The sequence below is a fragment of the Neoarius graeffei genome, chromosome 19 (assembly GCF_027579695.1).
Source record: "Neoarius graeffei isolate fNeoGra1 chromosome 19, fNeoGra1.pri, whole genome shotgun sequence".
NCBI classification, from domain to species: domain Eukaryota; kingdom Metazoa; phylum Chordata; class Actinopteri; order Siluriformes; family Ariidae; genus Neoarius; species Neoarius graeffei.
In genome coordinates, this window is record NC_083587.1 from 15313939 (window position 1) to 15458117 (window position 144179).

Consider the following 144179-nt stretch of genomic DNA (forward strand, 5'->3'; position numbering starts at 1 on the left):
ATTCCCTTCTTTCTTTGCTCTCCATTACCAAGAAAAAACTGAAACAAACAAAAGAGCTGTAACATGATTATAGCAGTAACTATACACTTTTTTTTTTTAAAATATGAACCAAAAAGATGTGCTAAAAGATGTGCTAAAAAAGATGTGTTCTGATTCTGCAGAGAACGTCGTCATCTGTCCAGGACAGGACGCCACTATTCACTGTACTGTCGATGAGGAAAACAATGGAAAGAGCATCATCACCCTGACATTCGGTGAGTTTTCTATCAATCTGAATTACACCACAGAGCAGTGGAGAGGAAAAACGTTACAGCTTGCAAATGACGGGACCATCACAATCCACAACCTGGAGAACGAGGATGCCGGAATCTACACGTGTGTGAGAGTAACTGCACAGTCCAAACAGGTGGTGCTCACCTCAGTGCAAATTAGTTCAGGTGATGCTCTTCTCCATCTCCTTTTACTAAGAATGATAAAGTATGAGAACATAAATATCTGTAAATGAGTGATAATTTCAATTTTAATTAATTTATGACATTAAATATGGGTTATCCTCCAACAGCTAACTGCCATATTCCTGTGTTTATGGTTGTGGTTATTATCACTGTCATCATCGCAGCTGCTATACTCTGGCAAAAATGTAGAAACCGTGACCCCCAGGAAGTGCAGGAGGGATGCAACCAACCTTTGAAAAAAGGAGTAGATGGAAGAAGACAATGACAAAGACTTTGCCACATATACTGTACATTACACTGAAACTCTCGACACACATCTCAGCTTGCTAGGAATTTGGGATCAGAATGCAGGGTCGGCTACGCTACAGCACCCCCTGGAGCACAGAGGGTTAAAGGCCTTGTTCAGGTTTTCAACAGTGGCAGCTTTGTGGTGCATTGAACCTGCAACCTTCTGAACAGTAACCCACTGAGACACCACTACTCACTGAATGAACTGGACAAGATCTAATACAATTCCTGGAAATTTATCGGGTTAGATTTTGTGTAACAGAATCTGATACATTACCAGGAAAAGTACACTGACACCTCCTGAGACCAGATTTAATTAACTAACTAGCTATATTTATTTGCAGGCGGCACAGTGGTTAGCACTGTCGCCTCACAGGAAGAAGATTCTGGGTTCGAACCTTGTGGTTGACAGGGGTCTTTCCGTGTGGAGTTCACATGTTCTTCTCGTGCCTGTGAGAGTTTCCTCCAGGTGCTCCAGTTTCCTCCCACAGTCCAAAGATATGCAGATTTGGTAAACTGGCTCCTCTAAAAATCCCCCAGAGGTGTGAATGTGAGTGTGATGGTTGTTCATTTCGATAGACTGGTGACCTGCCCAGCGTGAACCCTGCCTCTCACTTGAAGTCAGCTGAGATTGGCTTCAGCTTACCCCTCGACCCTGACGGATAAATGCGATGGATGGATGGATGAAGCTTAGACTATAGAACCTCAAAATACATTTAAATGTAATTAATTAAAGTGTAAAAGTTTCCATCTGAATTTACACACACTGACCAAGTATGAGTTGGATCATATAAACACCAAAGATAAACTATTCAAACTGAATCTGTCTAAATTCTGAGATATTGTTTTATGTATAGCGATCAGCTTTAGCTTGAGGTAATTTTAAATACATTTTTAAGCTCAGAAGTAATGTGCTATAATGAAACTCCTGTGAAGCGGTAGAATGGAGTGGTCCTGTTTCTCTAATCTGAAAATATCAACCTGATTATTTTATTAAATTTTCACAAAGTCAAAATACATATATTACTTTGTCTATTTTGTATTGCGACTGGAAGACTGAGAGACAATCATCTGTTTATTACAAATCTATTTTACATATATTCTTAATATTTTCACTTTTTTTGAGATTCTGAATTAACAATAAATTCATGTTTATAAACTTTTTTTCCGATAACCTGCTTTCTAACACTAATGCACCAACGGTAAAAATAAACTAGAGGCACTGTGCCAAGGGCACAATGGTATCCCATTTCCACACCTGAGGCCTTGGGACAAAGGTCAAGGTCACAGAACTGGGAGAAATGAGGCCACATGTCTGGAATCTGATGACAAGAGGAAAAGGATATAATACTTCCATTAACCAAGTTCATATCTTTCACCAGTTTCTTGGTGCAGGCCAGTGAAAATTATGCAGATCATTGATCTGACCTGTCAAGGTCACTCCAGGGCAAAACTAATGTTCCCAAATGAAAGCCCATATATGACTTCCTATTCATGGTCAATAGTAACTATGGCCTTATCTCGCTCCGTTGTTGAGATATAGGCCATTGAAAATATGTGACCCAATATTGACCTAGGTCAAAACTATAAATATTCATTAAAACATGTTTTTCTATGGCAAAGGAGCAAGGCTCACTCAAAGACTATGAAAATATACAAAACTCTGACTTTTTGCTATAGAGTCACCTAAATGACAAGTTCAAGGTCACATAACTCAGTGAAAACAGGTCAAATCGCTTAACCGATGCGAATTATTTTGAAGCCCCCCAAATAGGTTCTCCATATCCCATTTGGTGAAAATTCATGAAAAAAAATGAGGAAGGAGTAGTGATTTAACGCATAAGTGACCTCTGACCTAACTCTGGGGAAGGGTCAAGGTCAGCAGTCAAGTGAATGCATAAAAGTATTAAGGTATAAGGGCCATGGAAGATGGCATGAAAGAATTTTGTCTAGCTTGTTCTGGTACTGTACCAGGTGGCCCCATTCATAGCCATTCCTGAAAATGTTATGACGTCATAAAATTACATCATGTGACATCATGCACGGCATGGCGATCACAGATCGTCACTACCTACAGTTAGGTCCATATATATTTGGACACTGACACAAATTGTGTTTTTTTTTACCTGTTTACTGAAACGTATTCAAGTTATAGTTATATAATGGACATGGACATAAAGTCCAGACTTTCAGCTTTCATTTGAGGGTATCCACATTAAAATTGGATGAAGGGTTTAGGAGTTTCAGCTCCTTAACATGTGCCACCTTGTTTTTAAAGGGACCAAAAGTAATTGGACAATTGACTCCAAGGCTATTTCATGGGCAGGTGTGGGCAATTCCTTCGTTATGTCATTCTCAATTAAGCAGATAAAAGGCCTGGAGTTGATTTGAGGTGTGGTGCTTGCATTTGGAAGAGTTTGCTGTGAAGAAAATGTGCGGTCAAAGGAGCTCTCCATGCAGGTGAAACAAGCCATCCTTAAGCTGTGAAAACAGAAAAAAAAAACATCCGAGAAATTGCTACAATATTAGGAGTGGCAAAATCTACAGTTTGGTACATCCTGAGAAAGAAAGAAAGCACTGGGGAACTCATTAATGCAAAAAGACCTGGACGCCCACAGAAGACAACAGTGGTGGATGATCGCAGAATAATTTCCATGGTGAAGAGAAACCCCTTCACAACAGCCAACCAAGTGAACAACACCCTCCAGGAGGTAGGCCTATCAATATCCAAATCTACCATAAAGAGAAGACTGCATGAAAGTAAATACAGAGGGTTCACTGCACGGTGCAAGCCACTCATAAGCCTCAAGAATAAAAAGGCTAGATTGGACTTTGCTAAAAAACATCTAAAAAAGCCAGCACAGTTCTGGAAGAACATTCTTTGGACAGATGAAACCAAGATCAACCTCTACCAGAATGATGGAAAGAAAAAAGTATGGCGAAGGCATGGTACAGCTCATGATCCAAAGCATACCACATCATCTGTAAAACACAGCGGAGACAGTGTGATGGCTTGGGCATGCATGGCTGCCAGTGGCACTGGGTCACTAGTGTTTATTGATGGTGTGACACAGGACAGAAGCAGCTGGATGAATTCTGAGGTATTCAGAGACATACTGTGTGCTCAAATCCATCCAAACTGATTGGTCGGCGTTTCATAATACAGATGGACAATGACCCAAAACATAAAGCCAAAGCAACCCAGAAGTTTATTAAAGCAAAGAAGTGGAATATTCTTGAATGGCTAAGTCAGTCACCTGATCTCAACCCAATTGAGCATGCATTTCACTTGTTAAAGACTAAACTTCAGACAGAAAGGCCCACAAACAAACAGCAACTGAAAACCTCTGCAGTAAAGGCCTGGCAGAGCATTAAAAAGGAGGAAACACAGCATCTGGTGATGTCCATGAGTTTAAGACTTCAGGCAGTCATTGCCAACAAAGGGTTTTCAACCAAGTATTAGAAATGAACATTTTATTTACAATTATTTGTCCAATTACTTTTGAGCCCCTGAAATGAAGGGATTGTTTTTAAAAAATGCTTTAGTTCCTCACATTTTTATGCAATCATTTTGTTCAACCCACTGAATTAAAGCTGAAAGTCTGAACTTCAACTGCATCTGAATTGTTTTGCTCAAAATTCATTGTGGTGATGTACAGAACCAAAATTACAACCCTGATTCCAAAAAAGTTAGGACAAAGTACAAATTGTAAATAAAAACGGAATGCAATAATTTACAGATCTCAAAAACTGATATTGTATTCACAATAGAACATAGACAACATATCAAATGTCGAAAGTGAGACATTTTGAAATTTCATGCCAAATATTGGCTCATTTGAAATTTCATGACAGCAACACATCTCAAAAAAGTTGGGACAGGGGCAATAAGAGGCTGGAAAAGTTAAAGGTACAAAAAAGGAACAGCTGGAGGACCAAATTGCAACTCATTAGGTCAATTGGCAATAGGTCATTAACATGACTGGGTATAAAAAGAGCATCTTGGAGTGGCAGCGGCTCTCAGACGTAAAGATGGGAAGAGGATCACCAAGCCCCCTAATTCTGTGCCAACAAATAGTGGAGCAATATCAGAAAGGAGTTCGACAGTGTAAAATTGCAAAGAGTTTGAACATATCATCATCAAAAGATTCAGAGAATCTGGAAGAATCTCTGTGCGTAAGGGTCAAGGCCGGAAAACCATACTGGGCGCCCGTGATCTTCGGGCCCTTAGACGGCACTGCATCACATACAGGCATGCTTCTGTATTGGAAATCACAAAATGGGCTCAGGAATATTTCCAGAGAACATTATCTGTGAACACAATTCACTGTGCCATCCGCCGTTGCCAGCTAAAACTCTATAGTTCAAAGAAGAAGCCGTATCTAAACATGATCCAGAAGCGCAGACGTCTTCTCTGGGCCAAAGCTCATTTAAAATGGACTGGCAAAGTGGAAAACTGTTCTGTGGTCAGACGAATCAAAATTTGAAGTTCTTTATGGAAATCAGGGATGCCGTGTCATTCGGACTAAAGAGGAGAAGGACGACCCAAGTTGTTATCAGCGCTCAGTTCAGAAGCCTGCATCTCTGATGGTATGGGGTTGCATTAGTGCGTGTGGCATGGGCAGCTTACACATCTGGAAAGACACCATCAATGCTGAAAGGTATATCCAGGTTCTAGAGCAACATATGCTCCCATCCAGACGACGTCTCTTTCAGGGAAGACCTTGCATTTTCCAACATGACAATGCCAAACCACATACTGCATCAATTGCAGCATCATGGCTGTGTAGAAGAAGGGTCCAGGTACTGAACTGGCCAGCCTGCAGTCCAGATCTTTCACTCATAGAAAACATTTGGCGCATCATAAAACGGAAGATACGACAAAAAAGACTTAATACAGTTGAGCAATTAGAATCCTACATTAGACAAGAATGGGTTAACATTCCTATCCCTAAACTTGAGCAACTTGTCTCCTCAGTCCCCAGATATTTACAGACTGTTGTAAAGAGAAAAGGGGATGTCTCACAGTGGTAAACATGGCCTTGTCCCAACTTTTTTGAGATGTGTTGTTGTCATGAAATTTAAAATCACCTAATTTTTCTCTTTAAATGATGCATTTTCTCAGTTTAAACATTTGATATGTCATCTATGTTCTATTCTGAATAAAATATGGAATTTTGAAACTTCCACATCATTGCATTCCGTTTTTATTTACAATTTGTACTTTGTCCCAACTTTTTGGAATCGGGGTTGTAGAAAAATGTTGCCTCTGTCCAAATATTTATGGACCTAACTGTATATGCACACCAAGTTTCATCCAGATATCTTGAAAACTGAGTGAGAAATGACCCTTGTCTAACTACTACTACGATGTGTCCACTAAACCTAAACAATTTCAAGATCCCATTTCCACTTCAGTCAAAATGAGATAATAATAATAATAATAATAATAATGAATGAAAATCAGGTGGACTGTTCAGGCTGAGCTGAGCAGCAGTCTTAAGACTGACACAAAGTTCTATGGTGACAATAAGGAAGGACAGTGCTGAAGAAATAAATGAATAGAACCTCTATGGAATTTATCACACGAGTCAGCAGCTCATTAAATAAAACAGAAACCACACCATCGCGGATTACTCAGTCAGTAAAACACAAACACAGCAACCTTTACCCTTCATACAGTGTGAACACAAACTCTGGACATGATGAGTGAACAATAGCACAGCAGGAAAGATTTATTTAAAAAAAATAAATAAATCCAGCACATTGAATATCTTATTGCGGTTCACTGACTTTTTTTCTTTTAGGTGTGCAAACTTTTGAACTCAACTGTATCCAGGACTTTTGAGTGATTTACTTGCTCAGGCTGTGCTGGATCAAACTAAAAACCTAAAAAAGGAGTTTATTATTCATGATGAGTAACAGCGCCATCTCCTGGCTGAAAATTCAAATTGCTTTTTTCCCCCTCATGCAAATCAAATCAGTTAATGTAAACTTAATTGATTAAATCCAAATTGGAAACGAATTGTTTTGCAATGCAGCATCAGATAAAATCATTATTAAAAATAATGAAATATTCATTTATTTGTTTAAAATGTTACGAGAGGAACATGTAGAATGAGAGAGAAAACACCACATTTTTAAAAAAAAATAATAAAGAAATAATTTATCTGAATCTAGAGTTTAAAAAAAAAATCAACTGTATTTCATATTATATTTATCATCGGAGTTCATCATGGCTGGTGTGTGTGTGTGTGTGTGTGTGTGTGTGTGTGTGTGTGTGTGTGTGTGTTAGTGCATGTAAAGCAAACGTGGAGTGTGTGTAAAGTGTGTGTGTCACAGAGAAAAGTTGGCTGTGGCATCATTCTTCAGTTTGCTGCTGCTCAGGCTGTGGATCATGGCGATCATCTGCGTGTGTGTGTTCAGCTCCTCCTCCTTCTGCTTCAGTCTGGACTCCAGTTGAGATCTTTGCAGCTCCAGAGACGAGGCCTGCAGAGGAGAAACACTTGAGATAATCCATAGATCTCTCAACCTTCCCTGACACACCTGATGAGCTCCTTTAAGCCCGGGATACACTACGACTGTTTAAAACATAAAATCAGTTGTTTATTTTCACAGCAGAATCAACACTGTTTTCAAATTGAGGGAAAAAATTGACTGTGATTTTAATGTCATATTTGGGGGCAAAGCCTCATTAGACTCATTCCAACTTTTTCTCACCTCAGTTCCCAGTTTAGTGAGATTTTAGTCAGAAAAGCACGGTTCCCTAATTCTTTCCCTAATTTTGGTCAAAATATTATTATGGCGTCCTTCATAAATATAACTGATGTGAACTCTATATATATTTAATGACCGATAAGTTGGAGATATACTGATAGTTTTTATTTCACTTTAACAAACTAAAAATTACAGGACTTTACTTTTTACAGTGACAGAAAGCCAGTGAGCACACCTTTCAAGCTACGGTCACTTTTTTTTTCCCCTCCAATTTCCCACCTCACACCTGTAATCCCTAGTAGGCCACGCCCCTCTGATTGAAGATCTGTGCTCTAGATAAACCTGATTTGATTTTAGAGCCAACATGCTGGAGAAGGAAGTCATTGTCTTTGCTCTTACCTTGATGCTGGCTTCCTTCCTGGCCTGCTCCGTCTTGGCGAGTTCCTTCCTCAGCGTACTGATGTTCTCCTCCATCTCTCCAGCCTGCTCCTCCTGCCTCCTCAGCTCAGCCTGCAGGTCTGAAACGGATACAAAATACAGATATGAACAGAAGGAGGCTGGAGGATTTTACTTTCTTTCAGGCGTGACTGAGCTTCAGATAAACAAACAATGACCATGTTCATGAACATGAAGGGCTGCGTGATGTTCATCCTTAGTAACAGCCCAGTCAGGGTTACATCTCAGTGGTTTAAACTGTCCTACACTGCTGACACTTCTACATCTCAGCGTCATTCTACCAGAAAGAAAAGGAAAACTGTTCTGACCTTCAGCCCACGAGTTTTTTTTTTTTTGAGAGACTCTCTCCACATTGAATTTCTAAACTAAAAAAGCATGGATTTGATAAACTGGTCTCCTAACGAAATTGACAGTTTCTGGGTTCGGGGGAACCCACCTGTCCTGCCGGAACGTCTGTGGAGGACATTGAAGATATCTACCTATTCAGAACCATGATTACAGGACTTTTGCTGATTGGATTAGGCATTGCCCTGGTATATCGAGGAAATCAGACAACGGTGACAGCTGTTCAAAGCCCCACAAAGCTGCCCGATATGATTGGAGTGGTGGGCAAAGCTGTTGGCACCCGGACTGTGGACATTCAGAACTTTAACCACAAAATGGTTGTCATCTCGGAGCAGCTTTCAGCTTTGCAAGGAATACGTATTTTGGAGACCAAATGGAATTGAATTGAACAGAATGGACAGATATGGACGAGTGGTGTGGATGTGTAAAGACTGCGTCTGTTCGAAAGACCAAACAATCTCTATCTTATCGACATTCAGCTCCCTGAACAGCACTGGCCTTGATCAAGGCCGTTGCTCGGGCAACATTTCCCCCAGAAGGTCACTGCTGGGAGACACTCTCGCTCTTCGCATTCCTACCCCAATTTTCCGCAGTCGCAGTTTTTCACCCCCAGTGTGACAAGCGGGTGCATGACCAGCGCCGTTTGCATGGCTGCAGGAGCGGACGGCTGCTTGCTTGCGCTGGGTTACCTCTACCTCCTCCCCTCCCACCCCCTTACCCCCACCCCTGATTGCCCCCTCCTTCCTCCCCTCAAGTCCCATGTTTTAAAGTGTACTTGTGTTATTGTGTGCTTATGTGCAGAGGTTTTCAAATGCTCCCACACTGTACTCCTGATAGGAGCATGGGGGGGGGGGGGGGGGGGGGGGGAGAAGTTATTTTTTCCTCATGTTACTACTGTGTTTCTTTTTCTTTTCTTTTATCCCTGTCTTCCTGTCCTGTTCCCCCTCTGTAAGGACAGGTTGATGGTCAATTTCACTGGTAACAGTGACAATAAAGGGTTCATTCATTCATAAATCCGAACACTCACACACACTCGGCAAGACACAACGTCTCCTCACCCTCTATAGTGTTGTGTTTCTCCTGCATGCCTGCTTCCATTTCTGAGATTTTCTCCTCCTTCTGCTGCAGCTCTGATGACAACCTGATAAAATAAAGAGTTCGGGTTGGGCAATATGGCCAATAACGAAAATATACGGTACTGGAAGACAGTTCACAAATTCCTTAAATAACTAAAAAGCACATTTTACAACTGTAGTGTGTGAAACAATGTATAATTTTTAAGGTTTAGTACAAAATATTAAGTAAAAAGTTACACATCACGATCGGTCAGAAAAGTGCATCATCACATCAGTGTTTCTCAATCACTGCACTGCGAAGTGCCATCTAGTGGGCCGCAAATTGTTTTTCCAAGTTGAAGCAAATTTTTACTTGGAGTCGGGTACAATTGCTGGGTTGCATCCGACTCATTAAGCTACGGTCACACTACATCTCGTGATGCTTTGTGATGGGTTATTGATGAAAATGAGGCATTTTGATGGTGATATACACGTGAGCTAAAAGTTGTGGTCACACAAAAGGTAAACACTTGACTGTCATGCCTTTGTGCGCTTTAGTCTGGCGCAGCTCGAGCGGCCGCAGCTCACGGACCGTGTTGTGCGCGTGCTTGGAACCCAGTCATTATGGGAAACACCTGATACTGATTTGAGCGCAATCAGCATGCACAGATACGGAAGATGTTTTCACAGAGGCTTTACGAAGTATCATCACTGTCACATTTGTTTCTAGCCATGTTTATAATACTCTACTTTCTGTTTTGCTTTTGTAAAAATAAATAAATAAAACACTTGGAAGACGCTCTGGACACCTACAGTAATGCTTTCATGTCTTAGGACTGCAGTTGACTTGCTAACTTTAGGACTGCAGTTCTCATGAACAGTTTTGCACTCAAGTTTCCATCAATGGATAGTTTATAACTTTAACAAAACACACTTCATGTTAAAACTATAATGAATTTCCTGGTTTCACAGTTATACTTTGACACTCCTGTAGGACACAGTTATAGAAGCGAGTTATTTATAATCACGCTATCTGTCATCACCCAGATGAGGATGGGTTTCCTTTTGAGTCTGGTTCCTCTCGAGGTTTCTTCCTTATATCGTCTGAGGGAGTTTTTCTTTGCCACCGTTGCCTCAGGCTTGATCATTGGGGATAGATTAGGGATAAAATTAATGTTTTAAGCCTTTAATTTTCTGTAAAGCTGCTTTGCGACAATGTCTGCTGTTAAAGGCGCTATACAAATAAACTTGACTTAAATATCACACCTGCTAATAAACTCTTCCTGCACTTAGATCCATCTAACGCCATCTATCTTGTAGTGTCCTAATCTCCAGATCTTTAACCCAGCCATACAGTGGTGCTTGAAAGTTTGTGAACCCTTTAGAATTTTCTATATTTCTGCATAAATATGACCTAAAACAACATCAGATTTTCACACAAGTCCTAAAAGTAGATAAAGAGAACCCAGTTAAACAAATGAGACAAAAATATTATACTTGGTCATTTATTTATTGAGGAAAATGATCCAATATTACATATCTGTGAGTGGCAAAAGTATGTGAACCTTTGCTTTCAGTATCTGGTGTGACCCCCTTGTGCAGCAATAACTGCAACTAAACGTTTGCGGTAACTGCTGGTCAGTCCTGCACACCGGCTTGGAGGAATTTTAGCCCGTTCCTCCGTACAGAACAGCTTCAACTCTGGGATGTTGGTGGGTTTCCTCACATGAACTGCTCGCTTCAGGTCCTTCCACAACATTTCCATTGGATTAAGGTCAGGACTTTGACTTGGCCATTCCAAAACATTAACTTTATTCTTCTTTAACCATTCTTTGGTAGAACAACTTGTGTGCTTAGGGTCGTTGTCTTGCTGCATGACCCACCTTCTCTTGAGATTCAGTTCATGGACAGATGTCCTGACGTTTTCCTTTAGAATTCGCTGGTATAATTCAGAATTCATTGTTCCATCAATGATGGCAAGCCGTCCTGGCCCAGATGCAGCAAAACAGGCCCAAACCATGATACTACCACCACCATGTTTCACAGATGGGATAAGGTTCTTATGCTGGAATGCAGGGTTTTCTTTTCTCCAAACATAACACTTCTCATTTAAACCAAAAAGTTCTATTTTGGTCTCATCCGTCCACAAAACATTTTTCCAATAGCCTTCTGGCTTGTCCACATGATCTTTAGCAAACTGCAGACGAGCAGCAATGTTCTTTTTGGAGAGCAGTGGCTTTCTCCTTGCAACCCTGCCATGCACACCATTGTTGTTCAGTGTTCTCCTGATGGTGGACTCATGAACATTAACATTAGCCAATGTGAGAGAGGCCTTCAGCTGCTTAGAAGTTACCCTGGGGTCCTTTGTGACCTTGCCGACTATTACACGCCTTGCTCTTGGAGTGATCTTTGTTGGTCGACCACTCCTGGGGAGGGTAACAATGGTCTTGAATTTCCTCCATTTGTACACAATCTGTCTGACTGTGGATTGGTGGAGTCCAAACTCTTTAGAGATGGTTTTGTAACCTTTTCCAGCCTGATGAACATCAACAATGCTTTTTCTGAGGTCCTCAGAAATCTCCTTTGTTCATGCCATGATACACTTCCACAAACGTGTTGTGAAGATCAGACTTTGATAGATCCCTGTTCTTTAAATAAAACAGGGTGCCCACTCACACCTGATTGTCATCCCATTGATTGAAAACACCTGACTCTAATTTCACCTTCAAATTAACTGTTAATCCTAGAGGTTCACATACTTTTGCCACTCACAGATATGTAATACTGGATCATTTTCCTCAATCAATAAATGACCAAGTATAATATTTTTGTCTCATTTGTGTAACTGGGTTCTCTTTATCTACTTTTAGGACTTGTGTGAAAATCTGATGATGTTTTAGGTCATATTTATGCAGAAATATAGAAAATTCTAAAGGGTTCACAAACTTTCAAGCACCACTGTATATAACAAGTTATACTCCTCCATGCTCTTCCAGGTTTTCATCCGTGTGTCCGTGTAGAACTACGTCTGCAGCACCAGGTAGTTTGAGATGTCGGGGAACTCAACAGATGGATAATTTTCCAACTCATAGGAAAAATCCTTTTTTGTTAGCGTGTAAGGACAATGAACAGTTTATAACTTCAACAAAACAGAGTGAGTGGTTTCTATATCCACTTCTTTTGCGTGTACTTCTTGGTTTTAATAACTTGTTGGTTTTCTGAACACAAACATGGCAATAAGTTCTTGTGTTAATGGACCAGACTCCACTTTTGGATCATTAATCCCTTTTGACTGAGAATGACCTGCATACATGGTTTTATGTTGGCTTCTGGTACAGCTATACACTTTTAAAGACAACACCTACAATTAAAAACAGTTTGTTTTTATTGAATTTATTTAATTCCTGTGCTCCCATCTGTAACAGGGAGTGATGTCGCATCCCATTAATACACTTTACAGTAGATCATTGGATTCTAATAGAATAGATGAGCCAAAATAATTGGGGATCTGTTTTTAATGGGCTCCAACTTATTACAAGTATGAACAGGTGGGCCTCAAAACAGAAAAGGTTGAGAACCCCTGATCTAGATATTATATAATCTCTCATTATATTGTTCTCCAAAACAAGTAAGGTGAAGGTGCTAACGGTGTTGCTGCCACCCTCTGCCAGGACTGTATAACTGCACCCTGTAGTTTATGGCTAAAGCAGATCACATTCACCAAATCTTCAGATTTCCTCAAGAACCTCATCACTCACTATTCTACAGCGGTGAGATGGAGATTTATCGTGACCCCAGACTGACCTCTCCTGCTGCACTCTGAGCCCCTCATTGCTCCTCCTCAGGGATTCGGCCTGCTGTGTGAGGGAGATGTGGGCGGCCTGGAGCTCCTTCAGCATCGCTTCGCTCTTATTGTACCTATAGATGAGCCGAGGTTACGGAGATGCACTAAATTCCGTTAACAATTAGATTTTAAGACATTTTTTTCCTATCAGAATAAACAGGAGGCTTGTCAATCCGTGTAGATCCTCAAGTTAAACACTTGCGTCCAAATGCATGCTAGGGCTTCAGTGAGCAGTGACCTGAGTACTGGAAGTTCCTGTGACAGTTGAAAGGAACAGAAAGGTTTGTCCTGACCTGCTCAGCAGCTGGTTGTAGGTGCTCTTCAGGTTCTGGTGTTCGTCAGACACGGCCTGCAGGCGGCTGTTGTGCTGCAGAAGCTGCTGACTGTCGCACTTCAGCTTCTCCACCTCCATCATCTGATCGCTCAGTTCAGCCTGCAGCTCCTCCTTCCTCCTCTCTGTGTCCTTCAGCAGAGACGCCAGCTTCCGGGCCTTCACATGAACATCAGAGAGAGAGTGTGAGTGTGTGTGCGTGTGCTCGCGTGTGCGCGTGTATGTGTGAAGTTTACAAGGTTGAGATAAACCAGCATGTGGCTTTGCAAAAAGATGTGCGTGTGTATGCTGTGCACTAGATGAGTGTGATAAACATGTGAATGTGTACGTGCATGAGAGAGACACACCTCAGCCTCGGCTTGTGCTCTCTGACAGCGGTACTGAGCGATGAGGCGGTCAGCCTGAGACAGAGCGAGAGCTTTGACCTCCAAGATATCCTGCAGACGGCCTTCCTTAGACTGAAAACACACACACAGAGAGACACACACACACACACAAAGATATTTTACACACACACACACATGCAGATATACATACATACACACATACATACCATTAGGGTGCATCAGTTGCCCCCTAAAAATGAAAAGTTCCTCCGATCATGATGCCTTTTTGTTTTTATGTTCCTTTTGGTAAGAAAACACACTGGGTGAAATATTTTGACAAAATTCAAAAGTTTAATGGTGGCACCAGGAGCTCAAAGTTATGGAAAAAGCTGCTATTTTATGACAAAATTTCAATCACTTTTCATGAAACATTATGGCACCTTATAGAGTATACCAAATATCTTAGATCCACATTTTTAGTACATATTCTAAATATATTATCAAGCACAGTTTGAGTTTTAGCTGTTCATTGAATCATTGTTCAACTACTTTTAAACAATATAAATGTATTATGAATCACATTAATGCTTCTCAATCCCTTGCAAAGGTTCTTAACATGATCTCTGGCTCACAAGAAATCAATAAATGGAGTCCAACATTGTGATTCAAACCTTACGCGAAAACATAAAATAAGCGTTTTTTGGCAAAAAATGAACCTCAAGGTGCCACCATTAGACTTTTGAATATGGTCAAAAAATTTTACAGGATGTCTTTATTGGTGAAAAGGAACACCCAAACAAAAATGCATCAGATTTTATGAAAGTGAGGGCAACTGATGCACCCAAGTGTATATATATAAAATATATACTACCGTTCAAAAGTTTGGGGTCACTTTGAAATGTCCTTATTTTTGAAAGAAAAGCACTGTTCTTTTCAATGAAGATCACTTTAAACTAATCAGAAATCCACTCTATACATTGCTAATGTGGTAAATGACTATTCTAGCTGCAAATGTCTGGTTTTTGGTGCAATATCTCCATAGGTGTATAGAGGCCCATTTCTAGCAACTCTCACTCCAGTGTTCTAATGGTACAATGTGTTTTCTCATTGCCTCAGAAGGCTAATGGATGATTAGAAAACCCTTGTACAATCATGTTAGCACAACTGAAAACAGTTTAGCTCTTTAGAGAAGCTATAAAACTGACCTTCCTTTGAGCAGATTGAGGCTACGTTTACATTACGTCGAATCAGCGGATCATCAGATTAACGTTCTTAAAACGATTCGCGTTTACACTAAAACCGTTAGCCGTGCACACAGCAACACCAATACGCGGATACGCTCGGCTCCGCAGGCATCCTGCGCTCCAAATCACTCCGCCCTGAACAGCGAGTGCCCTCTGGAGGGTGCGCACTCCGGCCCTGCGCAGCTCACAGAGCGCGCGAGTGAAGTGAACAAGCCACGATTCGGGACTGAGCCGCTGTGTGTGAGATCCCAGCACATATCACTTATTACTTGCAAGTGGAAGGATGGCAAGCCTAAAGACAATCATAACTACACAATGGGCAGTATTTGCATCAGTATTTGCAGTATTTTCATACTTTTATACTCTTTAATGAAAGGTGATACAAGGCGGAAGTCTGCGCCGTTTTTCAGCAGTCGCGTCACATGACCAACGCCAGCGAATCAGGAAGGTGGATGTCACAGTGACGTTGTCCAATGAGACGCCAGCTAGAGCTCAGCACAGCGTATTCGCGTATTCTCAATGTTTACACAGCACCGGAGCTGATACGATCTAGATTGAATACGTGGACGCTGGCGGATTCCCGTTTCCCCGCATTTTCAGGGGGGTTAATGTAAACGGACAGTGCATCCGCGAAGAAAACGAGACAGATACGGTCTAGTGTAAACGTAGCCTGAGTTTCTGGAGCATCACATTTGTGGGGTCGATTAAATGCTCAAAATGGCCAGAAAAATGGCTTGACTATATTTTCTATTCATTTTACAACTTATGGTGGTAAATAAAAGTGTGACTTTTCATGGAAAACACAAAATTGTCTGGGTGACCCCAAACTTTTGAACGGTAGTGTGTGTGTGTATATATATATATATATATATATATATATATATATATATATATAGAGAGAGAGAGAGAGAGAGAGAGAGAGAGAGAGAGAGAGAGAAAAGACAGACACTCAGAGAAAAATAGATATTTTATATATATATATATGAGAGAGAGAGAGAGAGAGAGAGAGAGCACAAATTACATGCACCTGGCCTTTAAACATGTATAATAATGCATTTAACTGACAAACTTAATAAGACCTTATACTGGTCAGGCAATATAACATATTTCTAACATAAATAAATAAGTATAGCATTTCAAAGTAGCCCATTTTAAACCGTAGCACATTAATTAAAAAGAAAAATGGATAAAAACCAAACAAACATTTTTGTAAACTTGCATGTACGTAACATACACCTACAAATTAAAAAACCATGAACTCAAATATACATGATGTTTGAGGTTACGTACGGCCAGGGCGGAAATTTTCTGCTCATACACATCGATGATCTCTGACACGTGAACGTCTTTCATCTGCTCCTGTAACTTCAACAAAAAAAACGACACCAAACCCAAATGAGCCACGAGAAAGTGAAGATTCTTTTAACCAGACACAGGAACTGATCAGAATTTCCCCTCACAGTCACATGTATGAAACTATTACTGTGCCACTGATGGATTTTAACACAGAGCATGATGGGGGAGGGGGGACCCACAGCATTTAATAAAAAAAAATATACAATTATAAATACGTGAGCGATTAAAGGTGATAAAATCCTTCAAGCCTCCACACTTCAGACTGTGTGTTTATACGCAAATAATCCACGCAAACTAGTGTCATCAGAACAGCATTATTTTTGTAGAGTCCACACAGTCTGGAGTGTGTTATTCTGTTTATCCCACAGCAATCTGTCAATAATTAGTGTTTAATTTATTAATGCATGACACACAGTTCATTTTAACAGTTTAGAGGTAGATTGTGTGTTGTGAAACGTCTAGCAGCGATAAGCAGTCATTCCTTCTCCCTCACCTGAGACTCCGTTCAGAAACACTGAATAAACATCTCCTTAAAGAAAACTTCACCCAATGTGTTCAATAAAAACACATTTTTAAAAATCTGCTTGCTAGTTTTTTTCCAGTCAACATACGCATCTGTGTGTGTGAGCTGTTACTATAGAAATGATAGCATCATATCGTTTGCATTTTTTTTTTTTATTTCCCCGACGCAATGGATAGAATACAAATCTGTTATGGTGAGCAGTAAAACTTCACTCAATAAAAGAAACAGATGATATTTTTTCTTTTTTAATTTCAAAATAAAAAAAACATGTACAGTATGCATTATTAATATACACTGTACGCATCTGAATGAATACATTAAAACAGATTAAAATGTAAATGATGCATGTACCTGAATGCCGCTCTGCAGTTTCTCGATGAGGCTGTCGATGCTCTGGCAAGGCGGACAGTTCAGAGCAGCAGTGGACACAGCAAAGCCGACTCCATCCTCCTGAACGCCGCTGCCTCTGATGCTCAGCTCGCCCTCGCGTTGCCGGTACGCGTTATTCGCTGCGATGCTTTCACCTAAACTGAGAGAGAAAAAAAAAAAAACATGATGAGCGTGTAGCACTACTAATTATTATTAGGTAACATACTATGAATCATGTATTCATAATGCTTTATAAGTGCGCTGACTAGTATAACTGCTCATAAGCGGATACTGTTACATACATAACACTATTATGTAGGTCATCATCATCCCTTACATCAGTTTACATAATGCATTATAACATCCATTTATAAAATCGGTATCCTATGGGTCCATGTGGCTTCTGCTTATAAGTAAAAGTGCTTTCTGATCCCATGTCCATACAGTAAATATCGCATATACAGGTAGTCGTCGACTTACGACTGAGTTTGGTTATGACTGACCGGTTGTAAACCGACCTGGTCGTAAGTCAGCCTATGTTAAATGAACGCAAGTATATTGTGATGTGTAATGATATTGTAATCATCTTAAAGTCTTATTTTATCAACATTTTCTTATTTCATTACCTTGGTACATTATTTGGTTTAAGTCAAACACTGCATACTACACTGCGTACAGTACAATTCGTGTAATATGTGCAAAACAAAAAATACGAAATACAGGTGTGAAAAATAGAAAACGTTTTAGTTTGCAACATACCAAAATACAAAATGTAAAACATAGCAAAATACAAAGCTGGCATCACTGGTGCTTGGCTGTGGGTCGTCTACGTCGTCATCAGCTGTTGCAGCGCTCGGATTTGCTCGTTTCATAAACCAGGAGCTGGGGTGGAAACTGTATGACGGCGTGCACGAGGGAGCGCAAGAGAGACTGCGCGTGTGCCTGGAGCTGGGGCGGAAACTGTCGTACGCTCAGCTAACTCAGCTGGGAAACACTTGCCAGTCATAACCAGACGGTCGTAAAGTCGATTGGTCGTAAGTCGCATAGGTCGTAAGTCGACAACTACCTGTATACATGTTATCAATGATGCTCGCCTCATCTCTTGCAAGCATCACCAAGCTGTGAGCAGCATCAGGGCTTGGAGTATTTTGGTTACTGTGTTTTGTTCAAAATACAGTGCTGTGAACTTGATCCATTTTCAAAATAGTAAGAAAGCACTTGTTCATGAATAGTCTTAGAAGCATTATTTAGTACTAATGAGCACATTTTGTTTCACAAGTGTTGTGTAAAGACTCAAATAAAATAAAATAAAAAATTAAAGCAAATAACAAGTTTTGACCAATTATACTTTTACAATTATACTTTTAACTTTTACTCTTAGTTTTACTCTTATTTTTTTTAAAAAATGCTATTCATTGAAAAAAAAACATTACACTCTACAAGTGGAGTTAAAAAAAAAAAAATTATGGAATAACAAATTTCAACAACCAATAATGACATTATCTACGTATGATGAGAATACTTTTCCAAAAGCAAAGAATGTTCTGTACTCAACTCGTTCTTGTGTACCTTTGATAAAGCGAGATCACAATTCGCAGTTCTGGTGACAGTAATGCTTATGCGCATGCATATTGCGCTATCGTTCACTCGTTCTTACATTACGATGACATAGTGGCTACTGCCTCACTTCGCCTCGATGAGGCAGTAGCCACAAAAACACATTTCATTTCAAGCCTCTTGATTCCCAGCATTCAGAATTCTCTATTGTGTTAATGAACTGTTATAAACCCTGAAGTTGAGTACAACCTATGAGGCATTATATCTTGTAGTGCAGATGCTACACTTATGTCTGGGTTATACTGCATTATAACAGTCTATAGTATCTTTATGAACAGAGTTTACAATGCCTTTTGAGGTGAGCATTTATATACAGACTTACACCTGGCGCTGCGAGGGATTTATTATTAAAGATAAAAAAATAATTACAAGGCTTTATAGTTGATTCCTAGAAAGTGTTACTGGTTTATGTAGGATTTTTCATTTTAGATCCAAAATTTATACAGATAAAGATAATAAAGATTGTAAATCGATGTGAATTACTACAAAATCATGACAAAATAATCTAATTTACTAATTTATATTGTTTTTTCCCTTTTAATTAATTTAATTTTTTTAATCTAATAACTGAATAGATCAGCCTAATTTATATTTATTATAATTTTTTATTTGGATTTTTTTTTTAATCTGGATCTTTTTCACTAAATTCCACTTTCAGTCTTATTTTTTGCAAATTATATTCATATACTCATGATTTCTCCTCGATCTGCTCGTGACTCACATGATGGCGGGGAAGTCAGGCAGCGGAGCGGCTTCAAACAGGACACGCAGTGCCGTGTGTACTCGCTCTCGGTGTGGAGATGTCAGGGCCTGAGACACAGGCGTCACCATGCGCTGGTCCTGAACAGCAATCACAGCATTCGGTATTCAATACACCCCTCCTAAAAACACACACAATCTAACACTTTACCTGCAGCAGGCGGTAAAAGCAGGTCTCCATGTCGGCTACGTGCTGCTTCAGCTGGCTCATCAGCTCCAGAGTCTTCAGGACTGTCTCACAGCATGCATGGCTACAGGACACGAGACAAAGAGGGCAAAGGTCACGCAATACGCACACAGACATTTTACTTTAGTGTGTGTGCATACACAGTCCCTGACAAAAGTCTTGTCGCTTATCCATTTTGTAGAAACAACAGCTTATAACCTGACTTTTAATTAATCCACTGGTTTTAGAAATGGCTCATATGATGAAAGCTAAAACCCTCCCAAATTATGTTTAATATACTAAAATAAATTTGCTTCACTGAAGAAAGATTGATCATTTAATGAACACAGAAAGGTCAGATTTTGGCAAGACAAACGTTTTGTCGCCTACAGAGAGTAATGTGAAAATTGAACAAATAATTTGCTTCAAATACAAAAACATGTTGCATAACATCAGTGAATTAAGTAGTGGTGCTGTGAGATCCATATTTAATATCTTTTATGACTTCCATGAGCTTGAAGGACTGCATCCATGGGGTTCGACAATGAGTCATACAATTTATTGATGAAGTCATCAGGAATAGCAAAGAAAGCAGTCGTACATGCCTCCCAGAGTTCATCAAGATTCTTTGGTTTCGTCTTCCTCTTTCATTCTACCCCAGACATGCTCAATGATGTTCATGTCTGGTGACTGGGCTGGCCAGTCCTGGAGCACCTTGATCTTTTCAGCAGTTTCGTTTGGCACCAAAACATTATTTCAAAAGCTGTTGGGATTGAAATTAGCCATTTCTTGTAAAAAAAAAAAAAAAAAATTGATTAGACATGTATTTGATGGGCACTTAAGATCAACTTGTACCCAAGCGACAAGACTTTTGTCAGGGACTGTACATCACAGCCGCCGCAAATATTGCAGGAGACCTACTGGAGCCCGCATGGATCCGAGATTCACCCAGAAAACAGTTAAGATTGGTGGCGGAAAAATCATGGTCTCATCATGGTCAGTATGGGGGTGTGCGAGAGATTTGCAGGGTGGAAGGCAATATCAATAGCCTAAAATATCAAGAAGTATTAACTACCTCTTACATTCCCAACCATAAAAGGGGTCAAATTTTGCAGCAGGATGGTGCTCCATCGCATACTTCCATCTCTACATCAAAGTTCCTCAAGGTGAAGAAGATCAAGGTGCTCCAGGACTGGCCAGCCCAGTCACCAGACATGAACATCATTGAGCATGTCTGGGGTAGAATGAAAGAGGAAGCATGGAAAACGAAACCAAAGAATCTTGATGAACTCTGGGAGGCATGTAAGACTGCTTTCTTTGCTATTCCTGATGACTTCATCAATAAGTTGTATGAATCATTGTCGAACCGCATGGATGCAGTCCTTCAAGCTCATGGAAGTCATACAAGATATTAAATCTGGATCTCACAGCACCACTAATTAATTCACTGATGTTATGCAACATATTTGTGGCAGATCACAGAATCCAGGGACACATGTCGGCCCGGGGGCATTTTGAGTTATTGACAGATTCAGAAAGTACAGTTTCTAAGCTTTCCAGTGATGCCTTCCATGTGGAGATCTGACAATATTTGAAGAATGTGTGGCCTTTTGAAAGTGTATACTACTTAAAACAGAAAAGGGAGAAAATCGCCCTCAAAGTTTTCCATCTCAGCTACTCTGGGTGTAGGGCGGGCACATAATGGTGCTCATCTGCATGATATTAAGGAAAGCCCTACCCCCTACGAGCTAGCACGATACTACTTTCATGTAAACAAAGATCACCACGTCAATTTTCCTTCCATGCAAAGTATGCCCAACACAATTATGAAGTACAAAAATAAGTCTTAAAGTATACTTTAACGTTTTGTGGTTGAAAAATTACTCACACCGTAAGAAAGAAAGATAGCACGATGATGACACAACTAACACAACACTAGTTTCATGTAAAGCCTCGGTCACAACCATCCGTACAGTACGCGCTCCTACGGCCGGTCTACACGCAAAAAACACAAGAAACACACGGAGAGCGCGCATGAAACGCACGAGAGCGCGCGTGTGAAAAGCATGAGAGCGCGCGTGTGATGTGCTGATTTTCGAGCCGCAGACCGGCCGCAGAGGTTCTTTGTCATGTCAAACAAACTCTACGGGCACTTACGTTTTTTTCAGGTTGCAAGACAAACTTACAGCCAACGCACGTCTTTCTCCGTGAACAAACAAAAAACGCAGCGATTTGGGAAACGCCAAAAATCACACGGCCAAAAAATCGTACGTCCGGTTGTGACCTAGGCTTAACCAAACCACAACACTCTCTGTTACATGCAAAAATAACCACACAGCCTTAGATTAATAAACTCACCCCATCAGAAAGAGAAACGGCGCCTTGCACACACCAATGCCTCCGATGGAATGTAATCCTAGAACGGTCCGTGTATCATCCGATCATTCAAGTATTCCATTCAATCTGGAAAACGAGGTTGCGGTTTTTTTGCTAGAAATGGTCATCTCCGATGTAAATACCGTGCGTCTGTTTGCTTCGCGGTGTGTCAGCTCCTCTGCGCTCTGTTTAGTAACTCATTCCATAGTGAAATCACACGCCTGTATGCAGTTAAGTAGCCATGTGCTCAGCTCGGATCATACAGCTGATTCATCTCATCTCATCTCATTATCTCTAGCCGCTTTATCCTTCTACAGGGTCGCAGGCAAGCTGGAGCCTATCCCAGCTGACTACGGGCGAAAGGCGGGGTACACCCTGGACAAGTCGCCAGGTCATCGCAGGGCTGACACATAGACACAGACAACCATTCACACTCACATTCACACCTACGGTCAATTTAGAGTCACCAGTTAACCTAACCTGCATGTCTTTGGACTGTGGGGGAAACCGGAGCACCCGGAGGAAACCCACGCGGACACGGGGAGAACATGCAAACTCCACACAGAAAGGCCCTCGCCGGCCCCGGGGCTCGGCCCCGGGGCTCGAACCCAGGACCTTCTTGCTGTGAGGCGACAGCGCTAACCACTACACCACCGTGCCGCCCTACAGCTGATTCGCGGGGAAAAAAAAACAAAAAAGACTTAAATCATCATGTGAATGGCCCATATGGTAATTTACCCACACCCCCCAGCAGGCTACAGTCCTGACAAAAACGAGACAATTTGCAACAAAAAATGTATGCTTTTCCAAAAAAACAATCTATTATCTGAAATACTGATTGCATTCTTCAAGATCTCAACTTGCACATGATGGAAAAAAACAAAAATCACAAATTTCGAAAAAAAATGCTTCTTTTGAGATTATCTCGGATTTGTTTCGGCCGACATGTGTCCCTGGATTCGGTGAGGGGTCACATTTTTGTATTTGAAGCAAATTATTTGTTCAATTTTCACATTACTCTCTGTAGGCGACAAAACTTTTGTCTTGCCAAAATCTGACCTTTCTGTGTTCATTAAATGATCAATCTTTCTTCAGTGAAGCAAATTTATTTTAGTATATTAAACATAATTTGGGAGGGTTTTAGCTTTCATATGAGCCATTTCTAAAACCAATGGATTAATTAAAAGTCAGGTTATAAGCTGTTGTTTCTACAAAATGGATAAGCGACAAGACTTTTGTCAAGGACTGTAGTGTGTTTTGATTCCACAATCATGATATAAATTTTCAAAATGGAAAAGCATATACACTTCCCCCCCCTCTACTTACTGTTTGGTGCTCTTGATTCTTACTGGCTGTTGAGTTCAGATTTGACTCGGTACTAAATACTATTACAGTTCATCTCTCACCTGAGCTGAGAGCTCGAGTCCGAGCAGATGGAAGTGACGCAGTCCTGAGTGTTACACAGCAGCAGCTCCACCAGCGATACGCACAGCTCTGAGCTCACGTTCTGCGCCACCAGAGTCTTCAGGAAGTCATCTCCGCACAAGAGTGAATGTGTCAAGGTGCCAAGGTTAGGTGGTGATGAATAATTTTCTATAAACAGCAGCAATTTCCTGACAGTAATGCAGCTACTGTACAAGTCACAGGTTTATATTAATGCGCTTGCTCTAATATGACACACCTATGACAAGCTTAAGATTTTTTTGCCTTTGAGAAAGAGGAAAAAAAATGTAAAAAGAGAGACTGATGAGGGAACTGTTTATAACTGCTACAATGTGAATTAGAACAGGAACACAACATGAAATGCAACTACAAACGGCTAAATATAAATAAAACGCTGCAGTCATTGGTACACTGCTGTGGTACAGGTATCAGTGTAGGATATCCAGCAGGAGCTCCAGCACCCATCCAGCTCTGGCACAGTGCCTCCGGAGCAGTTCGTCTCCTGCACTCAAGTCTGGAGTCTGCAGTAAACTCTGCAGCGCTGGGAGAAGGAGCTCCAAAAACGAGCGTGCAGAACCGCACTGCGAGGAACCAATCACTTCCTGAGGATAAACACACACCGTGTGTTTACAGATTACTATAAGACTCAGTAGGAATGCAATAATGGGACAATAAGTATGCATGCTATAGTGCCCCCTATTCACATACATAAAAAATAGGTATCCTATGGGTCCATGTGGCTACCAGGGTGTCTACAGGTTTGTCCAAGTTAAATTTAAAGTGCCATTCCACCACTGGATGTATTTTTTTGGCATAAAATACAATATATTTTATGACAACATGACTAGACAGAGAAATATTTTAGCTTCAAAATGATATATCAAACATAATTTTTTGACAACGACAAGTATATTAATTTTGCGACCAAAGTCACCTACCCTTTTAATTTCCGCGCGGTAGTGAAACGTGATGTCATCGGCAGGTTCCCCTTCTTGTGTACCACGTCACGTGTGACGTGGCACAGATTATCAGCAATGGCGGATAGAACGCGATTGTCAGCTTCGGAAAAGAAGCGAAGGAAAATAGCAAGTGATGCCCAAAGGAGACGGTCGATGGTGAATGACGTGACGTGGTACACAAGAAGGGGAACCTGCCGATGACATCACGTTTCACTACTACGCGGAAATTAAAAGGGTAGGTGACTTTGGTCGCAAAATTAATATACTTGTCGTTGTCAAAAAATTATGTTTGATATATCATTTTGAAGCTAAAAGATTTCTCTGTCTAGTCATGTTGTCATAAAATATATTGTATTTTATGCCAAAGAATACATCCAATGGTGGAATGGCACTTTAAGACCATGTTCCAAAAAAAAAAAAATTAAGACCAAATCTAAAGTCACGCAAAAACGTACTCTTTAAAAAAAAAAAAAAAACTATATAATTTAATGTAACTTATTGTTCTTGTAAACATTCACCAGAAAACACTAATCTAGTAGAAGTACTTCATTTCTTTTCCTTGACAGGCATTCACACACTCAGAACACAATATAAGGACAGGATATACTTCTAACTATGTGACAATCAGAATGCAGTCACAACGTTTGAATCCAATGCAACAATGTGAAAACGTGAATGAAGTCACACACAGAATTCAATGCAACAGTTTTTTTTTAATTATTATTTTCTCTGCTTGGGGAGTCGCATTGTAAGCAGAATTGTTCAATTCCATCTTTGGTCAAACAACAACGCAGAAAACAACAGTTAAACAATGTGAATGCACAGACACCTGAAACTTCGGCTCACTCGCTTGAAAGGTATGCTCACTTGCACTTCTTAAAACACTTGGAACGATACCCACACACAAACAACACTATTCTCTCACATGCACGCAATAGAATATATTCTCTCTCTCACACTCGCACACAATATTCTCTTAAATAAACAAGACAACACTCTTACTCATTGTACAGTGCAATACTCACTGACCAGGCTGATATTTGAGGCTGATGCTCACGGCCTTTAGCAAAAGCAACGTGCTTGGCGCTCTTCGTATGAGAGTCCACCGCTCTTATCCCCACTGTGCCCAACTTAAAAGTCTTACAGCATGCTACACAGTATGCCTCGTTGGCATCTTTGGGTAGAGCTTTCAGCCACCACGAGTATTTTGCATCTTGCAGCCAGTTATCATTAAATTTACATTTACCCATTGTGGCTCGGACTACCCTCCATCAACAGATCAGGCACTGAGTGGTTGTCAAGCACACGTGTGTCTAGCAACCGGTGGATTCGGAGCCTGCGCGGTATAATTGTGAGCATCAAAAACGAATAAACTTTTTCCCCATCCAAAGTGTACCACATTTTAACGATATGACTGAGTAAAATCTCCATAAATTTAAGATTGAAAATTTAAGACCACGGGGTTTGAAATTTAAGACAATTTAAGACTTTTTAATGGCCTTATTTTAGAAACATTAAATTTAAGACTTTTTAAGGACCCGTGGCTACTGCTTATAAATAAAATTGTTTTCTGATCCCATGTCCATACAGTAAATATAGCATATGTATTTACTCTATGAGGCAGTAGCCACAAAAATGAAGCGTAATCCAAAAATTAACAGTTTAAAAAATAATAATAATTAAAAAAAAAAAATCACAGAAGTAAAATATGCCAAATGTCTGTACTTTATATTATTCTACTCTTACAGTTTTTGAAACTGAAACCTCCAAACTGAGGCCGACATACACACGCTGTCGCCATGACCCAAATTCTTATTTCCCAGAAATGGCCCGGCGCAAGAGCTCAGTTGTCTCAATACTCTTTTCGACAACTTCCTGTAACAACTCAGAAGTGCATCGCATCTACATCACACATGGCTAAAGAAGGCGAGGAAAGGGGGACAACCTGGAGTATATTTTAAAATAGAAATGCACTTTCCCTCGGGAATAAGCATAAACATGTCTGAAAGCGATTTCTTTCATCTAGTCCATTTATTTTGAATGGTGAACCGAATTGTATACACTCACCAGTCATTTTAATAGGAACATCTGTATGCACACACACACACAGTGTGCTATTGTTACACTCATTCTTACAACACAATGACTTAGTGGCTACAGCGTCTATATGAGGCAGCAGCCACAAAACCAATGGACTAACACAAACAGAAATTGAACACTGAAAGCATCCTGGTAATGAGCTTCGTTTATGTTCCTTACGAGGCATGTAACAATATATGGCGCGATGATAAATCACGATACAAATTTATGATTCGAATTGATAAACACTGATTATTCTGTGCAATTTTTTCATTTTTCCTCACTGTAAGTGCATTGTTTAGAAGTTTTGGGGGACAGGCAGTGATATTTATATCTCTTTGTAACACTCGGCCTATTAATTTTTTGGCTGTTTTACGTTAAATGCACAAGCGGTTCTTTGGAATGAAAGCAATACTTCGCAAACACAAACAGATAATTGTTGTAAACAGTTTGTTGGTACATATAAGAAGTTGTACACATGAAAGACTATGAACACATCTATCAAACAAAGGAGTCTTTTAGATTGAGTAGAAGCTGTAGTGTTCAAGACTCGCACCACACATCCCAGCCTCACGCACTTGCTTGTGTATGGACCGCCCATTAACCTTTGGCGCACCTACCTAAAAAAGGTAGGGTGCGCGGTGATAGGTGTAATAATAGCTGCGTCGTTTGTACAGTAAGCCCCCACATCCATACCATAATTTGTACAGTGGAATAAACATTAATAGGAACATAGGGCCATTATTAAAAAATGTTCTGTTTCCGGTCCACCAGCCGGGTGAGTGCCGTTTGTGCGGTTGAAATTTTTTTTTTTAACGCCGTTTTTTTGACATTTTTTTCGGGTTCGTAAATCTAAAATCGAACTTGACATTTACGCATTCCCAGGGTATCTTCACAGATATCCCAGGGCTTTCCACTAAGGCTCATACTAGCCAGCCATGACAAATAAGTAGCCAGCTGGGGGAGGGGGTAAACACAAAATAAACTCCTGTGCACGCAGTTCCCAGGATTAAATGTATTTTCCACAGACCATTTATTTATTCACTTTACTCAAATACAAAGTAAAATGGCAGTAAATCTTCTTTCTTTTCTTGCGTATTGCATCATGAGGCGTTCCTGGCTTGTAAATCTCTTATTTTCGGTGCATGACACATTCACGCAGCTGAGCATGCTATGAATTAACAACGACAATGGTCTGCAGTGGGGCTACACAATTACACACTCAGCCAACATTTCTCCATTTGTGTATGAAAATACACTCCAACCACTCAGTTTGGTTTCATTTACAACCAACGGTGTCTTTTGATGCCAGCACGTAATTGAACGAGAGAAGACTGGTTTACTGGAGACAAAATAAGCGTCATCTCTGCTTCTGTTCCCTCCGACGACCCCGACACACTACTGCCTCCGCCGAGTGCGCGCGCACGCACCGCATGTCGGGGCCGCGGATGAGTTACTCTCCCTTGATCAACGAAGTTGGCGGGGAATTTGTGGTTATTATCGGTACAAACAGCGCAAATCACAACTTAAATGAGTGCGGTTCAGTTTGACATTATTGTCAGTCCGTTAGACAAACATTTAATTTTATTAAAATCGAAAATTAATATTTAGAGGCTGTGGGCTACAAAAATAGTCATTAAAGTAGCCGGCTGGACTTAATTGTATGGCCAGCAGCCAGCGCTTGTGGAAAGCCCTGCATTCCGCGCAGAATATAGAATTGAATCAGCTCTGCGCATGCGCCGTGCGGCACAAAAAAATGGCAGCCACCATGAAGGAAGGAGATCCGGAGTTTTCAAACATTTGCTTAAGTGTGAAATCGCAAAATGGTATTCTAGCGAACAACAAAATAGTAAAGATTCAGAAAAACAAATCATTCAGTGATCATTTTAATAGTGTAATTTCATCCGAACTCGGCCTAACGCTCGATTTAGAACTACAAAAAGTCCGTGTGTCGGACATTTTAAGTACCTTTGTAAAAGTTTTGCAAATGTTGCAGTCAGCATTTAAAATGCTAACTTAAAGTTTTTGTACAAGTTTCAGTTGATTTAACTGTCATATTATTAAATGTGTCTGCTTTTGTAATAAAAAAGTACTGAAAGAAAAAGCAAACGCAGCATTGCGATTTTCTTATCCATTCATATATTTAAAAAAAATCCCTCCCTCCCGACTGAAAATTTTTTTGCTCACCCAGTGGACAGGAAACAGATTTTTTTTTAAGGATGGCCTAAGCACATATAAATATTTTTACCAACATACACAGTATTATATGTAACTTATATAAACTTCATATTCATTCACTGAGCTCATGAGAAAACCAGTGACAACTAACTTAATGTGACGGTGTCACATCTTTATGTCTACTTTGATACTGTACTTTATTTCTTTTTAGAATAAATTAGGCTTGCAAGTCTTAACTTTTTTTCGTTATATTTACATTCATTATGTTGTCGTCTCATCTCATTATCTGTAGCCGCTTTATCCTGTTCTACAGGGTCGCAGGCAAGCTGGAGCCTATCCCAGCTGACTATGGGCGAAAGGCGGGGTACACCCTGGACAAGTCACCAGGTCATCACAGGGCCGACACATAGACACAGACAACCATTCACACTCACATTCACACCTACGGTCAATTTAGAGTCACCAGTTAACCTAACCTGCATGTCTTTGGACTGTGGGGGAAACCGGAGCACCCGGAGGAAACCCACGCGGACACGGGGAGAACATGCAAACTCCGCACAGAAAGGCCCTCGCCAGCCACGGGGCTCGAACCCGGACCTTCTTGCTGTGAGGCAACAGCGCTAACCACTACACCACCGTGCCACCCACTATGTTGTACCAGGACTCCATTTAAAGTAGCAACACTAAACTGGATGCTCATGAATAAATATATAAATATTAACATTATGGCAGAATACACTTTCCTTTGTTGTGAATCTTTAATTTTCCACCCTTTTAAATATTAAATAATTAATTTTAGAAGAAGAAGCCTTTATTTATCACACGCACATTCAAGCAGTGAAATTCTTCCTCTGGATTTAACCCATCTGAAGCAGTGAACACACATGTACACACACAAGTGAGCAATGAGCATACGCACATACCCAGAGCAGTGGGCAGATATGCTACAGCGACTGGGGAGCAGTTGGGGGTTTGGTGCCTTGATCAAGGGCACTTTAGCCCAAGGCTGCCCCAATGTTAACCTAACCGCATGTCTTTGGACTGTGGGGGAAACCAGAGCACCCAGCGGAAACCCACACAGACACAGGAAGAACATGCAAACTCCACACAGAAAGGTCGCCGCCAGCCACTGGGCTCGAACCCAAATCAAACGGGTTCGAACCGGCCCCTAATTTTATGGACATACAGTGGTGCTTGAAAGTTTGTGAACCCTTTAGAATTTTCTATATTTCTGCATAAATATGACCTGAAACAACATCAGATTTTCACACAAGTCCTAAAAGTACATAAAGAGAACCCAGTTAAACAAATGAGACGAAAAATATTATATTTGATCATTTATTTATTGAGGAAAATGATCCAATATTACATATCTGTGAGTGGCAAAAGTATGTGAACCTCTAGGATTAGCAGTTAATTTGAAGGTGAAATTAGAGTCAGGTGTTTTCAGTCAATGGGATGACAATCAGGTGTGAGTGGGCACCCTGTTTTATTTAAAGAACAGGGATCTATCAAAGTCTGATCTTCACAACACGTTTGTGGAAGTGTATCATGGCACGAACAAAGGAGATTTCTGAGGATCTCAGAAAAAGCGTTGTTGATGGAAAAGATTACAAAACCACCTCTAAAGAGTTTGGACTCCACCCATCCACAGTCAGGCAGATTGCGTACAAATGGAGGAAATTCAAGATCATTGTTACCCTCCCCAGGAGTGGTTGACCAACAAAGATTACTCCAAGAGCAAGGCGTGTAATAGTCAGCGAGGTTACAAAGGACCCACGGGATAACTTCTAAGCAACTGAAGGCCTCTCTCACATTGGCTAATGTTAATGTTCATGAGTCCACCGTCAGGAGAACACTGAACAACAATGGTGTGCATGGCAGGGTTGCAAGGAGAAAGCCACTGCTCTCCAAAAAGAACATTGCTGCTCGTCTGCAGTTTGCTAAAGATCACGTGGACAAGCCAGAAGGCTACTGGAAAAATGTTTTGTGGACGGATGAGACCAAAATAGAACTTTTGGGTTTAAATGAGAAGCGTTATGTTTAGAGAAAAGAAAACCCTGCATTCCAGCACAAGAACCTTATCCCATCTGTGAAACATGGTGGTGGAAGTATCATGGTTTGGGCCTGTTTTGCTGCATCTGGGCCAGGACGGCTTGCCATCATTGATGGAACAATGAATTCTCAATTATACCAGCAAATTCTAAAGGAAAATGTCAAGACATCTGTCCATGAACTGAATCTCAAGAGAAGGTGGGTCATGCAGCAAGACAACGACCCTAAGCACATAAGTCGTTCTACCAAAGAATGGTTAAAGAAGAATAAAGTTAATGTTTTGGAATGGCCAAGTCAAAGTCCTGACCTTAATCCAATGGAAATGTTGTGGAAGGACCTGAAGCGAGCAGTTCATGTGAGGAAACCCAGCAACATCCCAGAGTTGAAGCTGTTCTGTACAGAGGAATGGGCTAAAATTCCTCCAAGCCGGTGTGCAGGACTGATCAACAGTTACCGCAAACGTTTAGTTGCAGTTATTGCTGCACAAGGGGGTCACACCAGATACTGAAAGCAAAGGGTCACATACTTTTGCCACTCACAGATATGTAATATTGGATCATTTTCCTCAATAAATAAATGACCAAGTATAATATTTTCGTCTCATTTGTTTAACTGGGTTCTCTTTATCTACTTTTAGGACTTGTGTGAAAATCTGATGTTGTTTTAGGTCATATTTATGCAGAAATATAGAAAATTCTAAAGGGTTCACAAACTTTCAAGCACCACTGTATATAATGTTATTATAATCATAATAGATTCTATTTGGAGAGTTTATGATTTTATTAATATCATAAAAACGAATTGTTTCACTTTTTTTTTTTAATGCAACACTAACATTTTGCTGGTTATATGTTACAAAACTATGCATCATGATTAAGACATTTCACCGATACAAAACATCACGATATGATACTGTGGCAGCGGGGGCGTGGTCAAGCGCCGGTCTGTGACAGGAGGGCGGAGTCAGGTGTAGTGATTCTGCCACTTACCTTCCCTGACTCCACCCTCCTGTCACAGACCGGCGCTTGACCACGCCCCCGCTGCCACAGATACGTAATCACACCAGTGTACATTTTCCATATATTCAAATATTCCAAATAACCAATATATAGCAGATATTAAATAGTTATGGTAACTGTCGGAATTCATCACTCAATCTCCTATAGTTTATCCAACATTTCCATTGATGTATTTATTCTTTAAAATAATTATGCAACCACACTGGTTCTCAGGAAGGCACTGGTTTGTATGTGTACGCTTTTAGTCCATTAAAATGCCACCTTTTATTTTTCTAAATTTGCAGATATACATTTAAAGACAGTTAGTCTGATTAAAAATAAATATACTAATAAATACTTTTTTTTTAATTTCAGAATGGATAGCTTTTCTCAGCACTGCTTCAGAATGATAACTGTGATAACTCAAACTCCAATGCTCAAAATACCACGTCTGATCGTCTGAGACAACTAAAGTATGTGCAAGGACGAGTAAAACATTAATGGTAATCGTCCGATCAGATGACAAAAGTTAGTGCTGGCAACAGACAGGGCTCGGCATTAACCACTGCCCGACTGCCCGGGGCGAGTGAAACATGCATTCGGGCAATTGGGATATGTCCCCGACATGCCTGACCGGGCAAGCTGGAATGAGCATATATTACAAACTAGCACCACAAAAATGAGCCTTTTTGATCTTTTATTTCAGTTCCTAAAAGCGTCCCTCACTACGTATCCGCCATTATGTCTTGGCTGTTTTCTTAGTCTCTGTTTCATTTACTGCTTTGCAAGTTATTTTCTATACCCCAGCGGTTGTAGTACGGTACACGTACTGTTTATAGACCCCTTGTCACTGATGTCACGCATCAAGTGATAACTGCAGCCAGGGTCAGACAGACAGTCTTTCATGCAAGCAAGGCTTCATCTGTCTTCAATATGGTTCATTTTTTGCACTGTTTTTGCTTGTTCAAACAGATAAATAGATAAAAGGCAGTACCATCTCCCCGCTATCAAGAAAAATTTTAACAAATAGAAGCAAATCCTTCAAGAACAATGAGGAAATGAGTGGTTAAAGAATACGAGGAGAGGAGCTCAGTCTGAAAACTCCAGAGAAATTCACAATTGTATTTAAGGCCACACCAATTTAATTAGCTGGTTCTCGGATTTTTTCAGGAAAAATATGAAGCGAGCGGGCGAAATAAAAATAAAATAAAATAAAAAAATGCTCTGATGGTAAAATTAGCGGTGGAAATAGACCAAACAATACAGGCAAACCAATAAACAGAATTTCAACATACCTGTCAAAGATTTTACGCTTCTGTTCGCTGAATATCCTAACAATCACAAACACAGGCTTTGCAGGATTCCCCTCCACAGGCATGTTTCTTCCTCAAGTCTTTATCTAAAGTGAAAGGGGGCGATTTGATTGGTTTTCGGCGTCACGTGACCTTTTCTGTTGACGGGAGTTTGATTTCGATTTTTTTTTTTCATTTTGCATTTTTTTCAAGCGGCGATTCCGAGAACCAACTAATTAAATTGGTGTGGCCTAAAATGTATTTTACAAAAACAGAAAGTCGGAAGTGAGGATGGAAGAGTTTGCTTAAGGATCTCGTTTTATTTATTTATTTTTTATCTGCTCGCATTCGAGTTAGCGCCTTCATGAAAGTGTTTGATTTTCTTACAGGTGAAGCCGCTTCCTTATTCGACACAGAAAACCCAGAGTGGTTTCAAACAACTCAGGCATAAAAAACTCAGCAAGGAGCGACATGCACGATAAATCCTGAAAGAACAGAACAGATTAAGAGCAGAGAGAGCTGGAGCTTTGTTTCTGTTATCAGAGGAACACAGTCCCGTGAAAAATATTTATATATCTTTTTTTTTTATATCATCCACCTATAGGTTTATTTATAAAAAAAAAAAAGCCATGCTGTGTCATGAGACCGCTGCACTGATTCAGTTACAGGTTGCCAGGTCTGTACTGTATAAGAGATCCACAACCTATACGCTAAACAATAATTTTAAACTCAAACGTTATCCTGTCCGTCATGACACAGTGCAGGTTTTTTTTTTAAACCTAGAGGTGGATGATATAACCAAACCAAAACAAAAAAACGATATATAAATATTCTCAAACACAGTACTTGTCTTGGCACTCTATTGTTTTTTTCATACAAACTTTGTTATAGATTTCTATTTTATGATTTCTACATCATCAAGTAATGAACCTAGAGTCTGAGAGAGTTCGACACAAACACAACTTTACAACAGCTGCGTGCACGTAAAATGAAAATAAATCGACTAAGCCAGGAAAAACTATTTTGGATAAAATTGTTATTGTCCATTACAAGTAAAAAGTAACCAAAAACCAAACTTAATAATAAACTTAATCAATAACCAAACTTCAACTCAATGTGTGATTTTCATTTTATGTTGCAATTCACAACTATTCTATGGTTTTCCTAAAAAAAAAAAAAAATTAAAAAAAGGAGGACTCAAAATAGGGGGCAAGTGGAAATTTACCTCCACCTGCCCCCCAGGGCAAGTGGGTTTAAAAGTTAACGCCGAGCCCTGACAGAGGCAACCGCTCCGTGATGCAGACCTGAACTATCAATCCGGCAGAAGCATTTCTCAATTATTATTATTATTATTATTCTGCAAAGTGAATCACACATCGTGACATCTGACTCCTCCTCAAAACAAAGTTCACCTGTGTCTATTGAAAATCATGTTTTCCTGGACTGGTTCCCGTATAAAATTAATCCTACCAAGCATCAGCGACATTGACTGTATGCTCACTCCATGCGAAGAGAGCAGGGAACCAGTCTAAAGTAGCTCGTCTCGTTTCAGGGGAAATGTATTAAAAAGTTTTATCAATACGACAATATATAAAAAAGTACAAAAAATATTTTGAGGAAATCATTCAAATTTCCTTGTTTTTGGTTATAATTCATTAAAGTATGCATGTGTTCGAGCGTACTGGAAAAGCTCAGCTCAGAGAGGTCCACGTAATGACGTAATTATACCAATTGGCTCAGGGTGATGAGGGTCAAGGACATCACGTGCCAGCAGCGCGGTTGAAGCGGGCAGGTGTCAAACTTAGAACTTTTATATCACAACTGGAGTTAATAATAAACGATATCACTGAATAATGTTCCTTACCTCTCACCAGTGTGTGTGTATATATATTATATATGAGTGATTCCACGCTTATGGGTACTGAAATGGAGACATGAACTTATTCACCTAAAACCATTTCTTTTTTTACCATCAAGTCACAAAACATGTAATCTTTAATGAATGATATGTTAAAAGATAACTTTAATTTTCTGAGATGTAATAAAAACATATTTATATGCCAAAGTCAAGCCTATGAGTTCCAAAATGATGTCTGTTCCATTACTTCTGTTACGATTGTCCATCTCGCATCTGTTACAAATTAATTACAATCTAGCTATATACCATGTTAATCTTATTGAAAGAATGTGTATGTTTATTCTACTACACATGTTTATTAATTATATTTGCTAAAACATCACCTTCCTATGTTTCAAAAAGTAATTCTACATTGTTAAAATTGAGAATATATATGTCCACAACACTTCTGTTACGTTCTGACTTTGGCATATAAATATGTTTTTATTACATCTCAGAAAATTAAAGTTATCTTTTAACATATCATTCATTAAAGATTACATGTTTTGTGACCTGATGGTAAAAAAAGAAATGGTTTTAGGTGAATTTTTAAAAATAAGTTCATGTCCCCATTTCAGTACCCATAAGCGTGGAATCACTCATATAGTGATTTTTTATTGCTTTTAATGGTTTCATATATTTCGCAACGATATAATTTTTATTTTCTAAATATTTATCAACATACCGCCATTGTGGCACGGGAGCCTGTGATTGGTGGACAGCCGACAAAGCTGTAAACACATACAGGACCCGCTGATTGGTTGTTCATATACTGAAGCCAAGTGGAGATGTCCGGCATCTGTTGTCCGAAGAAAACTACAGCTACAAAAGCTCTACGACCGGATTACTTGGACAATCTTAAAAAGAAGCGCAGGATAGATATACACGGAAATTAGAGTTTATTAGCGGTTCTGATCTGTACAAAATTCCTCGAAACGAATGGAGTGACGGTGCAGATTTGTGGCCTAGCGTTAGCATTAGCTACAAGGTGGAATATACATTCTTTTTCCCAAAAAGTCCTGACACAGAAGAACAGTTTAAAAAACTACAGAAGCAAAAAAAAAACTTTTGTGTAAAGACTTTTTCCCAACATCAGCTTTTGGGAACAGAATGTTGCGAAAGCCAAAGCATTTACTTTCAAAGGGCTCTGACCTAAACTGTGGGCTAGATGGTATCCCCACCCCTCCATGTCTCATCAACCCTACGGACATCTAGTTACACAGCTATCTGCACTCTGTCATTTATACAGTGATGCTTATTATTGTTAAAACAATATCTGAAGTGTTATTTGTAAAATAAAATATCTTGCTCTAGACTTTCAAACAATATTGTAAGATTTTATTTTAATTTTATCTAATAGTGGATGGAACAATAATTACAAACACTAACAGAATCAGCACATTCCAGTTGTAGCTGTAGTAACTATAATCGCCCTTCTAAGAATAATTTCAATAAACGGTTAATGTTCAGTTCCCTTTTCATTTATTCTCGATTCAAAGGCACAGCTGAGTCACACAGGTTGATCAGTGTGTAATGGACAATAACAATTTTATCCAAAATAGTTTAGTTGATTTATTTCCATTTCACATGTGTGCAGCTGGTGTAAAGTTCAGTGTGTTTGTGTAGAACTCTCTCGAACTGTAGGTTCATTTCTACACTCTGGTTCCACAGTGACATTTTGCACAGGACCGTGTTCCTTTGATAACAGAAACAAAGCTCCAGCATTATTATTATACTCATTCAAAACTCTCCACAGCTTAATAGACCCTAAATTATTCACTCCTCTGCTACTAGAACTGCTTTCTTTCTGAATGTGTCTGCGGTGTTATGGTTTTGTGGATTTATGATTATGCTGCGTCACCTATAAAAATCAACTGCATTTTGTCCTCTTCAAAATAAAATAAAGCTCTGGGCAAGTGGAATTGTTTTTCGGGCAAGTATGTTTTGGGTGCTGTTTGCCCATTGGGCAAGTAAGGCTGTGAGATTTTTTTTTCAAGGACTGAACTCAAGCTATTTTTTCTTATACTGTGCACAGAACACAGACAGAAACCACAAATTTGAGGAAATGAACAACTGTTCAGACAAAAAATTTCTGAGCTGCAGTTTGCGGAACAAACAATGTGCAGCTCTCACGGTTTCATATGACAGCTTCACAACGTACACAGTGGTGCTTGAAAGTTTGTGAACCCTTTAGAATTTTCGATATTTCTGCATAAATATGACCTAAAAAAAATACAAGTTTTGTATTTTCACACAAGTCCTAAAAGTAGATAAAAACCCAGTTAAACAAATAATAATTATACTTGGTCAAAATATTGGACAAAAATATTATACTTGGTCATTTATTTATTGAGGAAAATAATCCAATATTACATATCTGTGAGTGGCAAAAGTATGTTACCCTTTGCTTTCAGTATCTGGTGTGACCCCCTTGTGCAGCAATAACTGCAACTAAACATTTCCGGTAACTGTTGATCAGTCCTGCACACCGGCTTGGAGGAATTTTAGCCCATTCCTCCATACAGAACAGCTTCAACTCTGGGATGTTGCTGGGTTTCCTCACATGAACTGCTCGCTTCAGGTCCTTCCACAGCATTTCGATTGGATTAAGATCAGGACTTTGACTTGGCCATTCCAAAACATTAACTTTATTCTTCTTTAACCATTCTTTGGTAGAACGACTTGTGTGCTTAGGGTCGTTGTCTTGCTGCATGACCCACCTTCTCTTGAGATTTAGTTCCTGGACAGATGTCCTGACATTTTCCTTTAGAATTCGCTGGTATAAATCAGAATTCATTGTTCCATTAATGATGGCAAGCCGTCCTGGCCCAGATGCAGCAAAACAGGCCCAAACCATGATACTACCACCACCATGTTTCACAGATGGGATAAGGTTCTTATGCTGGAATGCAGTGTTTTCCTTTCTCCAAACATAACGCTTCTCATTTAAACCAAAAAGTTCTATTTTGGTCTCATCCGTCCACAAAACTTTTTTCCAATAGCCTTCTGGCTTGTCCACGTGATCTTTTGCTGCTCGTCTGCAGTTTGCTATGTTCTATTTGGAGAGCAGTGGCTTTCTCCTTGCAACACTGCCATGCACACTATTGCTGTTCAGTGTTCTCCTGATGGTGGACTCATGAACATTAACATTAGCCAATGTGAGAGAGGCCTTCAGTTGCTGAGAAGTTACCCTGGGATCCTTTGTGAGCTCGCTGACTATTACACGCCTTGCTCTTGGAGTGATCTTTACTGGTCGACCACTCCTGGGGAGGGTAACAATGGTCTTGAATTTCCTCCATTTGTACACAATCTGTCTGACTGTGGATTGGTGGAGTCCAAACTCTTTAGAGATGGTTTTGTAACCTTTTCCAGCCTGATGAGCATCAACAACGCTTTTTCTGAGGTCCTCAGAAATCTCCTTTGTTCGTGCCATGATACACTTCCACAAACATGTGTTGTGAAGATCAGACTTTGATAGATCCCTGTTCTTTAAATAAAACAGGGTGCCCACTCACACCTGTCATCCCACTGATTGAAAACACCTGACACTAATTTAACCTTCAAATTAACTGCTAATCCACATACTTTTACCACTCATTTCACATACTTTTGCCACTCACAGATATGTAATATTGGATCATTTTCCTCAATAAATAAATGACCAAGTATAATATTTTTGTCTCATTTGTTTAACTCGGTTCTCTTTATCTACTTTTAGGACTTGTGTGAAAATCTGGTGTTGTTTTAGGTCATATTTATGCAGAAATATTGAAAATTCTAAAGGGTTCACAAACTTTCAAGCACCACTGTACACAATTATTTTCTATGTAACTCACATACAATATAGCCAAATGTATGTGCACATCCCATCTAATGATCGCGTTCAGGTGTTTCTGCTACAACCAGGTGTGGCTGAAACATCTGGCCATGAACAGAATGTTCATAAACACACACTGAAGTCAAACCGGAGAGTTCAGCGAGTTTAAACGTGACACTGTCACGGGATGCCACATTTGCCACAAATTGGTCAAACACAGCTTATCTTCTGTTACATCAGTTACTACAGAGCTCCAAACTCCTTCTGAAAGTAACATCAGCATAAGAACTGTGTCCAGAGCTTCATGAAACGAGTTTCCGTGCCCAAGCAGCTGCATTTAAGCCAAAGACGACTATGTGTAATGCCAAGTGTCAGCTGGCGAGGTGTAAAGTTTTTATATTGTTTTTAAAACAACTAATTTATTTAGAATATTTATTACCTTGCCCGGGACAGAGTCCACCAGGAGGCAAGGTATTGGTTTCGGTGGGGTTTCTTTGCTAGCAACATTATGTGAAAACAGCTGGACCAATCTTCATGAAACTTTCAGGATAGATGGGCATTGGTCGCAAACAGAACCTCCAACATTGATGGTCATCTGGTCAAAGTCACCAAAAAGATCAAAATCATTTTTTTCACAATATCTTCCTTCATATCATATTTACTTCAAACCAATTCCAGAACGTTCATCTTTCAATTCTGCTTCCACTGATATGCTACATGATGGGGTCTCTCTCTCTCTCTCTCTCTCTCTCATAGTTTTCTTTCAAATTTTCACTTGTTTGTTTGTGTGTGTGTCTGTCTGTTAACAATCTAGCATCTAGATGGTTGCACCAACTGACTTCAAATTTTCAGGATAGGTAGGCAATGGTCCGTAAATTACCTGATTAAATTTTGGGGGTAATCGGGTCAAGGTGAAGGTCAAGGTCACTGGAAAGGTCAACCTTTCGGTCAAAATAACATTTTCCATGATAACTCAAAAACGGTTGCCAATACACAGATGTTTACTATTATAAGTATATAGGAACTCCCATATAGCCTTTCATTTGGCACCATGATCTTTGACCTTGAGTGACCCTGAAAGGTCAAGCTCAAGGTAACGGATTTTCAGACGGCTGTAACTTGAAAACAGTTGATGGTAGACAGATAACGGTATTTACCATTATCAACGTGTAGGAAGTGCCATATTGCCTTTCATTTAGCACCATGATCTTTGACCTTGAATGACTGAAATGTCAAACTCAAGGTCATGGATTTTCATAGGACTATAACCTGACCGCTGATGACTGAGAAATATTACCATTATCAACATATAGGTATAAAATAAGTGCTGCCAGGCGAGGTTTGTTTTGCCTGGCAACACTTGTTTAGAAGATTTATTTAGAATTATTTATTCTTCAGATTTCTGATTTATTTTGTCTATTTTTTGCTTATTCCCCAATGCTGTTTTTATTTGCTTTGTTCTCTATGAAATGTGCTCTATAACTGTATAAAAGTGTATTACTATTATTATTATTATTATGTATTAAAAATTAAAAGATGCTCAAGATGAATATTGCATGTCCTGTTTTTGTGCATCATGGCATGGATCATTTCTGCACTTTCTGTATTTATTTGTTGTGTAATAAATGCTTTAATAATAAAGCTTATTTTTAGACTGTGAGGTTCTGAGGTTTGAGCAGAGAACCAATGTTCTCCTTACACACCTCAAACAGCTCAGTGAAGAGTTCCAGCGCAAGCAGGCAGCACCGCTCCGATCCCTGCAGGGGGTGTGTGGCCCACTGAAGCAGCGCCAGACCCGGCTCCACCCCCCTGACCTGGGTGAGGTTCTTGGCGTCAGGCTGAAGGCGAGGGGCAGCAGGTTTTAAAACCGTCTGACAGATGAGTCTGCGCAGGGGCGGAACCGAGCACAGGGACACGAGCAGCTCCAGAACCTGCACAGACACCAGACGTTAATCTTCATCACTTATTAAACCAGATCTGATGTTATTTATCATTCTGCTCAGGATACGTCACCTTCATTGCTGTATCCGGGTCTTTCCCGTGGAGAAGGCCGACCACTTCACTCACACACACGGGGAGGTGTTTATAACTAAAACACACACACACACAGGAGAGGGTGTTTAATAACTAAAACGATGCTGCTTTCAGTCAGCACACATTTCACACAAACTGAAGAATCACATACCTGGGTTATACTATATTTGCTATTTTTTTTAAATATTATAATTATATTATTAATATAAACATTAAATATGCTTAGATTTATATAGTTTTATATGTTTATATTTGTGTATTTTTAATATTAATATTTTTAAATCAAACATTTCTCAGTTTTCTTCCCTCTTTCATAATTTTATATTTCATGACGTACAAGTTTATATATATATGTTTAAACCTTCAGATCTTTTGATAGTTGTTTTTCTATTCTATTTTGCTTTATATTCTATATATGAAGGAATGAAATGTTGTATTTCATAGATGAAATGTATATTTTTATATCTAGAAAATTACAAACCTTTTGCTGTATTTTTTTCTCACACACACACACACACACACACACACACACACACACACACACTGCCCTCCACAATTACTGGCCCCCTTTGTAAAGATTCAGTCAAAAGAGCTAGGAAAAAAAAAAAAAAATCCACCTTTTGGTGAAGTTGCTTCATCTCACACTGAAAAATGGGGGAAAAAAATCCAACCTTTAATTGAAATAAATTTATTCAATATAAAAACAAACCACTCAACAAGAAAATTATTTTCAGCAAAAGCATGTGCCACTATTATTGGTGCTCCTTCATTTAATACTTTGTCCAACTTCCTTTACCAGTAAAACAGCACTGAGTCTCTCCTTTAATCTTTTATAAAAGTTGGAGATACTGAGACCATGTGGCAATAATTGTGACATGTTTGTTTGAAAGAAATTATTTATTGTTTTTCTATGAATAAATTTATTTCTAATAAAGGCTGGATTTTTCTCATTTTTTCAGTGTGAGATGAAGCAACTTCACCAAAAGGTGATTCCCCCCCCCCCCCCCCCCCCTTCATCTTCACAAGGGATGCCAATAATTGTAGAAGGCACTGTGTGTATACACACACACAATATATAAGAGAGACAGACACAGACATCCACAATTATTGGCACCCCTGGTTAAGATATGTTAAAAGCCTTAAAATAAATTACATTTTTATTGCAGAAGCATAATCTCACACTGAAAATTGTAGAAAAATGTAACCTTTAACTCAAGTGAAATAAAAAAAAATCCTTAAGAAATAATTTTCATAAAATCACCTGTTCCACAATTATTGGCACCCATAACAATTCCTAGAAAATAAATGTAACTGAAGCATTTCTACTGTAGTTTATAAAGTTGATCAGAGTATCTAGGAATCTTTAATTAGTAATTCATCACATCCTGTTTCCCTGGAGTATAAATATGATGTGACACAGAGGCCTATTTCTCTTATCCACTCTTCAACATGGGAAAGACAAGAGAACACACCATTCAAGTAACGCAGATGTGTGTCGACCTTCATAAGTCAGGCAATGGCTACAAGAAAACTCGCCACTCGGCTAAACCTGCCCAGATCTACAGTCGGAGGAATCATCAAGAAGTTTAAAACAACTGGAACAGTGGCAAACAAGCCTGGATGACGATGCAAGTTTATCTTGTCACCACGCAGTGAGGAGGATGGTAAGAGACGTAAAAAGTTCTCCAAAGCTCACTGTTAGAGAATTGCATCAAAGAGTAGCATCTTGGGGTCACAAAGTCTCCATAACAACCATCAGGCGCTATCTACATGCCAACAAGCTGTTTGGGAGGCGTGCACGGAAAAAGCCTTTTCTCACTTACAAGCATAAATGTAAACGTCTGGAGTTCGCTAAGCGGTACTGGGACTTCAACTGGGACCGTGTGCTTTGGTCAGATGAGACCAAGATAAAGCTTTTTGGCAACAAACACTCTAATACATCACAAAAGATGAGTATGCGGAAAAGCACCTCATGCCCACTGTGAAGTATGGGGGAGGATCGGTGATGCTGTGGGCCTGTTTCTCTTCCAAAGGCCCCAGGAACCTTATTAGGGTGCATGGCATCATGAACTCTTTGAAATACCAAGACATTTTAAATCAAAATCTGGTGGCCTCTGCCCGAAAGCTGAAGATGGGTCGTCACTGGGTATTTCAGCAAGATAATGACCCTAAACATGTGGCCAAATCTACACAAAAATGGTTCACCAGACACAAAATCAAGCTCCTCCCATGGCCATCTCAGTCCCCAGACCTCAACCCAGTTGAAAATGTGTGGGGTGAGCCGAAGAGGAGAGTGCATAGGAGAGGACCCAGGACTCTGGACGATTTAGAGAGATTGTGCAAAGAGGAATGGTCGAATATCCGTCTCTCTGTATTCTCCCATCTTGTGAAATGCTATAGAAGATTAAGTGCTGTCTTGCTGGCAAAAGGGGTTTGTACAAAGTATTAACATCAGGGGTAGCACACATGATTTCATGTCAAAGAATTATTTCTTAATGTGGGATTTTTTTCCCCACTGAATAAATGCACTTGAATTAAAGGTTGGATTTTTCTCTTTTTTTGCATTGTTGTCCTATATTATTTTAAAAAAATTTATTAGAAGCCTAAGAACACATCTTAACAAGGGGTGCCAATCATTGCGGAGGACGCTGTATGTATATATTAATTTTATACACACACACGGGCAAAAAAGTATTTAGTCAGCCACCAATTGTGCAAGTTCTCCCACTTAAAAAGATGAGAGGCGCCTGTAATTTTCATCATAGGTACACTTCAACTATGAGAGACAGAATGAGGGGAAAGAATCCAGGAAATCACATTGTAGGATTTTTAATGAATTAATTGGTAAATTCCTCAGTAAAATAAGTATTTGGTCACCTACAAACAAGCAAGATTTCTGGCTCTCACAGACCTGTAACAACTTCTTTAAGAGGCTCCTCTGTCCTCCACTCGTTACCTGTATTAATGGCATCTGTTTGAACTCATCAGTATAAAATTATTACCCAAGATGGCGGCACGCGTGGTTGCAGCGGCTCACGGCTCTCCTTTTCAGTGCTCTTTTTGTTGTTTGTTTTTATATTTCTTTCTTGCTTGTTTGTGCACCATCGGTTCTGCGAACATCCGGTACACCCGCCAGTCACTTTTGGTCATCGGTGACCAACACCAGATATCTGTCTTGAGCGAATTTCACTACAAGCATAACATCCCAGATGGCATAGCGAGACCGCCGGGCTCTCCGTGGATTGTTGTCGGGTCGAGTAGGCGGCGCAGACGGAGGAGGGAGAGGAAGCAGAAGCGGGGCCGCAGGTCCGGTGCTATGCTAAGGCTAAGAAAACAACCACACAAGCCACCTCTACCGAGCCTGTATCTCTCCAATGCCAGATCCCTGGTGCATAAAACGGATGATCTGGAATTATAACTCGCTGGAAATCGCTATGTTCAGGACTGCTGTGTTTTAATTATCACCAAAACCTGGCTTCATCTGGAAACACCCGATGCTAGCTTGCAGGCCGCACTCTGCTCCGCTGGGATAGGACTGAGGACTCTGGTGGGGGGGGGGCTCCGTATTTACGTGCATGATAATTGGTGTAACAACGGAACAATTATAGATAAACACTGTTCCCCAGACCTCGAGTACGTCTGTAAGATGCCGGCCTTTTTTTCTACCAAGAGAGCTAACTGTAATGATTGTCACAGCTGTGTATATTCCACCCGATGCCTGTGTAAACACAGTGCTCTCTCTCTCCTGCTGAACACCGTAAACAAACAGCAGCGTGCCCACCCTGACGGTGTTCACATAATCACAGGAGACTTTAATAAGGCCAACCTGAAGACTGTACTGCCGAAGTTTTACCAACATGTTAAGTGTTCTACTAGAGGGGAGAACACTCTGGATCATGTTTACTCCATCATCAAGCATGCGTACAGAGCCATACCCCTCCCCCACATCGGCCTGTCAGACCATCTTTCCCTCCTGCTCTCCCCAGCCTACACCCCCCTCAGACGCAGAGCCAGGCCCACCACAAGGACTATCACAACCTGGCCTGACAACGCACTCTCCAAACTACAGGACTGCTTTAAATGGACAGATTGGGACTTATATGAACACCAGGAGCTGGAGACATTCACAGGAATGGTAATGGACTTTATCAAGTTCTGTATCAGAAATGTGACGGTGGATAAAAACATCTGGGTTTTCCCAAACCAGAAACCCTGGATGACCAGCCAGGTCCGCTCACTCCTCAGGGCTCGCGACACTGCCTTCAGGTCAGGTGACAGAGCTCTGTACAGTGCCGCTCGAGCTGATCTAAAAAGAGAAATTAAAAAAGCCAAGGCGGCCCATAGGCTGCGTATAGAGTCCCACCTGTCCAGCAACAACATACGGGAGGTGTGGCGGGACATACAAGACATCACGAACTTCAGAGACTGTGATGAGTCTACAGGAGACTGGAGTGCGCCGCTGGCAGAGGAGCTAAATTGCTTCTTTGCTCGCTTTGAAACATCTCAGCAGCACTCATCTGCTCCAGCCCTGCCCCCACCACCACACAGTTCGTACATCACCCCATTCACTGTACAGGAGCACAATGTCAGACGGGTGCTCCTGGCAGTGAACCCCAAGAAAGCTGCCGGCCCAGATGGAGTACCTGGTAAGGTGCTCAGAGCATGTGCCCACCAGCTGCCCCTACCTTCACCAGGATCTTTAACCTCTCCCTGGCTCAGGCAGTCATCCCGCCCTGCCTAAAATCAGCTACAATAATCCCGGTGCCAATGAAGTCTCCCGTCATCAGCCTGAATGATTACCGTCCTGTGGCCCTCACTCCGGTAATCATGAAGTGCTTCGAGAGACTAGTTCTTCAGCACATCAAGGACCACCTCCCCCCAGACTTTGACCCCTACCAGTTCACATATCGCGCGAACAGATCCACAGAGGATGCCATCGCCGTAGCTCTACACTCTGTACTGAACCACCTGGAGCAGCAGCAGAGCTACGTCCACATACTCTTTGTGGATTACAGTTCTGCTTTCAACACAATAATTCCGGACATCCTTATCAGTAAACTGGACACTCTCGGCCTCCCCCCTCTCACATGTGCCTGGTGATAGGACTTTCTTACCAACTGGCCCCAGACTGTGAGACTTGGCCCCCAATTCTCCTCCACCTGCACGTTGAGCACCGGCTCTCCACAGGGCTGTGTACTGAGCCCCCTCCTGTACTGCCTCTACACCCACGACCGTAGCCCGACCCACAACAACCACCACCTTATCGTCAAGTTTGCTGACGACACCACAGTGGTCGGACTCATCTCAAAGGGAGACGAGGCAGCCTACAGAGAGGAGGTCCTGAAGTTGGCAGCCTGGTGTTCAGAAAATAACCTTGCTCTGAACACCAAGAAAACCAAAGAGCTCATTGTTGACTTCAGGAAGCACAGCACCAACCTAGCCCCCCTCTACATCAACAACGAGTATGTGGAGAGGGTCCTCACCTTCCCGTTTCTTGGCGTCCTCATCTCCGCCGACATCTCCTGGTCAGTAAACATTACAGCAGTCATTAAGAAGGCTCAGCAGCGGCTACACTTCCTGAGAGTCCTCAGGAAGTACAACCTAAACTCCAACCTGCTGCTGACCTTCTACCGCTCATCCATCGAGAGCCTGCTGACGTACTGTATTACAGTATGGTACGGCAGCTGCACTGCTGTAGACAGGGAGAGGCTCCAGAGGGTAGTTAAGGCAGCACAGAAGATCATTGGCTGCCCTCTCCCCTCCCTGATGGACATTTACACCTCCCGCTGCCTTAGCAGAGCTAAGAACATTTTCAAGGACAGCTCCCACCCTGGCTTTGATCTGTTCGACCTGTTGCCCTCAGGGAGGCACTAGAGGTGCATCAGGACAAAGACAAATCATTTCAAAAACAGCTTCTTTCCAAAAGCCATAACTGCCCTGAACTCGGATATGCTCTGACTTTATAGTCTACTTATTTTACTATGTGACTCTCTTCGTGCAATAATTTATAATGTGCAGTACTTTATAAGGTGACTCTCTCTGTGCAATACTTTTATAATGTGCAATACCTCACTGCATAATGTGAAACGCAACACATTCACCTCAGGACTGTGCACCTTACACACAACACATACACCTCAAGTCTGTGCACCTTACCTTGCAATACTTCATAATGTGTAATATTTTATTTTATAATGTGACTCTCTCATGCAATAATTTATAATGTGCAATACTTTCTAATGTGACTCTCTGTGCAATACTTTATAATGTGCAATGAGCAATACCTCACTCCATAATGCGTAACACAACACACACCTCAGGACTGTGCACCTTACCCCCCTAACACCCTCCCCCCCGCTCTCTCTCCATGCTGTTTGCACTGTTATTGGAGATGCTTTATTCTCATTGTACATGTGTATAATGACAATAAAGGCATTCTATTCTATAAGACACCTGTCCACAACCTCAAACAGTCACACTCCAAACTCCACTATGGCCAAAACTAAAGAGCTGTCAAAGGACACCAGAAACAAAACTGTAGACCTGCACCAGGCTGGGAAGACTGAATCTGCAACAGGTAAGCAGCTTGGTGTGAAGAAATCAACTGTGGGAGCAATTACTAGAAAATGGAAGACATACAAGACCACTGATAATCTCCCTCGATCTGGGGCTCCACGCAAGATCTCACCCCGTGGGGTCAAAATGATCTCAAGAACGGTGAGCAAAAATCCCAGAACCACATGGGGGGACCTAGTGAATGATCTGCAGAGACCTGGGACCAAAGTAACAAAGGCTACCATCAGTAACACACTACGCCGCCAGGGACTCAAATCCTGCTGTGCCAGACGTGTCCCCCTGCTTAAGCCAGTACATGTCCAGGCCCGTCTGAAGTTTGCTAGAGAGCATTTGGATGATCAAGAAGAGGATTGGGAGAATGTCATATGGTCAGATGAAACCAAAATAGAACTTTTTGGTAAAAACTCAACTTGTCGTGTTTGGAGGAGAAAGAATGCCGAGTTGCATCCAAAGAACACCATACCTACTGTGAAGCATGGGGGTGGAAACATCATGCTTTGGGGCTGTTTTTCTGCAAAGGGACCAGGACGACTGATCCGTGTCAAGGAAAGAATGAATGGGGCCATGTATCGTGAGATTTTGAGTGAAAACCTCCTTCTATCAACAAGGGCATTGAAGATGAAACGTGGCTGGGTCTTTCAGCATGACAATGATCCCAAACACACCACCCAGGCAACGAAGGAGTGGCTTCGTAAGAAGCATTTCAAGGTCCTGGAGTGGCCTAGTCAGTCTCCAGATCTCAACCCCATAGAAAATCTTTGGAGGGAGTTGAAAGTCCGTGTTGCCCAGCGACAGCCCCAAAATATCACTGCTCTAGAGGAAATCTGCATGGAGGAATGGGCCAAAATACCAGCAACAGTGTGTGAAAACCTTGCGAAGACTTACAGAAAATGTTTGACCTCTGTCACTGCCAAGAAAGGGTATAGAGTGCTTCAAGATCAGCACGAACCCAGCGGCGGCCATATCGGAAGTCAAACGTCGCTGTGTCAGTGCATTGTTGTTGCTCAGCGAAGCAAAATGCCGAATACGTGTCATTGGTGTGTGTGTGTGTGTGTGTGTATATATATATATATATATATATATATATATATATATATATATATATATATATATATTAGTGCTGTCAAAATATTTAATCGCGATTAATGTCGCGACAGTCATAGTTAACTCACGATTAATCGCAATTTAATCGCACATTTTTGTCACATAAAAAAACATTGTAATTCTCTTATCGGCATAAAAAAAGTGAATGGGCTTGCTTTGTACCAATGTTTTTTTTTTTTTTATTGCAAAGCATAACACGTCCTGACAGCCACTGCAAAGTGAAAACTAAGCCGAGCACCGGCGCGGGGCTAGCAAGAGAACCATGAGTGAAATGATCTACTGTTTGAGTTAGTCTACAACTCTAATCAGAGAGATAGGTTACACAGTGACAGTAGGCTTGACATGCTTGATTATAATATAAAGTACACTATTATATTAAGTTTAAGTTGTTTGTTGATAAATATTGCATTGAATCTGATCTTTACTGTTTCAGCTCACTTAACACATTTTGTACTTTTACACTTTCTGCCTGTTGATGCGTCGCGCTGTCCAATCAGAGGCGGCCAAATTTGCATATTACAGGAAGGATTTCTGGGATAGCATTGAGTTTACAGTTCAGAGGGATCTGGCTTCTTTAGATGCTGTCTTCTTAAAACTGAATAAATATTTAAAAAGAGCCAAATTAGCCAGTCTTTTGAATGGCTCTTTTCAAAGAACGGATCACAAAGATGCGGATCCCATCAAAGAGCCATAAATCCCACCTCTACTAGCGCGCCCTGCCCGCGCTGGTTCTTTGGGGTGGGGGGGGCGGAGGACTCTGGCTGTGCGGGACGTGGCATTACAGTCTAGCTGCTATCGGTTTTCTAAGCAAAGTCTCTGTTCCAAGTTCCTGGCAGTTTCAAAAGCTTATGAAAAACCTACATCATGTCACAGAGCGTTAATCTCGCGATAAAAAAATTATCGCCATTAAAATTGAGTCAAATTAACGGGTTAATAACGCGACATTTTTGACAGCAGCACTAATTTTATATATATATATATATATATATATATATATATATATATATATATATAAAAATATAGTGTGTGTATGTATACACACGTACACACACATATATACACACACACACACACACACACTAGTGCATCTCAAAAAATTAAATATTGTGAAAAAGTTCAATATTTTCCATCAGTTATTTAAGAAAGTGAAAATGTTATATATTATAGACTCATTACACAAACTAAAATGTTTCAAGCATTTTTCCATTTTAATTTTAATCAGTATGGCATACAGTACAAAAACAAAAAAACCCATCTCAAAATATTAGAATATTTCATTTCGAGTTTAAGTAAAACAGTATGAACACAGTGTATCTCTGTCTAGTTCAGTACACACAACCACAATCATGGGGAAGACTGCTGACTTGACTGTTGTCCAGAAGATGATCACTGATGCCCTCCACAAGGAGGGTAAGCCACAAAAGGTCATTGCTGAAAAGGGTGGCTGGAAAAGGTGCACAAGCAACAGAGATGGCAGCAGTCTTGAGAGGATTGTCAAGAAAAGTTGATTCAAGAACTTGGGAGAGCTTCACAAGGAGTGGACTGAGGCTGGTGTCAGTGTATCAAGACCCATCATGAACAGACATCTTCAAGAAAGGGGATACAACTTTCGCATTCCTAATATCAAGCTACTCCTGAGCCAGAGACAATGTCAGAAGTGTCTTATCTGGGCTAAGGAGAGAAAAGGACTGTTGCTCAGTGGTACAAATTCCTCTTTTCAGATGAAAGTACAACCCCGATTCCAAAAAAGTTGGGACAAAGTACAAATTGTAAATAAAAACGGAATGCAGTAATTTACAAATCTCAAAAACTGATATTGTATTCACGATAGAACATAGACAACATATCAAATGTCGAAAGTGAGGCATTTTGAAATTTCATGCCAAATATTGGCTCATTTGAAATTTCATGACAGCAACACATCTCAAAAAAGTTGGGACAGGGGCAATAAGAGGCTGGAAAAGTTAAAGGTACAAAAAAGGAACAGCTGGAGGACCAAATTGCAACTCATTAGGTCAATTGGCAATAGGTCATTAACATGACTGGGTATAAAAAGAGCATCTTGGAGTGGCAGCGGCTCTCAGAAGTAAAGATGGGAAGAGGATCGCCAATCCCCCTAATTCTGCGCCGACAAATAGTGGAGCAATATCAGAAAGGAGTTCGACAGTGTAAAATTGCAAAGAGTTTGAACATAATCATCTACAGTGCATAATATCATCAAAAGATTCAGAGAATCTGGAAGAATCTCTGTGCGTAAGGGTCAAGGCCGGAAAACCATACTGGGTGCCCGTGATCTTCGGGCCCTTAGACGGCACTGCATCACATACAGGCATGCTTCTGTATTGGAAATCACAAAATGGGCTCAGGAATATTTCCAGAGAACATTATCTGTGAACACAGTCCACCGTGCCATCCGCCGTTGCCAGCTAAAACTCTATAGTTCAAAGAAGAAGCCGTATCTAAACATGATCCAGAAGCGCAGACATCTTCTCTGGGCCAAGGCTCATTTAAAATGGACTGTGGCAAAGTGGAAAACTGTTCTGTGGTCAGACGAATCAAAATTTGAAGTTCTTTATGGAAATCAGGGACACCGTGTCATTCGGACTAAAGAGGAGAAGGACGACCCAAGTTGTTATCAGCGCTCAGTTCAGAAGCCTGCATCTCTGATGGTATGGGGTTGCATTAGTGCGTGTGGCATGGGCAGCTTACACATCTGGAAAGACACCATCAATGCTGAAAGGTATATCCAGGTTCTAGAGCAACATATGCTCCCATCCAGACGACGTCTCTTTCAGGGAAGACCTTGCATTTTCCAACATGACAATGCCAAACCACATACTGCATCAATTACAGCATCATGGCTGCGTAGAAGAAGGGTCCGGGTACTGAACTGGCCAGCCTGCAGTCCGGATCTTTCACCCATAGAAAACATTTGGCACATCATAAAACGGAAGATACAACAAAAAAGACCTAAGACAGTTGAGCAACTAGAATCCTACATTAGACAAGAATGGGTTAACATTCCTATCCCTAAACTTGAGCAACTTGTCTCTTCAGTCCCCAGACGTTTACAGACTGTTGTAAAGAGAAAAGGGGATGTCTCACAGTGGTAAACATGGCCTTGTCCCAACTTTTTTGAGACGTGTCATCATGAAATTTAAAATCACCTGATTTTTCTCTTTAAATGATAAATTTTCTCAGTTTAAACATTTGATATGTCATCTATGTTTTATTCTGAATAAAATATGGAATTTTGAAACTTCCACATCATTGCATTCAGTTTTTATTTACAATTTGTACTTTGTCCCAACTTTTTTGGAATCGGGGTTGTACATTTTGCATTTAATTTGGAAATCACGGTTCTAGAGTCTGGAGGAAGAGTGGAGAGGCACAGAATCCAAGGTGTTTGAAGCCCAGTGTGAAGTTTCCACAGTCTGTGATGATTTGGGGTGCCATGTCATCTGCTGGTGTTGGTCCACTGTATTTTATCAAGTCCAAAGTCAACACAGCCATCTACCAGGAGATTTTAGAGCAATTCATGCTTCCATCTGCTGATGAGCTTTTTGGAGATGCTGATTTCCTTTTCCAGCAGGACTTAGCACCTACCCACAGTGCCAAAACTACTACCAAATGGTTTGCTGACCATTATATTACTGTGTTTGACTGGCCAGCCAACTTGCCTGACCTGAACCCCATAGAGAATCTGTGGTGTATTGTCAAGAGGAAGATGAGAAACACCCAACCCAAAAATACAGATACGCTGAAGGCTACTATGAAAGCAACCTGGGCTTCAATAATACCTCAACAGTGCCACAGACTGATCACCTCCATGCTACACCACATTGATACAGTAATTCATGGTAAAGGAGCCCCAACCAAGTATTGAGTGTATAAATGAATATACTTTTCAGAAGTTGGACATTTCTGTATTGTAAATCCTTTTTTTGATTGATCTTAGGGAATATTCTAATAATTTGAGATACTGGAGTTCTGATTTTCATGAGCTATAAGCCATAATCATCAAAATTAAAACAAAAAAGGCTTTAAATATTTCACTTTGCATGTAATGAATATAGAATATATGAAAGTTTACCTTTTTGAATTAAGTTATGAAAAAAAGGAACTTTTTCATGGTATTCTAATTTTTTGAGATGCACTAGTATGTGTGTATTTTATATATATATATATATATATATATATATATATATATATATATATATATATATATACACACACACACACACGAAGAGAGAGAGACATATGAAGCAGGTTGGGGTGCAAGTCAGAAAAATCAAAAACAATGCAACCAGAGTAGTTAAAAACAAGTTAATGAGTGAATATTAGGAGATTTACAACACGCTGAACTGTCTGTGTCTATTTTTAATCTCCTCATCACCAGAGGTAAATCAAGCTTTCCTTCAATTTTATTTCTGATGATAATAAACCTAATCTAGTCTAGGCAGTCAGCCGATATTAATAAAAGAATAATAACGCTGTTATAGCTGCAGTGAAAGCATCATCAGTCATTAATAGTGTTTTTTGGTTTGTTTGTTTTTATAGCTCAGCAATGAGCCTACTTAGTGAGGTAATCAGCAATCTTGGCGTTTTTCAGCAGATCCACCAATAAGTCGACGGCATAGTTCCTTGTCAGGGTTCCATCTCCATTCACTGTGATGTTAAAGATGAGCTGGAAAGTCTGGTGAATGTTTTTTGCATTGAACAACTGAAACCACAAGTGCACAGAAACAGAAAGTTATGGTTTAAAACCACAGTGCAACAAATGACAAGATCACAGAAGCGTCGTCAGTGAATACCTTTTGGCCCACTTCCTCACTGAGGGTAAGGCTGGACAAGATTGAGAGCGCGAAGACAACCACAGTGAGACAGTTGTGACCAAGAAGGTTCAGTAAAGCTCTGTAGAAAGCTTTAACATTACTCTGGAGAGTTTAAAAAAGAAAAAAGGGACAAACAAAATTCAATAGTAGTTTCACTGAAGCATGGAAATAAGGGGGCGGGGCATAAATGGAGGGAGAGTTCCCTACCTGACTCTTGATCTGCACCTGTACAGACTGGTTGTGTCGACACAGATTAGCCATCAGGCCTAAGCACGGCTTGGTGATGTCATCATTCTGAGACTGGCTGCAAGCACAAAGAGAGAGAACCTGAGTCAACTTCATGCATCGATCTTTCAGACAACTTCAAATAGTACTGGGCCCCTCACAGGGAGGAAAAAAAACAAAACAAAACATGCAATTATTGCTCTTTTGCACTACATGTATAGGTTTAAGGGCTGGTTTCAAAATTATTGGCACCCCACGGAAAGAATAACAGCACTGCGCATCCTATTGTAATTACCAAGATTGGAGTGTCATGATCCGCCCCGGACTTCCACTCTGGAGATTTACTATCTCCCAGTTCAGCACAATCCGGATCCGGGACGGCACTTCCACCTTACCGACATTCACTTCCTGGTCTGCTCTGCTGTGTATAAATAGGCCGTTCTCAAAAGGGGACAGTGTTGCCAGATTGGGCGGTTTTGAATTCTACTTTGCGGGCAAAAAATGGCTTGGGCAGGTTGACAAAATTTGGGCGGGTTTTTATCAGATGTTTATAAATATTTTGCACCAACGTTCTGTGTGAGAATGCAGCCAGAGACACTTATATAGCCTTAGAAGGACTTTGATGCAGCACTTTCTATGTACTGTCTACATCCACTAGTCTACATCCAATCCAATCCATATTAAACACTTCTGTGACCCAATCAGAGATCGTGGGCATCACACGACACAGAGTGCAGTTAGTGAACGACGGCTAGTCAAGATGCCAAAGTTGGCAAAATACAAAAAAAAAAAAAAACAGTATCAGGATAACAGATGAAGAAAATACATGGATGTAGACAAAAATAAATTCAGCAGAATAACTAGGCCTATAAAATTAATAAAACAAACAGGATAAATAAAAAGATAGGCTTGGCCGCTATGGAGTAGGCTGTGTTTGACGCGAGCTCCCGTTAAGCCTCTATTTTAAGCGAAAAAAGTAAAGGGTAATCCATCTCATGCTACAGTAAACTGTTTCTACACTCAATCGGACAGTGTAACAAATCCACGGCGACATCCAGATGGAAACGAGGTTGAATACATTCAAGTTCACCGGACCCTCCAACACAAGGCCCAACACCTCCGGGGACCAGAGTACTGCCAAGATCCCAGCTAAAGTAACTCCGCCTTCACCTGCCTCGGGAAAGATGAACGTTGAAGGCTTGAAGTCAGAAATCCTTCTCTCTCTGAAAGAGGACATTTCAACTGTGTTGAAGTCAGAACTGAAAAATGCCCTCGCTGACGATTTTGAAATCCTCAAGAACGAGCTGAAGGCGGTGAAAACGGAGATAATAAACAACACCGCGGCGCTGAAGTACGAGATCGACCAGGCCAAAGTTAGCATCAAAGAGGTGGAGGGGGGGCTATCAGCATGGTCGAATGAAGTGGTTACTTTACAAGAAACTGAGTGAGATGAAGACAGAAATTGCAAAACTGAAAGCGAAATGTGAGGATATGGAAGGGCGGTCGAGGAGATGCAACATAAGAACCATTGGTGTACCCGAGACACCAGACTCCAGCACTACAACCTCTGTATCAAAGCTGCTAACTGAGGTGCTACAGTTGGATAAAGCGCCGCTGATCGATCGATCCCACCAGGGCCTAGGGCCGAAGAAGCCGGGCGGAAAACCTTGAGTCATCATTGCTAAGTAGGGGTGGGCAAAAATATCGATACGGTGATATATCGCGATACTTTGTCTTCCGATTCAATATCGATATTTTTTCAAATAATAAATCATGTTTCAGACGGGTTGTAAATCCAGTACGACTTCCGCACCTCCGCTCCACAAGGTATCGCTGTGCCGCTACCTCACTGCAAGGCACTCTTTGTCTTCTCTTTTTTTCCCGGTGGTTGCAGTGAGGAAAAAAAACAAGCAAGCATGGCTGTTAACGTAAACCTAGAGACGCCACCGAACTTTAAGGCAGATGTTTGGAGGCACTTTGGATTCCAAAGGAAAGGAGAAAAAAAAAAAAAAAAAAACAGTGAGCTGGACAAAGAGTACGCACTTTGCAAAACCTGTTTCGCTCCAATTAGATATTCAGGTAACACAACAAACTTGCGAACTTACTTAGCACGACACCACCCCGACATATTAGCTCAGCCGGAGCCACCGAAACCCGACCCGAAGCAAACTACACTGGACAGCGCCAAAGTCCTCCCGTCTACTTCAGTGACGTGTGACTTACTGTAACTGTGAACTTGATTTTGTCATTTAAGGCCAAAGGCAAGAAGCTGCACTTTATTTTGCATTTTCAATTTTAGTGTGTGTGAGAAACTGCATTTTATTTTGAGTATTTACTCTAAGTTCAGAAGAAACATGATTCACTGAGGTTTCAATTCGGTTTCAGTGTGTGGACACTGACCCACACTGCACTTTGTTTCATAATTGTGCTCAGGGAGACTAAGATGCACACTGCACTTTTCAATGTGTTCCAGACAGTGTGTTGTTCCTGCAAATATGTTGTAACTTGCGCTTGTGTAGTTACAATAAAATGGCATGGATAATTTGAATTACATTGTTTTGACTCAGTTTGTCCCATGAATTATCACTATCCTCTGATGTACATACAACTCGGATTTTAAGATGCATAATGCAGTTTACATTTTTCAGTGAACTATGTAGAATATCGCAATATATCGCAAAATTTTGATATCACAATATCGTATCGTGACTCAAGTATCATGATGCGTATCGTATCGTGACTCAAGTATCGTGATGCGTATCGTATCGTGAGGTCCTTGGCAATACTCACCCCTATTGCTAAGCTGCATTACTACCAGGATTGTGTCCAGATACTGCGACATGCTCGCACCCGGGGGTCCACTCCGTTTCAACGGGGAACCAATTACCATCTTCCCGGACTACACGGCAGCTGTACCTAAAGCTCGGGCGGCATTTACAGAGGTGAGGAAGCTACTTCGCGACCAAGAGGGAGTCTGGTATAGGATTCTGTTTCCAGCACGATTCTGAGTCACGTTCAGAGGGGAGGACAGGGAGTTTACTGACCCGGACAAAGCTATGACTTATGTCAAGAAAAACATCATCCCACTCACGGAGGCTGGAGAATGTCCGTGAGTCTGAATTTCTCGACTGAATACGTATGCCTCTGTTGACCTACGGGTATGTTAACCATGTGTACCACAGTGCCAGATGTCATTAGGTATAAATTTACAATCACAGTGTTTGCATTTTCTACATACTGTTCCGCTTTCTTATTGGTAACGCTGACCAGCTTGAACTGTGTGCTCATAGGCCGACATATTATTTCATGCTCGGCTTAAGGCCAATTTATGCTAACAACCCAGTCCTCGCAGATAGCGTCTGCGTAGCCCCCCCACCTTCGCAGACGCTCTGCGCGCACCTCCCAAAAATTGTGACCACCGCAGAAGCCTCGCAGACAGCGTCGCAGACAAGAGGGCTCTGATTGGTCCACTCTACATCCGCTGTACACGCACTTCCGCTTCCCTACTTTCCCGGTTTGGTTTGTTTTCACGACCGCCATTTTTAAAAACACGAGCGAAGATGGAGCAGCACAAAGAGCGGTTGATCGAGGAAGTGAGGAAGTACGGACATCTATACGACTCCAGTTCTAGTCATTATAAGTAACCGGAGGATAAACACTCCACTAACCACACCCACCAACTACTCCTAGCGATTTCGCGACTTCGCGCCCCCTTGCATTGTGGCGGTGAATAACATCGCGCACGCCTATTACTCCCTGCTCAACGATAAATTACAACTGTCTGCGAAAAGCTATCTGCGAAAGCCTTGTCGCAAGAGCATGCAGAGGCCCTTAGTGTTACTACTAGGTTCTGATTTGATGTTCTTACTTATAGGATCTCATCTCATCTCATTATCTCTAGCCGCTTTATCCTGTTCTACAGGGTCGCAGGCAAGCTGGAGCCTATCCCAGCTGACTACGGGCGAAAGGCGGGGTACACCCTGGACAAGTCGCCAGGTCATCACAGGGCTGACACATAGACACAGACAACCATTCACACTCACATTCACACCTACGGTCAATTTAGAGTCACCAGTTAACCTAACCTGCATGTCTTTGGACTGTGGGGGAAACTGGAGCACCTGGAGGAAACCCACGCGGACACAAGGAGAACATGCAAACTCCACACAGAAGGGCCCTCGCCGGCCCCGGGGCTCGAACCCAGGACCTTCTTGCTGTGAGGCGACAGCGCTAACCACTACACCACCGTGCCGCCCTACTTATAGGATATCATAGTTAAAATTAAAGACATGCTATTTCAGTTCCTGATTACTATTATGAGTCGGAGATGGGATCAAGTCACACATGTGCAAGTCTCAAGTAAGTCTCAAGTCTTAACCTTCAAGTCCCAAGAAAGTCCCAAGTCTTTTTTGTCTTGGGCAAGTCAAGTCAAGTCCTATAATAAGTCAAGTCAAGTCACCTTAGGCGTATTGGCGTAATTTTAGCAGCAGAATATGAATTTAATACATTGAAAAGGCAATACATAAGTAAATGTCAGTAAACATCCCTGGCACATGTGCCCAACCTGTTAAATATTTGCATTTTAAATACTCATGTTCTGTAAAATACATCATGGAATAAAACAAAACAGTAATAATGTCACAAAGTTATTTATTGATGGCAAAATTGATTGCAAGATTGAAAGCCAACTAAGTTTCTCACATTGTCATCAGCCAACAAGAAAAATAAACAGACAAAGTGTTATAAAAACATATTACGATAGGAGTCATTTTGAAGGAGTAATGTATTTTGAACTTCTTGGCTTGCTATGATAAAGTCAGAGGTATCGATGCCAGGTCCATAGTGTAAACACTCTACCATGTATTCATATTCACAACTTAAACCTAGTTGATTGACCTTCCTGCGTTTTTTTTCTTTTTTTTACTGCTTTAACTTGTTATAAGTATCATGTTTCATAGTTCACTCTCGCCTGCACAACAGATTCCATGATGCCTTGCATCACAAATTGCAGATCTACACACTACTGCCTCATTCATTAATTTTTATATTTTATTTATTTCTGATCAGTGATGGGAATAACAGCAGCCGCTACTAACACCTTTACTTGATCCAGTAACGGGCCATCTAATTAAATATTAGGGATGCACCGAAATGAAATTTTGGGGCCGAAGTCGAACACCGTGTCTAATGCCGTACACACTATGTTTAATGTAATTGTACACCCTGAAGTTTAAGAACAGCAAAGGAAGATGAAAAATTCAGGGAGCTGTCTGTCTCATCTCATCTCATCTCATTATCTCTAGCCGCTTTATCCTTCTACAGGGTCGCAGGCAAGCTGGAGCCTATCCCAGCTGACTACGGGCGAAAGGCGGGGTACACCCTGGACAAGTGGCCAGGTCATCACAGGGCTGACACATAGACACAGACAACCATTCACACTCACATTCACACCTACGGTCAATTTAGAGTCACCAGTTAACCTAACCTGCATGTCTTTGGACTGTGGGGGAAACCGGAGCACCCGGAGGAAACCCACGCGGACACGGGGAGAACATGCAAACTCCGCACAGAAAGGCCCTCGCCGGCCCCGGGGCTCGAACCCAGGACCTTCTTGCTGTGAGGCGACAGCGCTAACCACTACACCACCGTGCCGCCCGCTGTCTGTCTCATTTTTCACAAAAAAATAAAACTAAACAATATATAAATAAATACATATAAATAGTAAATGCAAAAGTTAATGAAAAAAAACACCCCATTATGGTAGCCTACTCATGCAGAGAATTGGCATTCTGTTATGTGCGTAGTTAAAAGAGGGTAGGACGACACCTTGGGTTAACGGGGCATAAGCATCTCTAATCACGTCAGATGAGATGATTATTATTAATAAGATACACGTGGAGAAACCTGAAGAAGTGACTTCGATGTATGTTTGCGCCAGTAAAAAAAAAAAAACAAAAACCAAAGGATAGAGAAATGTGTCAGACATAATTTAGGTCTCAAAAAGAAGACCTGTTCGCCCGTGCAAAAGTGACATCATCTTACCCCATATGACAAGCTACAGAGGTGTGTGCAAAAGCGCTCTCTCCCTCTTCGAGGCTGCCTCAGCCTGTGCGGAGCGGGGACATACGACTTTGGCGCGGGAGTCTTGGTTCCCACTATAATAGATTGTTACGAAAATAAATGTTAAATGAAATATGCATCCCGCGCATTCCTTTCCACAGGAACTTTGCTCACAACGTTTCGGTCGTGGCTAACGCACTGTCCTCCTTACCACAAGTGCAACGTTTCAGGAACAATACGGAAAGGACCAAAGCCGGATTAACTATATGGGCCTGCGGCACAGTGCCCAGGGGCACTAACCACTCACAGCCAGTGGGGGGGCACCACATGACAGAAACTTTAAAAATATTTTTCGAGAATGTTTGTACACTTAAAATGGTTATACACTTGACATTGTTAAATAGTCATATATAATTCATTATGAACACTAATTTCATAAGAACAACAACAACAATCATAATTCTGAGCAAGAGTGGCCTATGTGACCATTAACCCCCCCTTTCCTCAACCTGTCAGTTGAGCCAGTCCACCTACGGTGAAATGTATCAATTTTTTAAAAACCGCGGTAGAAATGAAAAATGGACAGACATCAATTGAGTGGTTGTGCGAAGAGAAAATTAAAAAAAGAGAAAGACTCCAGGCGTGTAGCTGCAATTAAAAATGTTCCAGTGTTAGATCGTTTTTTTTATAAAAACATCGACAACTGCTGTCACTACCAGCGCTGAAGCCGGGAGGAGGGGATGTGCGAAGCCACTTTAAGCCAGGTAGAGATCAGCTCACACCATGGTGACGAGAAGGAAGACGAGGGTATTATGGATGTCAACCCAGCGCAGCTGACGCCAGTAGAACACTTCTCTATTTCAACTGATCCTGCGCTACGGGGAGAACATGTCAAGGTTCATACAGAACAGATACTCTTTGAATTGATACACATATGTACATTGTACATCTGAATATGCCGTACTGGATGTTATTTGAATTTATATTTCGAATTGAGACATTTGAATATGTTGCCTAGATCGATGCTATTTTAATTGATACACATTTTGAATTGGCACATTTGAATATGCTGTATTGTATATAGATGGATGCTGTTGAAATTGCTGATGCTGCTTGAATTGATACACATTTTGAATTGAGACATTTTAATATGGATAGAATAGAGTATGGATGCTTTGAAGGTTTTTATTGAGACATACAAATATATGCTGCTCATTTTTGAATAAGACATTTCAATATGCCTACATGCATATCGTTGGTTGTTTTCAGTGAATTTGATGGGCTGATGTAGCCTACTTAATAAATTTTCAATGAGGAAGAATGACCTTGTTTATGTGTACTATTGTTTATGTATATGCTACTATTTTTGACAGCAAAGGGCAAGGTTTGTGAGTGTGTGCAGGAGGTTACTGAACGCGTGTGCGCAGGGTGGTGGTGGTGGTGGTGGTGGTGTGTGTGTGTGTGTGGGTGGGGGGGCACTTGAGGTATAGTGCCCAGGGGCACCGCATTGGCTTAATACAGCACTGGAAAGGACAGTGCACGGGATTCATCTTTCCTTGGACAATTACCCAGAGACTTTTTAAATGACCTCACTGGGAAATATCCAATGCACCTGTTCAGTTACAGAGTTGTGCTCTCTAAATTGTAGTCATTCAAACCATTGTTTTGGCGGCTGGTAGCCTGTTATACTAAATGTAAATTCATGGTTTGGATGACTGCACAATTTATTTTCGTAACACTGCGTTACAGCGGGAACCGAGACTCCCGCGCACAGTCAGCCTATTTTGCAGAGTTTAGTATTGCTGCTAGCCTGTATTCAAACAGCGAGTGGCATGCCGGGGAATCCAAATCGTGGCGCTTTTTTCAATAGTGCATGATAGGCAGTGGGACGGAGTTTTCTTTTCTTTTTTGATCGGGTAGTGTGACGAAAAAAAATGTGCAGGTTGCTGCACTGCTATTTCAAACGGCTATGATAAACTCCCCTGCCTCTATGCCCTATGGACAGTCTGGCTAATGTACACGAACACACTTACACGAATTTGTACTGCTCATGAACGTGTCACAAGCTGACCATTAGCTTAACCCTGAAACAGAACAACAGGGTAGGAAGCTGCTTATGTTATTCAGCATCACGACTGCAAAGTGCACAATCAACTTACTACTACTGATATACAATATCATTAAACCTGACGTAACTACATTGCTTACCAGCATTCACATAAGAATTTCACAATAATAAACTGAATCCCTAGCTACATCTGCAATGGCTAAAATCCTCCTACCGCTCACTCTCGTGGCTAACATTGGCTAACGAGGAGTTTAGCTGCTATCACCAAATAACAACACATTAATAAACTTACTGGGCAGAATGGATCTTCAAATGCTGGACGAAATTGGAGGTCGTGGTCTGGCTGTCAGAAATCGTCACGTTGCAAATCTTGCACTGCGCCGTTCGTCGTTTACCTCTAGGCAGTAGCCCTTGAAGCCGAAAGTGATTACTCTTGGGATGGCTGACATGATGATATGATGTGAAATCTGTGAACACATCGTGGCATGGGGCGTATCGGTATATACCCCACGCACAGAGCGTGCCTGATGGACAGGGCGGTGACAACGCAACGGCAGTGCAATCAAAATTACTGAAGTATGTGCATATTACATTTTATTTTCACAATAAAAACACGATGGAAATAACACTCAAGTCACTCAAGTCATCGTGTGTCAAGTCAAGTCCCGAGTCTTAAACTTCCAAGTCCGAGTCAAGTCTCAAGTATTTTCATGTTTTGTCAAGTCAAGTCACAAGTAATGAAAACAGTGACTCGAGTCGACTCGAGTCCAAGTCCCCACCTCTGTTATGAGTCATTCTGGTCAGCCATAATTGGTTATCTGTTGACATTACACTTGATGGCATGCAATGTTAATTAAGGAAGTAAGGCTGTATAACCATGCTACACCACATGATTAGCCTAATACATCCTCTCCCAAGAATCATAATCTAAGTTTACTATGCATAGCTAAAAAATGTACTACTTTGCACTTTGCTTTTTCTTATTTTCTTTATGTTTGAGGCTCGACGGGAGCCTGAGCACTTAGCTTCATAGTTCTCCCAACCATAAGCACTTATGGGGCTTTTCCACTACCAACGCGGCCGAGTTGGGCTGAGCCGTGCGGTGCTGAGTTGGGCTGAGTCGAGCTGAGTGGGGCTGTTGGGGTTGCATTTCGACTACAACCGCGCTGAACCATGCTGGCTGGAAGTGGGTGGACACATTGGGTGGAGATAGCGAAAGTGGGTGGACGGCACGTGATGTCGTTAGGCGGCGCAAACAGTGACATCAGTGACCTTTTAAGCAGTAGTCTCACGACCCGGATAATAAACAATAAACATGGAGGACATGGAGTCGTTAGTGTTGCTGGTCTTGGTGCTGTGGCTTGTTGTCACCGACAACGCCAACAGATACTGGTAAGAGCGTATAGATGAGGCGAGGCGCATAAGGCTTCAGAAAGAGAAGGAACTTCTTCCTGGTTTACGGTGTTTACAGATGGTGGTTATTTAAAGATCCCAGCGTGCTCGCGGGGCGTGTGTGGGCATGTGAGGACACTCCTCCTCACCAATCAGTGCACAGGGGATTGTCTCCTCACGCCCCTAGCCCCACTGGGCTCGGTTGGGCTCACTTCAGCCTTACTCCAAAACCGTGCGAGTTTTGGGTGCTGAGTAAGGCTGAAGTGAGCTTAGTCGTGCTGCTCTGAGGTAGTCGAAACGCGAGCCGTGTTGGGCTGAAGTGAGCTGAAAAAGGGTAGTGGAAAAGGCCCATTAATGTGTGGATTTATTTCTGAGGGTTGTTGTAATCACCTTGTTCGTGTGGGTGATAGGGGGTGGGTAACTACTGGACCTATGTACGAACTGAATCTACTCTACCAGACTTTTATTTTTGTTTGTTTTTGTGCCCTTGGGTTTCATATATGGTGCTCATTTCTCTGTGTACACTAGATGGCCAATATAAATAACAGCAGAGGTTATGATGGTTGCCCTGCTAATTTCATAAGTTGGAATGTTAAATCACTTAATCATCCAGTGAAATTTAAAAAGTTATTCTCACACCTAAAACAGCTCAGAGTAGATATTACATTCTTACAAGAGACCCATATACGTTCTTGTGATAGTTCTCGTCTTGTTAGGGATGGGCTGGTCAGGTGTATCAGTCTAATTTCTGCTCAAAGGCTCAGGGTGTTGCAATTATGATAAGTAGAGGTGTACAGTTCACGGCATCTCATGTGCGGGCTGACTCTGCAGGGCGATATGTGATCGTGGTAGGAAAATTATATTCGCTCCCAGTTATTTTAGCGTGTATTTATGCTCCGAACTGGGATGATCCTACATTCTTCACGAATTTTTTTTCTCACTTACCAGATATGACTTCACATCATCTTATACTTGGTGGTGACATTAACTGTGCACTTTCTCCTCTCTTAAATAAGAGTGTTTCTAGGACGGCATCCCTGTCGAAGTCGGCAAAATCTATTCAACTCTTTCTGAAGATCTACGGTGTAGTGGATGTGTGGCGGTTTCGCAACCCCACCTCCAGAGCATACTCTTACTACTCCCCGGTTCACAAGACGTATTCACGTATCGATTACTTTTTCCTGGATAAAAGAATTCTGCATCTTACAAAAGAATGTGACTACGGGGCTATGGTCATCTCGGATCATGGTCCCCTAATCATGAAAATGTACATTCCCGACACACAGTCATCATACCGTCCATGGCGGTTTAACCCCTTGCTTCTGTCAGAAGATGAGTTTACCAAGTTCATATCACCAGAAATTAAAATGTTTCTTGACATCAATCAAACCCCAGGGATGTCGTCATCTACTGTATGGGAGTCGCTAAAGGCATATGTGGCAGCGGGGGCATGGTCAAGCGTCGGTCTGTAACCGGAGGGCGGAGTCAGGGAAGGTAAGTGGCAGAATCACTGCACCTGATGTTAATTAATGTGTTTGTGTGTCTTCCCCAGTGACCACGCCCTATTTAAGGAGAGAGAGCAAGAGCAGAGGGAGCTCTCTCCCCAACCAGACAACTTGAGTGTGTGCGTGCGTGCGTGTGTGGCTGAGAGGGTAAGCTTTGCACTGAAAAGTGAAAATAAAAGAGTTTTGTGAACTCAGTTCTGCCCTGCCGTCCTTCTGTGCTCCACCCACCCATACGAACTGCTACAGTGGTGCCGAAACCCGGGAACTTGGAGCGCAGAAGCAGAACAGCCCCATGGAGTCCTCCCCATTCGCTGACCTGGTTCACGCCCTCGCCACGGCCCAGCAAAGCCAGCACCAGGCGCTAGTCGCCCTCCGGAAGGAGCAGGAACAGCGGTTCGAGGCCCTGGTGTTGGCTCAGCAGGAAGATCAACAGGCGTTTCGGCACCACTGTAGCAGTTCGTATGGGTGGGTAGAGCACAGAAGGACGGCAGGCCAGAACTGAGTTCACAAAACTCTTTTATTTTCACTTTTCAGTGCAAATCTTACTCTCTCAGCCACACAAGCACGCACACACTCAAGTCGTCTGGTTGGGGAGAGAGCTCCCTCTGCTCTTGCTCTCTCTCCTTAAATAGGGCGTGGTCACTGGGGAAGAGACACAAACATCAGGTGCAGTGATTCTGCCACTTACCTTCCCTGACTCCGCCCTCCGGTTACAGACCGACGCTTGACCACGCCCCCGCTGCCACAGCATATTTAAGGGGCCAAATTATTTCGTACTGTGCAAATAAAAAAAGGACTAGCACTGAGCGTACTAAAAAATTAACAGATGAGATATTAGAATTAGACAGGCTGCATAGCCATTCCCCATCGGCAGACATACTCAAAAACCGCTTGTCATTACAGACAGAGTTTGATCTTCTGTCCACCAGACAGGCTGAATATCTGATTTCCAAATCAAGACATGGTCATTATGAACATGGGGAAAAGTCCGGCCGAGCACTTGCTCACCAGCTGTGCCAAAGAACTGCTAATCAAACCATCCCTGTAGTTAATGATGAATGTGGCATAAAATGCACTGACAATGAGAAAATCAATTCCTGTTTCAAGAAATTCTACCAATTATTGTATACTTTAGATGCGCCCATCAATCCCTCTGTCCTAGAGGACTTTTTTTAAATCCCTGAAAATGCCTTCTGTAAGTGTAGAAACTTCTGTAAGTGTAGAACTCTCGGCTGAACTGGAAAGGGATTTCTCACTTAAGGAGATAGTGTCAGCAATCGGTGCCATGCAAAGTGGCAAATCTCCTGGACCAGACGGTTTCCCAACTGAATTTTTCAAAAAGTTTTCCGACCAGTTATCTCCTCTGTTATTGTCAGTGTTTGAAGAATCCTTCGTCACCAATTCCTTGCCCCAAACTATGTGTCAAGCAGTCATCTCTTTATTACTTAAAAAGGATAAAAATCCCTTCAATTGTAGCTCATACCGCCCTGTCTCGCTGCTGAATACAGACGCAAAGATTCTTGCTAAAATTTTGGCGCGTCGTCTTGAAAACATTGTCCCCTCTATTATTTCATCCGACCAGACAGGATTTATAAAAATAAATAAATTTAAAAAATCGCTATTCATTTTTTAACATCAGGCATTTATTTAATATCCTTTATTGTCCCACTCCGCCCGATCCTGGGAAAATTGAGGTGATGCTCTCACTCGATGCTGAAAAAGCGTTTGATCGGGTGGAGTGGGACTCTCTCTTCAAGACTTTGGAAGAGTTTAATTTTGGCCCTAAATTCATCTCCTGGATTAGAATCCTATACACGCTCCCGATGGCTGCAGTTCGCACCAATAATAATTTATCCACCTATTTTGAGCTGAAGCGGGGTACAAGACAGGGGTGTCCTCTGTCACCACTTTTGTTTGCTGTTGCACTTGAGCCACTTGCATTAGCCCTGAGGCAGTGCTCCACCATCAAGGGGATACACCGGGCAGGTTTGGAGCATAAAGTCTCACTCTATGCCGATGACATGTTATTACTTACAGTTAGGTCCATATATATTTGGACACTGACACAAAATTTTGTTTTTTTACCTGTTTACTGAAACATATTCAGGTTATAGTTATATAATGGACATGGACATAAAGTCCAGACTTTCAGCTTTCATTTGAGGGTATCCACATTAAAATTGGATGAAGGGTTTAGGAGTTTCAGCTCCTTAACATGTGCCACCCTGTTTTGAAAGGGACCAAAAGTAATTGGACAATTGACTCAAAGGCTATTTCATGGGCAGGTGTGGGCAATTCCTTCATTATGTCATTCTCAATTAAGCAGATAAAAGGCCTGGAGTTGATTTGAGGTGTGGTGCTTGCATTTGGAAGATTTTGCTGTGGAGAAAACACGCGGTCAAAGGAGCTCTCCATGCAGGTGAAACAAGCCATCCTTAAGCTGCGAAAACAGAAAAAACCCATCCGAGAAATTGCTACAATATTAGGAGTGGCAAAATCTACAGTTTGGTACATCCTGAGAAAGAAAGAAAGCACTGGTGAACTCATCAATGCAAAAAGATCTGGATGCCCACAGAAGACAACAGTGGTGGATGATCGCAGAATAATTTCCATGGTGAAGAGAAACCCCTTCACAACAGCCAACCAAGTAAACAACACTCTCCAGGAGGTAGGCATATCAATATCCAAATCTACCATAAAGAGAAGACTGCATGAAAGTAAATACAGAGGGTTCACTGCACGGTGCAAGCCACTTATAAGCCTCAAGAATAAAAAGGCTAGATTGGACTTTGCTAAAAAAACATCTAAAAAAGCCAGCACAGTTCTGGAAGAACATTCTTTGGACAGATGAAACCAAGATCAACCTCTACCAGAATGATGGAAAGAAAAAAGTATGGTGAAGGTGTGGTACAGCTCATGATCCAAAGCATACCACATCATCTGTAAAACACGGCAGAGGCAGTGTGCTGGCTTGGGCATGCATGGCTGCCAGTGGCACTGGGTCACTAGTGTTTATTGATGATGTGACACAGAACAGAAGCAGCCGGATGAATTCTGAGGTATTCAGAGACATACTGTGTGCTCAAATCCAGCCAAATGCAGCCAAACTGATTGGTCGGCGTTTCATAATACAGATAGACAATGACCCAAAACATAAAGCCAAAGCAACCCAGGAGTTTATTAAAGCAAAGAAGTGGAATATTCTTGAATGGCCAAGTCAGTCACCTGATCTCAACCCAATTGAGCATGCATTTCACTTGTTAAAGACTAAACTTCAGACAGAAAGGCCCACAAACAAACAGCAACTGAAAACCGCTGCAGTAAAGGCCTGGCAGAGCATTAAAAAGGAGGAAACACAGCGTCTGGTGATGTCCATGAGTTCAAGACTTCAGGCAGTCATTGCCAACAAAGGGTTTTCAACCAAGTATTAGAAATGAACATTTTATTTACAATTATTTAATTTGTCCAATTACTTTTGAGCCCCATGAAATGAAGGGATTGTGTTTAAAAAATGCTTTAGTTCCTCACATTTTTATGCAAATCATTTTGTTCAACCCACTGAATTAAAGCTGAAAGTCTGAACTTCAACTGCATCTGAATTGTTTTGTTCAAAATTCATTGTGGTTATTTACAGAACCAAAATTAGAAAAATGTTGTCTCTGTCCAAATATTTATGGACCTAACTGTATATCGGACCCCCCCTCAAGCCTTCGTGAATTACCGACTTCACTCACAAAGTTCGGAAGATTATCTGGCTATAAAGTCAACTTTGAGAAAAGCGAACTTATGCCTATCTCTTCTGTAGACAGATCATACTTTGGGATGACCCCTTTTAAATTTAGTCCTAACAAAATAAAATATTTAGGTATTTGGGTCACACGTAATCACAAAGATCTCTATAAGGCTAATTATCATCCCCTCTTAAGTAATCTTAAGCAAGCCCTGGAGCGTTGGGACCCTCTCCCTCTCTCCTTAGGGGGGAGGATTAATACGATTAAGATGAATGTTCTCCCTAAGTTTTTATATTTATTTCAATGTCTCCCGATTTTTCTAACAAAATCTTTTTTCGCCAATTTAAACAGTCAGATTTCATCATTTATTTGGCATAAAAAGCAGCCCAGGATTAATAAGAATATATTACAGAGGCCTCGCACGATGGGTGGTATGGCACTTCCAAATTTTATGTATTACCACTGGGCTGCCAATATAAGAGCTTTGCTGTATTGGTTGAGAGATGATGGCTCAGATGTTAATAGTACTGAATGGACAGGGTTGGAGAGAGCATCCATCGGTTCTTCCTCCCCAGCAGCTCTATTATGTTCCAAATTACCTTTGGAACAGCCTCTCTCAGCCTTCACTACTAATCCAGTTGTTATCCATTCAATTAAAACCTGGAACCAGTTTAGAAGGATAGTCCACCGTCTTCATTGGACCAAAGAGAGATTGTCTAGGATTAAGACGGATATCGACCCTACATGTGATCGATGCAGACAGGCTCCTGCCACATTACTGCACATGTTTTGGTCGTGCCCTATGCTATACAGTTTTTGGCATTCTATCTTTGAGGCATTCTCCGGAATATGTGGGAAAACTGTGCACCCATCTCCTCTGATTTCACTATTTGGTGTGGCCCCAGTGGGTGCCCCTTTTTCTGGGAACCACCTAGGCATGATGGCCTTCTGCTCTTTGTTGGCCAGGAGACTTATCCTGTTTAAATGGAAAGATGCTTTCCCCCCCAACATATGGCCAGTGGATTAGGGAGGTCATGAGTCATGTTCATTTAGAAAAAATTAGATATACTGTAAGAGGGACCACCAGGAAATTCTGTGTCATTTGGCAGCCATTTATTTCCTTTGTTGAAGGCACGGCAGCTATTAACATATCTATATAACCCAAATGTATATTTGTACCTGTTTTTTTTTTTTAACTCTCTCCGTTATGGTCTTCTTTTTTATTTACCTAGTTTGTGTATGTGTCAATGTCTGGATGTATTGAAATTTGCTTGGGGTTCAGTACATGTGGGTGGGGGGCATTGGGAGGTTTGTTTGTATGGACAGGAACTAGATTTGATTGTCTCATGTGTGAATTGTATTTTGTTTGTTATATTTGAAAAATAAAAAAGACCTTGATCAATAAATAAATAAATAAATAAATAAATAACCTCAGCAATGCAGATGTTAGATATGCATCGTAGCCTAACATAGCCTACATAATATTATGCGTGTGCGTCACCTACTGGTGCATGTAGGATTCAGAACACAGCAGATGATTGCAAAGTTATCATCTGATTCAACCATACGGAGCCTAGTACCAGGGCTTTCCACTAAGGCTCATACTTGCCAGCCATGACAAATAAGTAGCCAGCCGGCGGGGGGAGTAAACACAAAATAAACTCCTGTGCACGCAGTTCCCAGGATTAAATGTATTTACCACAGACCATTTATTTATTCACTTTACTCAAATACAAAGTAAAATGGCAGCAAATCATCTTTCTTTTCCTGCGTTCAACTGACAAACTGAGGTTGCAGGTCATTATAACCTGTTGAATAACAGTCAGAGCGACAAAAATATAACCTAAAGTGTACAAATAAAAATACTCTGAAATAAAAGTTAAATATCATTCAACAAAAGTCCAGAATGCTACCAGCACTTCAGAATACATTTAAATAGTTTTATCCCCATTTCCGTCTTAATCATCTTCACTATCACTATCTTCCCATTCAGGATCAGAGCCCATGGCCAGCTCAAAAAGGGCCCTACTGAGATTCTCCCTGGTGCTTGCCACACCTTCTCCCTCAACCTGGACATTTTTGTCTGTTAAGCCTTCCTCTTCATCTTCTTTCTCCTGAGTGAGGTTGACTTGGATTCCGGTGCTGATGAGTGTTGGCATACTGACCTCAGCATAATATTTACCCCCAACTCTGGGAAGAGTTTTGAGAGATGGGAGAGGTTCCTGGTGTGTTTCTGTCTCCACACTCAAAGTAGGAGAGCATTATTCAAAAACTGTTCATATTATTATTATTAGCCTAAGTATGCCTGCATAATAGACAAGCTATATTAATTTCTCAGACATTTGTTCTATTATTATTACTACAACATATTGCATATTTTTTATTCATTAGTGTATGCCAGACGCGAATGCACCAATGAATACTGATTATTTTCGGTGCGCAAATCAGTTATAGGCTATACAAGCTCACATATTGCATCATGAGGCGTTCCTGGCTTGTAAATCTCTTATTTTCGGTGCATGACACATTCACGCAACTGAGCATGCTATGAATTAACAACGACAACGGTCTGCAGTGGTGGCTACACAAACACTCAGCGAACATTTCTCCATTTGTGTATGCAAATACACTCCAACGACTCAGTTTGGTTTCATTTACAACCAACGGTGTCTTTTGATGCCAGCATGTAATTGAACGAGAGAAGACAGGTTTACCGGAGACAAAATAAGCGTCATCTCTGCTTCTGTTCCCTCCCCGACACACTACTGCCTCCGCTGAGCGCGCGCACACACCGCATGTCGGGGCCGCGGATGAGTTACTCTCCCTTGATTAACGAAGTCGGCGGGGAATTTGTGCTTATTAGCGGTACAAACAGCACGAATCACAACTTAAATGAGTGCGGTTCAGTTTGACATTGTCAGTCCGTTAGATAAACATTTAATTTTATTAAAATCAAAAATTAATATTTAGAGCCTGTGGGCTACAAAAATAGTCATTAAAGTAGCCGGCTGGACTTAATTGTGTAGTCGGCTCTATGGCCGGCAGCCAGCGCTTGTGGAAAGCCCTGCTAGTACCAGACAGCAGATTTTTCACCTCCAGCACTGACGGTCTCATGTTGCCATTTAGAAGTTGTTTGCATTGTTGTTCAATTTACAAATAGTATACTGGTCTTTAGCTGCATATTTTTACTTTACAAGATAGGCATCAAATACATTTTGGGTGGTTTTAAGTGCATTTTGGCAGGTTTTGAACATATTTTGGGCTGGAAAACGTCAGCAGTATCTGGCAACACTGGAAGGGGACCTTGCCAGAATGTCTGGTCTGTCTCTCATGTCATCTGTGCCATTTTTTGCTTCCTGGATTTTTGCTCTTTGTTTTGCCTAGTCTTAGCCACAGTTTTTTGCACTCACGTTTTGTCAGTTTTTTCATGCTTTTTGCACGATATTTTTTGTCTCCAGTTTTTGTCAGAACTATTTTTCCATGTTTTTTCATATTAGCACTTTGTCTACCTTGTTGTTGTCTGGATTATTTTTGCTATTTTTGTTCGTTGACTCTTTTTGGACTTTAAGTAAATCATTTTTTATTCATTGGATTTTCTGGTTTGTGTTCTGCTATTGGATCCTAACTCCCCACATCTCGCCACCCTTAACAGTACGTTCTGGCCAACATGGATCCAGTGGAACTTAACCATCTGAGAACGGCTATGCAGCAGCAAGGAGCCCTCCTTGGGACCCACCAACAGGAACTCAGGCAGATCACTCAGAACCTGGCCACCCTGTCCGACTTACTCAACCTTCTAGCCACACAACTCCAGCACTCCCAAGCCATGCCTACCCCTGCCCAGCCATCCCTTTCTTCACCTCCCGCCACCGCCACTCTCCACAAACCGAGACTCCCTTTACCTCAGCCCTACAGTGGAGAACCAGGTACCTGCAGATCTTTTTTTGTCACAGTGTTCGCTGATCTTGGAGCTTCAACCTCTGGCTTTCCCCACAGAACACTCCCGAGGAGCCTATACCATCACGCTCCTCGACGGCAAGGCCAGGGAATGGGGGACAGCAGTCTGGGACACCGACGTGCCCTGTTGTTCCAGCTTCAAGGAATTTTCTGAAGAAACGAGGCGAACATTCGACCGCTCTCTGTCCGGCCAGGAGGCGGCAAAAGAGCTCATGGAGCTGCGGCAGGGGTCCCGATCTACCTCGGATTATGCCATGGAGTTCCAGATGTTGGCAGCGCCATGCTGTTGGAATGAGGGCGCTCTGGTCAACGCGTTCCTACATGGCTTATCCGACACCCTCAAGGATGAACTCGTCTTGTGGGAACTGCAGTCGGACCTCACCAATCGTATTGATGCGCGGGTCCAACAACGGCGAGAGAGGAGCCGCCGCAACTTCAACCCCTCTCCACCACCCGCCTCGTCCATCGAACCCATGCAGGTAGATCGGGTACGGGTGTCAGCAGAGGAACAACTGCGCCGACGGAGCACAAGGGCTTGTTTCTACTGCGGTCAGTAAGGACACATCTGCCGAGCCTGCCCGCTAAAAGGACAAGCCCACCAGTGAATCAAGGGGCTCTGGTGGGCAATGCTTGGAACCAGTCCCCTGCCGACCGACCGTTGCTCCCCGTCATCATCATTCTCAACAATCGGCAGCACCGTCTTCAGGTGCTCGTTGACTCGGGGGCGGACAGGAACCTGATCTGCCCCGCCACCGCCAAGGATCTCGGAATCCCATTACTCGCCCTCGAGGTCCCTCTCACCGTCCTGACGCTCAATGGCACTGGCTTGACCACCACCACTCACCCTAAGGATTTCAGGCAATCACTCCAAAACTATACAACTTCAAGTCGTGAACAACCCTCACGTTCCCGTTATTCTTGGATTACCCTAGTTGATGCAGCACAACCCCCAATTAAACTGGACTGACCACACCATCTTAGGCTGGAGTCTTTCCTGCCTGGCTTCCTGCCTGAACTCCGCTCTGCCTCCTGCCAAACCACCTCAGCCAGCGAGTTTCCCGACCTTTCTCACGTGCCTCCGGAATATCTGGACCTCATGCCTGTCTTCAGTAAGACCCGAGCAGTGTCCCTTCCCCCTCATAGGCCCTATGACTGCGGTATCGACCTCCTGCCAGGGACGGCGCCACCCAAGGGACGTCTCTACTCTCTTTCCCCCGCCGAGAGACAAGCCATGGAGAAATAAGTCATGGAGTCTCTGGCAGCTGGGATCATCCACCCTTCCTCCTCCCCAGCAGGGGTGGGATTTTTCTTTGTGGAGAAGATAGATAAGTCGCTCCGCCCCTGCATTGACTATCGATGTCTCAACGCCATCACAGTCAAGAACCGCTACCCACTACCGCTCATGACTACAGCCTTCGAACTACTCCAGGGAGCTAAGGTGTTTACTAAACTGGATTTACGCGACGCCCATCACCTAGTTAGGGTCAGGGAAGGGGACGAGTGGAAGACTGCCTTCAACACCACCATAGGCCACTATGAATACCTCGTAGTCCCTTTCGGCCTGACTAACGCACCCACGGTATTCCAGACATTGGTTAATGATGTCTTGAGGGACTTTCTTAACACCTTTGTCTTTGTTTACCTGAACGATATCTTGATTTTTCTCTCACTCCCTGGAGGAACATCGGGGTCACGCTCTGCAGATTCTTCGCCTGCTGGAGAATAAGCTGTTCATTAAGGCAGAGAAGAGCGAGTTCCACCAAGGCTCTGTCTCGTTCCTGGGGTTCATCATTTCACCAGCCAAGATCCAGATGCACCCCCTCAAGCTGGAGGCAGTCGCTGACTGGCCCTCCCCATCTTCGAGACGAAAGCGCCAGCACTTCCTGGGGTTTGCCAACTTCTACAGGCGTTTCATCCACAACTTCAGCACGGTGGCTAGACCTCTCTCAGCCCTGACATCGACCAAGACCAAGTTCAAGTGGGGGGAGGAAGCAGAGAAAGCCTTTTCCAGTCTCAAGCACAGGTTTACCACAGCACCCATTCTCACCATACCCGATTCTACCAAGCAGTTTATCATCGAGGTCGACGCCTCCGAGTCAGGGGTTGGAGCCATCCTATCCCAGAGGGCCAACAACAACAAGGTCCACCCATGCTCCTTCTCCCGCCGGCTATCCTCAGCCGAACAAAACTATGACATCAGCGACCGAGAACTACTGGCCGTGAAACTAGCCTTGGAAGAGTGGAAGCACTGGCTCGAGGGGTCTGACCTCCCGTTCCTAGTCTGGACAGACCATAAAAACCTGGAGTACCTCAAGTCTGCCAAACGTCTCAACTCTCGTCAAGCCCGTTGGTCTCTCTTCTTCTCCCGATTCAACTTCACACTCTCCTACCGCCCAGGCTCCAAGAACGGCAAACCCAACGCCCTGTCCAGGATGTTCTCTTCCGACCAAGAGGAGTCCAAGCCACCCAAGACTATCCTTCCTCCACGCTGCCTGGTGGGAGCCGCTATTCTAGAAGTTGAGATGCTCGTGCAGAAGGCCCTCGAGCAGGACCCCGGTGAAGGTAACTCCAACAATATTCCTTGTAACCATCTGTTTGTTCACTGTCATGTATGAACTCAGGTGCTGCAGTGGGGTCACAGTTCCAAGCTGGCCTATCATCCGGGAGCCACCCAAACCCTGGCTCTCATACAGCAGCGCTTTTGGTGGCCATCCATCAAGGAGGGCGTCCAGGAGTTCGTGGCAGCTTGCAACACATGCTCCCGGAACAAGACAGCCAATCGACTCCCTGCCAGCTTACTAAGACCCCTTCATACTCTGCATCGACCTTGGTCTCACATCGCTCTGGACTTCATCACAGGACTCCCCAACTCGGGTGGCAATACATGCATCCTCGCTGTCATTGACCGTTTTTCTAAGACCGTCCATTTCATTCCTCTGCCCAAGCTCCCCTCAGCCAAAGAGACCACTGAACTACTCATCCACCACGTTTTCCGCCTACATGGTCTGCCTACTGACAGTTTCTGACCGGGGTCCTCAGTTCACTGTACAGTTCTGGAGAGCCTTCTGCAAACTCATTGGGACCACCTGTAGTCTCTCCTACCACCCACAGACCAACGGCCAGGCAGAACGGGCCAATCAAGCTTTGGAGGTTGCACTCAGGTGCATGGCATCCAGGGATGCCAGTTCTTGGAGCAAGTACCTACCTTGGATCGAATATGCACATAACGCTCTCCCTTCCTCTGCCACAGGTCTCTCTCCGTTCCAGTGCTCACTAGGGTACTAACCACCACTGTTCCCCAGCCAGGAGGAGGAGGTCGCCGTACCATCAGCCCAGGCCTTTATACACCGCTGCAGGAGAACGTGGGCATTGGCCCGGAGAAGACTCATTCGCTCCGCACTCGCATCCAAGAAGCAGGCTGACAAACGTCGCTCCAAGGCACCCACCTACCGAGTGGGTCAACGAGTTATGCTCTCCATATGCCACCTGCCACTTAGGGCCATCTCTCACAAGCTGGCACCCAGGTTCCTTGGACCCTTCCTCATCAAGAAGGTAATCAACCCATGTTCCATTAGACTGGCATTACCACTCACCATGCGATGTGTTCACCCCACCTTTCATGTATCACAGCTTAAACCTCTGGTTTCCAGTCCTTTGCTTTGGACTTTAATTAAATCATTTTTTATTCATTAGATTTTTTGGTTTGTGTTCTGCTATTGGCTCCTAACTCACCACATCTCACCACCCTTAACATGGAGAGCATCTTAGAACCACAAAATTTCATGCATCTTTATATTCTTAGGTTCGTTTCATTTGCACGCGTCACCTCCAAAATTATTGGTGCCCACCATAAAAATGAGCAATAATATAAAACCATATCGAATTAATAAAGATCGAGTGAATTTAAAACATGCAAGGACGTTTTATAGTTTTAACTTGTTTTCACCAGTAATGTGTTTTTTTCTTTTCAAACTTATTGGCCTAACCACAATTAAACCTCTTGACCAATGGAGAGAACAACAGCACTGAATCACTTCCTGTGATGTCTGATGAGACTCAACACTCGCTCGTTTATAGTCTCACGTTATTCACACTTTTTTCTGCAGAAACTGTCTGTCCTTTTGACTGATGTTCTTTAAAGGACCACATGCAAGCTTCAAGAGCTTATAATGCTGACCAAGATGGTCTCTGGTTGCAGAGCACAAACTGCACTGAGGATGTATAAAACCCTGCATCGTGGTTTTGCTCAAGTGCCACAAAAAGGAGCCAAACAGGAAAAGCTGGTCATGCAACTGAGTTTCAGATTAACTTCACAGCATATTTAGTTCACTTTAGCTTATTATATATGCAGCAGAATAAATAACAAATGCATGTAAAATACAAATAGAAGCAAAGCATAACAAATCTTACATGTTGAGCATGAGGAACATCAGGAGGTTGTCCATGTGAGAGACACAGTGGAGGATTCTGACATTGTAGGTAAGATGCTGCAGGACCTGAAGACACTGAGAAACAAAGAAAATGGTACTAATTAAATGGAGAAAGGCCACAGAATTATGCAAATAATGCAAAAAGATCTCAGATGTAGAAATGTTATAACAGTTGGTTCTGTGAAGACATGCAAAAACTAATACAAGCTAACTGAGGAGGAAAAAAAAGCATGGTTGTTTTGCCTTTATGAATGTTTTCGGAGGGGGGGGGGGGTATAGTGGGCGGAGTCAGTGCAAATTGATTGATTTATCGTCCAGCCTGAGAGACACTTCAGGAACTTTGGGATGCTTTAGAGATCATGACTGTGCGTGTAAACATTTCTCTACCAAAATTACACCATGAATCCGCAGTGAAAAGGGTGTGATATGATTTTTACCTGAAGTACGATCGGCTCCTCAGGTGTAGCTCTGTGACTGTGGATGAGGGCCACCAGTGTGCCAACGACATTATAACGACTATGAAGCACCTCTTTACTCTCATCATCAGACACTGAAGGATAAAAAAATTATTAATACTAAGTGTAATGTAGCCCTAAAGTACTGAATACTTAGACACTGGACTAAGCCCATGTTTACATTAGACCGTATCAGCGGATCATCAGATTAACGTTTTTAAAACGATTAGTGTGCACACAGCAACACCAATACACGATTTGCGTGCACACAGCAATACCAATACACGGATACGCTCGGCTCCGCAGGCATCCTGCGCTCCAAATCACTCCGCCCTGAACAGCGAGTGCCCTCTGGAGGGTGCGCACTCTGGCCTTGCGCAGCTCACAGAGCACGCGAGTGAAGTGAACAAGCTGTGATTCGGGACTGAGCTGCTGTGTGTGTGATCCCAGCGCATATCACTTACCACTTGCAAGTGGAAGGATGGCAAGCCTAAAGACAATCATAACTACACAATGGGCAGTATTTGCATCAGTATTTGCAGTATTTTCATACTTTTATACTCTTTAATGAAAGGTGATACAAGGCGGAAGTCCGTGCCGTTTTTCAGCAGTCGCGTCACATGACCAACGCCAGCGAATCAGGAAGGTGGATGTTACAGTGACGTTGTCCAATGAGACGCCAGCTAGAGCTCAGCACAGCGTATCCGCGTATTCTGAATGTTTACACAGCACCGGAGCTGACACGATCTGGATTGAATACGTGGACCCTGGCGGATTCCCGTTTCCCGGCGTTTCCAGGCGGTTTAATGTAAACGGACAGTGCATCCGCGAAGAAAACGAGACAGATACGGTCTAATGTAAACGTAGCCAAAGTCTAATGTAGCACGAAAGTACTGAGTACTAAGACACTGAACCAAGTTTAACGTAGCCAGAAAGTACTAAACTATTGGACCAAGTCTAATGTAGCACAAAAGTACTGAGTACTTAGACACTGAACTAAGTGTACTGTAGTCCTAAAGTACTGAGTACTAAGACACTGGACTAAGTATATATAATGTAGTCCTAAAGTACTGAGTACTAAGACACTGGACTAAATGTAATGTAGTCCTAAAGTACTAAAATACTGGACTAAGTCTAATGTAGCACAAAAGTACTGAGTACTAATACACTGGACTAAGTGTAATGTAGTCTGAAAGTACTAAAATACTGGACTAAGTCTAATGCAGCATGAAAATACTAAGTATAATGTAGTCCTAAAGTACTAAAATATTGGACTAAGTCTAGTGTACCACGAAAGTACTGAGTACTTAGACACTGGACTAAGTGTAATGTCGAACTAAAAGTACTGGCTCATTCCATGTCAACTCAACCAGAGCCTCCCACCTCAAATTTTTGATTTTGCTTAAACTTTGCACACTGCAAGCAGCATGACTTGGTAGTACAAAGGCAACGTATTTCAGCTTAATTATTGCTAACTGTTGAGATTCAGCCTTGTTTTTGAAGTAGGGTCATTTCCTTCTTGAATGCTTCAATTCTGAAGCAAATTTGTGCATCTAGAAAAAGTACTTGCAGAAGTATTAGGTCTATGACATGGATTTTATCATCAGAAAAGTTGGTCCTCTCCTGATTTTAACCATCATTGTCTACATATTTTGTCCAGTTTAGCCCTCAGGTGGTACAGAAAAAGCAAAAATCACCAAAATGAAAATTCGCTAGTGTATTTTTATGATTTTGATTTCTTTATTACTCTTTGCTTAGATAGAGACCTAAAAATTTTTAATGTACACTGTCAGTAAACTTCTTAAGCAGATTAAACAAGCTCGAGGCCCCAGTGGCTATATTCACTGACTTATTAACCCTTGAAGTTGGACCCAGAATGAAAAGTGCTATTTTCGTCATAATTGGATACATACTTTTCTCAAAAGGGACACGTTATAGCAATTTCAGGGGTTTTTTTGTGTGCTTGAAAATATGTGCCTTGGTAATAATATGTAAAAAAATGGAAGATGTAATACTCTCCCTTTTAAAGTTACAACAAGACAGCTGGACCCAGGGTCTGACATTAACCAACGGCTAGAAATCCTGTATGTAGTGGAAGTTCATTATGTCTATCTCGTCTCGTCTTCTGCCGCTTATCCGGGACCGGGTCGCGGAGGCAGTAGTCTAAGCATGGAAGCCCAAACTTCCCTTTCCCCAGACACCTCGGCCAGCTCCTCGGGAAGAACACCGAGGCGTTCCCAGGCCAGCCGAGAGACATAGTCCCTCCAGCGTGTCCTGGGTCTTCCCCGGGGCCTCCTCCCGGGGGAACATGCCTGGAACACCTCCCCAGGGAGGCGTCCAGGAGGCATCCGAAAAAGATGCCCGAGCCACCTCAGCTGATTCCTCTCGATGTGGAGGAGCAGCGGCTCTACTCCGAGCTCCTCCCGAGTGACTGTGCTTCTCACCCTATCTCTAAGGGAGCGCCCAGCCACCCTGTGAAGGAAACTCATTTCGGCCACTTGTATCCGCGATCTTGTAGCCCCTCCTAGAACTGCCACCTTATTGTGGTGGAGGGGTTTGTGTGCTTGAATGATCCTAGGAGCTATGTTGTCGGGGGCATTATGCCCCTGTCAGGGTTTCCCAAGGCAGACAGGTCCTAGGTGACAGGCCAGACCAAGAGCAGTTCACCAAAACCCCTATGGAGAAAAAATCCAGGACCGTGACGTCACCTGGTATGACGCAGCTGGGGCCCCACCCTGGAGCCAGGCCCAGGGTTGGGGCTCGTATGCGAGCGCTTGGTGGCCGGGCCTTTGCCCATGGGGCCTGGCCGGGCTCAGCCCGAAGAGGTGACGTGGGCCCGACCTCCTGTGGGTTCACCACCCACAGAGGTAGCAGTAGGGGATTGGTGCAGTGTGGATTGGGTGGCAGTCGAAGGCAGGGGCCTCGACGACCTGATCCCCAGACACAGCGGCTGGCTGTTGGGACATGGAATGTCATTATGTCTATCTATTATAGATATTTTAAGTTCGTTTCTTATACAAGGATTTTTTAAACTTGTTACCTTGTTAACAGTTTCGGCGAGAATCTTCCGCCTTCTTCGGAAACAGTCACCAGATGTCGAGTGGTGACGTGCCTTATCAGCTGATGTTGCAACATCAGCTGATAAGGCACGTCACCACTCGACATCTGGTGACTGTTTCTGAAGAAGGCGGAAGTGGCTAGAAAAGGGAAAAGGGAACATTATTGTTTTGTTTAACACAAAAAATGTTTATTAACCAACAGTTTAGCCATACTTCAAGTCAGATATATCTAGCTATCAAAGATAAATTCAGTACAAGCCAGATCATTGATCAACATGTATTAATTATCACAGCAAAATATGATAATTTCCAAAAAACTCTAGGTAATGTTCAAAACAAGTCACATTATATATTAATGCCAATCTATACACTGGTAGTGTTTCTAAGAGTTCATCCATGCACACTTGTGAACAACTTAAAACTGTCTCTGATTTTGTCAATGTCCATCTGTTGGAACTTGTACTGTCTGCGTATAGTTGTACTGGGAAGTGGCAGCGAGCACAGCACATTGCCCACGGGAACCCAGCACTCGTCCTTCTGCCTGGGCCATTTGTACATGCAAGGATTCTGTGTTTGTCTGATGAAAGTGATAAGTAGATCATCCTTGTCTTCGTCTACTTCTAGCACACTTCCTATAGGGTCATTCCATGTCAATTCACACACCCTCCCCAGTGACACCTCTTCAATTTGCCTGATATTTATTTTATTAGTGCCTTATGATGTCAAAAGAAAGAATCCAAAATTTTAGCTTCCTAGCTGGAACGGTTTTTGAATTTTGGCCCTTCAAAGTTTGGGTGCCACGCCCACTTTTGGGGTCCAGGAATTGTACACTTAATTTGCAAACATTTTTGGAGACCCATATCTTTTGTTCTAAGGGGAATATAAACCTGTAAATTGCTATATCTATGTATTCTGGCCATGTCTATCAGATTCTGCACCTAAAAATAGCACAAGTTTACTAACTTTAGAGATATTAATCCCTTAAAAGTGGATTTTTTTAATGACAATTTTTTTTTTTTGACATTTCAGGGGTCCATATCTTGGAAAGTTTTTGTGTTGATAGGGTCTAAACTGATTTATCATCATATTTGGGAACTCTACTGTGTACTTAGAGAGTTTCAGGGCACTCAGAGCTTTGGTGGGAGTACAGGAAGGCCCCAAATATGGCTTCGGGACAAAATTACCATTTGGTACGTCCTACTTCAGGCCATTAGTTGGCCATGTGGGCACATGGTGACTGGAATGAGCCTTTGACCCTATCAACAGACACCTTTTATCAAACTTTTAAGCCAATAAAAACTGTGATTATCCAACTCCTTCAATATAAACTAAGCATTTGTATATGGTACTATTTTTGCATATTTTCTGAAAAATCCTAAGTCCGGAAAGTAGGTCAACTATTGTTTTGACTGCCTGTTCATGTTTAAGGTAGTAAAAGCACACCCATATAGTGATTTTAATCTATGGGAAGATTATCTATACCCAATACCCCATTAGTTATATTGACAATTACAAGGGATAAACCCTTTCCCGGCTGTTTCACGATGCTGGGTTTTTTTGTTTTTTTTTTTTACATTTGACACCTTTCCCTGTATCCAACCAAACTCTGACCACTATACACTTAATAGTTAAATGCATCTTTCAAACAGGAAAGGGAAAGATGCAAACAAGGGGATGATCCCAAGAAAAACATCCTGGTTGCTTTACTACATATGTTCTGACATCCGATCTGGAAGTTAAACCTAGACTCATCAGGGTTTTTTTTTTTTTCAAGAAAAGGGGAAGAGGCCCCGAGCCACTCATGTGGGGAAAATTAGCATATCAATTAATAAAAAGGGGAAATACAGTACTAATTGATATGCTAATTTTCCCCACATGAGTGGCTCGGGGCCCCTTCCCCTTTTCTTGAAAAAAAAAACCCTGATGAGTCTAGGTTTAACTTCCAGATCAGATGTCAGAACATATGTAGTAAAGCAACCAGGATGTTTTTCTTGGGATCATCCCCTTGTTTGCATAATCCCCTTTGTGTCAAGAATAGTGCTAATCCTGAGTCTCTCATCTTTTTTTCCAAATAGAATTACTTCTGTTTTATCTGTGTTCAGCTGAAGAAAATTTTGTGACATCCAGTTGTTGATTTGATCGATACACTGGTAGAGACATTCAAGGGGGGCATAATCATTAGGTGATAGCGCAAGATAAATTTGGGTGTCATCTGCATAGCAGTGATATAAAATTGAATTGTTCTTGATAATTTGTCCAAGTGGGAGCATATAAAGGTTGAATAGTAATGGTCCAAGAATCGACCCCTGGGGGACACCACAGGTCAAGGACATTGACGTTGAGGTACAATTTCCCATGGTAACAAAGAAGCTTCTATCTTTTAAGTATGATTTTAACCAATTGATAACTTTACCAGTCAACCCAACCCAATGTTCAAGTCGATATAGCAGTATGTTGTGATCAACAGTATCAAAAGCTGCACTGAGGTCCAGTAATACCAGGACCGATGTTTTGCCTGCATCAGTATTAAGACGTATGTCATTTATAACTTTAATCAGCGCTGTTTCAGTGCTATGATTGGCACAAAATCCTGATTGAAAGTTATCAAAACAGCTATTTGATATCAAGAAGGCAGTTAATTGATTGAAGACAATTTTTTCAAGGATTTTCCCGATGAATGGTAGATTTGATATTGGCCTGTAGTTATTTAATACTGAAGCATCCAGATTATTCGTTTTAAGTAGGGGCTTTACAACGGCTTTTTTCAAGGACACAGGAACAATGCCAGTCTCTAGGGATGTATTTATTATTTGAAGCACATCTGTAATTATAAGATGTAGAACAGACTTAAAAAAGTTGGTGGGCAGAATGTCCAATTCAGATGTTGAGGAACTGAGATTTTGTACAGTTTTTTTTTTTAAGAGTCTCAATCAATTAAACAAATTTCTGACATTGTGTTGAAGTTATCTGTCTGTGTCACTGGTGATTGCAGTTTTTCAATTATTTGCAACTGAGATATATTATGAGCAATATTCTGCCGTATTTTATCCATTTTACCTTTGAAGAAGGATGCAAACTCATTATATTTATTAACTGAGAGAAGTTCAGGTGCTAATTGTGGTGGGGGATTTGTTAGCTTCTCTACTGTTGAAAATAGCACACAGGCATTGTTCATATTCCTGTTGATGATGTTGGAGAAGAAAGACTGTCTTGCTTTACGAATTTCATAATTATATTTACAAAGCATCTCTTTATGGATTTGATAATGGATGTGAAGTTTAGTTTTGCGGCATTTTCTTTCAGTCTTTCTACATTCTCTCTTTAACAGTTTAACAGCTGGGTATTGCTTCCATGGTGCTTTCTGCTTATCATTGACTCTTTTGATTTTGAATGGAGCAATATCATCCATAATTTGGGTCATATTTAAATTAAAATTTTCCAGTAAATCATCTCCAGAGTCTGACATTTTGGTTGAGATCCGAGAGAGAGCTTGCTCAAAGAGAACACGTGTTGTCGTTTATGACTCTCCTACCCATAGTCGTTGAGCTGTTCTGAATGTGAGGGGACATAGAAACATCAGAGAAAACACAAAAATGATCAGATAAGGCCAGGTCAACAACAGTAGTAGAAACAGTAAGACCCTTTGTGATGACGAGGTCAAGGGTATGACCACGAGAGTGGGTCGGCACCTGTACATGTTGTACTAGGTTGAAGTTGTCAATAAGTGCAAGTAGTTCATTGGCATAAGTGTTTTCAGGATTATCTACATGCAAGTTAAAATCCCCAGATATAATAAGACAGTGAAACTCTAAGCAAATGACTGACAACAGTTCACCAAACTCTTCCAGAAAAACTTTGGCTGAATGTCTCGGAGGCCTGTAAATAGTTAATAATAATATGTTAGGATAGCATGTAACAAGTGCACATAAGTGTTCAAAGGATGTAAAATCACCAAGTGAGGATTATTTACATTGAAAAGAGAATTTGAATATATTTGCGATCCCTCCACCTTTCCCCTGTCAGGTAACATTCATAAAATTAAAATTTGGGAGAGTTGCTTCAATAAGGGTGGTAGCACTATTTGCTTGATCCAGCCAAGTTTCAGTTAGAAGCAAAAAAAATCAAGATTATGTTTGCAGATAAGATCATTAATTAAAAATGACTTGTTTGAAAGTGATCTAACGTTCAGAAGAGCTAGCTTTACAGAAAGTCTAGAAGTAATATCCGCTTGGGCACTCTGATGTTGTTTTGAAACAGGAAGGAGACTAGACTGGTTTACCCCTTGGGTTAAATATGCTCTATGTTCTCTATTTCTTATCAACACAGGAATAGAGAATAGCATAGGCTTACTGGGTCCCAGCTTGTTTTCAAAACTACACCCAATGCAGGGACCTCCAGCACATCATACTAGACTTTCTTTATGTTCCATTTTGTTTGAGATTGAGAGGATTGGAGATGTCATGTATCTTTTAGATGGTGAAAAAGATTGGTAGCCAGCTGAAAGTCCTGGGCGAACACAGTTCAGTCTGTTGGTTGATTTTGATGAACTGGGTACACAGCTTGTCGCGACAGATTTGGGCTGGAAAAAGAGAGTGTAGCCATTGGCAGCAGTCTCTGCATACTATTAGGGAAATCCATGCAAGGGGGAGACGGAGATGGTACGATAAAATCAGAAGAGCGAGACTTTGGTGAGGCCTTTGTAAGTGTCTCCATGACTGTCTCTGTGGTGATTGTCTCACTGATGGTCTCTGTGATAGTTGCATGGGGTCGAGAAGTGGACGAAGCAACCTTGACATGGTTATCTTTAGTCAGGTCCTTAACCCTTAGATGCATGGACGACCAGACCTACACTCTTCCATGAGTGGGGTCCAAAATGACCCCAATTGGAATTAGGGCATTTTTGAGTGGAAACTGATTTTATGTTGTTCAGAGTTGATTGCTAATGCCATATTTTGATATTTGACATGTTCATTCACCACTTTGTATGTTTGTTTGTGTTTGTTTTGTGTGAATTTGTTTGTTGTTTGTTTATTTTTGTATGTCTGTACATGTACAGTTGAATTTTTGTGTGTGTGTGCTCATCCGTATAGCGGTATCTCAGAGGATAACATTCTCCAGTGGAGAGAATGATGAGAGAAACATTAATGACACAATGACAACAGTATGATGTTGTATGATGTTCTCATCTCATCTCATTATCTCTAGCCGCTTTATCCTTCTACAGGGTCGCAGGCAAGCTGGAGCCTATCCCAGCTGACTACGGGCGAAAGGCGGGGTACACCCTGGACAAGTCGCCAGGTCATCACAGGGCTGACACATAGACACAGACAACCATTCACACTCACATTCACACCTACGGTCAATTTAGAGTCACCAGTTAACCTAACCTGCATGTCTTTGGACTGTGGGGGAAACCAGAGCACCCGGAGGAAACCCACGCGGACACGGGGAGAACATGCAAACTCCACACAGAAAGGCCCTCGCTGGCCCCGGGGCTCGAACCCAGGACCTTCTTGCTGTGAGGCGACAGCGCTAACCACTACACCACCGTGCCGCCCTGTATGATGTTCTTATGCACTTTATTTACATGCTTACTTATCCCCTTAACACCCAAATATAGAAAAAAAGTGTAAAAAAAATTTTTCAACCTAATATATGTTGTTCTAGGAAGGCTCTGATGCAAAAATTGTGTTTCTTTTTTAATTTTGACATTTTAGCAACTTTTTGGGGAAATGTTGTAAAATTACAACGTTGGCTCTCAAGGGTAGGTAGCAGAATTTCACTGGCATCATTCACACACTGTAAATGATCTGGGTGTGTTTGTCTTCACTTTCCTGCTGATAAAGGGTCACAGAAGTGATTGTATCTTCACAACAAACAACAACAATAATAGTCAGACATGTTATATTGTTTTATGACAAGTAATTTATTCAAAAAAAGTAATTTCCACTCTTTAAAAACACTGGATGAATGCTGTATGTACAAATCTGAAAACAAACTTAAGATGCATTTTTACATCTCCCTTCTTTACCTATGGTAGTCCAAAAAGCAGTTTCTTTGTTCTGAAAAACAAAGGCGGACATCACACTTCATACAAACAGTGTTAGTGTAGCCTTTAGCACACTGTCTGCACCTTCCCCCGTCAGCTTTGATGGGGGAAATGCCCAGTTATGTCTTTGCAGACATCACTTGGTGGGTGTGCATTTCTCTTCTTAGAGGGCCTAGCAGCTGGAGAACTCATAGGGCTTGAGGATGGCCGCCTTCGCTTTGGCACTGGGACAGATGTGCCAGTCAGGATAAGGGAGGATGCCAACTGGGCCTGAAACCGTCTCCTGATCAGGATCTCTTTCTTTGGAATAGCCCAGGCCTTGCAGTCCCATTTGTACAGGAGCCAAGCGTTGATCACAGCTAGAATAATTGTGTGCCAGAAGATGTAGATGTACCAACGATGGGACTTGAGAGGAAACTTGTACTTGGCCGCAAATGAGTCCAGCAAATCCACTCCCCCCATGTTTTTGTTGTAGGTCGCCACAATGTTAGGCCTCTGAACTTCCACAAATGTTTTGGCAGTTTTGTCCCAACGTTTAACCTTTTCCACTGGTTCTGGGCCAGTAAAGGATGACACAAGTGTCACCTGACGGGTGTCGTACCATGTCACAGCACAAATGTTGTGGTTCTTCTCCACTCTGACATCAAATGTCCCTCTTCCCAATTTCTTCAAGGTTTTCTCATCATTGAGGTTGCAGTTTGGAAGCCGTACTTAACTGTTAGCACAGTAAGCTAGTGTAATAAAAATAAGTATAGAACAACATAAGTATGCAGTAACAACACAATCACACAAGATTCATTGATGTTGAAAATAAGTTAACATTTTAGGACTATTGTATGGCGAATAAAACTGATAATACTTACATGTGTGTTGCTGAGTAAAAATGCTCTTCAGGGTGGTGAGAATGTAAGCAGTAGATGTGTTGATCGGCAACAAATGTATTCCTGACAACCAGAGGTGACAAAAATAAAAAGTTCCTAGGGATATCAACCGAAACTCCATATAAAATGCTTGGGGTCCGTTTGGACCCCACTTATGGAAAAGTTGGGTATTGATACAAAATATAAAATAACTTAAAATAAAAAAAACTATACATACAAATCCAAATGAGAACATATCAAAAACACCCTATTTGAGGAATACATGGAAGGTTCGACAATATAAATGTAAAATGACAAATATTTTGCAACAAAACTACCACTGGGGTCCGTTTTTTAACGATTTTCCCGTATTAAAAGTTTGCCGGGGTGCCAGGCAGCTTAAAACTGCCAATAATTTTTTTTTTGGAAGTGAGTTTCAGTCACATCAGGTCGGAAAAACGTCACAAGATTACATGTATGAATGCATACAGCTTAAATAGCAGGAAATGCACATGCACCCTTTTTTTAATCAACAATTCAGAAATTTGCAAGGCAACACACAATAATAATACATAAACAAAAAAAGAATACTCAGCAAGCAACCCAATTTCACACTTACAATATATTGTTCAATTCACCCAAAAGTTCGTTTCATAATAAACACAATCATTCCGCACAGACACAGTCTTTACATCCACAATCAATAGAAAAAACCCAACCCCCCCGCAAGTCAACTCTTCAAAGACGGAGCAGCAGTAAAAATGAAGAAAAATAGTCAGTGTTAGCGCCAGTCAGTGTCAAAAAGCCTACCAGATCCGTAGCATAGCTTACTCCAGTCCGGGATTTCAGCAGCAAGCAACAACTTTCCTCCTCTGGTATAATCCGTATTCCAGGCAGACAACAGAATTATCGGTTAGTTTTTTTTAATATTGCATAATCCACAGAGAAGCGGTTGGCCCCAGGACAACGGCATCGTGACAACTGGCGACAAAAAAAAAAAAAAAAAAAAAAAAAAAACACACGGGGGAAGCTCTCCAGAGACATCTAGCTGGATACTTGGCTTCACCATTAAGCCGACATCATCTTCGTCTTTATACAAAAGTGGGGAGGCCATTTAGCGCAACAGCGCCACTCCAATATGTGGTTGATCTAGGCATTACACTAAAAAAACCAGAGAAATCTGCCAGAATGCTTCGACAAGAATAAACTTCAGAAAACTATGGCATTTTCAAAGGCAGAGGTTGTTACAGTTTGGACCCCACTTATGCATCTAAGGGTCCAAACGGACCCTTAGATGGAATCGCATGATAAAATCGCATGCTCACATTCTCCGTGTGATTGTTGTTGTCCTTGGCAGTCTGCCCCAGATGGTTCTTGGCAGTCTGCTCCAGATGGCTGTGTGTCCTTGGTGAAGACTTGCATAGATGATTGTTTTGGCATTGCAGAGGTATTGTTTATATTTGTAACTAGGTCAGTCTGCGACATCTTATCAACTGTTCTCTTCAATGTTGACTGAGAGAAAATTGCAAGTCTATAATAAAACTTTGGTCCCAATCCAGCTGAGTTCAATGCTGTTTGGCTTGAAGAATTCTCTGCGATTCCAGAAAAGGTTAAAATTGTCTATAAAGTTCATACCAGATGAAAAACAAGTTTTTCCAAGCCAGGTGTTAAGACTGAAGAGTCGAGTAAATGCAAAGCTTCCCCTTGCAGGGAGTGGGCCACTTTTAAAAGATTGTATTCCGGTCTTATAGAGATGAGAAAAGAGTTTTTTGAAGTCCTCTTGGACAAACAGCTGTTCTCTGAAAACATAATTTGCTCCCACATGCACAACAATACGTTTGATAGTTTTATGCTCGGACATGAGTTTCAAAATGCTGTCTTTGGTGTCAGAGATGGATGCATTTGGAAGGCAGCAAATAATCATTCCATGTCCTTTTAAATGTCTTACAGTGGAATCACCAAGAACAAGGGTTGTGGGATCAGGTGGTGTTATGAGCTGCTTTTTGCCTCTTCCCACAGCTCTTCGGTTGTGATGCAATTTCTTTTTACGATGTGTTTGTCCGCCTGAAAATTCCGCTTCCACATCCCTGAGGCATTCAAATTTGTTCTGAAGCCTTATGGGCTGTGGATTTTCCATAGGATTGTAAATCCTATTGTAATTTGTAGACCTAGCTCTATTTCTGATAGCATGGCTGTGGAGCATGGGTTGCATAGTATCAGAACAAGCTGGCGTTGAGGTAATAACTCTTCTGTTTTTATTTTCATCTGTACTCACATTTTGCCCTGTTAGATCGATGAATTCATCCACTCAATCTGCAATGTCATCGGCTTGTTTTATTTTCATCTGTACTCACATTTTGCCCTGTTAGATCGATGAATTCATCCACTCGATCTGCAATGTCATCGGCTTGTCGGTGTTGAGGCCATATATGAGCCTCCTCAACATTTTGAAATTTCATGCCAAATATTGGCTCATTTGAAATTTCATGACAGCAACACATCTCAAAAAAGTTGGGACAGGGGCAATAAAAGGCTGGGAAAGTTAAAGGTACAAAAAAGGACCAGCTGGAGGACCAAATTGCAACTCATTAGGTCAATTGGCAATAGGTCATTAACATGACTGGGTATAAAAAGAGCATCTTGGAGTGGCAGTGGCTCTCAGAAGTAAAGATGGGAAGAGGATCACCAATCCCCCTAATTCTGCACCGACAAATAGTGGAGCAATATCAGAAAGGAGTTCGACAGTGTAAAATTGCAGAGTTTGAACATATCATCATCTACAGTGCATAATATCATCAAAAGATTCAGAGAATCTGGAAGAATCTCTGTGCGTAAGGGTCAAGGCCGGAAAACCATACTGGGTGCCCGTGATCTTCGGGCCCTTAGACGGCACTGCATCACATACAGGCATGCTTCTGTATTGGAAATCACAAAATGGGCTCAGGAATATTTCCAGAGAACATTATCTGTGAACACAATTCACCGTGCCATCCGCCGTTGCCAGCTAAAACTCTATAGTTCAAAGAAGAAGCCGTATCTAAACACAATCCAGAAGCGCAGACGTCTTCTCTGGGCCAAGGCTCATTTAAAACGGACTGTGGCAAAGTGGAAAACTGTTCTGTGGTCAGAAGAATCAAAATTTGAAGTTCTTTAAGGAAATCAGGGACACCATGTCATTCGGACTAAAGAGGAGAAGGATGACCCAAGTTGTTATCAGCGCTCAGTTCAGAAGCCTGCATCTCTGATGGTATGGGGTTGCATTAGTGCGTGTGGCATGGGCAGCTTACACATCTGGAAAGACACCATCAATGCTGAAAGGTATATCCAGGTTCGAGAGCAACATATGCTCCCATCCAGACTGCTTAAGGACTGTGCAGATCAGCTCTGTGGGATTCTTCTGTACATTTTCAACCTGAGCCTCAGTCTGGAGAAAGTTCCACTTCTGTGGAAAACATCATGTGTGGTTCCAGTTCCCAAGACTGCACACCCCAGGGAGCTCAATCACTTTCGGCCAGTAGCTTTAACGTCTCACCTAATGAAGATCATGGAGAGGATTGTTCTCTCCCACCTCCGATGCCTGGTGAACAACGAGATGGACCCCCTGCAGTTCGCATATCGACCGGGCATTGGTGTGGATGACGCTGTCATTTACCTGCTACACCGGTCACTTTTGCACCTGGAGGGCACTGGGAGCACTGTGAGAATCATGTTCTTTGACTTCTCCAGTGCTTTCAACACAATCCAGCCATCACTGCTTAAGGGGAAGCTGGAGGGAGCTGGTGTTGACTGCCACCTGGCTGCATGGATCATCGACTACCTCATTAACAGACCGCAGTATGTGAGGCTCCGCGACTGTGTGTCTGATGTGGTAGTCTGCAGCACAGGCACTCCACAGGGTACAGTGCTCTCTCCTTTCCTCTTTACACTTTACACATCTGACTTCAGCTACAACACGGACAGCTGCCACCTCCAGAAGTTCTCAGATGATACAGCCATCGTTGGACGTGTGTCAGAGGGGGACGATCTGGAGTACAGAGAGGTCATCACCAACTTTGTCGCCTGGTGCGAACTGAACCACCTGCGCATCAACGCCAGCAAGACAAAGGAGGTGGTGATCGATTTCAGAAAGACGGTTCCTCAAATTGCACCAGTGAACATCCAGGGTTTGGACATTGAGATCGTGGAGGAGTACAAATACCTGGGTGTTCACCTTAACAAACTGGACTGGACTAACAACACAGATGTCCTGTACAAGAAGGGCCAAAGTCGTCTCCACCTCTTGAGAAGACTGAGGTCTTTTGGTGTGTGCAGGACACTGCTTAGGACTTTTTATGACTCTGTGGTAGCATCAGCGTTTTTCTACGCTGTGGTCTGCTGGGGCTGTGGAAGTTCAGAGAGGGACAGGAAGAAACTTAAACTGGTCAGAAGGGCTGGCTCAGTCTTGGACTGTCCTCTGGACTCCATTGAGGAGGTGGGTGAGAGGAGGATGTTAGCCAAACTGACCTCAATCATGGATAACCCCTCTCACCCCCTACATGAGGCTGTGGGGGCTTGAAGCAGCTCTTTTAGTAGTAGACTGTGGATGGTAGAAATCTGAGAATCTTCACAGACATTTTAGTAGTAAACTGCTACACCCATGGTGTAAGAAGGAGAGATACCGCAGGTCATTCATACCTGCTGCTGTCAGACTGTATAACGCCCACAACTTGTGTATAGCACCAATAACCTGTTTGTTGTTATATTTGCACTACTTCACCACTCCTACCTCTGCCATCTCTCATCGATGCAATTATGTGCAATAATATAGGCCTTAAACTATTTTATGCATACTTGTGTGTGTGTGTGTGTGTGTGTGTGTATATATATATATATACACACACATACATACATACACATATACACACACATACAGAGTCTACCTGTAATGTGCAATTTTTCCGAGCCTCTCAATAAGGCAATTTTTCTATATTTTTCACGGTAGATAATGCAACTAGCCCTTTATATTTAATCCTTCGTTTGTCTAATTTTTATTTCAGTTTTAGTTGTCATCTGTTTGACATTTTCTTGCTACTGTAACACATGAATTTCCCCGATGTGGGATGAATAAAGTGAATCTAATCTAATCCAGACGACGTCTCTTTCAGGGAAGACCTTGCATTTTCCAACATGACAATGCCAAACCACATACTGCATCAATTACAGCATCATGGCTGCATAGAAGAAGCAGGCATGCAAACTGGTCAGGGGTGAAAAAGGTGAGAAGGGTGCACGGACACACGGCACGCGTGCAAAAGTACATTTCGTAGTCTACGTTACAAAAAAAATTGCAACCAGTCACATCTTGAATTTAATACAGTACAAAATAACTTTCCATAAACATGTCTTAATAAGTTACTGTTGAGTGGCCGGTAAATTGTACCATTTATTTGTCAGTGGCCGGTAAAGTTTGATATTTTGTGAAGTTAATTTTCACCCCTGTGTACAACACAGTCAGGGGCGGATCTAGAAAAATATTTATGGGGTGGCAAGAGGGGGGCAGGAATTTGAGGGGTGGCAACGTATTACAGACGTGTATATATACTGAATTTAAATCACAGTTATCACAGTTTGACGACAAATAGTATGTACACACTACAAAAGGGCACGGGCTGCCATTTACAAACTTATACAGACAAACTTGATCTCATGCTTTTATTGTTTACGAAGAACACACACTCTCAGATGAGGTCTATACCGTTTCTGGACAGTTTTATACTGTATATGCAAAAGAACAGACACTAAAAAACAACAACACTGCTTTAAGTTCAGCATGATTTAAGCCATTTACACCAGTGTCACATTTTATAGTTTTATTTTCTCACGCTTTGTAAAGGCTCACCAGTGAGCATAACATGAACTTGTCATGCCTACAACAGCTGAACGCGGCGATTTCCATGTTGCTCAGCAAAACGCTTCACAAATTTATCAAGATCTAATGCTTTTGTGCGCTTTGATTCAATGCTGAGTACAGCCAAACTTGATAGTCTCTTTTCTGTCATAGTCGACCGCAAATAAGTCTTTATTAGCCTGAGAGATGAAAAACTTTCTTCACAGGATGCAACCGCTATTTTACACAACCTGAACAACTCAAAAAAAAAAAAAACATCTTGGTATGGGTCCAAAAACCGAGTGAACTCCATGAGAGTGGCAGGACTCTCCTGTTCCCCCTTTTTTCTGTCTAGTACTCTCCTCGTCTGATGTAACTCATGTTTAAGATCCTCAATATTTGAATCATAAGCTTCAGCCAGTAGCAGAACAGCCTCCTCTCTCAAAAAGGTTGGACTTGATGGATTTAGTGCCTGGACACCCTGCATAAATGTTACAATTTGTGTTAGAAAATATTTCTCCAATCATGTTATCCAGAACTGGATAGTACACAGAGACACAAAAAGTGTGTTTGCTATCTGAAGGCATGTTTGGCTACTTCTTTTATTTTTGCTTGAACACCTGCATGTGTCCCACGCATCACTGCTGCGCCATCGTAGCCCTGTCCTACAAGGTTTTTCTTGTACTCCAGCCCATGTTTCTCAAGGAAGCATATAATCTTGTCACTTAAGGCGGTGGCATCCAGGTGTTCTGCCACTTCAAACTCCAGAAAGCTTTCATGAACCACACTGTTGTAAAAATATCTCAGAACAAATGACATTTGCTCTTTTTTCTGAACATCTTTAGTTTCATCAACAATAAGTGAAAACTGCTTGCTCGTTTTAACTTCCTGGATGATTTCCTCTTTGACCATTGCAGCCAAGCACTCAAGTATTTCATTCTGTATTGTTTTACTTGTGTATTTTGCATTTTTAGCTTGTTGTTCAAGTCTTTTTTTAATGATGGGGTTATGATTACCCAGCAAGTCTAACATAGAAAGAAAAACACCCTTTTTTTCAGAGTCAAGAGACTCCCTGTGACCCCGCTGTGCTATGTTTTCTGTGGCTGTTAGAACTAAAATTTCAGCTAATGTTTTAACGTAGTATTGATTTTAACAAAGTTATCCCGTTTTTACAATATATTTATCATGTAATATAATATCACGTAATTTCATGATACAAAATTATCACGTTATTTCATGATAATTTCATGTAATAACGTGAAAACACCTTATCAAGAAATAACATGAAAATATGGTTTAACGTCCTAGGCTAGGCTACTTCCATTAAAAGCAGACGGCCTAGCCTACTGTAGAACTTGGGTCGAGCAAAAACACCGAGCAAAAACATGGCTGAATCCTGAATGACTCCTATTTGTATAAATAGGGGACTACATAGGTGGCAAAACGTAGTGTTTTCCGTGCCATGGAAGTGCACTTGTATATTGAAGAGGAAGCAATTTGCATTACAGCCTTGAATGAGGATTCAAAATGGCGGCTCGGCTCAGTTTTCCCTCCCTCCTTCAGTATAGACCCTTTTCAGTCACGTGACCTTCGTAAATGCGACCGCCATTTTGGACATGTAGTGGACTTCGGCTCGAATCAGTTTGAATGCGAGGAAGGCGACAAACGAAAAACAAAAGAAAAAGGAGCGAGATGCAGAAAACACCTTCACTATCCAGCGACGTAGGGCATTTACAGGGCGAGCAGAGGGAGAGGTATTTGCAAAAATTGAGGTTAGCAGGCTTAGAGAACGACGTGTACCTGCTTCCACCAGGATTGTTCACTGACGTACGGAAGTACACGAAGCCCTCGTCTTTACCTGACTTCGGCCCACATGATCTGTATACCTATGTCGTTAAAAACCCATCGCCATACACATACACGCCAACGTCCGAGGTTCCGGAACGCGCTCCGGCTTGCTCCAGGAGTGCTCCAGCCGAGGTTCCGGAGCGCGCTCCGGCTTGATCCCCCTCAAATTAAGCAGCGCGCTCCGGCTTGCTCCGGAGCAAGCTGCTTAATTTGAGGGGGAGCAAGCCGGAGCGCGCTCCGGAACCTCGGCCGGAGCACTCCGGGAGCAAGCCGGAGCACGCTGCTTAATTTGAGGGGGAGCAAGCCGGAGCACGCTGCTTAATTTGAGGGGGAGCAAGCCGGAGAGCGCTCCGGAACCTCGGACGTTGGCTCCGGCAGCTATTTACACTGGATCTGGTGTAAATAGCTGACGGATCATAATTACAGTAAACTAGTAAATACAGTAAAGGAAAAACTTGAGACTGAAAGGTTTTAACAGTCATCCAAATGACTGAACGTAAACATTGCTACAGTAACATACTAGCTACTTGTTGACATTAGCTAGTCAACAATAGCTACTACAGAAGAACAAAGAGGTTATAATGGGTTATTTTAACCTATTTGGTTACACACTTGCCGCCACAGAATGTTAACAGCAATGTAATGCCTTTTCTGGCTAATTTTATTCGTCTTACCTCCAACAAAGTGGTCACTACACAAGCGCTGGTATGCCGAGGGCTGCCAATCTTTCCTGTTAATGGCCGCTATCCATCTTCTCCGTCGGGATCCGATAAAATGATAACCCTTGCCTTGTTTGTTGATGGTTACTACATCCAGGTGCACAACAATATAGTGGCATGATGGAAGTCTTGCTGAAAGTAAAAACTTTCTTTGCTGCCGTTCCTCAATGTTGGCTGTGGTAAACTACTGGTAGTACACGTCCAAAATGGCAGCCGCGTTTGTCGTGACGTCACGTGAAAAGGGTCCATACAAGTGCGCTTCCATGTTTATGCAGGAGGGCTGATAGAAGTGGCGAAACATTTTACTTTTTATCATTTCTTTCACAACTTGAATGTGTTGAAACAAAAAATGACAAACTAACGCCGCTTACACTAAAATATCGAGGGAAATTTGTAATAAAAACTTTACGGTCGGCAATTTCGACGCGGAAATTCTCGATCGGTCGGGTTACCGGAAACACACTTTTTTTTTGGCCTTACATGTATAGTTAGCTAAATAACGTTCTCCAACCTGATTTTTATCCTCTCAAAATCAGCATCGCAACTATGCTAGCACTGTTCATTCATTATAATTTCATTTCTTGATAGATAGTTAATCAGCTTTTACCTCTGTCCTCCCGTGTCTCCTTTCCTCGCGACTCCTGGCTCCCTCGCTTCACGCCTCTCAATTTTCCAAAACAACCAATCTCTGGCGTTATCTCATGCTGCATTCGCCACAGTCGGACATTGGAAATTCGCGCACGTAAATGTCAAATTGGCCGTAATTTTTCTTTGAATTCGTCGCTGCCAACTGAGGTGGCAGCAGGGGTGGCAAGGCTTTCTTTTAGGGTGGCATTTGCCACCCTATGCCACCCCGGTAGATCTGCCCATGGTTATTCACCCCCGAGCGCGCTGGAAACTGTTCCATTGGTATGCTCAGATCCAGTCGCGAGATGAGGTTGCCAGATCTCTCTATAAAAAGGTGACTTTGCGGTCTGAATCTGTGGAATATTCGTAAGCGAGGACTGGCAACCAGCAGTGGGTTGCGCACCAGCTGATCAGAACTCCAATGGAAAAGAAGCGCGTGTTCATAACTGTTTATCTCGATTGGCTGTAACCTTGTAAGTGAAATGTTTGGCAACAATAACGTTGTAGCCTGCCTCCCCCCCCCCAAAAAAAAACAAACTCTTCGGATCTACACGATTCACACAAGTGACCTATTTTGGGACCAAAACGGCGAATTTCGCCGAAAGGTGAGGAGTTTGCATGTGTGAGAAGGGTCCGGGTACTGAACTGGCCAGCCTGCAGTCCAGATCTTTCACCCATAGAAAACATTTGGCGCATCATAAAACGGAAGATACGACAAAAAAGACCTAAGACAGTTGAGCAACTAGAATCCTACATTAGACAAGAATGGTTTAACATTCCTATCCCTAAACTTGAGCAACTTGTCTCCTCAGTCCCCAGACGTTTACAGACTGTTGTAAAGAGAAAAGGGGATGTCTCACAGTGGTAAACATGGCCTTGTCCCAACTTTGAGATGTGTTGTTGTCATGAAATTTAAAATCACCTAATTTTTCTCTTTAAATGATACATTTTCTCAGTTTAAACATTTGATATGTCATCTATGTTCTATTCTGAATAAAATATGGAATTTTGAAACTTCCACATCATTGCATTCCGTTTTTATTTAAAATTTGTACTTTGTCCCAACTTTTTTGGAATCAGGGTTGTACTAAAATATTGGACTAAGTCTAATGTACCACAAAAGTACTGAGTACTTAGACACTGGACTAAGTGTAATGTCGCACTAAAGTACTGAGTACTAACATACTGCACTAAGTGCAAGTCTAATGTGGCACTCAAGTACTGAATACTAAGACGCTCTACTAAGTGCAATGCAGCACTAAAGTACTGAGTACTAAAATACTGGACTAAGTGCAAGTCTAATGGGATCCTAAAGTACTGAGTACTAAGACAATGGACTAAGTGTAATGTAGCCCTAAAGTACTGAGTACTTAGGCACGGGGCCAAGTGTAATGTAGCACTAAAGTACTGAGTACTAAGACACTGTACGAAGTGTAATGTAGCACTAAAGTACTGAGTACTAAAATACTGGACTAAGAATACTATTTCATACTATTTTTAGTCTATTTCTTATCTAGTAGTATAAGTAGTTTGTATAGAGACATGCTTGTAAATACTTTAACCTATCTCATTGTCTGTTTTGTGTAAGGATGTGTGTGTTTTGTGATTTATTTGAATTTGCTGCTGCAACACTGCAATTTTCCTTTGGGCTTAAATATATCCATCTATGTCTAAACGCAGACCTAAAGTACGAAGACGATGGACTACGACTACTGAAGCCCTAATATACGAAGGCACTCGAAGTGTCATGAAGCCCTAATGTACTAAGACGTTGGATTAAGTGTAATGTACCCAGACACCTGCTGTAAAAGAAGAACAAAGAGAGAGCTTTCAGCTCGACAGAACCTACCGAGCTGGGCGAGCAGAGACAGGACACTCCCTGTCAGAGAAGGACTCGTGTTGGGATCTCCAGCTACTTCCAGCAGCCCGTTTAGACACTCACTGGGGAGAACCTGTCCTGAGCACAAGATCCTGGAGCACTTTAAGGCGGACACGTCCTGCAGAGACACCACAGTCCGTCATTCAGAAACACACAGCTCTGTGCTGGACATGAAGTGCACTACATCGGTCATTTATACCGCGTGTAATGTAGACATACAGCAAGGTATATACAGTGGGGCAAAAAAGTATTTAGTCAGCCACCAATTGTGCAAGTTCTCCCACTTAAAAAGAGAGAGAGGCCTGTAATTTTCATCATAGGTACACTTCAACTATGAGAGACAGAATGGGGGGAAAGAATCCAGGAAATCAGATTGTAGGGTTTTTAATTAATTAATTGGTAAATTCCTCGGTAAAATAAGTATTTGGTTACCTACAAACAAGCAAGATTTCTGGCTCTCACAGACCTGTAACAACTTCTTTAAGAGGCTCCTCTGTCCTCCACTCGTTACCTGTATTAATGGCACCTGTTTGAACTCGTTATCAGTATAAAAGACACCTGTCCACAACCTCAAACAGTCACACTCCAAACTCCACTATGGCCAAGACCAAAGAGCTGTCAAAGGACACCAGAAACAAAATTGTAGACCTGCACCAGGCTGGGAAGACTGAATCTGCAATAGGTAAGCAGCTTGGTGTGAAGAAATCAACTGTGGGAGCAATTATTAGAAAATGGAAGACATGGAAGACATACAAGACCACTGATAATCTCCCTTGATCTGGGGCTCCATGCAAGATCTCACCCCGTGGGGTCAAAATGATCACAAGAACGGTGAGCAAAAATCCCAGAACCACATGGGGGGACCTAGTGAATGACCTGCAGAGAGCTGGGACCAAAGTAACAAAGGCTACCATCAGTAACACACTACGCCGCCAGGGACTCAAATCCTGCAGTGCCAGACGTGTCCCCCTGCTTAAGCCAGTACATGTCCAGGCCCGTCTGAAGTTTGCTAGAGAGCATTTGGATGATCCAAAAGAGGATTGGGAGAATGTCATATGGTCAGATGAAACCAAAATAGAACTTTTTGGTAAAAACTCAACTTGTCATGTTTGGAGGAGAAAGAATGCTGAGTTGCATCCAAAGAACACCATACCTACTGTGAAGCATGGGGGTGGAAACATCATGCTTTGGGGCTGTTTTTCTGCAAAGGGACCAGGACGACTGATCCGTGTAAAGGAAAGAATGAATGGGGCCATGTATCGTGAGATTTTGAGTGAAAACCTCCTTCCATCAGCAAGGGCATTGAAGATGAAACGTGGCTGGGTCTTTCAGCATGACAATGATCCCAAACACACCGCCCGGGCAACGAAGGAGTGGCTTCATAAGAAGCATTTCAAGGTCCTGGAGTGGCCTAGCCAGTCTCCAGATCTCAACCCCATAGAAAATCTTTGGAGGGAGTTGAAAGTCCATGTTGCCCAGCGACAGCCCCAAAACATCACTGCTCTAGAGGAGATCTGCATGGAGGAATGGGCCAAAATACCAGCAACAGTGTGTGAAAACCTTGTGAAGACTTACAGAAAACGTTTGACCTCTGTCATTGCCAACAAAGGGTATATAACAAAGTATTGAGATGAACTTTTGTTATTGACCAAATACTTATTTTCCACCATAATTTGCAAATAAATTCTTTAAAAATCAGACAATGTGATTTTCTGGATTTTTTTTTTCTCATTTTGTCTCTCATAGTTGAGGTATACCTATGATGAAAATTACAGGCCTCTCTCATCTTTTTAAGTGGGAGAACTTGCACAATTGGTGACTGACTAAATACTTTTTTTTGCCCCACTGTACAATCCGCTTTAGTGTCAAACCTGGGAGCTGAAAATGTGAACTGTATCACTTTATTTCGTGTTTAAATGCGAACTCACTTCGATTTGTTTCTGCAGCAGTGATGCGTTCACTGTCCCTCCGGTGTCTTTGTGTTGTCGAATCGCCAGAAGCAGAGACTTCAGACACGTCGTAATGTCCATCCCGGGAAAGCAAAATAACCGCGGAATTAAGTATATTTTCTGATCCGAATCGATCAGGACAAAAATAAACTGTGTAAATATAATAAGCGTTCACTTTCCTGAGGTAATTAGCCTGTCTGCTAGCTAGCAGTGTTCACTAGCTAACTTAGCTCATACTTTTATGTAGTCTTGTTAACGTTATAATGGATTTAAGCTCCTAATATGTTTTAACATTAAAAAAAACCTTATTGTCCTACACTGAACTCGTCGAATAAAATTATTTTATTTAATTTGTTTTCATATAACGTAATAATATGAATGCTCTTTCAGCGCGAGCTGCCTGGAAACGGACTTCCTCCCGCTTTCAACTTCGAAATGCTGCTGGAACAGCCCATTTTCCACGCAGGGGGGAACGGAACGGAGAGCAAATCAAATACCTGAGAATTGTCTTTAAAAAACAATTCAGATTCACAACATACTTTATCCATGCGTGTAATATATGTTTAAGTCTTTTTTTTTCCTGCTTTAGTTGTGCAAAAGCTTTATGAACAATCTTTCTTAACACATTAACCCCCTAACCAGCCTTTAAAACCAACCAATGACGTAATTGAGGTTAGCCACGCCTCTAACTGTCAAACGTCATGTTTTTGTTTCCAGAGTGGAAAAACAAGTGTATAAAATAAAAGCTGTTCCATTATTAATAATATAAAAAACGCATTTTTGATAATGTACTATGTTCATTTTAACTTCCTAGGGCTTAGCGGTCACATGCGTGGACAGCACTTTTTAGAAATTCGGAACAAGAATCCACATTTGTGGACATACTTTTTCTCTGAAAGTACATCTGATCAAAAGATGATGCTTAGTTTTTATTCTAATCAGGTTCTAATAAGCCCAAATAGCAAAGAGAAATAAAAAATGCATGTAAAAAAAAACAGCTTGGGCCTTAGGAGGTTAAACACCTTCAGTTGTTTGTTTGTTTGTTTGTAAATCATAATTAAATTGTTTGAGACATTTTTAACGTACCAAGTCTGTCAGGAAATATCATGATATTCCATGAATTTAAGTAAAAATACATCTTGTTATTTATGGTGTTTCCTCTTCTTAGTCACTTGCCTTCAGATTTATAAGAAATAAATAAAACAGGTTTTTAGTTTTGAAAATGTATCTCATTGAAAAAAATTAATGTTTTAATTGTCATTACACAAACGATTATATCCCCAGAGTCAGAGCATTCATCCAAATTGTCTCTAACACACAATGAACACAAAGAACATTAGTGATTAAAATACATTTAGATGTCAGAATTAAACTTACATTCAGAATTAAAATCTTATTATTATCCTCATATGCCATGTCTCTTCTGCGCTGTTCGGTTGCAATTATTCTTATTTTAGGAACTTATCACTTAATTTTCAGAGTGTGATTATCTCAGTAAATAAATGAACCTCAGTAGCAGGATTAAAGCTGAGGTCAGTGGACAAACTGATGATTAATTATCTGAACATCTGATAAACATGGCATTACTGCAAAGAACATCCATCATGGCAAATAAAGACCACAGCCACCTACACATCTCCCCGCCTCCCCCAAAACCAAATAATATTTCAAGTTTACTGTTTCCATCACTATGGCCTTTTAGCAAGCTGGAAACATGAGCATGTGGGGTTAACCAAATGTGAAAAGAGACAGCCAGGTTGGCAGGTAAACAGACAGAGGGATAGACAGAAAGGTTTAACTGGAGTTCAGTCTTGTAGGTTGTACATACTGTAGGTACTAACAAAACCTGCTAAACAGACAAGGCAGATATATTGGTGCTGAGATGTCAGCAGAAGATCCTTTAAGTCCTATAAGTTGTGAGGTGGACCTTCCACGGATCAGACTCGTTTGTCCAGCACATCCCACAGATCCTCAATCGGATTGAAATCAGGGTAATTTGGAGGCCAAGTGAACACCTTCAGCTCCTTGATGTGTTCCTCAATCCATTCCTGAACAGTTTCTGCAGTATGTCAGGGAGCATTATCCTGCTAAAAGAGGCAACTGCTAAGGTCTGCTATCCCCCCCGGGGGATACTGAGGACTGTTCCAAATACACATCTGAAGCTATGCAAGTTTTTGTCCTGGAGACATATAAGTGACACCATTAGAAACCTTGAATCTTCTAGTTTTCAAATATCAAGTCAAGTCAAGTCAACTTTATTGTCAAATATGCTATACATGCTTGACATACAGCACAGATGAAATTTCAGTCCTCTCTGACCCACGGTGCAAACAGGCAATGCAATAAATAAAAATTGAATAATTGAAAAAAACAAACAACAATATAAACAGTATACCCTAGATAGGAACTAGACATAGACTAAACACTCAGACAAACAATATAAACAGTACAAATAAACAGTATAAACACTAGATAAAACAAGACATAGACTAAACACTCAGACAATATAAACAGTGTAAACACTAGATAAGAACTACACACAGACTAAACACTCAAACAGACAATATAAACAGTATAAACACTCTAGATATGAACTAGACGTAGACTAAACACTCATATACACACACACACACACACACACGTGTTTAAAATAATTTTATCGATGGCTCTTTGTAAAGACAATAAAAAGAAATCTTAGGATTTTCAGCTCTCAAGGCAGTAGCAGCCTCTTAATGACACACCCCTCAGCTATTCAGATGCTAAACACTCAGGCAATCAGTAGCGTCGTTGGGTCATTGTCTAGCAGGACTGGGTGAGAACACGTCCCATTTCACCGGTATAAACAAGTCCACATGTTCCACCATTACCTATTGAACAATTTATTGAGTATGTACAGTTGAAGAGGATTTTTATAAGATCTTTTGGATTTGGAAACACTTGGAATGGGGTTGCCTGTGACAGACTGTACATGGGAGCAGAGAGCCACAGTGACACTTACTTTCTTTGCAGTAGCTTGCAAAGCTTTGGGGGAAGGTAACAACAGTGCCCTGGCAGAGCCATTGACAGGACAAAGACAGCCATTGACAGATTGACAGCTAACACCACATGGACAGTGACAGGTGTGATACCTCCATCTAATCAGTATTCATTTGAAATAGCCACTGGCTTCAGTTTGTCTGACTTTTTTGCAATTTGTATTGAAACTACATAACATTACTGAATGCTCTTCTTACTTTTATGTTTATGTTTACAAGGTTCAAATTTCAAAAGTCTTGGCTAGATATATTTATAGTGTGCGTTTTTTTTACAAGATTTGAAGACCTTTGAAAATAGGTTTTTGTCTAGTTGTGTTTACACTGAATTTTAATAAAAACTAATTTCATTACATTTACTTTACTCTCATATTGTTATTGTTTTCTAGAATATCACCATATGTGCCACTTTTGCATAGATGTTTTTAGTTAGATGAAAAACTTAAAAATTTCAAGGTGTAGCAGACTGCCTCAAACTGTCTGAAAGGCCCCGGACCTCGTGTTAAAGAATACCGATAGTATGAAGGGGTGAACTTGGTCTATAAGAACATTTAGGTAGGTGATATGTGTCAAGGTAACATCCACATGAACACCAGGACCCAAGGTTTCCCAGCAGAACATTTCCCAGAGCATCACAATGCCTTCTTCCCATAGTGCATCGTTGTGCTATCTCTTCCCCAGGTAAGTGACACAGACTCACACCTGACCATCCACCTGATGTAAAAGAAAACATGATTCATCAGACGTTCATCCATTACAGTCCAGTTCTGATGCTCACATGCCCATTGTAGGTGCTTTCCGTGGCAGCCCTTTGGCCCTTGTCAAAGTCATTCACACTCCTTACGCTTGCCCATTTTTCCTGCTTCCAACACATCAACTTCAAGAACTGACTCTTCCTAAAGCACCAGACACCCAGGGAAAGAAGGGCAAAGTTACAGAAGCTCTCCAAAGTTCTCCATTAGCCTCATTCTTTACTCCCAGTTCTTGTCTTTCTGTCTTTTTCCCTTTTGCAAAGTGATAATAATTGGAATGACACACAAGTACACCAGTAAAACTCTCTTTGGGCCATCTGTAAAATTCATAAATATTGAATATCCATATCGACAATTTTCAGAAAAATGTGCCATAATTTATACCTTGACATGTCTATAAACCAGAGAAAAAATTTATTTACATATAAAACATGGTTCAAGTTTACAACAATTACATTTGTACACTTTGTGAGCAAACAAAGTAGCTATCAAATGAAACAGAATCCAAAGTTGAATTTTTAAAAATGAAGTATGTGTGCATAAAGTATGAATATTTATATATGTATTTATATAAATATTTATAATAGTCCCTCTCTCTCTATATATAGATAGATAGATAGATAGATAGATAGATAGATAGATAGATAGATAGATAGATAGATAGATAGATAGGGTGGACCTTATATGGAGTAAATTTTCATATTATTAATTCTGAAACTCTTAACCTTCAGATTTGTTTGGTTATGAAAGAAAACTAATTTGCCTAAATTTGGAACATTTCGAATAATTATTAGAGGTTGCTCAAGCCTCTAACAACAGCATGTCAAATTATCAATACATCATCCTGTTTGCAATGTGGGTGTAAAGAATAAATGTTTGTCATAAGTAATAATGTTTATTTATTATACTTGAAAAAAAAAACTTTATAGTACACAGCAAAACATTCTGAATAATGTACAAGTCATTGAGTTTTCTGGAGTGGCAAGGCAACATAAAAAAAAAAGTCCAGGTTTTCTAGGATTTTCAGTCACTGCATCAGTGTCACTTTATTCACATTGGGGAATTTTTCTCGGTGGTCTTGGACAACTTGAAGCAAATACTGTTTCTGCTCTTCATTGGTGGTAATCAATGCATTGTATTCTTCGATCAGAGCCAGCTGTGTTCTGCTGTGTCATTAACAACCTTCAGATTTTGCACAGTTGCAAATGCTGCTTTGTAGTCTTCCCGGCTGTCCCACGTTTCTGGTTCGGCCTTAAAGAAACTCGTTCAGTGTTAGCTGTTGCACTTGCCTGGATGGTCTTCTTTAAGGTCTTATGATGGTGGAAGAACACACAATTTTCTTCTTTGAAAGCAGTTTGTTTCTGGTTATTTCACTTTCCACACTGCCGAGTAACCACACTGAAGATTTACTTCTAGTCGCAATCGCCAAGCATCTAACAGTACTGTCTGTGCACCTGAGATCAGATCTTTTCTCATGCTTTAGTATTGATCTATTTCACTGACAGACAGACAGTGGTTGTCATTTAATTTTTTTTTTTAAATTTCAGTCAAAACAGTGTCAATACTGTCATTAAAAGAATATATTGCAAATGACTGACTATGAATCTATCATTTTAAATTTCAAGGTGACTAAGCAACCTCTAAATGTTTATATATTCCCTTAAAATTTTACATAAAATTTTATTTAATTTATTGGAACATACTGATGGGGTGAGAATGGATAATTAAATATATCACAAAATAAGGACCACCCTAATATATATAAACAGAAGGAACAAAAAAACCATCATGACACTTGAGAGTTGAAGTTTGTCTCACGACCCACAGTTCATTTTCGACTCACAGTCTGTTCCTGTTTTCTAAAAGTTGAAGGTTGTTGTTGCAAAAAAAAACACAATAGAAAAATTCCAGTTCGGTGGAATCATTCTGGCAACACATCAACATAATCAGATGAGGACACGTCTAAGAGAGGAACAGAAAAACACCAGAATTAGAAAAATGTGTATTTGATTCGTTAAATGAAGCTAAAATAATTTAAATTTTTGTTTTTTTTTCACTCACTCTCATAATCCGGTTCCTCATCAGGGACTGTATTTTCCTGATCGATTGGTTTCCTCTTCACAGCACGACGCAGGTGAGTCACTAAGCCCTGATTTCTCATCTGATAGTGATGAACAAGCTCTTCCAGCGTTTTAAAAAACCTCTGTTGCACGCCTGTACTGGTCTGAGAAGACGAACAATACTCACAAATGGAATATTTTCCTACAACAGCACATCTTAAAATGTTTTATTCCTCTTACACTGCAGCAATTTACCAACAACACCAAAGGTTTTTTTTTTTAATAAATATATTAAAGAATGTCATATCGTGTAGCGGCACGATGGTGTAGTGGTTAGCACTGTTGCCTCACAGCAAGAAGGTTCTGGGTTTGAGCCCAGTGGCCAATGGGGGTCTTTCTGTGCGGAGTTTGCATGTTCTCCCCGTGTCCGCCTGGGTTTCCTCCGGGTGCTCCGGTTTCCCCCACAGTCCAAAGACATGCAGGTTAGGTTAACTGGTGGTTCTAAATTGACTGTAAAGTTCCTGGTAGAGTTCCAAATACCAAATGAAGTTTCACCGCGGGACTATCGGAGGAGGGCGGCAGCGGCAGGCAAGATAAGAGTGACAGAGCTGTTGTACGCGGATGACGTGGTAATTTTTTCGAAAGATATCAAAGAGCTTAATCAGATCCTTGTTATATATGACAGAACATTATCAAGATTCGGACTTCAGATGTCTTATTCTAAAACAGAGTCCATGGCATTCAATGTCGACGAGTCGATCAAGACTCAGAAATCCCTACTATCTGTAAATAACATCAGCATAAAGAACGTCAGGGAGTTTCGAAACCTGGGTCATATAATTACTAACACGGAAAAATCATCTGCAGCTTAGCACTCAAGAATTGCATCTGCTTTCCAAAAGTGGGAGGAATTAAAGCACTGTCTGACTGATAAAGAAATATATCTGAGTACACGTATGAAGATCCTAACGGCATGTGTGAGATCGAGATTGCTATATGGAATTCAAACATACGAACTGTCAACAGCCGACCTATACAAAATTGAGAACGTCTTTAACGGCTTTCCGAGAAAGATGGTAACAGGTGGATTTGCTAATGCTACCTCTCGCGTCCAGAAAAAGAAAGGCATAGATCCTGCAACTCAAGTAGAAGGAGATATCAACTGGGCCTTCAAGATTTCAAATGAGCATCTACACAAAATTACAAATTCATGCTTTATAAGGGACTTTTGCCACACCCAATATTTGAAATATATGGGCCATGTATGCCGTATGGAAAACAGTGCTTTGTAAAAGATTATGTTGTTTGACAAAAAAACTCCTAACAAGATCTGGAGCAATATCGAGATGCTGATAGGGATCGACCGATCCCAAGCAAATAGAACTATGATGGACTAATGAGTTTAATCGACTGCTAGATATTAGATTCTGCCTACAGTCATGCCCTAAGGCCAAGAGTGGGCCACTTGGGAAAAAATGATGATGATGATGATGATGATGATGATGATGATGATGATGATGAAGGTGTGAGGGTGAATGGTTGTGTGTCTATGTGTCAGTCCTGCGATGACTTATCCAGGGTGCACCCTGCCTCTTGCCCATAGTCAGCTGGGATAGACTCCAGCTTGCCCACGACCCTGCACAGGATAAGCTGTTACGGATAATGGATGGACGGACATCATGTGTTGGTGAAGTTATTTCCTGTTGTCACTGATGTTATAGCAGCTACAAACATTCATTCCCTCATTAACTTCAAAAGAATTAAACAGATTGTCCTGTTAGCAAGAAACCCGCAAAGAAGCGTAAACTCCTCTGTCCTGAAAACTTACAACTTTATCTCTGACTGCTACAAAGTGCTGACAGTGGAGACTCCTTCCAGAAACGTTACATAAAACATTATAAACATCTCCTTCAGTTTGTTATCAGTGGAGCGTCTGCTGGACACGCCCCTGTGAATGAGCTGTTACTATGGAAACGATAACGCATTAGAACCAGCGCATGCACTACTATCAGAGCTGCTGTTCTAGACTATTAATCAATACCTTCTGACCAATCAGAGTCCAGAATTCAACAGAGCTTTGGCAAACATTTAACATGAATATTCCTCAAGTGCAAAAGTTTGAACACCCTTATGACAAATATTTGTTCAAATGTTCATGAAGGAAAGATTCCTTCATTAATAGTCGTATTACTGTATTATCTCATCTCATTATCTCTAGCCGCTTTATCCTTCTACAGGGTCGCAGGCAAGCTGGAGCCTATCCCAGCTGACTACGGGCGAAAGGCGGGGTACACCCTGGACAAGTCGCCAGGTCATCACAGGGCTGACACATAGACACAGACAACCATTCACACTCTCATTCACACCTACGGTCAATTTAGAGTCACCAGTCAACCTAACCTGCATGTCTTTGGACTGTGGGGGAAACCGGAGCACCCGGAGGAAACCCACGCGGACACGGGGAGAACATGCAAACTCCGCACAGAAAGGCCCTCGCTGGCCCCGGGGCTCGAACCCAGGACCTTCTTGCTGTGAGGCGACAGCGCTAACCACTACACCACCGTGCCACCCGTATTACTGTATTATATCAGTTCAAAAGTTTGTACCCCCATGTAATGTAATATAAAATATTATCTAATGACTTGTATGTCCACCTTTTTGCCTTGTATCTGTCTTAAATATCCTCAATCCTTTTTAAGTCATACAAGCAGGAAGATGCCATTATAAAAACTACATACAAATAAGCAATTTGACAAAACTAATTTAAAAAAATCTTCAGTCAGGTTGTTAACCCTACTAAAATATTATTTGTTAATTGTTAAAATGAGACAAAATGACTACATCTACCAGATACATGCACACTTTTAAAGGACTTCCACATTAAAAGAAAGGTACAAGCATGCTGTTAATACTTCCTGTGGAAATATCTCATTGTACGTCTCTCACACACTCATTTTTATACAGCTCTGTGCTCAGCCCAATTAGGAACTAACTCAACTTCTTTTTAAAACACACAACTCTCAGTGAAAACTAAAATGAATTCATCACACTGGAAATCTGTGCGTGTGAGTAAAGTGTAATAATGTTTAGTGAAGCAGCTTTGGGACCAAAAGATTGCTGGTTTGATTCCCTGTACCAGTAGGAATGGCTGAAGTGCCCTTGAACAAGGCACCTAACCCTGAACTGCTCCCCAGGCTGCTCTGGGTGTGTTGTACGTCGTTCTAGATAAGAGCGTCTGCTAAATGCCAGTAATGTAATGTGAGTGAGGAGAACGGAATGTAAATATCAGTGTGAAGTGATTGTAAAGGATTATATAAAGCATGAAATAAACTATAGATTGCATGTAGTTCATTGCAGCGCACTTCATTCTCTTTACAGCTGATTAATCCTGGATTAAAAGTAGCAGAGTCTGGAATAAAAGTAATGTCTGGGTGGATATTTGTTAGGATGATTTTTCTCTCACTCACCTGTAAAGTGTAATATCCCGTGTGAGTCTGTAGGATCCTGTATGTGTACACTATTTTTTTTTTGCTGTAGGAACAAAAAAAAAAAAAATCCATCAACGTCAAACACGGGTCATTTAGATTATTCAGTAGTAATAATAATAATAATAATAATAATAATAATGACACATTCCTTAGCACCTTTCTAAAAGTTAATGTTGCCGTGTACACCCTTACACCAATAAATAAATTAGGCTAGTAGGAAGAAGGAAACATTCCTTTGTATCCTAGTTTTGATCATATTTCATTCAGTGAATCAAAAACGCCAGAGATTAGAATGCTATGCTATTTAATTTTTATCATTGTTTTATTTTGTTTTTATGCTAATAAAAAATAAACACACTTATTATTTTATAATTTACATTTTATATTTTATAATATTTAATATTACTTTTTTACATTAGTATATAAGCTGCATTATTTAAAAAAACAAAATGTAAAAAAATAACATTTTAAAGGAGGGGAAAATCTCATCTCATCATCTCTAGCCGCTTTATCCTGTTCTACAGGGTCGCAGGCAAGCTGGAGCCTATCCCAGCTGACTACGGGCGAAAGGTGGGGTACACCCTGGACAAGTCGCCAGGTCATCACAGGGCTGACACATAGACACAGACAACCATTCACACTCACATTCACACCTACGGTCAATTTAGAGTCACCAGTTAACCAAACCTGCATGTCTTTGGACTGTGGGGGAAACCGGAGCACCCGGAGGAAACCCACGCGGACACGGGGAGAACATGCAAACTCCGCACAGAAAGGCCCTCGCCGGCCACGGGGCTCGAACCCGGACCTTCTTGCTGTGAGGCGACAGCGCTAACCACTACACCACCATGCCGCCCAGGAGGGGAAAATATTAAATATAATAATAATAATTATTATTATTATTATTATCTCATCTCATCTCATCATCTCTAGCCGCTTTATCCTGTTCTACAGGGTCGCAGGCAAGCTGGAGCCTATCCCAGCTGACTACGGGCAGGGTACACCCTGGACAAGTCGCCAGGTCATCGCAGGGCTATTATTATTATTATTATTATTATTATTATTATTATTATTATAATACTCTATATTTTAAAGGTCCAGCCTCAAATAAAATTCAGGGTAAAATCAAAATGACTTCATGATTGTAACATGGTGTATAAAAAATTAATTGAACAATTTGAGGTTTTTTAGTTAGATAGGTTTTTTTTGTTTGTTTGTTTTTAATGAGGTGTATTTTTAAATCACCCAACAAAATTAAAAAGGTCAATAACAACAATAGCAGCAATTACAACTGTGACACATAACTGAAAAAAATGTATAATATAATTATTAATTTCAAATAATATAGAAAATAAACATAGATGGGGGAAAAAAGCAGTAATTTTTTATTTATTTATTTTTACCTTGAATGCATTTTATTTGGATGCGATTTGGATAAAGAATACAGGAATAAAGGAATGCTGCCATTCTGGATTGCTTGATCAATTAAACTTGTCACCTGTAACTGCGTCTGTGAACTTCTTCACATGCTGAGGATGTTAGCGTGGGAAACTGAGAGACTGAAGAGATAACATCTGCACATATGAAGCTTCAGTAGAACCTGTCTACATTTTTCTTTTTTCTTGTTCTTTAGAGTGCTCTGACTACCTGCATTTATTTTCTGAAGATCTACAGAGGAGAAACTTCTCATTTAACAATGATTAAAGGTGCAGTGGTAAAATAAATGAACACTTACTAAACACAGAGGCACAGAGCTCCATGGATGGTCTCGCTCTCTCGGATGAGATATGAGCCGTTTTTTCCCTTGGCAGCCATGATCTCCTCACACCGCTGTCTGCTGATGGAACCGTGGTAGAAGAGCAGGTCCGTGTGCTGCATCACCCTGGTTCAGTCACCTTATTAACCTCCACAGAAACTCCTAATACAATCCTCTTTGGTTACTGAACTCCCAAAAATAACACACACTGAAAGTAAAAATTAAAATCAGTTGTTCTCAAAACATCTTCAGAAAGGGTGAAGATCCATTGCTCATGTTAAGTGATATTTACTCCTACAGAAGTTTCAACACTGTAGCTGTGTGTTGCAATGATACCTTTCACACAGGAAGTGTGTGTGTCTGTGTGTGTGTGCGCGCCCGCATGTGTTCATGCCCATTTTAAAAAAAAACCCACCTTCCTACAAGTCATTATTCCATTGTGGTTTATTTCCTTTTTTCCATAGGAATTATTTTAATGTTTTTTGCTGTTTGTTTGTTTGCTTTTAAATATCACATATAAAGTAAAGGCTAACACGGGTTCATTACTGATCACACCACAATGCTTTTAAGTTCTGGATTGCGGCTTGTCAGAAAAAATGTGTTGATTAATTTTTTAACAGTAGAATCCATATTATTATAAACTTTTGACCTTATAATCAGCCAACTTTTATTTTAACTCCACAGAAGCTTTATTGTCTAGACATGACACGTTGCCTATTCTTTTGCACACTTTTAATAATGGGTGGGATTGTAACCATTTAAACCTTTAACAGCTTCACATGGTCAATCGCCAGGACATAAGGCTGAAATATGAATTGCTTACATATTAGCTGGGGGAAAAAAAAAAGTTTGTTCACGCCTGTCCACAATGCACATAACAAAAACCCCAATAACTTGCTTTTAAATGTCAGCTACCTCCTGTAAGCTGGTGTCTTGGCTGACTACCATTAACCTCACTGCTTGTCTAAAATTAACAGGAAAAAGACATAAGTAATAAATACATATGGCTGAAGGTAAATTTTAGTTGTTTATATGCCATGGATTTTCTTCAGAGTTGAACATTTGCATTTTATCTAAACACTGCAGAAGTTGTTTCTATTTCTTTGAGTCCATTTTGTCTCACATCCTTCTTATATCACACCTTTAAAAAAATAAAATTAAATAACATCTGCAATGTATCAGCACTTTCAGTTCCCTTTTTTTTTTTTTAAGATAGTCCTGTGCAACAGAGCTTTCGCAGATTCCTTTCCCATCAACATTGGAGTGAAACAGGGCTGCAGGTTGAAAATGAAAATATAAGAGAAAATATAGTTGCAAGCAGCAAAGACAGGCCCTCCCACTTCTGGCGATATCACCAGATTAACTTAAGCTGAGATGGGTGAAAAAGCAATTCTTTCTGTTGCCATATGGTGATGCTACAGTGCCTTGAAAAAGTATCCATACCCCTTGAACTTTTTCACATTTTTCCACCTTACAACCACGAACTTAAAAGTTTGTTATTGAGATTTTATGTGATAGACCAACACAGAGTAGCACATAATTGTGAAGTGAAACGAAAATGATAAATGGTCTTCAAAATTTTAAACAAATAAAAATCTGAAAAATGTGATGTGCATTAGTATTCAGCCCCCCTGCGTCAATACTTTGTAGAGCCACCTTTTGCTGCAATTACAGCTGCAAGTCTTTTGTGGTATATGTCTACCAGCTTTGCACATCTAGACACTGAAATTTTTGCCCATTCTTCTTTGCAAAATAGCTCAAGCTCAGCCAGATCGGATGGAGAACGTCTGTGAACAGCGATTTTCAAGTCTTGCCACAGATGCTCAATGGGATTTAGGTCTGGACTGGGCCATTCTAACACATGAATATTCTTTGATCTAAACCATTCCATTGTAGTTCTGGCTGTATGTTTAGGGTCATTGTCTTGCTGGAAGGTGAATCTCCTTCCCAGTCTCAAGTCTTTTGCAGCCTCCAACAGGTTTTCTTCCAGGATTGCCCTGTATTTAGCTCCATCCATCTTCCCATCAACTCCGACCAGCTTCCCTGTCCCTGCTGAAGAAAAGCATCCCCATAGCATGATGCTGCCACCACCATGTTTCACAGTGGGGATGGTGTGTGCAGGGTGATGAGCAGTGTTAGTTTTCAGCCACACATAGCACTTTGCATTTAGGCCAAAAAGTTCAACTTTGGTCAAATCTGACCAAAGCACCTTCTTCCACATGTTTGCTGTGTCCCTGACATGACTTCTGGCAAACTGCAAACGGGACTTCTTATGCCTGTCTTTCAACAATGGCTTTCTTCTTGCCACTCTTCCAAAAAGGCCAGATTTGTGGAGTGTACGACTTATAGTTGTCCTGTGCACAGATTCTCCCACCTGAGCTGTGGATTTCTGAAGCTCCTCCAGAGTGATCATGGGCCTCTTGGCTGCTTCTCTGACCAGTGCTCTCCTTGCTCGCTCTGTCAGTTTAGGTGGACGGCCATGTCTTGGTAGGTTTGCAGTTGTGCCATACTTTTTCCATTTTTGAATGATGGATTGAACAGTGCTTCTTGAGATGTTCAGAGCTTGGGATATTTTTTATAACCTAACCCTGCTTTAAACTTCTCCAGAACTTTATCCCTGACCTGTCTGGTGAGTTCTTTGGTCTTCATGATGCTGTTTGTTCTTCAGTGTTCTTTAACAAACCACTGAGGCCTTCACAGAACAAGTGTATTTATGCTGAGAGTAAATTACACACAGTAGGACTCTATTAACTAATTAGATGACTTCTGAAGGCAATCGATTGCACTGGATTGTATTTAAAGGTATCAGAGTACAGGGGGCTGAATACTAATGCACACCACATTTTTCAGATTTTTATTTGTTTAAAATTTTGAAGACCATTTATCATTTTCATTTCACTTCACAATTACAGTGGTGCTTGAAAGTTTGTGAACCCTTTAGAATTTTCTATATTTCTGCATAAATATGATCTAAAACATCATCAGATTTTCACACAAGTCCTAAAAGTAGATAAAGAGAACCCAGTTAAACAAATGAGACAAAAATATTATACTTGGTCATTTATTTATTGAGGAAAATGATCCAATATTACATATCTGTGAGTGGCAAAAGTATGTGAACCTCTAGGATTAGCAGTTCATTTGAAGGTGAAATTAGAGTCAGGTGTTTTCAATCAGTGGGATGACAATCAGGTGTGAGTGGGCACCCTGTTTTATTTAAAGAACAGGGATCTATCAAAGTCTGATCTTCACAACACATGTTTGTGGAAGTGTATCATGGCACGAACAAAGGAGATTTCTGAGGACCTCAGAAAAAGCGTTGTTGATGCTCATCAGGCTGGAAAAGGTTACAAAACCATCTCTAAAGAGTTTGGACTCCACCAATCCACAGTCAGACAGATCGTGTACAAATGGAGGAAATTCAAGACCATTGTTACCCTCCCCAGGAGTGGTTGACCAACAAAGATCACCCCAAGAGCAAGGCGTGTAATAGTCGGCGAGGTCACAAAGGACCCCAGGGTAACTTCTAAGTGACTGAAGGTCTCTCTCACATTGTCTAATGTTAATGTTCATGAGTCCACCATCAGGAGAACACTGAACAACAATGGTGTGCATGGCAGGGTTGCAAGGAGAAAGCCACTGCTGTCCAAAATCAACATTGCTGCTTGTCTGCAGTTTGCTAAAGATCACGTGGACAAGCCAGAAGGCTACTGGAAAAATGTTTTGGGATGGATGAGACCAAAATAGAACTTTTTGGTTTAAATGAGAAGCGTTATGTTTGGAGAAAAGAAAACACTGCATTCCAGCATAAGAACCTTATCTCATCTGTGAAACATGGTGGTGGTAGTATCATGGTTTGGGCCTGTTTTGCTGCATCTGGGCCAGGATGGCTTGCCATCATTGATGGAGCAATGAATTCTGAATTATACCAGTGAATTCTAAAGAAAATATCAGGACATCTGTCCATGAGCTGAATCTCAAGAGAAGGTGGGTCGTGCAGCAAGACAACAACCCTAAGCACACAAGTCGTTCTAACAAAGAATGGTTAAAGAAGAATAAAGTTCATGTTTTGGAATGGCCAAGTCAAAGTCCTGACCTTAATCCAATTGAAATGTTGTGGAAGGACCTGAAGCGAGCAGTTCATGTGAGGAAACCCACCAACATCCCAGAGTTGAAGCTGTTCTGTACAGAGGAATGGGCTAAAATTCCTCCAAGCCGGTGTGCAGGACTGATCAACAGTTACCGCAAACGTTTAGTTGCAGTTATTGCTGCACAAGAGGGTCACACCAGATACTGAAAGCAAAGGTTCACATACTTTTGCCACTCACAGATATGTAATATTGGATCATTTTCCTCAATAAATAAATGACCAAGTACAATATTTTTGTCTCATTTGTTTAACTGGGTTCTCTTTATCTACTTTTAGGACTTGTGTGAAAATCTGATGATGTTTTAGGTCATATTTATGCAGAAATAGAGAAAATTCGAAAGGGTTCACAAACTTTCAAGCACCACTGTATGTGCTACTCTGTGTTGGTCTATCACATAAAAATTTCAATAAAAAATTAAGTCCGTGGTTATAAGGTGGAAAAATGTGAAAAAGTTCAAGGGGTATGAATACTTTTTCAAGGCACTGTATATGAGAGAGAGTCAATCTGGGCATGTGGGTATCATCATAACCAATAACTATTGCAAATCTGACATGAACCCGATAAACTGTCTAGGAGGACTACTTCAAAATCTAGCATGCATCAAAACACACAAAACCACACTTCCTCCTGGGCATGGCTAATGCAATACATATTATAAATGTGTTCATCTTGAAGAGTTCCACATTTGTACCAAACTTGCATAAGACTCAATGACATACAGTGGTGCTTGAAAGTTTGTGAACCCTTTAGAATTTTCTATATTTCTGCATAAATAGGACCTAAAACATCATCCGATTTTCACACAAGTCCTAAAAGTAGATAAAGAGAAACCAGTTAAACAAATGAGACAAAAATATTATACTTGGTCATTTATTTATTGAGGAAAATGATCAAATATTACGTATCTGTGAGTGGCAAAAGTATGTGAACCTCTAGGATTAGCAGTTAATTTGAAGGTGAAATTAGAGTCAGGTGTTTTCAATCAGTGGGATGACAATCAGGTGTGAGTGGGCACCCTGTTTTATTTAAAGAACAGGGATCTATCAAAGTCTGATCATCACAACACATGTTTGTGGAAGTGTATCATGGCACGAATAAAGGAGATTTCTGAGGACCTCAGAAAAAGCGTTGTTGATGCTCGTCACGCTGGAAAAGATTACAAAACCATCTCTAAAGAGTTTGGACTCCACCAATCCACAGTCAGACAGACTGTGTACAAATGGAGGAAATTCAAGACCATTGTTACCCTCCCTAGGAGTGGTTGACCAACAAAGATCACTCCAAGAGCAAGGCATGTAATAGTCGGCGAGGTCACAAAGGACTCCAGGGTAACTTCTAAGCAGTGGCGGCTGGTAGTCTTTCAAACAGGGGAGGCTGGTCGGTTACGATATTTCCAGATTTTAAAAGAAAAAACATCAATTTTGCCCATACTCTTGCCTCTGATCTGGCTGATTGTTGGCAGGGTCACAAACTGTGAAATAACAGGTTCTTTTGGCCCATTAGCCTACTGTCCAATATACATGATGGTGGTGTTGGGGAGGGTATATTTTAACATTTTATATTTTAAAATTGTGGCATGTTGTTTAAAAATTGATCATTATTGAAAGCAGCTCTTTGTCAGGAACCTCAGCAGTAACAGCAGAGTGTTCTGGAATAGGCACAAGCACTGACCTTGGGGAGCCAAACATAGAGCTGGGTGCCACACATTTCATTCAATGACACTTTCCCTATATTTTACTTATTTTGACTGAGAAATGTTTTATTGGGGCGGCACGGTGGTGTAGTGGTTAGCGCTGTCGCCTCACAGCAAGAAGGTCCTGGGTTCGAGCCCCAGGGCCGGCGAGGGCCTTTCTGTGTGGAGTTTGCATGTTCTCCCCGTGTCCACGTGGGTTTCCTCCGGGTGCTCCAGTTTCCCCCACAGTCCAAAGACATGCAGGTTAGGTTAACTGGTGACTCTAAATTGACCGTAGGTGTGAATGTGAGTGTGAATGGTTGTCTGTGTCTATGTGTCAGCCCTGTGATGACCTGGCGACTTGTCCAGGGTGTACCCCGCCTTTCGCCCGTAGTCAGCTGGGATAGGCTCCAGCTTGCCTGCGACCCTGTAGAAGGATAAAGCGGTTAGAGATAATGAGATGAGATGTTTTATTGACAATTTTGATAACCCTTCACTTTTAATCCAGGTCTGTAGTGTGAAATGTTCTCGGCTGTGTTTTTGCTTAAAAATATTTTCCAAATTGTAGCTGTGTTTAATTCATATCCAGAAAAATATATATTCCAATATAATATACTCAGCATAAACATTTTAAATAGATTCTATATTTTTGGTCCACCCATGACATATTACTAAAGTAGCCTATTTACTGTTGTTGATGTGGGTCACTTGCTGTTAGCCAATTCACTTTCTCGTACCAGGAGAGCTGAAAGGGACGAGTATTATTCCCTACCTTTTTCACCAAGTCAATTTGAGGCGTTGGTCTACCCTGCTCTTTAATTTTAATTTTTTCCTTGAAAGGAAGACTGGCAAATGGCTTCGCCAAAATTAAATCAGCAATGCTTGGCATCCGTGCGCAGCTTTCTTGCTAGCTGACTAGCCCCCTCAAGTTCAAGTTCAGTCACTCAAATAAACGAAATTTCTGGAACTAAGATAGCAAACTTGACAACACTATATTTACACTTTATTTACAATGAAAATATATACAAACTGGCGGCACGGTGGTGTAGTGGTTAGCGCTGTCGCCTCACAACAAGAAGGTCCTGGGTTCGAGCCCCGGGGCCGGCGAGGGCCTTTCTGTGTGGAGTTTGCATGTTCTCCCCGTGTCCGCGTGGGTTTCCTCCGGGTGCTCCGGTTTCCCCCACAGTCCAAAGACATGCAGGTTAGGTTAACTGGTGACTCTAAATTGACCGTAGGTGTGAGTGTGAATGGTTGTCTGTGTCTATGTGTCAGCCCTGTGATGACCTGGCGACTTGTCCAGGGTGTACCCTGCCTTTCGCCCGTAGTCAGCTGGGATAGGCTCCAGCTTGCCTGCGACCCTGTAGAAGGATAAAGCGGCTAGAGATAATGAGATGAGATGAGATATATACAAACTAAAAAAGCTGGTAGAAACCACATGTAATGAATGAAATCGAAATGTAAGCTGACCTCTTACAATACACCACAGCACTTGCGAATCCGCATGGGACTGAACTGAAATTCACCGCTGCCTGTCTATAGTTAAAACGAGCTGTCAATCAAAGAAAATATCCGGCCGCTTTCACCAATCACCAGTCTCCTCGCGGAAACTGCCATGTCCCTCCCATGTGAGGCTCGGAGTCCGTAGGCGGGCATTTTCGCAGTATTTGTCCAATAACCGTCTTGCATTTTGAGATTGAAAAGTGCATAGCTCCCAAATGCCATTGAAGTCCACTGAGGCTGCGCTGCATCGCGCTGTCACGAGGGGGAAAACCTCACGCACACATTAAAGTTATAAGGGAATGATTTCGCACTGTAGTGGGTTGAGCACATATATTTCTATGATTCTGGATCTGAAATAGCAATGTTATAAGGTCGGCTATAACATAAGCCTAGCGCAATTCATCCTACACGATGTTCGTCATTTTTAGAGGAGGCTGAGCCTCCCTCGTTGTCTTGGAGCAATCGCCCGTGCTTCTAAGCAACTGAAGGCCTCTCTCACATTGGCTAATGTTAATGTTCATGAGTCCACCATCAGGAAAACACTGAACAGCAATGGTGTGCATGGCAGGGTTGCAAGGAGAAAGCCACTGCTCTCCAAATAGAACATTGCTGCTCGTCTGCAGTTTGCTAAAGATCACGTGGACAAGCCAGAAGGCTGTTGGAAAAATGTTTTGCGGACGGATGAGACCAAAATAGAACTTTTTGGTTTAAATGAGAAATGTTATGCTTGGAGAAAGGAAAACACTGCGTTCCAGCATAAGAACCTTATCCCATCTGTGAAACATGGTGGTGGTAGTATCATGGTTTGGGCCTGTTTTGCTGCATCTGGGCCAGGGTGGCTTGCCATCATTGAGGGAACAATGAATTCTGAATTATACCAGTGAATTCTAAAGGAAAATGTCAGGACATCTGTCCATGAACTGAATCTCAAGAGAAGGTGGGTCATGCAGCAAGACAACAACCCTAAGCACACAAGTCGTTCTACCAAAGAATGGTTAAAGAAGAATAAAGTTAATGTTTTGGAAAGGCCAAGTCAAAGTCCTGACTTTAATCCAATAGAAATGTTGTGGAAGGACCTGAAGCGAGCAGTTCATGTGAGGAAACCCACCAACATCCCAGAGTTGAAGCTGTTCTGTATGGAGGAATGGGCTACAAGCCGGTGTGCAGGACTGATCAACAGTTACCGGAAACGTTTAGTTGCAGTTATTGCTGCACAAGGGGGTCACACCCAGGGCCGCTGACAGCTTTGGCTGGGCCCGGGACAAAATGTTCTGAATGGGCCCCCCCTAACAACCCCCCCCGGGCCAACCCACACACACCCCCACCTCTCTTATCCCAGTCTCTACTCACTCCAACCCTTAAATGACAGGTATTCAAAAACCATTCAACCGGTCAACAACCATTTCATTTTAGCATTTCAACATTTTTACAGTTTTAACATTTCCTTAGTCTGCAACTATTCAGGTGCGAAATGCAATGCGCTGGACCTTTGTTGTGCGTGCGTGCGTGCGTACTGTCCAGTGTGAAAAGCAGAGAAGAACACACCGCTCAAGAAACGGCGGGATATGATTGCGGGCTAATGTGAATATTCTTAGCTTCAATCAGATATATGAAACACAATGTTATTAAGCCGTTGGGGTTATGAAATGATTCAATGCCCTGTGCGTTTGATATGGTGTTCAGTGTGACTTGCTGTCCCCTCGTTTGTAACATGAATTGCGTGCCGTGCGTGCCTTGGTTGGGGTTACTTTATGGGGCTGGAAAAAGTTGGCTGTGTCTTACCCAGTGATGGGAATAACGGCGTTAGAAATAAACGGCATTACTAACGGCATTACTTTTTTTAGTAACGAGTAATCTAACTAATTACTTTTTACATCGTTATAACGCCGTTCCCGTTACTTACAATAAAATACTATGCGTTACCAGTGGCGGCTCCTGAATTTTTTTTCAGGGGGGGGCAGTTTTCCCCCATTATGTCTACACGGACCATAAATGTCCACAGGACTGAAGTAAATTGACCTAGGTAGCAAATCAATAGGCCGAACGTGTTTTTGCCTGGTAAATTCAGATATCAATATAGACAATATCTCTTCTCTCCACTAGGTGGCAACACTGAACAAGTTAAAGGTGGCAAACTAATGGCCCTTTTCCACTACCCTTTTTCAGCTCACTTCAGCTCGCTTCAGCTCACTTCAGCCCGACACGGCTCGCGTTTCGACTACCAAAAACCAGCACGACTCAGCTCGCTTCAGCCCTGCTTAGCCCCTAAAACTCGCACCGTTTTGGAGTGGGGCTGAAGCGAGCCAAACCGTGCCGAGTGAGGTTGGGGGCGTGAGCAGACACTCCCCTGTGCACTGATTGGTGAGGAGGAGTGTCCTCACATGCCCACACACGCCCCGCGAGCACGCTGGGATCTGTAAACACCGCAAACCTGGAAGAATAATAATTACGAATTACGAGAATTTCTGAAGCCTTATGCGCCTCGCCTCATCTATACGCTCTTGCCAGTATCTGTCCGCGTTGTCGGTGACAACAAGCCACAGCACCAAGACCAGCAACACTAACGACTCCATGTCCTCCATGTTTATTGTTTACTATTCGGGTCGTGAGACTACCGCTTAAAAGCTCACTGAATCAGTGACATACAGAGCATCGTGGACGAGTTCGCGGAGCGCAAGGCTCGTTGTATGCCCTTCAAATAATGCGCGCAGTAGGCTATTGATGTTTTATTATGAGCCATGTACAGTATGTCACCTGTTTTTTTTGTTTCTGAGTTACATGTTCGTTTGAAGGACTTAATGTACAAAATAACATAGTTGCACCCCGTAGTGTTGAAATTGGTAAACACAGTGCATTCAATGAGGTTTGCACCGCCCTCCTTTTATTTCTGACTCTTCCTGTCACCGTTGCAACCTCTGAGCGCTCATTCGTATGCCCTTCAAATAATGTGCGCAGTATAGGCTATTGATGTTTTATTATGAGCCATGTACAGTATCCTAATGTTTTTTGTTTCTGAGTTACATGTTCGTTTGAAGGACTTGATGTACTAAATAACATAGTTGCACCCGGTAGTGTTGAAATTGGTAAACACCGCAGTTGCGGACATTTTGTAGCCTAAAATGATGTTATGATAAGCTTTAATAAAGGGCCCGGTCATTTGCCCCGCCCCCGGCCCGGCTCTGACTTGTTCCGCCACTGTCACTGATGTCACTGTTTGCGCTGCTTAACGACATCACGTGACGTCCACCCACTTTCGCTAACTCCACCCAATGTGTCCACCCACTTCCAGCCAGCACGGTTCAGCGCGGTTGTAGTCGAAATGCAACTCCAACAGCCCCGCTCAGCTCGACTCAGCTCGACTCAGCACGGCACGGCTCAGCCGCGTTTGTAGTGGAAAAGCGGCATAAGGTAGCCTAGTAAACTAGACCCACCCGCCTAGCGGCCAAAAATATTTTTGCCTACGAGTGGCAAATATTCACATTTAGTCTGGCTTGCCAGGCTAAAACTAAGGAAGACTCATTGTGAAGCCTTCCAAGCAAAACATTTGGCATCACAATCAATTAATATTACATTACTCATTTATTTTCTCATATTTTTCCAGTATTCTATAATAAGTAGACACAAATTCTTAATTATAAACATATTCTAATTTCTTCATTCTAAAGAATGCAATTAAAGTGGCAGGATATAAATCCAAAACAAGTGTTTATTTAAGTTTTGAAAAAGATGAAGAAAAGCATAACCATCAAACAAACATGTGCAGCTTAATTATGTGGGTTTTTTTATATGGACTTGCACCATTTTAACAACAAATAATAATTCTAAATAAATTCTGCAGTTTTTTCCCCAAGAATTCCTCCAGAAAGCCATGCCTTAAAAGGAAATTTAAAGTATTACAAGCATGTCAATGAATACAAAAGGCTTTAGTTATTTAGCTATACACACACAAGGTTACACAAGGTTTTGTAGTCAGTGCAACTTGGCTTAACAAGTTGGAAAAAAGGTAAGGTGCTGCTGGCTCCAATGAACACACATACTGTACAATATATAAAAACTGAAAATATGCTTAATTTACACCAAGTCAGAGAGAACTTGAGGCTACTGAAATATTCCAAGCATGGCAATGTTAAACTGCCATTGGTAACACACACACACACACACACACACACACACACACACACACACACACACAAAAAAAAAAAAAACAACTTTTGCCTAGTAAATTCAAATATCAGATATCACTGTACCGTCTGCTGTGCTACTTCCAGGGTGGAAGAGAACGCAAGCGTAGCAAAAAAAGAGCATTGACTACATCACAGCCAGCTAGCCAAGTTTTCCGGTGGTACCAGTTCTTGTTAAAACCTCTTGAGTAGGTCTTCTCCCCCTTCGTAGACACTTGCTTGATGTTTAAATTCGGTCTAGGAGGTCCTTGCTGTTTGATTGCCGTTTTCTCCTCATTGGTACGACGACTAAAGGGAACTTCTTTCAGAGACGCTATCGTATTGTTGCACTCAACACTCGCCATCTTCTTCATAGAATGTTCACACATTTCCCGCGCAAGTTGCGTTTTCCAGCCCAAAATTATGTTCAAAACCCGCCAAAAAGCACTTAAAATCGCCCAATCTGGCAACACTTGCGCGGCGCAACAGGCGTATGACGTAAGCACGCTGCTTGTGCGAGCACATAAAACCTAATAGAAAATGCATTGGGAGCATGATTTTCGAAAAAAACGTACGTACCATTACTGTCAATGGGAGATTTTGGGGCAAATCTGAACCTGACAGAAATCGCCCCAAAAGGGCGTGGCTACACCAGGCGCGACCTTAGCCTGATTGGACAATGACATTACTGTTGCCGTGGTAGTAGGAGTAGATAAAAAAAAAAATCTCCCTCCCTGTTTGGGAGTGCGTCGCCCAAATCGCCCCTATTAACGAGCTGCCAGTGTGTGTTACTTTATTAAAGCTGTTCTCATCTGGCACGCTGCTCGTTCAGCCTTTCTTTACTCTGCTTTCGTGTGGGGCAGGGAGACACGAGACAATGGCACAGTAAGCCAATCAGAGTAGATTTGGACAACATACGTAGGTAGGCCACGCCTACTGCACTACTGCGCGCTCTTTCAATCGGAAGACAGCGATGGCGAGCGGTCAGCCCAGCCCTGCGCTTTCACATTGGAAATACAGCCATTACTTTTCATTACTTGAAATAAAAGGCAAGAGTGTTTACGTGCAATGCACATTATGTCGAGGAACAAAGCGTTTGTCCTCATCAGTGGCCAGTAATTAGTAACATAATTTTAATAACTACAAAAATATATTACATTTGATAGATGTCTTATCTCACATTGTCCCACAAAAATATTAATATAGTGTAGATAACATTACTAATTGGTTCTGTTAAGTGTCTATTTCAGTCATTAAACACATTTAACATTCACTTTTATTATGATTACACTAATTGAATTTGATTTTTTTTTGAGGGGGAACAAAATGTAACGGAATAATTACTTACGGATAATTAGTTACTTTTATGACAAAGTAACTCCGTTACTAACTCAGTTACTTTTTGGGAAAAGTAACTATAATTAATTACTTTTTGAAAGTAACGTGCCCAACACTGGTCTTACCTGGCTCAGCTGCCCCACTGCCTTTGCTAGTACCTGCTGCATCATCCGAATCTTTTTTAAAATATTTATGCAGTGAGCCCCTGAGTCTCTTGGTTTCTTCCTCTCTTTTTCTCTTTTCTTTTCTGTGCTCCTGACTTGTGCATGTTGGCAAATGGCACGCACACTGATTGTCGAAGCGCTATGATCGAACGATGTCGTTTTTTCCCCCTTAATCAAAGAGTCAGACCAAACCATTTTTGCATTAGGGGTGGTAGGGGGTTCTTGACACCTTTTTCAAAGACAATAAAGGCAAAAGATCTAGAAATCATTTATTGAATGCAAATATAGCACATTTCTCCCCCAAATCAACACAATTTGAAATGAAATAAAATAATCGCAACTTCATGAGAGCCCAGTTCTGGGCCCTCCCCATTCCTGGGCCCGGGACAACATACCCGTTTGTCCCCCCCTGTCGGCGGGCCTGGTCACACCAGATACTGAAAGCAAAGGTTCACATACTTTTGCCACTCACAGCTATGTAATATTGGATCATTTTCCTCAATAAATAAATGACCAAGTATAATATTTTTGTCTCATTTGTTTAACTGGGTTCTCTTTATCTACTTTTAGGACTTGTGTGAAAATCTGATGTTGTTTTAGGTCGTATTTATGCAGAAATATAGAAAATTCTAAAGGGTTCACAAACTTTCAAGCACCACTTGTGGTGCTATAGAGGTGGTGCTATAGAGTCCCTGCATGGGCAACATGATGGGGTCAAACTCAGACATGACAAGTACTGACGTGTGTACCAAATTTAAAGAGTTTTCACCCATGGGAACCGCCTCAAAATGGCCGTCTTGGAGAAAAAGAAGGGAAAAAAAGCATCCTTGTGAAAGCAATAGGGCCTTGTACTTCCAATGCTCAGGCTCTAGTAAGTAACGACAATTTCCATATAAAATACAGATTACTGTACCTATTGTTTCAATACAATAAGTTCATATATAATTTATAGGACTGTGAAAAAGTCTTAGGCACCTCTTTTTTTAGTGCAAACTTTGTTATAGATTTATTATTTTATGATTTCTACATTAACTCTTTACCCCTTAATGACGACCCCGTGTATATCCCTTAATAATGACATATGACAACCCCGTGTATATCCCATAATGACGACATATGATGCCTTGTCTAAAATCTTGTCTTTAGACTTTTTTTCTTGTAAATATGTTCTCAGGGTGAACAGTATATACATATACAAGGGTGGCTGTAGCAACTGCTTTAAAGGTGGAGTATGAGATTTTTTTCAGGAGTATTTTTTACCATATTGCTTGAAAAGCTCCTCACACCCATGTTGCAAGCAGTACAATAGAAGGTTTGACCCAAAAACGAAATATTTTAATCCAGTCTACAGTGTAAAATAAAGGAAAAACGCCATCCAATCATATCGAGGTACCACCTCAAAATGATTGGATACTGACACGTCAGTCAGACTGAAGCCCGCGAGCAGCCCGGCCCTTCTGTGTGTGTGTGAGAGAGCGAGCAGAGTGTCACACAGAAAGCGCAGGATTTTCTCAGTGCGCTCCCTCCAAACAACAGGGATTTACACGAAAACGGAAGGAGATATTCACAAAATTCTTTCACAGTGAGTGCCACAAGGATCTCCTGAACACACTGATGTAATTTTTTTTGTCTGTAGTGTAAAAAATGAGGTCACTAGAGCGAGTTAAAAACGAGCGACTTTTCTGGCAAGTTTATAATGGCAGTCTATGTGGCTGCATGGCTGTGCTCACTTCACTTTCAGGCTTCTCATTCAAAAACTGCAAGTCCTATCATGTAGGTAGACACATTGTGTGAATCAGGACAAGTGTGGCTACTACTTTTGAGAAAATTATGTGTGTGGAGTGAAAATTGGGGCTGAAAACACAGTTTAAATGAGAAAGTTTGAGCTATTTTTCCAAGCTCTCTACACTCTGCTCCACTGGTGTGTAACGCAATAGACACCCATTATAAAGGCTGATTTTCTCAGGCTTTATAAGGGGGAGGAGGGGTGGAGACGTGGGGAGGGGGAGCATGGCGAGGGCGGGTGTGGTTCTTTTCAAAATATGGCTTGCGCGAACTGTCCAAAATCTCATACCCCACCTTTAAGGAACTAGTAGAAAAGCACTTCGGATTTCTAAACATGAGTTTTCCATCCATCCATTATCTGTAGCCGCTTATCCTGTTCTACAGGGTCGCAGGCAAGCTGGAGCCTACCAGCTGACTATGGGTGAGAGGCAGGGTACACCCTGGACAAGTCGCCAGGTTATCACAGGGCTGACACAGAGACAAAACAACCATTCACACTCACATTCACACCTACGGTCAATTTAGAGCCTGTGGGGGAAACCGGAGCACCCGGAGGAAACCCACACAGACAGGGGGAGAACATACAAACTCCACACAGAAAGGCCCTCGTTGGCCGCTGGGCTTGAACCCAGGACCTTCTTGCTGTGAGGTGACAGTGCCGCCCCAAACATGAGTTTTCCAGCACAAAATTTAAATGTTCAGAAAAATGTTTATATGTAAGTAAAGAAAGCAGCGTATTACATAAGAGAACACTTTTTAAACAAAAACATAATGAAGGCTGCTGGGTTTTGGTGCAAAATGAAGAAGTGAGTGTGATAGTCAAAGTGTCCAGAAGAAACGTGGCTGGTTTTGCAAGATGCTCAGTAAAACCTACAGCTCATTTCATTATAAAACTGCACTAACTGTACCTGAGACTACAATTTTTTTTTCAAGCAAAGGATCATCTCACACCAAATATTGACTTTGTTATATTGATTTATTATGGCTTACTGATTACTGTTTATAGTATATTTTTAAATGGAGAAACATTTCATTTCCTTTTTCTCTAAGGCATCTTTGCTCTACAGCATTTCATTGCATTCACCTAAGACTTTTGCACAGCACTGTATATACAGTGTGTATACAGGGTGTTTCAAAACATTTGATATTTCACAATCTAAAAACGTTGCCAGTTCTCGTTCAGTTGACCTCAAATTTTAACAGCATGTGTGGAAACAGGTCAAAATTTTATGTTTAATGTTTTTTGTTTTTATCTTTTTAGGTATAGAAATACCATTCACTGGAAAAGAAAAGGTGTTTTGTGTGTTTAGAGTACACTCGAACACAGTCGAACACAGTGAGAGAATTCTCTAAAAATGCACCAACTGCAATGCAGATTGAGATATGGCACAAAAAGTTCAAAGAGGAAGGCTGTCTGTGCAATGCAAAAGGATCTGGACGACCACCAGCATCAGAAGAGATGGTCGAGCGGGTTCGTGAAAAACTCTTGCAAAGCCCCAAGACGTCCATAAGAAGAGCAAGCCTGGAGACCCAGATTCCTCCGATGACAGTTTGGTGTGTCCTGAGGAAACGTTTGTGAATGGACTTCCGACTTGATGTGTGCCATGTTTCAGGCAGTGTGCAAATTTGTGAAATCGTTCATGGACTCCACATACCTTTTGAATTTCTCATTCAAATTTTGAGGAATAAATCTTATACTGCTCAACATGAAGCCTGTTCAGTTTCATTTGCCTAGACTATGTAGTTTCTGGAATATTTACATCTCAAATAATATCAAATTTTTTGAAACACCTTGTACAGCACTATATATATATATATATATATATATATATATATATATATATATATATATATATATATATATGGGGAAAACAAAGTACATGCTCCTTCAGTTCTATATTTTTTATTTATCAGAGCCTAAATAACAATTGTCTCCAGTTGTTGCCTTCACCAACTTCTATTAATAAACAAATAACCTCAGGCGACTACAAAAAATACAACAGATTTCAGTATGTAGTCATGTTTTCCCCAAAAAGTAAGCCAACATTCAGAAACAAGCTGGGAAAAAATAAGTACACCCTATAATTCAGTAACATGTAGAACCGTCATAGTTAAAGTTTTCTGTAGGACTTTTCCTTCTCGCTTTAGAATGGTGAATTTGAAATTGTTTGGAGATGGCCTTATAACCCTACCCAGATTGATAAGCAGGAACAATTGCTTCTCTCAGATCATGGCTGATGTCTTTTCTTCTTGGCATGATGTAGACCTGAGTGCTCCATAACACAAAGTTGCAAACTGTTCCGCATTTATGGAGATAGTCGCACTTCTTGATGATTAATTAATGTTGTGCATGTCATAAGGAAAACCTAGGTGCTAATAACTCTCTTAATGACGACAGAAGTAGTAACATCGTACTTACTCTTACCAACTGGTTTTGGTTATTCAAATATACATATAATTTATAATTTTCTTTTAAATGCAATGCAAACCCCAAGAGCGTGTTTCCAAAACTCTATGGACATATCAACTTTCCCACACGTGGAAACAATAGATAATTTCCACATGACATCACAGAGTCGGGGATTCCCTAGTGGCGGCCATCTTGCGGGTCAAGCTTACCGTACGGGTGACTGAGCACACATTGTAACGCGCGAGTCCAAAGTCTTCAAAAGAACCCAAGCAGGCTATTTAAAGCTAGCAATGGTGCACACCTGTTGTATTCACGGCTGTCGTAATAGGTCAAATGATGAAGTCAAGCGGAGCTTTTATGGAATTCCCACTGTACGGGAGCACGAAGGCGAGCAAACAAACTCAGCATACAAAGGAGAAATCTATGGCTTGCGAGAATCAACCGCAAGGATTATCAGCCTTCCAAACACAGCAAAGTCTGCTCCGATCATTTTATAAGTGGTAAGTTGTTTAAATAAACAATCAATTGTGTTTAAGTTTGTTTTTGGAAACCAAAACATCATGTGAACAATTTCTGGAGAATGCCTAACTGGAACCGCTGAGTGTACGTTTACATTGTAATGTACACTTAATATCGCTCGTTTGTCACGTTTCTATTTGAAACTTGTCACTTCACTCACGCAAGGGTCATTTTTGAAAAACATTTTAGGTCTATTCTGTATGATTTGATTTGTGTTTGGGATGCAAACAGCGCGCCTTTTGGCGGATGCCGCCTGAATCGCGCAGATCCGATTTTTTTTTTAGGGGGGGCGTTGGAGTGTCTGATTATAATTTCAAAGTAAATTCTGTATTAAAATTACTAAATAAGCAAATCCATTACACTCCATGAAGCAGGAAGTATAAGGATGAGAAAAAAAAACAGTTTAAATCAGAAAGCTGCGCACATTTGCACAGCCCGAGCGGTGTGCAGGACTGCGCAAATGTGCGCAGCTTTCCGATTTAAACTGTTTTTTTCTCATCCTTATACTTCCTGTTTCATGGACTGTAACGGATTTGCTTATTTAGTAATTTTAATACAGAATTTACTTTGAAATTATTATCAGACACTCCAACGCCCCCCCCCCCCAAAAAAAAATCGGATCTGCGCGATTCAGGCGGCATCCGCCAAAAGGCGCGCTGTGAATATATAAAGTTGTATATATCAGACAGCCTTTAAAGTTTGATGAAGTCAGTTTCAGGCTTTGGAGCAGGCTTTGGCAGTTTCAGGCTTTGGCAGCCCTGCATAGTCACTTGAAAATGCATCTTTGTCCACTTCGTAGGGGTCAATTCCCCCAATCAAGGCCAGTTTGGCTGCATACCGTTGTTGTGAGATGTCGTCTAATGTATCTATATACTTCTGTTTGCTTGATTTTGCCAACATTGATCTTTATTTTAGAAAACTGACTATATAACTTCATAAATTCATCCGAGATAACGTAGCCGGTAGTGGCGATGGTCCGTTTTGTTTGCCCCCCAAGATGGCGGCTGGGGGGCGTTCCCCGGAATGCTGTGACGTCAGTGAAAACTATCTATACTCTGGACAATGTTTACACCATGCATAAAGACGCCTACAAAGCCCTCCCCCTCCCCCACATTGGGGCCTCAGATCACTCCACTGTTATGCTAATGCAAGCATACGGGCCGCTGGTTAAAGTCACCAAACCAACTACAAAGCAGATACGTGTGTGGCCAGAGGGGTCCTGAGAGGCACTCCAGGACTGTTTTTCCACCACTGACTGGAGCATGTTCAGACAGGCGGCCACCTACAACACCACCACAGATCTCCAGGAGTACACGGAGACCGTCTCTGCCTACATCGATTAAAAAACAGCTTCTTTCCAAAAGCCATAACCGCCCTGAACTAGGATATGCTCTGACTTTATAGTCTATTTATTTTACTATTTTACTATTTGCTAATTTATATAATGTGCAGTACTTTATAAGGTGACTCTCTCTATGCAATACTTTTATAATGTGCAATACCTCACTCCATAATGTGAAATGCAACACATTCACCTCAGGACTGTGCACCTTACACACAACACATACACCTCAGGACTGTGCACCTTACACACAGCACATACACCTCAAGTCTGTGCACCTTACACACAGCACATACACTTCAAGTCTGTGCACCTTACCTTACCTTGCAATACTTCATAATGTGTAATATTTTATCTTATAATGTGACTCTCTCGTGCAGTAATTTATAATGTGACCGTCTCTGTGCAATACTTTATATGTGTAACACAGGGGTCACCAAACTTTTTTCTCTGGGGGCCACATTGTCGTTCCTGACTGTGATGGGGGGCCGGGGCCGGGTCAGCTATATAACATAGAATTGTATGACCCAGACAAATATGACCACCAGTAGGCCTCATTGTGTAGTAGAGATTACTAGCCTGGCACAGCCATCCCCACTACTACATCCACACTACTATATCAACACTTGATTCCTGGCACATATTTGTTTATCTTTACTAGTGGTTTGCAAAAGTAGTAATCGAGTCTTCACACTTTGTTTTAATTTGAAATACCACAGATATTCCATTTATTTATTTTCTAATAAAAATAACATCAAAGCCATCAAGGTAAGAAACATCTGCCTAGTTGAGGTGCTTGACACTGGCAGAGGTGAGTGAAAAATTATAAATTGTAGGTAGGCCTGTTGATATTATTAATAATATTAATAATAATTGTGTGCAGCACTTCTCATCTCATCTCATTATCTCTAGCCGCTTTATCCTTCTACAGGGTCGCAGGCAAGCTGGAGCCTATCCCAGCTGACTACGGGCGAAAGGCGGGGTACACCCTGGACAAGTCGCCAGGTCATCACAGGGCTGACACATAGACACAGACAACCATTCACACTCACATTCACACCTACGGTCAATTTAGAGTCACCAGTTAACCTAACCTGCATGTCTTTGGACTGTGGGGGAAACCGGAGCACCCGGAGGAAACCCACGCGGACACGGGGAGAACATGCAAACTCCACACAGAAAGGCCCTCGCCGGCCCCGGGGCTCGAACCCAGGACCTTCTTGCTGTGAGGCGACACCGTGCCGTGTGCAGCACTTAATAAAGGTCAAATAAATAGGCCTATAAAATAAATACATTTAAAAAAAACAGTGAAATTATAATAATATGAGCAATAGATCAATAGATCACAGCAGTTGTGCTGTGTCCTGCACGTCATTGCTCTCATCCATGGCCAAAGCAAAAAACTCAAATTCTGATGCTTTCTCATTCAGCTGGTCATACACGGTGTCCCCCAAATCTTCGGTTCGCCTGGTCATAGTAGGTGTGGAGAGACTCATCGTGTTGAGCGCATCCTTCTTGTCAGGACACACCTCCTCAGCCACAGCAAGCATGCATACTTTAACAAAGTCCCCATCAGTAAACGGCTTTCCATGGGTAGCTAGTAGGTGAGCTACCTTATAGCTAGCTCGGACAGCAGCCTGGTTGATCTGGGTTTGGCGAAGGAATACATTCTGTTGTGCAGCCAGTCCGCATGTCATCCTCTGAATCCTGTCTTCTCTTGTTTGCCCTCGCAAACTAGCATACTCTTTGTGGCGGGTTTCGTAGTGACGACGCAGGTTTTCTTTGAAAACCGACACACTTTCTTTCTTTACATACAAGACAAACTGCACGGTCCTTACACTGAATGAAAAAATAATCGGTGGTCCACTGTTCTTTAAAAACTCTGCACTCTCTGTCAGCTTTTCGCTTACCGCTAGCCATTTTGCTGTCCTGAACAATGACAGTTCTCTGCGAGTGCGCTGCCTGTCACTGCTTGATCGCGAGCATATGAAGAAAATTTGGAAAATATGAATAGTTCATTTTATAACTAAATATCAATTTTAATTGATAAAATCAACAAAATACAAGATGCAGACATGTTATTATTTGCCAAAAAGCAATTTAAAAAAATAGGCTATGACCACTTTTGGGGATTGCCTCATAGGGCTGGTTCAAGTGGTGGGGGGCAGAGGGGCTGGGGGGCCGGTAGGCCAGAGTCGGCCCGTGGGCCGTAGTTTGATGACCCCTGGTATAACACAACACATACACCTCAGACTGTGCACCTTACCCCCCCTTCCACCCCCCCTTCCTCTCTCTCTACACGCTGTTTGCACTGTTATTGGAGATGCTTTAATCTCATTGTACATGTGTATAGTGACAATAAAGGCATTGTATTCTATTCTATACATGAGGAAGTGCATGTGTTACATCCCTGTAAAGGGGAATACTAAATGAGAAACACAGACACGATGTTGCTTCAGTCATGCCCAGTGTTGTAATGAACTTTTTCACAAATACACAATTTTACATACATATGTGTATGGTAGTTTTGTGTAATCTGCTATAAGATAAAGAAGATTAAGTGTAGCTTTAAGCAGGGCTGGGAGAAACAAATGAAGTGATTCTCAGAGAGGGCTTTTTTTTTTTGACAATTCAGAATCCACTACTTCCATAGTGCTTTTAAATATAAGGCTGTAAGCTTTGTGTTAGTTGTCTCTAATATTTATGTCCCAATATCTTGACCACATTTTAGGATGAAAATAATCATTTTAGATATGTTATTTTATATTGAAAAATTAGCTGTCTCGGAGAGGATTTTTTTTGACACAATTACATACTAATTTGATCAAAATTGTCTGAAAACTTACTGGCATTCAACATTAAAACTTAACTATGTTTCCAGTGATATGGAACCAAATATTTGTTTTATGGTATAAAGAATGATTTAAGTGCATCCCTTTTGGAGCTACCTGTGGTCAAAAAAGCACTTTTTCTAAATGACACGAGTAATTTTGCTAAATATGACATATATTGCCATACATTCACCAAAAATAACGTTATCACCAATTTTTTTTTTGCATGGTAAATAGAGCAATCACAGGGCTACAATAAACAACCAAGTTTACTTAGTCAAGCCTTTTGATATTGAAGAGAAGTGTTAAATGTGATTTTTAGCTTGCGTATACCCTGATTGTAAAACAACCCAAAACTTATTAGCTCTCAAAGTTACTGCAAACTTCAGTATCTTGCATCCTACTTATCAGTCCCACCAGGATTGCGCGATGTTTTTTCGTGAATTATGCGATCAAAATCACTGATTTTGCGGCGGCATTTTCTCATTTTATGCGAAGAATTATGCGCCCCTTTTTTGTTGTTTTATTTACTTTTAAACGACATCAAAAAGTGAATACAGGCTTAATAAGACTAAATCACGACAGACAGGTTGAGAAACACTGTTTCCTTTATTTTTTTGCCAGAATCATTACTTTTCTACTGGAGTGTAAAACCGAACTTAACCCAGTACTGAGTGATGCTAGATAATTATTAGTTATCCAAAACAAAAAAGACAAATGATTGGCAGTCTCTCATATTCACAATACATAAGTGATTCCCATCCCATCTGGACAATGAGAAAGGTCTAATGCTTTCCATAAGTCAAGAAACAAGAACACATTTTCACATGATGGCGCTGCATTATGGGTGATTGTGGGTGCATTGGCATTTTTGTGACTCCTCAACACACTGAAGACAACATGAACAGACAACCGAACAATAGCAAAACGAAAAACATAGTCCCATGGGCATTTACATGTCAATTTCATCATGTGGCTCTTCTGACTCAAAAAGACCACACTGAATTTTCTGGTTGTAGTAAAGGAAAACTAGAGCCTTCAGGTTGCTACATGATGTTGACCGCCTCCTGTTGGACAGAACAAGTTTGTATATGCTGTTGCTGTGCTCGGCATCGGCTGAATTTGACACAGCATTCATGTACATCAAAGCCAACTGGCTCATGCTTGGGAGCCTTTCTCGCAGGCCAAGCCAAAACACATCAAGGTCGACAGTTCCACTGTCAGCAACTTGTAGTGCTTCCGGACCAAACTTGTTGAGGTAGTTGCTGAGCTCCTCACTTGGCACTGAATCAAAGCCAGGGATGGCATTGTAGCTTTTTGGGCAAGTTGGCATGAAAGGAATGCATTTTGGTTGGAAGACCCTGACCTGTTTCAAAAACTCAATCCCAGGTTGTCCGTTGGACATGTATTTTGTAACCTTTTCTTCAGCTGCACCGAATGCTTCCTCAACCTGCCTGAGAATTTCTGACTTTTGCACCCCCAGTCAAGGGAAACTGAGAGAGGTACTCAGCACAAACATCTTCATGGAGCGCTTTGTTTGCTGCTAGGTTCATCTGCAAGTCTTCAAGGTAATTAAACACCTTCGTTGTGACGGGGGTTCTGCTTTGGAAAACATCCAACAGTTGCAACATCACCTTGCACTTGTCTGAAATGATTCTCAACTGGATTTGTCGACACTGGACTTGGACAGGATCTTCGAATACTTCATGAAGCTTTTCCACTGACATTGGGGCACTACGACCACAAACCTGAAGGAGTAAAAGGAAAAAAGACAAAAGGATGTGATGAGATTAAACAAATAAAGCTAATGTAAATTTCACCTGTTTCATTACTATTATCTGAGTATTGGGAGCAGCAGGGCCTATGGAATTGATGGATAATGATTATTGATACTGGGACAATGAGACATAACACAAGCAGCCTAGCACATAGGTCCCAAACAATACGCCTCTATACATTTTTAATCACTTAGGTATTTTAGGTTTTTTCACAGCAGTGTTAATGTTACATGGCAAATTTACATGATGAATTTACTTTTGTGCCTACCTGCATTTCTGACTGAAGAAACTCTCGGTAGAAAGAGAAGTGTCTTGCGTGGTATTCTGCTGCACAGAACCAGGAGTTCCAACGGGTAGCACAGGGATTGGGTGCCATTGTTGCCTTGGAGCCTTCCATTTTGGCTGCCAAGTGGGACAGGTATCTTCTTTTTCGTCCTCCTGCCATGTAGAACATCTGACTAAAGTGCATCATGAATGCATTGAGTTCAGTGAAAGGCTTGCAGAAAGCACCTCCAATCAAATTCATGATGTGTGCCATGCAGGTTATGTGAATGGACTGTGGAAACAAAGACTTCAAAGCTTCGCGATAAGCTTTCAGCATGTATGCTGCATTGTCTGTGTCAAACACGATGACATTTTCATTGGCGATGTCAAACTCCTGCAGTGTTTTTACCACAGACATGGACACAGTGGAATGGTTGCACACATCCAAAAAAATGGTGTTGGCCAGGTAAGCTACAATTCTTCCAGATGGGTCTTTCTCCAGGGGCGCAAGCAAAATGTTGAGAACACACCTTCCCTCAACATCAGGTGTCTCATCAAATATGACTGCGACATGTTTCCCAGATACCTTTTTCTTTAATTCAGACTTCTCCTTTGCATAAAGATCTCCCAGGTACTTTTCCTGCAGCTGGTGAGACCTTGGAATGCTCCCTCCATTTATTACTTTTTCTGACAGGAATAGTCTCACCAGGGGATGGTCCGTCTTTGATAGTGGAATATTGAGTGCAGTGCACATGCGGACCCAGTCTTCACAAGTCTGCAAAAATACCAAAATACAAAATTTGAGTGATTTTAGTCCACTTCACCACACAAATCACTGCTTCAACCATCTGCCATATATCCATTCGTTATTTTAAATTAACTTTGGTAAATGTAGTAGAATGCCTCTCAATCCTGAACAGGAAAACTTATTTCTTTAATTAATTCACTCATTCATTCAGCTCCAGACACACCATCGGTGCCTGCACAGGTACGTGTTGGAGCTGTGTCTGAGTGCCCGTGAATGAGGGGGAGACAGACAAATGAAGAGAACAACAGTCATTTGTAGGTGTTGTATGACGGACCATTTTTTAAAACCATGAATAGGACTGATGTTTTCTCTTGCCAATCTATTTTTATTTTTCTGACGGCTGGTCGCAGAGGTATGACTTCAAGTGCATTTTAGTCATGGCACTGAGTAGACCTAGGCTAAGTCGCTCCAGCTGTCTAAGTTCCATCATGTATACAGCCACATGAAAATCTTGCGGATGTTACAGACATAAACAGCGGCGTTCATGCGCCGTACTGTTGTGTGAATTTATGATCAGTCATGTTACGTTTGTATGCCAAAACGCATGCAAACGTTCCATTTCAAGAGCTAGCATTACCTCGACTGACCCCAAACGAGCTCGCTAGCAACAGACCATCACACTTAGCGGACGCTTTTTAAACCCAAAGCGACTTCGACAATCGTTTACAAATAGTTATCAAAACCTCAATTCTAGACCTTATATGACAATAACATTGTATCTTACCTGTACACGTTCAGCTGTTGCCACCGTTGTTCTGTTTTCTGATGATTCTGTCGTTGTCATTTGTCTTTGCCTTCTGGACCGCCAACTCTCTTCAGCCTTCAGGTGCTTCTGGCCTAATAAGTGGTGTTCTATAGTTGACTTTCGGCGATGGTCTAGTACTTTGTTACATGGGCTACAAAATAATTTTCCCCCACTGGCATGTAAAATCGAGGGATATTGCTTCGCTCGGTCACTTGCTGATATAAATGACGGCAGGTGCGACTTGTTAGTCGCCATGACTAACGATTGTTCCAATCCTTTCACGTGTGAGTGTGTGCGCATGCGTGAAAATGAAATGATCAGTGAAAATGGCTGCGCACGCGACCGATGATGTCACTTTTCCCCACAATGCCGCCAGTAGATTGTGTTATTTTGCGATAATTATGCGACATAGTAGGAAATATGCAGCGTCGCGGAAATATGCGGCATATGGTTGATTACGCGTGAATCCACGCGATCGCAGAATCGCGAAAAACTGGGGGGACTGACTTATCTCTTAAGACACAGTAAACATAGAAACACGTCACAAAACCAATTATGTTCACTTTTCTTACCTGTAAAGGGGAATAATAAATGAGAAACACAGACACGATGTTGCTTCAGTCACGTCCAGTGTTGTAATGGACGAGTGAAAACACCGTTTTCCCCTCTACCGTCTGAGCTCAGACATAAGCAATCAAAAACCGAACACCAGGTGATTTGAGGATTAGCTTTCAAGAAATAACTTAGAAGAAGAAGTGGCACTTTAGGAAACAATATAAAACATTAATCAGAGCTTTTCCGAAATAACATAAGGCAGGGCTTTTCAAAGTGTGGGGCGCGCCTCCCCTAGGGGGCGCCAGAGTTCTTCAGGGGGGGCGCAATGTGAGGAAAAATAAACCAGAATAAGTTACTATTGCGGACATTTGGCGAACTTCAGCTAGCCTTTGCCAGAGACAAAATGGATCGATTTTTAGTACCTAAAGCTACAGTGAGTGAGGAGACAGAGTCTGGGCCAAGCAAAAAAAGAAGGAAGTATGACCACGACTATTTAAAGTTTGGATTTTCATGGACTGGATCTGAAGATGCTCTACTGCCACAGTGTGTTGTCTGCCAAGAGGTGCTAGCTAACAATGCTATGAGATGTTTAAAATGTGTAAAACAAGATGTTTTTAAAAAAGCACAATGTTTAAAATGTGTAAAAAAATGTTTTAAAAAAGCACAGATGTTTAAAATGTGTAAAAAAGATGTTTTAAAAAGCACAGATGTTTAAAATGTGTAAAAAAGATGTTTTAAAAAAGCTCATATGTTTAAAATGTGTAAAAGAAAAAAAATAATGTGTACAACAACCATTTTTTTTAAATACGAATGGAACATTCAAGTATAGCAACAACAAAAATTGTAAGGCGGGGGGGCGCTGTTGTTTATTTGCTCTCTGGGGGGGGGCTGACTCTCCCACACTTTGAAAACCCCTGACATAAGGAATTAATTATGTTTTAAACACAGATTATCCCTTGCGGGCGGCACGGTGGTGTAGTGGTTAGCGCTGTCGCCTCACAGCAAGAAGGTCCGGGTTCGAGCCCCGTGGCCGGCGAGGGCCTTTCTGTGCGGAGTTTGCATGTTCTCCCCATGTCCACGTGGGTTTCCTCCGGTTTCCCCCACAGTCCAAAGACATGCAGGTTAGGTTAACTGGCGACTCTAAATTGACTGTAGGTGTGAATGTGAGTGTGAATGGTTGTCTTGTGTCTATGTGTCAGCCCTGTGATGACCAGGCGACTTGTCCAGGGTGTACCCCGCCTTTCGCCCGTAGTCAGCTGGGATAGGCTCCAGCTTGCCTGCAACCCTGTAGAACAGGATAAAGCGGCTACAGGAGATGAGATGAGATTATCCCTTGCAGCTCACTCTATGCTTGTTAGGGTGTATTCACACTTGGTCCCTTTCAGCCATCTAACCGAACTCAGATCGATGGCTCAGCATTTTTTGCGCATATGTGAACACTCCAACCGTACCCAGACCCCTTTAAAGTGAACCGAACTGAGACCACCTCAGGAGGTGGTCTCAGTACGGTTCGCTAAAAATCAACGGTACGGTTCGCCTAATCTGCTCATTGTGAACAAAAAGCGCACTGGGTTCACTTCGCCTTTTTCACTGTAGTTTAACCTTCTTTGTTTGCCATAGTTGGTCACGTGACTGTAGCAGGGAAACTCAACTTCCTTTTGCAACTTACCACAGCCGCTTTACAGTTCTCTGAACTTACTGACTGATGAGTCGGCCACAATAATATAACTATATTGTTTATATATATATATATATATATATATATATATATATATATACACAGTGGTGCTTGAAAGTTTGTGAACCCTTTAGAATTTTCTATATTTCTGCATAAATATGACCCAAAACATCATCAGATTTTCACACAAGTCCTAAAAGTAGATAAAGACAACCCAGTTAAACAAATGAGACAAAAATATTATACTTGGTCATTTATTTCTTGAGGAAAATGATCCAATATTACATATCTGTGAGTGGCAAAAGTATGTGAACCTTTGCTTTCAGTATCTGGTGTGACCCCCTTGTGCAGCAATAACTGCAACTAAATGTTTCTGGTAACTGCTGATCAGTCCTGCACACTGGCTTGGAGGCATTTTAGCCCATTCCTCCATACAGAACAACTTCAACTCTGGGATGTTGGTGGGTTTCCTCACATGAACTGCTCGCTTCAGGTCCTTCCACAACATTTCAACTGGATTAAGGTCAGGACTTTGACTTGGCCATTCCAAAACATTAACTTTATTCTTCTTTAACCATTCTTTGGAAGAATGACTTGCGTGCTTAGGGTCGTTGTCTTGCTGCCTGACTCACCTTCTCTTCAGATTCAGTTCCTGGACAGATGTCCTGACATTTTCCTTTAGAATTTGCTGGTATAATTCAGAATTCATTGTTCCATCAATGATGGCAAGCCGTCCTGGCCCAGATGCAGCAAAACAGGCCCAAACCATGATACTACCACCACCATGTTTCACAGATGGGATAAGGTTCTTATGCTGGAATGCAATGTTTTCCTTTCTCCAAACATAATGCTTCTCATTTAAACCAAAAAGTTCTATTTTGGTCTCATCCATCCACAAAACAATCCAATAGCCTTCTGGCTTGTCCACGTGATCTTTAGCAAACTGCAGATGAGCAGCAATGTTCTTTTTGGAGAGCAGTGGCTTTCTCCTTGCAACCCTGCCATGCACACCATTGTTGTTCAGTGCTCTCCTGATGGTGGACTCATGAACATTAATAATAGCCAATGTGAGAGAGACCTTCAGTTGCTTAGAAGTTACCCTGGGGTCCTTTGTGACCTCGCCAACTATTACACGCCTTGCTCTTGGAGTGATCTTTGTTGGTCGACCACTCCTGGGGAGGGGAACAATGGTCTTGAATTTCTCCATTTGTACACAATCTGTCTGACTGTGGATTGGTGGAGTCCAAACTCTTTAGAGATGGTTGTGTAACCTTTTCCAGCCTGATGAGCATCAACAACACTTTTTCTGAGGTCCTCAGAAATCTCCTTTGTTCGTGCCATGATACACTTCCACAAACGTGTTGTGAAGATCAGACTTTGATAGATCCCTGTTCTTGAAATAAAACAGGGTGCCCACTCACACCTGATTGTCATCCCATTGACTGAAAACACCTGACTCTAATATCACCTTCAAATTAACTGCTAATCTGAGAGGTTCACATACTTTTGCCCCTCACAGATATGTAATATTGGATCATTTTCCTCAATAAATAAATGACTAAGTATAATATTTTTGTCTCATTTGTTTAACTGGGTTCTCTTTATCTACTTTTAGGACTTGTGTGAAAATCTGATGATGTTTTAGCTCATATTTATGCAGAAATATCGAAAATTCTAAAGGGTTCACAAACTTTCAAGCACCACTGTGTGTATATATATATATATATATATATATATATATATATATATGTTTATATTTATGTATATATTTATAAATATATAAATAAACATATATAAATATATTAATATTATATCAGCTGTACAGTGGTAATGCTCACTGACTACGACGTGGGAGATCGGGGTTCGAATCCCGGTCGGGGCAAAACATCATCCAGTAAGGGTCCTTAGGCAAGACCCCTCATGATATATCAGCCTACCTCAGGAATGAGTGAAGACATAACTGATAGAGTCATACCGGCTCAGATGTTGCCAGGGGTCAACAAGGTCTGTGTCAGTTGCTAGGGAACCAGGGCAAACTGATGAGAAATGGGCTACTGGAACAAGACATCGATGGACGAGGACAGAAAATACGGATTTGCTGGAATGCTACTATACAAGCAATCCCAGAGAGAGGGGATACATGCAGCGAATGTGGGACCATTGGATACTTCAAAACCCACAATCAAGGCTAACAAAGAAACAGCTATTAGCCCAGTGTTCCAACATCCGTAATCGAAATCTACTATCACAACTAGAGATTACGGTAATGAAATACAACAACGATGCTATGGCAAGGGGGAGCCAGGAAGACAGGTCAGCGGGGAGATGTCATCATCATCCCCACAACCAGAGATTGGGTACCAAGCCCCAACAGCTAACAGCCTCAACACAAGAGCTGCTGACCTGAGAAGGAAGATCGTGACCCAACTGGAAACCTGGAGCCCCCGACGAATACCGAAGCTGAGTTGCCAAGTACCTTCAGAAGATCTACTAGTAGATGTGAATGCTGCTCTGAAGACAATCTCCACAAGAACCATCACTGAGACCAACAAGCTGATACACAGTACAGCAACAGTAATCATGGAGATGCTTGGACACAAGTTGGGCTCGGGACATAACAAACAGTATCCACCATGGAAGAGACGATTAGAGGCCAAGATAAAGGCAGCACGGAGAGAAGTTAGCCAGCTAGCTGAACTACAGAAAGGGAACATGGTGAATAAAGGGGCACCCAGGAAGTACAACTCACTCTCCATACCAGAGGCACTTGAAACTGCCAAACAGCGACTAACAGCTCTGTCCACCCGGTTGAAGAGATACACCAAGGAGGGAGAGGCCAGGAGAATAAACAAGCTGTTCTCCACTGAACCAGCCAAGGTGTACTCTCAGTGGCAGGGGAACAACAACCGGTCAGACCCACCAAGAGCTGAGGTGGAAAAATACTGGAAAGACATATGGGAAAGAAAGGCATCACACAACACCGATGCCCAATGATTAGTGGACCTAAGAGCTGACCACAGCAACCTCCCAGAACAAGAACCAGTAACCATCTCAATGGCAGACGTCCAAGAAAGAGTGTCAAAGATGAAGAGCTGGACAGCACCAGGCCCCGATATGATCCATACGTACTGGCTGAAGAAGCTAACTGCACTCCATGAACACCTAGCAGCACAGATGAACCAGCTGCTGAGGGATGGGACCCACCCAGAATGGCTAACTCAAGGCAGGACAGTCCTAATCATGAAGGACCCCCAGAAGGGATCCATCCCATCCAACTACCGGCCAATTACCTGTCTCTGCACAACATAGAAGGCCCTGTCAGGCATCATTGCGGCAAAAATGAGTAAGCATGTGGCTCAATACATGAGCGAGGCACAGAAAGGAATTGGCAGTAACACCAGAGGAGCCAAGCACCAGCTACTGGTCGATAGAACAGTCGCCCGAGACTGTAAGAAGAGACAGACCAACCTGTGCACTGCCTGGATTGACTACAAGAAAGCCTATGACTCAATGCCACACACATGGATACTGGAATGTCTGGAACTGTATAAGATCAACAGGAACCTAAGGACCTTCATCCAGAACTCAATGGAAATGTGGAAGACAACCCTAGAGGCCAACTCAAAACCCATTGCCCAAGTCAACAGGTACCGATTCCGTAGTGGGGCAACAATCAGCCACCTGCTCTACATGGATGACATCAAGCTGTATGCCAGGAACGAGCGAGAAATAGACTCGCTGATCCACACCACCCGGATCTACAGCGATGACATAGGGATGTCATTCAGATTGGACAAGTGTGGCCGGATGGTCTCAAAGAGAGGCAAGATGATCCGGACTGAGGGGATTGACCTACCAGAGGGCAACATAGGTGATATCCAAGACAGCTATAAGTACCTTGGCATCCCACAGGCTAATGGAAACCATGAAGAGGCCACAAGGAAGTCAACCACAGCCAAATACCTCCAGAGAGTAAGGCAGGTCCTGAAAAGTCAGCTGAATGGTAAGAACAAGGTCCGAGCCATCAACATGTACGCACTACCAGTCATCAGATACCCCGCTGGTATCATAAACTGGCCAAAGGAGAAGATAGAAGCCACAGATATCAAGACTAGAAAGCTCCTCACCATGCATGGAGGGTTCCACCCCAAGTCCAGCACCCTGAGACTATACACTAAGCGGAAAGAGGGAGGCCAAGGGCTAGTGAGCGTCAAGACCACAGTCCAGGATGAAACATCGAAAATCCGAGAATACATCAGAAAGATGGCCCCAAAGGATGAACTGCTAAGTGAATGTCTCAGGCAGCAGAACCCTGATGAGAGTGCAGAGGAGGAGGAGGAACAGACAACCTGGAGGGACAAACCCCTACATGGCATGTACCACCGTCAGATAGAGGAAGTGGCTGATATCAAGAAATCCTACCAGTTGCTGGATAATGCAGGACTGACAGACAGCACAGAGGCACTAATCATGGCAGCACAAGAACAGGCCATAAGCACAAGAGCCATAGAGGCCAGGATCTACCAGAGTAGATCAGACCCAAGATGCAGACTGTGCAAAGAAGCCCCTGAAACAGTCCAGCACAGGGTGTAAGATGCTAGCTGGACCAGCGTACATGGAGAGGCACAACCAAGTGGCTGGGATAGTATACAGGAACATCTGCAACCAGTATGGAATAGAAGTACCCAAGTCCCAATGGGCCATACCACAGAAGGTGGCTGAGAACAACAGGGCCAAGGTTCTGTGGGACTTCAGCTTCCAGACTGACGAACAGATCCTGGCTAACCAACCGGACATAGTGGTGGTGGACAAAGAGCAGAAGAGGGTGGTGGTGATAGATGTGGCGATCCCAGCTGATGCCAACATCAGGAAGAAGGAACATGAGAAACTTGAGAAGTATCAAGGGTTGAAAGAGCAGCTGGAACAGATGTGGAAAGTCAAGGGTTGCGTGGTCCCCGTGGTAGTGGGGGCACTTGGGGCAGCAACCCCCAAACTGGGAGAGTGGCTCCAGCAAATCCCAGGAACAACATCTGAAGCCTCAGTCCAGAAGGGCGCAGTCCTAGGAACATCGAAGACACTGCGCAGAACCCTCAAACTCCCAGGCCTCTGGTAGAGGACCCGAGCTTGAGGATGACATGGATAAACATATATATATATATATAAATATATTAATATTATATAAAATATAATACATTTATTTTCCTTAATCCGCACTATT

The 144179-nt window shown here is 41.7% G+C and overlaps 2 protein-coding genes and 1 long non-coding RNA gene across 5 annotated transcripts; all 3 read right to left on the reverse strand.

Moving 5' to 3' along the window:
• Positions 1–6297: 6297 nt before the first annotated feature.
• Positions 6298–100601, reverse strand: LOC132867029 (protein CIP2A homolog). 3 transcript variants are annotated; one of them, XR_009650668.1, is made up of 22 exons: positions 100153–100601; positions 98195–98342; positions 77300–77412; positions 76843–76937; positions 53702–53798; positions 53474–53596; positions 53237–53382; positions 40959–41034; positions 40649–40876; positions 24113–24272; positions 23634–23775; positions 19837–19936; positions 19648–19766; positions 17292–17469; positions 16352–16426; positions 13839–13949; positions 13454–13650; positions 13121–13234; positions 9320–9402; positions 7860–7978; positions 7024–7232; positions 6298–6985 (listed from the first exon to the last, which is right to left on the reverse strand). XR_009650668.1 is itself a non-coding variant. In XM_060899716.1 (21 exons), exons 1-21 carry the CDS (start codon positions 100252–100254, stop codon positions 7080–7082), a joined length of 2673 nt encoding a protein of 890 aa, XP_060755699.1. In that variant the 5' UTR covers positions 100255–100601; the 3' UTR covers positions 6298–7079. The 3 variants fall into 3 exon arrangements, 2 of the variants coding, with proteins under 2 accessions (XP_060755699.1, XP_060755698.1); XM_060899716.1 differs by having other exon boundaries at positions 6298–7232; positions 16352–16420; XM_060899715.1 differs by having other exon boundaries at positions 6298–7232.
• LOC132867031 (uncharacterized) lies at positions 86279–87483 on the reverse strand. The gene is made up of 2 exons (XR_009650669.1): positions 87289–87483; positions 86279–87156 (listed from the first exon to the last, which is right to left on the reverse strand). It is a non-coding gene; the product is annotated as an uncharacterized LOC132867031 (long non-coding RNA).
• Positions 100602–104560: 3959 nt separating the features above from the next.
• On the reverse strand, positions 104561–112404 carry si:ch73-264p11.1 (uncharacterized protein LOC100000923 homolog). Its single transcript, XM_060900819.1, has 4 exons — positions 111241–112404; positions 109485–109548; positions 106019–106181; positions 104561–105919 (listed from the first exon to the last, which is right to left on the reverse strand). The coding sequence occupies exons 1-4, from the start codon at positions 111381–111383 to the stop codon at positions 105879–105881; spliced, it is 411 nt and encodes a 136-aa protein (XP_060756802.1). The 5' UTR covers positions 111384–112404; the 3' UTR covers positions 104561–105878.
• Between the last annotated feature and the right edge of the window lie 31775 nt (positions 112405–144179).

Excerpts from the sequence above, each read along its gene's own strand:
- LOC132867029 (XM_060899715.1), bottom strand. The coding sequence starts at position 100,254 with ATGGACATTACGACGTGTCTGAAGTCTCTGCTTCTGGCGATTCGACAA. Across the intron at positions 53,597-53,701 it reads AGGTGCAGATCAAGAGTCAG|AGTAATGTTAAAGCTTTCTA; the intron begins GTAGGGAACTCT and ends TAAACTCTCCAG. Across the intron at positions 17,470-19,647 it reads CCTGACTTCCCCGCCATCAT|TTTAGGTGAAAGCATCGCAG; the intron begins GTGAGTCACGAG and ends TTTCTCTCTCAG.
- si:ch73-264p11.1 (XM_060900819.1), bottom strand. The coding sequence starts at position 111,383 with ATGCAGCACACGGACCTGCTCTTCTACCACGGTTCCATCAGCAGACAG. Across the intron at positions 106,182-109,484 it reads CGGGATATTACACTTTACAG|ACCAGTACAGGCGTGCAACA; the intron begins GTGAGTGAGAGA and ends TCGTCTTCTCAG. Across the intron at positions 105,920-106,018 it reads TGAGGAACCGGATTATGAGA|ACGTGTCCTCATCTGATTAT; the intron begins GTGAGTGAAAAA and ends TTCCTCTCTTAG.